We start from the raw sequence: 144,179 nt of genomic DNA on the forward strand, positions 1-144,179 counted from the left end.
CGTTCACACTTTGGTATTCACGGAAGTCGTTTCACCCATATTGGGATTGACAATGTAAAGGTAAACCATGTAATAAAGCTGTTTGGACAGAACCCATGAATGTTCATCTGTTTTATCCTGACCAGACGAGCGACATGGTGTCAGAACTAGGATTAAGAGAGCTACTTCTATGAGCCATAAGGTGCAAAGTCGAAGGTGAAGGCAGACTAAGCAGGTTGAGTGAAACTGAGCACAGACAAATGAAAAAAGGCCCGAAACATGCTTTAGGTAAAGAAAACTGCACAATGATTTATCTTGCAAAGAAAATGAAATGGCACATGTATAAGGCACAAAGAATGTATTATTAAGCAAACAAAAGCACAAACTGCATTATTAATGCTTACACTTATCAAGGGTATCAGAACTTGTTCATAGATTTGGGATGCATGGCTAGGCTTAAAAACACCCTTATGGTCATTAGCCTAGTAAACACCTATGAACCTATCAAACCATGATATTTGATAAAAGTAGCAAAACTATTCATGTGGGGCTCAGAATTACATCTGGTTTGCATAACGAGCATGTTTAAAGTAAAGCAGGCACAAGAAAAGTATAATGAACATGATAAGAGATTCAAAAGGCATAACAAGTACACTAAAAGGGCAAATTAAGCTTATAGAGCAAGGTGTTTGCATGTTTTTTAGTAAAAGACCATGTTTAGGCACAGACTACTATTTTGCATTGACCAAAGCCAGTCAAAGCATAACTGGAGTTGTTTGAAGTATCTCAGAGTGTGCAAAGTGTTTGCAGAGTGTGTGCTTTACTAAAGTGCAATTATTTCAAAGAGTTTGCTGTATGCAAAGTACAGTTATATTGCAAAGTGCAGTCAAAGTACAGCCATTTCAAAATGTTTCTTGTGCTGTGTGCATTTACTCATAGAAAGCCACCATTTCAGAGTGTTCTTAAACTGTGCAGAGTTATTTCGCAAATTGCAACCATTTTGAAAGGTTCTTGTGCTGTTTACAGTTTATTTGCAAAGTGCATTCATCTTGAAGCATTTCTTACTCTGAGCTTTTTCTGCCCGGTACAGTTTATTCACAAAGTACAGTCATTTTGAAGTATTTCTTACACTAATAAGAAGTGATTTTATAAAGTGCAGTGATTTCAGAGTGTTCTTGTGCTACATAGACCTATTTGGCAAAGTGCAGTTATTTCAAGGAGTTTGGGCATAATTGCAAGTATTGGCATAAAGTTCTGACATATATATTTATGTGTGCATGTTTGTACATAATTTCAAGCACCTTTACTACTGTGTGTTGATATGGCAGAGGCATTTTGCAGACCAAGTCTACTTGTGTTCATAGGTTCATAAGTTCATAGGTTGGTACTATGCTATCGGCCCTAGGGCCTATACAAGCCTAGCCATAACAATTACCTGGCTATTTCTTCCCACAATATTTACTTCCCTGGACCCCTGTCTAGCAGGGCGAATGACGTGATCCCTGGGTTGAATTTCCTATCTCCCATCTAATCGGCAAGGTTCCTTTTGAAGAGGGCCAAAGAGTATGGGGAGTATGGGGAGTCCCTGGGTCAGGAACCTATCCCTCCAGCATATTTTGTTCATTGTGATGACAAGGTTTAGATCCCTGAAATGTGTGGCTCTGAGGGATTGGGATTTCTTTAAGTGTAGCATGTTCAACACCTTTGGGTTTGACATGGCCTTGTAAGTTAAGCAGAGATCGCCTCTTGAGTAGACGATATGCAACAGAGTATAGCTGGAGTTTTTTTAGACGGTCAGCACAGGGCATCTGCTTTAGGCCTATGATTCTTTTAGCAAGGTATTTCTGCGGCCTTTCCAGTTGTTGCAGATGTCTTGAGAGGTACATACAAAATGGGGAGTTGTATTCTATAATGGGTCTAATGAGGGATGAGTAGAGTGGGACAATGATCTCCTTTTTTCTGGATGAAAAGCCCTTAGTGATGAGGTGTGCCACATAGACGGATTTCCTGACTGTTGTGGCGATGTGGTTATCGAAGGTGAGACCACTGTCCACCTGTGTCCCTAAGTCTCTTATCACACTTTCAGTGTTTAGTGTACTGCCACCTATGTGTTAATTCATGGATACATGTTTTTTCCCCAAAGGGGATAAGTATACATTTCTTGGCATTGAGCTTAAGCCTATGGTTCTGGCACCAAGCATCTGTTTCTGTAAGAAACTTTTGTAGAATATCCACATCATTTGGGGATTCAGTAATGGTTAATGGTTAGCAGTTTGCAGTCATCTGCGAACTTTGTTAGCCAGAGTCCCTTAGTGTTGCCTGTACTTCAGAGAAGTAGATGCCAAACAAGAGGGGTCCCAGGACTGAACCCTGAGGTACTCCACTTTTCACTTGTCTGGAGCTGGATTTGGAGTCGGCTACTTTTACAGTGTGGGTTCTGTCAGTAAGCCAGTTAGCAACCCATCGAATGACATAGGGATTAATGCCCAGCTTAGTAAGTTTATCTATGATTACAGAGTGGGGTGTGGTGTTGAAGGCCTTGGCGAGGTCCAGATAGGCTGTGTGGACTGCCTTACCCCCATCCACAGCTCCGGAAACTGATTCAAAGAAGTCAATCAGGTTCAGGAGACAAGATCAGCCCTTCACGAACCCAAACTGGCTGGGGTCCAGTGTTTGCAGGTTGCCAATGTCTTTGTTTATAAGTTCCATGATAATACATTCCATGAACTTGCAGATCAGGCTCATCAGACAGATGGGGAGATAGTTCCCAGGATCCAAGATGGATCTCCCCTTGTGGATTGGGATAACTGTAGCTGTGCACCACTCAGTGGGCACAAAGCCTGAAGTGAGGCTATGATTAAACATGACACTTTGGTGAGGTGCCAGTTCATTTTGTAGTTCATGTAGTACACAGCCCGGGATGTCATCTGGTCCCATGGATGCTGTATTCTTAGCTTTGGAGAGTGCATTTTTTACCTGTGTGGCTGTTATTACCAGAATTTAGCAATCTTTCAGTATTGAGATGGGCCCTTTAGAGGGTGAGAGGGGGTGAAGTTGGCACTGAATCGATCGGCCAGGATATTGGCAATATCCATGGGATCAGTATATTTAATGCCACTCTGTTGTAGCTCAGAGCAGATCTGAGCATTGCCATTTAGATTCTTGACATAGCTATAGAATGCCTTGTGGTTGTCTTTGGAATCTTTGGCAATTTTCTTTTCGCAACTAGCTTTGGAGGTTTTTATGAGGGATCTCAACTTCTTACTGAGGCTGGTAAGGGAGTTTTTTGCATCCTGGGATTTTCCTCTTTTCTGCAACAGTTTCTTCCTTTTGTTGTAAAGTTTGTTTATGGCGGGGGACCACCAGATTGGCTTCCTTTTTTTGGAGGAGAGCATTAAGGTTCTTTTCGGGATGGCACAATTCATGCACGAGTGGATGTGCTCATACAGTGCCTTAGTGTAGGATTCAGCAGTCGAAATTTCAGTTCCCATCTGCATAAGTGTCATGAAGTTTGTCACTTCTGACTTGAGTAGCATGAAGTTGGCTTTGGAGAAGTTTTTTACAGAGGTTCCTTACTAGGGTGTGGGGGTGGGATGTGGACATCAAGGGTGATTAGCTTATGGTCAGACCTGACCAACGAGGGGGTGACCACTGGTGTGGAGCATCTATCTTCCATGTTGGTAATGACCATGTTTAGGATATTGAAGCCCTGTTGAGACTATGGATTAGTTGATCCAGGGCATTGGAGTTTATGAATTCCAAGAACCATTGGCAAAGGTGTTGGTACACAAGTAGTCTTCTCAGTTAATGGCAGGGTAGTTGAAATCACCCACTATTAAGGTATTTGATTGTATCTTAATATTTTCCAGTATGTTTAGAAAGGTGTAGTGAGAATCTTGGGGCATGGTGGGGGATCTGTAGCAAGCTGCAATTTGGATTGCAGTCTTACCTAGTGTTAGTTGCACCTGGAGAATTTCAGACACATTGTGTTAGGCAACTAGCATGGTGAAGTGAATATCCTTGGTGAATATGGACACTGTACGAGCACATCCACTCATGCATGAATTGTGCCATCCCAAATAGAACCAAAATGCTCTCATCCAAAAAAAGGAAGCCAATCTGGTGGTCCCCTGTCATAAACAAACTTTACAACAAAAGGAAGAAACTTTTGCAGAAAAGAGGAAAATCCCAGGATGCAAAAAACTCCCTTACTAGCCTCAGTAAGAAACTGAGATGCCTCATAAAATCCTCCAAAGCTAGTTACGAAAATAAAATTGCCAAAGATTCCAAAGACAACCACAAAGCATTCTATAACTATGTCAAGAATCTAAATGGCAATGCTCAGATCTGCTCTGAGCTAAAACAGAATGGCATTAAATATACTGATCTGAAGGATATTGCCAATATCCTGGCAGATCGATTCAGTGCCAACTTCACCCCCTCTCACCCCCTAAATGACCCATCTCAACACCGGAAGATTGCCAAATTCCAGTAATAACGGCCACACAGGTACAAAATGTACTATGTAAAGCCAAGAATACAGCATCCATGGGACCAGATGACATCCCGGGCTGTGTACTACATGAACTACAATATGAACTGGTACCTCACCTAAGTGTCATGTTTAATTATAGCCTCACCTCAGGTTTCATGCCCACTGAGTGGCGCAAAGCTACAGTTATCCCAATCCACAAGGGGGGATCCACCTTGGATCCCGGAAACTACCGTCCCATCAGTCTGACAAGCCTTATCTGTAAGGCCATGGAGCATATTATCATGGAACTTATAAACAAAGACATTGGCAACCTTCAAACACAGGACCCCACCCAGTTTGGGTTTGTGTAGGGCCGATCATGTCTCCTGAACCTGATTGACTTCTTTGTATCAGTCTCCAGAGCCATGGACAAGGGTAAGGTGGTCCACACAGCCTATCTAGACCTTGCCAAGGCCTTTGACACCATCCCCCACTCTGGAATCATAGATAAACTTACTAAGTCGGGCATTAATCCCTATGTCACCCAATGGGTTGCTAAATGGCTTACTGATAGAACCCACACTGTAAAAGTAGCCAACTCCAAATCCAGCTCCAGACAAGTGACAAGTGGAGTACCTCAGGGTTCAGTCCTGGGGCAGCTCTTGTTCGGCATCTACTTCTCTGAAGTACAGGTCAACACTAAGGGACTCTGGCTAACAAAGTTTGCAGATGACTGCAAACTGGGAGCCATTATTGAATCCCCAAATGATGTGGATACTCTACAAAAGTGCCTTACAGAAACTGATGCTTGGTGCCAGAGCCATGGGCTCAAGCTCAATGCCAAGAAATGTATTGTTATCCCCTTTGGGAAAAAACATGTATCCATGAATTACCATATAGGTGGCAGTACACTAAACACAGAAAGTGTGATAAGAGACTTAGGGACACAGGTGGACAGTGGTCTCAGCTTCGATAACCACATCGCCACAACAGTCAGGAAATCCTTCTATGTGGCACACCTCATCACGAAGGGCTTTTCATCCAGAAAAAAGGAGGTCATTGTCCCACTGTACTCATCCCTCATTAGACCCATTATAGAATACAACGCCCCATTTGGTATGTACCTCTCAAGACATCTGCAACAACTGGAAAGGCCTCAGAAATACCTCACTAAAAGAATCACAGGCCTAAAGCAGATGTCCTATGCTGACCGCCTTAAAAAACTCCAGCTATACTCTGTCGCATATCATCTACTCAGAGGCAATCTCTGCTTAACATACAAGGCGATGTCAAACCCAGAGCTGTTGGACATGCTACACTTAAAGAAATCCCAATCCCTCAGAGCTACACGCTCCAGGGATCTAAACCTTGTCATCACAATAAACAAAACATGCTGGAGGGATAGGTTCCTGACTCAGAGACTCCCCAGACTCTGGAATAGGTTGCCCATACATGTCAAGCAGAGTGCCTCTTTGGACCTCTTCAAGAGGAACCTTGACGATTGGATGGGAGAAAGGAAATTCACCCCAGGGATCACGTCAGTCACCCTGCTAGACAGGGGTCCAGGAAAGTAAATAATGTGGGAAGAAATAGCCAGGGAATTGTTATGGCTAGGCTTGTATAGGCCCTAGGGCTGATAGCCTAGTACCAACCTATGAACCTATGAACTCCTCCACCTTTAGTGTTTCGGCCCTGGTTTGGTGGCCAAAAAGTGTGGTAAGAGTTGTAGCCTGGTATTGCAGGGGTGCTCTCTGGAGCCTTGAACCAGGTTGCAGTTACTGCACAGATATCGATGTTCTCCATTTTGAGGAGTGCCTCGAGAGAGTGCATTTTGATGTTTAGACTTCTAGCACTGAGTAGCATTACCTTCAGATTTTGCATGCTTGTACCTGTTACAATGGTGTTTTTGTCCTTTGAACATTGCCTAAAAAGGCACTATAGGGGTGGCAAGAGCCTTAGCCAGTAATCTAATTCCCATTGGCGACAGGTGCAGACCATCTCTGACAAAGCATCCTGGTGTGTCGATCATGTCATCCCAGGCAGACAGATACTGGATCCCCTTTGAATGACACCAGAAGCTTAGCCAATTGTTGAAGTCAATCATTTGGTCCTTATAATGTGGTATCATTCTGGGCAAAGGCAAGATGCTACTCAGGGTTAGGGTCATACCTGCCTGGGCTACATGATCCGAGATCTCTTCCATGTCTCTTTTCATGTAGTCCAGGGAGGTACATCTCAAGTCATTCACTGCAACATGGACATTGACAGAGTCATATTTGTACTTGTTGTGGAGTGACTTGAGTGCATGCATTATGTGGTGGATCCTGGCACCCAACAGGCAGCTGAATGTAATCTTCTCCTTGTTCAGCTTGGTGAGTGGGACATCAGTGTGCCTGACTATAGAGTCACCTATGACTAAAGTTTTAGGTACATTTTCTTGCCTTAGGGGCTGTTGTTGGGTGGCACACTGGTGTTGTGAGCTATGTGACACTTTGGTTGTGATTGGTGTTTGTTTGCATTTCAGCTTCAGAGGTACTTGTTGCTTGGGCACATTACTGTTAAGGGCCTCTGCATATGAGGGTTTAGTGTTGCTATGTGAGGGTGTTGGCGGTGTGGGTTTAGAAGGGCTATGTGTTGCTTGAGGTGTAGTGCAGATGTTAACCTTCTCCTCTTGACTGTCTAGCACAATCTTTGGTGGAGAGAGCTTTGCTTCCAGTTTGGCTATGTAAGTGCAGCTCTCACAGGTTGCAGTGTTGGGTGGTAAGAGGAGGGGGTTGTCTGTGTACATGAGGCAATTGCTGCATTACCCCAGTATGCCCAGATTCACCAGGTGGACAAGAGAAAACACCAGAAGCTGACCCTTGGACATGTCTGCTTTGGTGATTTTTTTTTTTGTAAAGTACAAGAGCTGTTTTCCCTTACCTTAGTAAAGGTACTTTGCAATTATAGGCTGTTTAGTGCCTACAATTAATTTCTCCTTATTAACAAGGAGATATGAGTGCTTGTATCAGTTTAAGGCTTCCTAGTGCTTTCCAGCAGGTTTTAGAGCACGTTCTAGTCACAGGGATGCTTAAAGGTAAGATGAAAAAAATGGTTTATCCTAAACACTGCAGTATGCACTAGAGGAGGTAGATGTGAAAGTAGGTAACTTAAGTTTTACCTGTCTAAAAAGTTATGTTTTAGTGGAGAGTCACTATTTTTAAAATAGCAAGATTGATTGAAAGGGAGTGGTCACTTTTGTATTCTGGTAATATGGAATACAGTAGGATGGCCAATAAATTTAAATAAGGGGAGTGATTTCACAAAATTATAATTTTGTGCTTACTCACACAAGCCAGTAAAAGCAGGGAGGAAATTAAATGTATGGTCAAATTAACATAAGGGGCAGGCAACTAGAAAGACAGTGGTGTTTAAGAACACAACAGTAACCAGGTGAGAGGGTGGGGAAAATGTATACCTGACTCACAAGAGGCAGAGCTCTGGTCTCTTTTCAAGTTTTAATATGCAGTTAAAAGCAGAATTTATTAAAACAGAAGGTAAAGAAAACAAGTCACAGTATTCAAAATAGAAAAAGGCAATAAAGTAATACAAAATACAACAAATAAAAAGCAAACTAACCTTTCCCTCACAGCAAAGTGTAGCAGAGTCTGGGTGAGCCTTTCTGTTTGATCATAATATAGCAGAGAATTGGAGAGTATTCAAGCAGGAATACAATATCTTCATACAGGCAGCTTTTTCTGACAAAGATGCAAGTACAAGGGCATTCATTTTGCTTAACTTACCTGGGTCAGAAGCTATTTAAAGAGAGTGTTCATTTGTGTATGCAACAGAAGTATATGCAGGAGAATGTGGCAAAACATCATATTGTGGTACCGGCTGAATTAGGGGAAGACCCTGAGTGCTTAAAATGTAAATTTAGAGAAATGAACAACCCCCAGACCAATGTTACATTAGAGAGGCACTTATTTTACACAAGAGACCAAATGCCATGTGAAAGTTTTGCAGCTTATACCACTGACTTGAGAAACAAGGCCAAAACGTGCAAATTTGGTGACTTCAAACATAAGTTAATAAAGGACAAGCTTGTGTGTGGTATTAATAGTGCTGCAGTAACAAAGATTTTGCTTCATGACAGTGATTTAACATTGAGCAAAGCCATAGAGATTTGTCAAATCCATGAGCTAACAGAAAGGCACACAAGTATGCTTACAAGTGATAAGAGCATGGTTTCAGCAGGCTCTAGAGCAAACTTAGACAGCATGCAACACGTGGGCAAGCAGAAACAGGCCTAAGCACATGGTAGCAGCAACCCCTGTGGGTGCCGCAAGGAAAACCTGGAGCTTTCTAGCAAGTTCCAATACTAATTCAGTTAAAGTAGCATGCTCAGTACAGTATAGGAGTGAGCCAGCAAAACCCAAATCAAGTCTTATTGTTAACTGTCGTAATTGTGGAGCCAGCCATGAGTCTAAAAGAGAGAAGTGCTTAGCATTTGGTCAGCAATGCCACAAGTATAAAAAATGGAATCATCTTCAAAAGTTTTGTAAATCAAGTAAACCTCATTCAGTCATTAAGAAGGGTTACTCAAAAAAGCAACCCTACTTTTTTATGTAGATGGTGTATCAGTGGTCGGTGAAAGGGTTAATGCAGTAGATTTATTTCCAAAGAATGAATTATTCTGTACTGTCCTGATCAATGGTAAATCCACAGAGCTCAAAGTAGTATTGGTTCAAAGTGTAATGTAATGTCAGCAGAAAGATTTGGTAAAGTGAAGGCTGGCGAGCAACTTAATTTGTCAATTGTGCAAAGCTTGTTGCTTATGGTGGACACGATTCAAACTAAGGCTTAGTAGTGCATTCATACTATTCAGCTGGGAACAGTTACAGCTTGCAATTTTATGTAGTTCAAAGATCTAAGCAGTCATTATTAGGTCTCAGAGACAATTTGAGAATGAAAAATCTTTCTTTTACCGAAGAAGTCCATCATGTAAGCACGTGTCCCAGTTCCAGCTTCAGTGATACTATTTTCTCAGAATATGCTGATGTTTTCAATGACAGGCTAGGCAAACTTCCAGTTGTATACTCTATGAAGTTAGACCCAGAGGTCAGTCCAGTGGTCAGACCAGCAAGAAGAGTTCTAATTGCTATGCAGGACAGAGTCAAGGTCCAGTTAGACAAAATAATGCAGCAAGCTGTGATTTGGCCAGTCACAGAACAAACTGAGTGGGTGTCTTCCATGGTAGCTGCTCATAAGAAAAATTCAGATGAAATCAGAATATGCATTGACCCAATAGACTTGAACAAGGCATTAAAAAGACCTCATCATCCTATGTGTACAGTCGAGGAATTTGCAACCCTTATGCCAAATGCCACTGTTTTTTCTGTCTTAGATGCAAAGAGTTAATTTTGGCAAGTAATGCTTGATCACAAATCTTTCACTAGTGACTACATTCAGTATCCCATTTGGTAGATACAGATTCCTCAGGATGCCTTTTGGAATAAATTCTGTCAGTGAAGTCTTTCAGCGTGCAATGGAGCAAACTTTGTCAGGCTACCCGTGTGCAATAATAGTTGATGATTTACTGGCTGGAGGTAATGGTGAAGCAAAGCATGACAGAAACCTCAGGAAAGTTCTGGACAGACCACATGAAGTAAATTTAAACCTCAGTCCTCTGAAGTGCAAATTCAGACTACCAGAAGTTACTTATGTAGGTCATTTATTTACCAGTATAGGCTTATGACCAGATCCTTCAAACAAGCAGCCATTCTTGAGATGCCAGCCCCAGTCAATGTCCAAGTTTTATAGCATTTTCTTGGTATGGTTAACAATTTGGGCAAATTTATGCCTGACTTTAGTGAGTTATCAGCACCTTTATGAGAGCTTACATGCAACAATGTTGAATGGTCATGGTTAGAACAACACCAGAGAGCATTTGATAACCTCAAACATCAAATTGCTAACCCACCTACATTAAGATACTATGGTGTCTAAAAACCAGTAGTTCTTTCCTATGATTCTTCAATGTTTGGTCTTGATGCAGTTATTCTTCAAGAGTACAGACCTGTTACCTGTGCATCTAGAACTCTTACCTAAACTGAGATGCAGTGTGCTCAAATTGAAAAGGAACTTTTGACAATTGTGTTCCCATGTTCAAAGTTCCATGATAATATTTATAGCCGAGCAATCCAGATATAAACTGACCATCAACCTCTAGTTACTATTTTAAAGAAGCCTATCCATTCCACTCCAGCAGGACTACAAAGAATGATGCTCAAATTGCAAAAGTATAATTTAAAAATGGTCTTTACAAAGGATAAACTTCTTTATCTGGCTGATACCTTATCCAGATTACCCAGAAATACCACGAAACAGCTTGATGTAGAGAATTCTGAATTTGATGTCATGGAAGGGTATAATTTTTCTACCATGAATCTTGATGATCTGAGAGATCATACAAACACTGATCCAATTTTGCAAAAGCTCAACCACTTCATCAGTGTACTATGGCCATCAAAGCAATCTAGTGTACCACCAGAAGTACAACTTTACTTTCCACACAGAGATGAGATGCTAATGGAAGATGGTATCATTTTCAAAGGTCCAAATGTTATTGTTCCTACTTCCTTACAATATGAATACATTCAGATTTTACTTTGTGACCACCCAGGTTCCAATTCTACCAAATGATGGACAAGAGGACTAGTATTTTGGCATTCTCTAGCAAAAGACATTGATAACGTGCTTTCTTCTTATTCAGTGTGCAACAGTACTAAACCACATTTGCAGAAAGAGCCACTTCAGCTAAGCCAAATTCATGAAATACCTTGGTTAACAGTAGCAACTGACATATTTGAGTGGAACAGTTAATATTACTTAGTGTTGGTAGACTCTTAGTTGAACTGGTTTGAGATTGATTTGCTGCCTAACCTAACGTCCAGTGCTGTTATTACAAAGATGAAACATCATTTCTCACTCCATGGTCATCCACACAAAGTTATTTCTGACAATGGTTCTCAGTTTATCAGTCAATTGTTTCAGAGATTTGCTAAAGAATGGGATTTTATCTATGTTACTAGCAGTCCTGAATATCCTCAGTCAAATGGCCTTGCTGAACATGCAATACAGAGTGCAAAGCAGTTACTGGAAAGGTCAAAGGGTGACAATACCAATATCTTCTTCTATTTACTTATCTCAGAATATACACCATGACAACCAACTAGGCTCACCTCCTCAGAGACTTCTATCTAGGCAAACCAGAACAACTTTGCCTATCAGTTCTAGTTTATTGGTGCCTAATGCTAAAAACAACAGAGCGATCAAAACTCAACTTTTTAAGAAACATTCTTAGAATGATAAAAAGCTATGCTATGATAAAAATGAAAGCTATAATAAAATGAGCAGATTTCTTTATCTGTTAAAAGAAGGAGAGACAGTGAAGATGCAAACGGCGAAAGGCTTTGATCAAATTGGTCAAGTGAGGGGTATATGTACCAAGCCAAGATTATACTTAATGGAATCTGAGGGTATAGAGTGCAGGAGAAACCATAGACATCTTCTTCCTGTATCAAAAATTATATTGCAGCATCATACTTGTGATACAGACTCTGGATATCAGAGCAACTCTGACAATGTTCGTATCAAACAACGTGTCGCAGTATCCATTCCCATTCCTGGTGATGTCCCAGATGTCCCAAGAGTTGAACATTCCTTGAAGACAGTCCCCATTGCTAGACCCAGTTCTGACTTTTATGTTACACAGTCAGGTCATATTTCAAGACCTAGTGTAAAATACACAGCAACTTGGACACAATTGTTTTCTATGTGTCTAATTTTGTATAATTGTATGTCACATAATTAACTCTGTATAACTCCATGTCAAAAGATCATTTCTGTAAATTGTATGTTATTGAATACTGTCATTTCATATATGAATCATTTCTCAGAGGGAGGATGTAGATCAGAGCATGTGTATGTACCTTTAAGAAGCATTTCCAGATGTAGCAAGTACATATAAATACTGAGCACGTGCAGGCAGCGGTGCCATTTTGAGACAACAGCCAGAGTGCAAACATGTATGAGTACAGTAGTCAGTCTGTTTATAAGTTAAAGTTTAATTTACAGAGCCTTATTTCTGAAGTGTTTGTGTTTAATAAAGCTGCTTGAACAGAACCCATGAGTGTTCTTCTGTTTTATCCTGACCAGACGAGTGACATCTTACCTTTATTCAAAGATTTAAACTGAAAAATTATAGCAAAGCTAAAGTGTTTCTTCTTGCAGATTATATAATTTAATTGATATGTAATGCACAGCTATCATTTCTCTGGACTTTGTTTTTTTCCTCAGTAATCCATGTTGATGAGGACCAGGTCAAAAATATTTCAGCCCCTTAAGGGATTGCATTCTATTTTCTCCAGGGAATTAGTGTTAATGAAGTCCAGGAACCTTTGTGGGAGCATGTTGGTACTCATACATTTTCCAGTCAATGGAGGGATAGTTAAAATTGCCCATGATTAGAGTGTTTGGCTGTAATTTGATTGATTCAAGTAGGTCCAAATAAGCAATGTGGGTATCCTGGTTCATTGAAGGAGGCCTACAGCCTATGATGACTTGAATGAGGGAGAGGTCTTACCCACAATTAGTTGAACTTGGATTAACTCCATGAAGTGTTCTCAGTCTAGAGGTGCATTTATCTGTGATGAAGATAGATACTCCTCCTCCTTCGGTTCTCACGTGTTCATTTTGTGGTCTAAAAGTGTGGAAGGCATTGTAGCCTTGCAAGGCCGGGGTACTCTCAGCAGTCCTGAACTATGTTTCTGTGACTGCATAGACGTCAACATCTTCCAGGGAGAGGAGTGCTTCCAGAGAATGCAGTTTCTGATTTAAACTCCTAGCTTTTAGCAACATAACCTCTAATTTATTTGTGAATGATATTTTCACATAGGAAATTTTTGTTCTTGAGACCTTGCCAAAAAAGGCAAGAGGTGACAGGTGAAAACGATCTCTGGCAAAGCAGCATGGTCTATCAACTATGTCATGCCAGGCTAACAGAAGCTGGATCCCATTAGAATGAATCCAGAAACTAAGCCAGTTTTTGAAGTCAATCAGTTTTTGTTTATATTGAGTTTTCATCCTAGGTGAGGGTAGACTGTTGCTCAAGGATAGGGACATACCTGCCTGGGACACATACTCATAGAGCACAATAAAGTCTCTCTTCATATAGTCCTTTGAGGTACATCTCAAGTCATTCACACCAACATGAACTACAACAGAGTCATAACGGTACTTGTTGTTGAGAGTCTTGAGTGCATGTGTGATCTGATGGATCCTGGCAACTGATAGACAGATGACCATAACCTTCTCCTTGTCCAACCTGGTGAGTGGGACAATGGAGTCACCTATGACTAAATAATTTGGTTTAGATGTGCTTTGCCTTAGGAGCTTATTTGGTAAGACCCTGTTACTTGTACTTTTATGTTTATTGAGTGTATTGAGTGCTGTAGGTGCTGTATTAGGTGTAGCATGTTTGTGTTTGGAAGGTATCTGGTGTTTAGGTAGGTTTCTGCTAAGTACCTCCACATGTGATGGTTTATGTGTTGAGTGCATGGTTTGCCTAGGAGGTGTAGTATGTGAGCTGACATCCTGTTCAATATTACTGTTCTGTATGCAAGACAGCAGGGATTCCAGATTTTAGTGTAGATACATCTCTCACAAATTGTACTTGAGTGATTTAGGAGTAGAAGGTTGTCAGTGTACATGAGGAAGTTGCTACACTGCCTCAACATTACCCATGTCAATCAGGCTGGTAGGAGAAATGGAGGGAAACTGTCCATCCATAATATTAGGTTAAATCCTGTTTTCACAATGGGAAGAGAAAATGGAGGAGTGTGGTATATCTGGGTGATCTAAATGAGGTTTATACTAATGGGTTGCTCTATAAATGGTCTATAATAGTGGGGGTTCTCTAAATGGTATGAGACTATTGTAGATTTGGTGGTTTGGGGACTGTTTAAGGGGCAAAAGCATAGCTGAGATGCTCTCAGAGCAGCTAAGCACAGTTTAAGGACTTCTTGGCTGGTTCACAGGCAGCTACTAAGGGAAGATTTATCTACTGAAGTTTTTGCATCTATAGCCACCAGTAGTTACCCCCCATTGCATGATAGTGTGTGACAGAGTGACAGAGCATGGACGTGCTCTACGCATAAACAAATCAATACATCAGAGCAGTGGCTAGTCTCCTATCTCTGTAGAGCTGTGTTAAAACAAGCACAAACCTGTGCTAATGCGGGGCTTATGCAACAGCAGTGAGCAAACTGAATTAACTTAACCAAAGAAAAAGCTCAAAACTGAGCCCTGTGAAAGCAATCTTTAATCTGATGTGTCCTGACTTTACTTTCCTGCCACAAGGGTGCAGGAGGGCCTTCACCAACAAAAGCTAGTCTGGTGTAGTGCTCATTTTAACAAGCACAACTAGATTCAGCAGGTCTGAATATAGTCTGTGCTACAGCAGACAAAAAGTGTAACAAATCAGCAAGAACAGTTTTAAAAACACAGCAATATAGGTTCATAGGTAGGTACTAGGCTATTGGCCCTAGGTCTTCTATAAGCCTAGCCAAATGGTACCTTGGCTTTTGCCACCCAAGAAAATTATTTTCCTGAGCCCCTGTCAAGCAGAGCAACAGAAGTGATCCCGGGGTGAATTTCCTATCTCCCATCCAATCATCAAGATTTTTCTTGAAGAGTGCTAATGAGGAGCTTTGTTTGATATAGATAGGTAGTTTGTTCCAGAGCATGGGAAGTCTCTGGGACAGGAATCTATCCCTCCAGCATGTTCTGCTTATTGTGGTGACAAAGTTTAGGTCCCTAGAATGTATAGCTCGGAGGGATTGCGATTTCTTTAAGTGGGCATGTCCATCAGCTCTGGATTTGACATAGCTTTGTATGTTAGGCAGGGATCGCCTCTGAGTAGGTGATATGTGACAGAGTAATACGGGTTAAAAGTGCAAAATACAGTATAAAGTTGTACTTATGGTGAGCAGAATGCAACATATTCCTTGCTTTGCACAGATGAATACAGCAGAATAGTGGCTGGTCTCCTGACTCTGTGAAGCTGTGTTAAAACTGTCTAAACCATCTCTCACAATGAAGGAAATCAGCAATAGAATCAGTATTAAAGTCAGTATAAAAAATCGTTATTAAAACGTTATTATTATTAGGAAGTAGAGAGCCATACTTCTGCAAATTAAACAAAAAAAAAACCATGTGTGCCATTAATAGTTGTTTAATACTTGTAAGTGCCCCCCCACCTTCTAGAAGCCCCTCACTCAGTACCCAGAATGATTAATGATGGTACCTTTGATGGTTTGAGTGTCTGACATTTAGAATACTCCTCACTGAGGTGTATTCATTTAAACCAGGCTTATGGTGGGCGTTCAAATACATCTGCCACTCAAGTTATTTTGTCTCGAAAAGGACTTATATATGCTGCACTTCATGTCACTCACACCTTCATTCCTCTATACCTGACTATATATTTACTAAACTGTGCACATGCATTACAGCTTGGTTCTCAAACAGTGTTATACTGATGCTCATTTTTTGTTGCTAACATGATGTTTGTCTTCAATGACTTATCATGGATCCAAGAAACTGGTGAACAAAGAATGCATGTCAGTTTTATACTTAGCTCAGGAATGCGGTCAGTATTTCAAATGTGTATTCTTTATCATAAAAGCAATCACCATGTTTATCCCAGGTCTATATTATAACATCAAATTTTATAAAGTTCGAATGTTATAATATTGAACCAGTAATGTCAAATGCTGAAAACAGAGAAGGTGCAGGACACCAAATTCTTTCTCAGGGAAAGAATTCAGTGAGCCCGTTGCTGTGGCTTAGCTGTTTTCAGCATTCAATATGTTGGAACGTTACAGGTCAGGTTCAGGTAAGTGTGTGATTGTGTGTAGGTTAGGGTTAGGGGGCAGGTTAGGTGAGTTAGGGTCAGGGAGCGGGTCAGGTAAGTGTGAGGCTGTGTGGATGTTAGGGTTAGGGCATGGGTCAGGTAAGTGTGCGATTGTGTGTAGGTTAGGGTTAGGTGGTGGGTTAGGTGAGTTAGGGTTAGGGCGCGGGTGAGGTGAGTGTACGATAGTGACGAACCTTAGGGTTAGGGTTGGGATAAGGTAGGTGGATAGCTAGTAGTGTATCTAGAGTTTAGTTTAGGTTTAGGTGTAGGATTTTAAGTGTACGTGTGTGGATTGCTGTTTTTTGTGTGTGTTTGTGTTGTGTGTATGTTTCTCAGAATAGCGATTGTTTTCCCTGGGAAAAAATTCACTATTCTGAGTGTTCGATGTTTTCAGATTTCGGTGTTTAGGGTTCTCTATTATAACATTTGATGTTTAAGAACTTCGATGTTATAATATAGACCCGTTTATCCCACAAATCATTTTTCTAACACCATTAGTTTGACTTTTGTTAGTATTCTGCAATGTCACATATTATCAGAAATGATTTCATCCTGTCTTACAATACTGCTATCAGAAAAATCAAATAGCCATCGCACTTTCAGGTCATCATTAGTCTAGAATTAAAAGAAATAGTACTTAAATGTATCCAGGAAAGTAAAATATATAATCGCCATAAAAGAAGGTTAAGTGATAATGCATAAGATAACTGCATACAGATTGCCTACAGCTTGCTTTAACTACAGATTTAATCATCCACATTAGCCCTTCATTTGCAATTGCTCTGAAAGTGTCACAGACCTGTTTTGCATACATTTGGAACCAGACTTACCATACACAGTGATTTAATTGTACTTATTTGCTGAATTTGGCAAAAGCTGTTGAAAACAAATGAGAATGTATTCATTAATTATAAGCAAAAATAAATAAAATATAGGTAATGTGTACATTTCTTATAGTAGCCCCTGCTGTGCAGATATTCCGCAATACCACAAATTAAAATGTGCAATGCAAACAAAGCTTCTGGTGTTATCTGTAAAAGCTTTTTTTATTCACAGAGAGAAGCTACTGCAATTACATCTGTATTTAATACTAACACACTGACCTTTAAGTTTCTTTGTGTATATGTTATTTGGCAATTAAAAAAGAAAACAAAACTATTACTAATGTCTTGAAAATATCTGTCCAAAACAATGGACTCCAATACTGCACAAATCACCCACCAAGTGACAGTCTGTAGAAACCAAACATTTGAAATGTTTTTTGAATAAATCACAAGCATTAGAATTCTAAGAGACTTTGGCAGAAGTATTGTGGATGGATTCCGTCATAGTGCAATGCTACTTCAGTTGTGAAAACAGCTCCATCAGTATGATGTCATATTTGAGGGTGGAATACAAATACTAAGGGGTGCTACTTCACCTTGCGCTTAAATGGAATAAACGCTACACCAGGAGATAGTAATCAGATTCTTAAAGACTCTGTATAAATAACTCCTGTTTTCTATTTGTGACATAACCTGAACATTGAAGAGGCTGCAGTGAATCTATCAAAGGTCACCCCACAGCAGCAGACTCCATTGCCAGTGTGACTCTGAACAAGTCATTTAACAAGACACCCCTACCAGGCTGAGTGTGAAAAAGCTCCATGGAGATCAAAGCACTACAAATGCAAATACCTTTATGTTGGGCATGATGTACATGCAGGGTATGTGAAAAGTCTGTTGTGCATGCATTATCATATCCGAAAAATGGGATATGTCAGTGTGTGGCATAGCAACAGTAATAGTTTAGGGATGACCCAAAGATGTTTGACAGGGAGCTAGGAAAGAAAACAACAACAATACAGGAAATTAAATTCTGGAGAAATATCTACAAGGACCCAGTTGAACATAACATGAAAGATGGATGGATAAAAAAAGTAATAAGAAAGTGTAATATAGAAGATACGTAATGGAATGAAGTAACTACTACTGAGTTAGACATACCATTATAAAAGGCTCCAACATGGAAAATGTAGGTTGCAGCTGACGTATCCAAATTTTGGTTAAAGGTATCGACCTCTAGGCACTGTGATTTAGCTTTGAGCAAAAACTATTTATGTATACACCATAAAATAACACTAGCCTGGTTAACACTGTGGAACACCACAATCATACTTAAAAGTGAATCTGCAAATCATACCAAAACTATTGAAAAATAACTTGTCTCTTTCAACAACATACAAGGTGTATTCAGGAACTAGTACAGCCAGAGTATACATTCATCTAGATAAAAATGTAGTCATTGAATTAAAACTGAAGAGGAATAGAAGAGATTTGTTTAGAATGAAGAATCATCTTTTGCTAAACAAAGCCATAATAGAAACCTGTAAAAGAACAAGAATCTTAGTATGGTATGAATAGATTGCGTTTCCACACAGGTGTATATTATTACCTCGAACAGACAGTGGGCAGGATTCACGAAGCCTCCGTGTAAGAGTTACAAGTCTTACATGGAGGCTGCAGTTAAATGGTGTGACGTCAGCATGCCATGCATATTCATGAGGGCATGCTGACTCACACCCAAGGCTAACACAGTCCGTGTAAGAAATTAGGGGGCGTGCCCGCAGGGCGAGTCCTGCAAACGGACACGCCCCCAGAAGAGTAACAGACCCGAAAGTAAACCCCCACGACCGAGTCCACGTAAATGACAACAAACACAACACAACACATGCCCCCACAGACTATAAACATAAAATGTAAAAATGAACATGTTATATATTTTTTATAAGTTTTAAAGAGGTTTGCACGTGATTGCGCTCGTTTGCGCGGGCGTGCCCGTCGCTTAGCCACAGTTAGCAGTCAGTGGACAAGCATTTAAGATCTAAATATACAAAGTAAGCCAAGAAGCAATAGCATAACGGTAGAGACATCGGCTAAAGAGGAGGCAGTCATGGTTCGAGCCCCCACAACATCAATTTTTATTTTTAGTGAAATAAGCACGAAACAATTCCCTGACATATGTGTACATATATAAAATAATATTTTATGTAAAATGTAATGAAATGGGCCATGTATTTTGAAGAAATGTGTGATAATAAAAAAAAAAACAAATGTCAGAAGTGCCTATAGCTGAGCTACACTCTAACAAGCTGAGTATATCTGCCCGTAGGTGAGCAGTAGTTTAACAGGTGTAAAATGAGTGCCCGGGGTTGAGCAGCTTTTTAACATGCTGAAACTGTGTGCTCATAGCTGAGCTGAGCGTAATATGCGTGCTGACAGCCAAATGATGCGTAAACCAGCGTAACCTATTTGTGTGGAGCTGCGCACCGCGCCAACAAGCTAACTGGCAGGCAATGTTGAGCAAGCTGTATTAAAACTGCCTTTACACAGACACACCTCCTAGCCTGTGTAGACAGTCATAAAATAAAAAAAGCAATGGCCAGGCTCGAACTCAGGATACCATGCACCATAGTCAAAGTACTGAACCACTAAGCCATGACAGTTGTTCTTAGAAATGCAGTAATAGCATATATATAGGAATGAATGGAAAGAGAAGCATGACAAAGCAGGTTTTGTGAAGCTGATACATTTCCAAAATGGCCAATCACAGATAAGTGCGGGAAAAACAGCATATATAAGCCCCATAAGTGGGAATACACAGCATAACTGATTGTGGAACTGATTTGCAGTCAGGATGGCAGGTGTAGGAGAGGGTAGTTGCTTCCGAGCACAGAGGTGGAGCATTGAGGAGTCGAAATATATGGTTTGGCTCCTCGTCCATAATCATGAAGTCCAACTCATGCAGGGCCAGGTCCTGTGGGGAGCATATAGGACTGAGGCATGGACCGGTTGGCACATGATCTCACCAGTGCCACAGGAATACCAAGGACTGGTGAACAGGTCCGTCACCACCATGCGGACCTGAAGAGATGGAAGCAGGACCAACTGAACCGTTGGATCCAGGAGGCCCGGCAAATGCCCAGCGCCCCACTACTGAGTAAGTTACATGTAATTATTTATATAAGAAGTTGGCCTAGCTGATATTATGGAGATATGTATTCCAATATTACTTCATTTATATTACAGCTGCAGGTGTCCGTTCCATGAACCATCAAGCCCATGCCAATAGGCTTGTGCGGTTGCGCCACCAGGCAGGTTAGTAATTCTCTTCCTGTAACTGTTAGAAAATATAAGTATGACAGCTTGCAAATGAGTGCAGTGTAGTCACTTATTAATAAAAAGTGCAAGTAACAGTATAAGAGAGATTCTGCTAGTACTGTGTGATTACATAAGTGTGATGCAGCCTGTAATCAAAATATAAAAATGAAACAAGTCTGAAATAAAGATGTTCCACCTGTAATATAATAGTACATAACCTGCAGCAGGCTGTAAATTACAGCTACACAAGCTGATTAAAATGCATGTGTGAAATATATCCCCGTTTAAAATCTGAAACATGACACAAGTGAGACTGTTGGAAAGGATTGTTGTAACCAAGTAAAACATGTCAATAAAGCCTAGAATTAAGTACCATCCTGAATTGTAAAAATAAAACAAGTGAGAGCGTGAGAAAGAGGTATGAATCCACCAATAAAGTTGTAATAACTCATGAATAAAGTATACTGCAGTCAGTACAGAATGAAATGAATGTGACAGGCACAACCAAACAGCGAAATGTGTGGAATAAAGTACTGAAGCTGGAATGTGTGTCCCACAATTTGGATATGTTGCTGTAAGTTTGCAATATGCAGATAGTATGGTTGTATGAAATACCAAACATCCACAGTTGTCTAGAGCCATATAAAGCAAATGTAGCAGGATGCTGTAGCTGAACAGAGCCAGATATGAATGTGTATGAATAAAAATGAAATGTATATTAATGTAGCAGTAACATTCCTATCACCAACATGTATAAGTTTACACATCGGAAACTGTAGTCAGACCTGTAGTGTGCATATATCTGCAGCTAGTAGAAATGTACAGCATATGTATAGGTATTTGAAGTTGTTAATGAAATATTTCTTCACCCTACCCTATAACCACAAATAATCCATTCCACATGAAATGGGTATGTGTCTTTACAATTAACTCCCCTGGACATTTGTCCTGTTGGTTCATACATATTTCAATGTACGTTGATGCATGTGCCCTGTTCATACATCCAAACCTGATGGCCTGTTGCCATCAATCAACCCTGCATGTTGTTGGATTGGGTATTGTTGTTCAAATTATGCATGTATTATGCTTGCTGTTCAATGGCTTGAATTTATGGGTGTTTGGTTAATGGGAATACTAATGCATGCTGTTACAACTAATTGTGAATGGGATTGTACGTTACTAACCCAAACTGTCATAAAATAATGCAAAACATAGGACGACAGGGAAGGCGGGTTCCAGCGGACCCACCTCTCCCACCTCAGCTGGCGAGTGCACCTGGCACTAGTGCCCAGGCCAGACCCTCCTCTGGTGGCCCTGTGCCACCTGCGGGTGGAAGTACTGCAGGGGATGGGGCTCGTCCCCCCTCTGCAAGCGAGGCCAGAGGAGAACATCCACTCACCCTCTGTAGTGTCCGGACTGTGGTGCGTAGGGAGATCAGGCATGCTGTGCTTGGGCCCCTATGCCAGCTTGAGGCACGGGTGGCACAACTCACGGGCGTGCATGCTGCCCATCCTACATAGCCCCCAGCACAGCCCCATCCTGGGTAGAGAAGGCACAGTGGCAACTGCCCATGGGTGGGGATCTCAGTTCCACTGTTGCCATCTGTGGGCTCATGGGCTCGAGATATCCAAACATCCATCCCCGTCAATTGTGTATCCCCCCCACATGTGTCATACACCACCCCTGTATGCATCTTGTTTGTCTTGTCTGCTAACCTCCCCTACCTACCTCCCCAGCTATACTGACTTCCTGTATCTGACATACCACTCTCACCTGAAAAAAAAAAAAAGGGCACTCTGTACCCACAAAAAAATTACGCCCTATACATAGCTGCCCATTTTGCACACATGTCTGCTTGATGTGTAAATTGGCAATTACAATTGGCTGTACAACAAATATTGTTGTCCTAACACCTCTCTCAGGGGAGGAAGGTTTCAAATTTCACACCAAATTACAAACATTTGCACAGCTGTTGCTGATTAAGAAATGGGCAGCTATGGGCCTTTCCTACATCCCTCCTGCAAAACCCGAGCTTGTTTTCCTACTGTCGTACCCTCTTTGTGCCCCCTTTTTCACCACTTTCCTATCTCCCCATTTTCTTTTCTTTAAAAGAAAATAGCGTGGGTGTGCGCGAGAGTAAGCACTTTTAAGCAGTAGTAAGCAGGAGTGCGCTTCTGTGCGCTTAGCTAAGTGTGTGTGCGTGAAGCTATGCGGCAGTGCACATGCGTGACCTCTGCGCAAACCAGCGCTAACCCGCTTACAACTGCTTAAAAGTGCCTTAGTCACTCTGAATGACAAGGCCTGTAGTTTTCTCAGCAGCAAAATAAAATACCTCTGTCAGTCTCTAACCCAGGACCTTGGAAACACTAGTCTGCATGACTTACCACTAAGCCATGACTGCTATACAAGAACATTGTGCTGAAAGAAATATATCATGAAATAGTAGGAATTAATGTAAAGGGAATATAGCATGTCTAGTACACAAAGCATGTCATGTATATTTACAGTCAAATCTAGTGGATTTGTAAAATCGTACTGTGTAAAGAGAAACAGCCATGCTAGTTGGTAGCTAGTAGGTAATAATGTCACAGTACCATCTGGCAAGCCACACACATACTCAGAGCAGGATAAACACTGCCATAGTTGAATAGTTAAGAGCCCAGACATAGCAACTGTGACTGAGTTACAGGGATGTCCCTGATGTGAAAACAAATGTCAACTGTGTCCCACTGACACCCTGTGAAATGTACTAACAGTAGGCAGAAAGGTGTTACTACACATGCAATGGTAACTATGAATTACTGAAAGTATGCACCACTTGCACGTCACAAATGGTGTAGTAATACATATGCTCGAAATAACCCACAGTCACAACTGCAGAATATCAGAATATTTCATTGGAGTATCCCACTGATATGTACCATTCCATGAGGCTGATAAAAGATGCACCTGAGAGTATCTGAGGCCTGCTCTGCAGCATGATCAAATACCCTTGTAAGTGTCAAGGCCCACACCATGGCCAGACCACACTGCATGCAGTAACACCCTACCACAACAAACACATAGGGAATTGCTGCCCACACAGGTATAGCAAGCATTACAAGCTGTGAATGTAAATGGAAAATAGGGAAGCCATAGCAACACATTACAGGAAAGACACCTAGCAGGCATACAAGGAGTGAATGTAAAGGGCAAATATTGAAGCCATAGCAACAGATTGCAAGAGCCACTGCTATATACCAGTTACACCACAATTCCCACAGGAAAGCACACACACCCATATACACAGTATTACTAGTCATAGGTGTCAGTTTACATACACACGGAGAAGAGGAAACTGGAGGAAGGAATACTCAGCTGACAGTATAACATGCATTGCAGTGTCTACAACACAGCCTGAAATATGACAGACATACCAACCCTTACACTCACAGAACAGTGTCCACAGCAAACCAGCATGGTCTCCACCTTGATAATCTGAAAGGGCTATGCCTACCTAACAGACCTTTTTATAGCACTGTCATGAAATCACAGTGAGAACTGCAATCACTACACAACAGGCTGCATGCAATTAATAAATGCTGGCTTACAATTGGTGCAGAGGCCATCACATGGACATGTGCAGATACCTACAAAAGCATCCTGTACTCCCAGTCCACACATGCAATACTTTCATTGCACCCTCTGGAGGTAAAGACAGAGAGAGAGAGAGAGAGAGAGAGAAAGAGAAAGAGAAAGAGAGAAAGAGAAAGAGGAAAAAAGAAAGAAAGAAATAAAAAATATTTTAAAAAAAAGTAACAACAAAACAAACAAGTTGACAGCAGGCCAACTAACTGAAAGCCTACGCAAACAGCTGCAACAAACACAGGTAATGTAAAGTACTAATATAATAGTCTACATACTGTGAACCCTACATATGTGTTATTGGTCTGTATCTATGTATATGAAGATGTGCATAGGGCCGTGGACATACTGCAACTGTCAGTGAAGGCTCTACATACATATGTATGTGAAGGTAGCTATGTGCACATAGCAATGTAGGTTGTAGTGCAATGTACAAGTAGGCTGTACAGTAATGGATGTTCATCAGTACGTTACTGTGTGTATACATATGTGGAACTAAAAAGAAGTATATATATATATATATATATATATATATATATATATATATATATATATAGATATCATGTGTATACGTATGTATATCGAGATATGTATATACATATATATATATATATATATATATATATATATATATATATATATAAAATATACATATATGAATACATAGATAGAGAGGGATGTAGAAATACATAGACATATATAGTGTCACAGTGTCATAGTTTAGTACTAGGCTATCTGCATACAGTGTACAGAATAGATTTAGAAAACTGTGCCTCTGTCTAGTAGTGACACAATGAAGACCCCCTTACATAATAGAATCAGTTTACTGTGCCTCTGTCTAGTAGTGACACAGAGATGACCCCTGGTGTAAACCTATGATCTCCCATCCACTCGTCAAGAATTCACATGAAGAGAGTCAGTGAGGGGCTCTGCCTAACATGAACTGGGATTCTGTTCCAGAGTATGGGAAGCCTCTGAGTTATGAATCTGTCCCTACAGCATGTCCTATTCATATTTGTGCTGAGGTTTAAATCTTTAGCTCTTGTGGTTCTGATGGATTTGGATTTTGCAAAGTGGAACATGTCCATCAATTCCTGACTGGACATGGCCTTGTACGTCAGGCACAGATCACCTCTAAGTAGGCGGTATGCTATGGAATAGAGCTGGAGTTTCTTAAGTCTGGCAGCATATGACATTTGTTGGAGACCCTTGATCCTCTTGGTGAGGTACTTATGGGGTCTCCCTAGCTGTTGCAAGTGCCAGGTGAGGTACATACCAAATGAGGCATTGTACACATTCATGGGCCTGATAAGGGAGGAGTATAGGGGTACAATGATCTCCTTTGATCTGGATGTGAATCCCTTCATGATAAGGTGGGCAAGGTAGGAAGTCTTTCCAACCACTTTAGCAACGTGGGTGTCAAATGAGAGGTCAGTATCAATTTGTGTCCCCAGGTCTCTGATTACTTTGTCTGTACTCAGTAGGTTAATGTCTATGTGATAATATGTGGGTACTTTGTTTTTCCCAAAAGGGATGACTATACATTATTTGGCATTCAGTTTAAGGCCATGACTCCGGCACCAGTTGTCTGTTTCAGTGAGGCCTTTCTGTAGGATGTATGTGTCAGCTGGTGTATCGACTATGGAGCCTAGTATGCAGTCATCTTTGAACTTTGTCAGCCCCTGCCCTCCCATGTTTGCTTCCACATCTGAGAAATAAATGCCGAACATGAGGGGTCCCAGGACAGAGCCCTGTGGGACACCACTTGTGACTGGCTCTGAGTCTGACATGGCACCAGCAATTTTGACTTTATGGTTTCTATCCTTTAGCTGGTTTGCAACCCATCTTGTGACATATGGATTTACATTTAAGCTGTTGAGCTTGTCTATGATGCCAGAGTGGGGTATTGTGTTGAAAGCTTTAGCCAAGTCCAGGTAGGCTGTATGGACTGCTGTGCCCTTGTCAATGGCTCTAGTGACTGTTTTGAAAAGGTCAACCAGGTTCAAAAGGCAGGATCTGCCCTTTACAAAGCCGAACTGGGTGGGATCAAGTGTCTGTAAGTCCCCAATGTTTCTGTGTATGAGTTCCATAATGAGTCTTTCCATAGCTTTGCAGACTAGGCTGGTTAAGCTTATGGTGCGGTAGTTACCAGGGTCTGTAGAGGTGCCTCCTTTGTGGAGTGGGACTACTGTTGCTGTATGCCAGTGTTCAGGTACATATGCTGTAGTAAGCACAACAGGACCTGAAAAGCAACAATTAAGTACAATGCTGTAAATCCTTTTGTGTGGCCAATACCAACACAAACGCAGCTTATTCAAAAGCTTTTATTAGATCTCCAAATTAAAACCAAGCGCTTTCTCCCAGTCACTACCGGGCTTTCTCAAGGTACAACAATTTGGTAACTCATGCCATTTCATTTATACTGTAGACAAGGTCACATGTCTCAGTTAATTAATGCCTATTGATATTTTAAAGTAAAATGCAAAGAAATGTAAAAATATAAAATTGTAAAAATGCAAAAATGTAAAGTTTTATATAAAGTTTTGTATAAAATATATATACATACTGAGTGAGGCACATGTGTGTAGATGTATTGCAACAGGTACCTGGTGACAAAGGCATGGAGTGAACACCAGTGTGGATACTGGAGTACCATACCCCATTCCAAAACACTGACATGAGTAACCATCACATATGTGCATGCCTGCCCACCACTGCATGTGTCAGGTGGGAACAGGGGCAACAAGTGTACAATAGGCTCCCCATTGATATACACAGTGGCACACTAGTCCTGTAATACCTGTACATGGAATGTGTCAGCAGACATGGTGTGTCAGTTATGGACATGTAGGTCACTGTACCCCTCTACACCCCACAATGTCCTACACGGTATGTACCTCCCGTGACAGCTACAGATATGGAGAAGGACACAGACATACGTAAGTAACTGTGTCAATGCACTCAAACACATTACCTATGCAGAGTGACTGACAAGACCACAGAGCGCACCCAGACTACCTACATAGAGGTTACCACTGCTGGATATACATAGTTAGGTCACACCCATGACAGTTGTCCAACAACCATGGTAACACCTCCAACATCCACAACCCAAATTACCTAGGTCTGTCGTCACTGCAGAATAGAGCAAATGGTGGAGGTACAAGTCCCTACCCATAGATACGACATACCCAGGAGTAAACCACACAGAATTAAGAAGCAAGGCTCCCCATGAGTAGATGTCAGACATACCCCTGCTGAATGTTATGCAGATAGGTAATATGCCATATGAGTCACCCTGTGTAACTGTTTGACAGGAGCAGGTACGATCATATCACATGTGTCACAAGGGGCAGGGTAGCATAACAGTATGCTGCTGTAGGCCCAGGGCCAATCGCATACTACCTACCTAAGACACAATGCACACCCATGAACCCATTGCAAACCAAATATGTGAGGTGGAATGAGTGTGCCAGTGACTGGGTGCATGTTATGTACTGGTGTGATTGCTCACCATGACTGTCTGTTTGTCATGGTCGTGTGTGTCCTTGGTGTGAGGCCAGGGACAGGTGTGTGAGATATTGCGATCAACACATACGACATTGCCATATGCTGTGCTGTGTTACCCTGTATGTGACTGTGGTGAAGGTAGGGTTATGGCAACTAAGAGTAGTGTGCATTACCAGTGAAATATGTAACATGCATTGCATGCAGTGCATGGGTTGATAATGTTCCCCATACAGTACCTTGATACAAACCCCCAGTGTGAGGTTGTGCATTGGACCTGAACCAGTGTGCTGACTGCTGCAGTATACCAGTCTGTCGTATGGAGTGTGCCAGGTACTGTTGCACAGTTGTCGGCTGAGCACTGATATCTGGTCATTTACATGTGTATCCCCCAATAGACAGAGATGCTATATATGGGGGTTAAGTTATATCACTACAGTCGAGTATTATGTGTATTATGTGTGCCATAGTTTGCTGACATATATTGCTGACATATTTTCCTTCTCCTTTTCAGGGCTATGGTTCACCAGCGAAATCCTGTGTACTCCACTGCGGAGGAGGAAGAGATACACCAGAGCCTGGTGCGGGATTTCGCAATACTCTTTTCCCGCACCAGCCAGAACCAGCAGGAGAGGGCTGCACTGTGGCAAGACCTGGTCCGTCAGGTAAATGACATAGGCACACATAACCGGTCATATGAGCAGATACGCCATCAATGCAGTGATTTAATTAGAAATGTCCATCAGTGTGCGTCGGATATCTATAGGCAGCAGCTTGTCACAGGTGGTGGGGTGGCTAGACATCCCCCCCTCACCAGACTGGAGGGACTACTCCTATGTGTTGTGGCTCCAGCCCAACAGCAACAGCAGCAGCATACATGCATAATGATGGAGGCTGGAGCCACCCAGCAGCAGGACACGGAGCATGCAGGTAACATGCCATGTGTATAGTTGACTGTTCTGTACACTGTTAGTTTATGCATGTGTGAGGTGTGTCCTCGGTTTGTAGCTGTAATCTTGGTAATTATTGTGCAAGAGTGATATTCTCAATATCAGCAGTAGACCTGTGGAAGCCAACTGTTGCACTACTGAACTGTATCATACTCACAGTATCAATGGCACAGTTGTGCCCACTGACAATAAATGTCTCATTTCTGCAGGTCCCTCTGGTGTAACAGCAAGGCAGCCTATCCATGCTGGTGAGTGTGTAATAACAATACCTTCAATACTCTTGATACTAATAGTAATAATAGGCTGAAGCAGTAGTGCTATGTGTTTGATTGCAGGTGTGTTTGTGTCTGTGTGTTGATATCTCATATACTGAGGAGTGTGCATGTGTGCTTGTGTGCATGTGCCCTGTGTGCATGTGTGCATGTGTGCATGTGTGCATGTGCCCTGTGTGCATGTGTGCATGTGCCCTGTGTGCATGTGTGCATGCGCCCTGTGTGCATGTGTGCATGTGTGCATGTGCCCTGTGTGCATGTGTGCATGTGCCCTGTGTGCATGTGTGTATCAGTGATGACATTGTGTACACATTGTAAACTGTGATTCCTGTCTTACTCTCACAGGTTCTGGTGCTGCTCTGGTGTTGTGCAGCAGGGAACCTGAATCAGCTGCCGTGGATAGTGATAATGATGATACCTGTGTAATGGCACAGGGAGGTGTGCCAGGGTCCGTCATTGGTCAGCCAATTGACAGTACACAGCTGTTGACCCCATCAATGTGCACAGTCATCCTGCCAATACATCCTTTGTCACCAATGTCCCTAGGTAATGGACAGGATACAGTGGGCATTGACCAGGGTAATGTGGTATCGGTGGTACATGCATCCCCACACAGCAGCCATGGCCAGGGTCCTGACATGGTACCATACAGGCAGACATCCAGGGGTTCTCGTGGGAGCATCCATGGGTGTACCACCCCTGTCAGACGTGCCCACAGAGGTCTTTCAACCTCAGCTATGTTTCGGGCTGTAATGCAGGCACAGTCATGTATGGAACAATACATCAAACAGGGTCTGAGGGAGCTGAGAGCATGTCGCACAGCTATGAATGACGGTATGCATGATGTTGTGGCTGCCATCCGTAACTTCACCGAGGTCATTGACAGACGTTGGGGGGACACATTAGATTTGTTCCACAACTACATGTCCATGAGCCAGGGCAATGGTGGATGGATGAGGCATCGACGTGGCTGTATGCCAGCAACAGCAGTAGCTGGCAGCCGTCGCGGATGACAACAGGCCCGCGGCCACTCCCATAGTGCCAGCAGCAGCCCCAGCAATGCTGGGTCTGTGCTGTCATCAGACCGCCCCAGGAGACCACGTGCACGTGGCTCTGGACAGTCCCAACAGGGACCTGTCTCCAGTCACCAACCACCTGCTTCTGATGACAGTACCCAGTCTGGCTTAGTACCTGATATGGTCCATAGCACCCCTGCCAGGCACAGGTACCATGTCCGTGGCCAGAGACAGTGATCTGTATGACCTGGCAGGTACAGTCTGTGGCTGTCCACAAACACCTGTATATGGCAGCCATGAGGTGGGACTGTGTGCATGCATACACACATGCAAATTGATAACACCTAGGGCTACCGCATACACGCACACATTGCATCAACATTGCCCCATCTTGTACTGCTGTCCCTCACAAACACACACACACAGACATGTCAATTGGTTGTATCAGTGGCAGACTCAGGCATACCAAGTACACACCCTGTGCATATGATGAAACTGTGCCACCTCCTGCAATCTGTAACATCGGTGCAGAAACAGGTTAACATGGTGCTGATGCACAGGGTGACTACATAGAAGTGTAGTAATAGTATAATGTTGACAACAGTACAGTGTAATGATATCATTGTGGGTATATCCCAGCATGCCTGATGCAGTTACAGTATGAATGTCATTGTATTGTTTTGTACACCCCATAGTAATTACCATAGTGTACTCTCTGCACATCTTTGCATACTGGTGGTGAGGCTGTCAAGAGATGGCCACCTACACAGGTAGCACAGGGGATACGAAAATGTACATATTAATACTCAATGATAGTCATGTCAACTGCAAGTTGCATGCTGTCCACACTCGACTCTGCAATGAGGATGGTTGAGGATGTTGATATCTGTGCAGTAATACACAACAGGTTCAAGACTCACAAGAGCACACTAGCACTACAAGGTCACACCTCATACCATGCATGACAGCCCCAAAACACAGAACTAACTATGACAGGAGGGAGAGTCTCCATACATGTCAAGGATACTGTGGTGCCAGGACAGGTAGCATACATCCTACTAAGTCTGGAACTGCTGAGTGAGGGCTCAGTGTCTGTTATTCGACATGTGTATTATTACAGGTATGAGCACTTGGGTTTCAGGCCAGTTATTCTACATTACGAAGGTACATGGTCTGCACACTTGTGGGGGGTGGGGCTGGACCCAGCCCATCTGACCTGTGAATGTCTGGGTACAGGCTTATAGTGCCTGCATATATGCATTGTTACCTACTGGAAGTCGTACACCTTGTTTGTTGTAGCATAGTCTACATACAGGCCTGCTGACTGTAGCTTTGTTTGTATGCATGTTTGCTTATGTCCCTGAAACACCGATTCCACCTGCAATGCAGATTTCCAGTGCCTTTGTGGATCCCTAGTGACATCTGTATTGTTTACTGTACTGATGTCCATGTCTCACTTGACAGAATGTCACTGTTTGTCCTGTTTGCATGTAAGTTGCCTGTAACACATTGCATATGACTTACCTCGCATCTGCTCAAGACAGCATTTATATATGCCAGCACTAACAAATCAGGAGCACTACACCCTCACATACTCACCTTGAGTACCTTGTTCCCCATTGGCCCTATGTGTCGTTAATTAGTATGGGATTCACAATGCTATGGTAGCATGTGCAAAGGTCACCTGTCAATCTACTCTCTGGTCCAGTTGGTGAATCTGTGAGTCATGTGGCAATGTTACAGCTGCCTCATGTACACAGACAACCCTCTTCCCTTCCCATACACTTACAACACATGTGAGAGATGCAATCACATAGCCAAACTGGGGGCTAAGCTCTCTTAACTCAGTACTGGCATACCCTGTCAAGTGGAGTGGGATACTACAGTGAATACAATACCAGTCTCACATAGACCTGCCACGACAGCAATCCAAACACAGAAACACACAGGTACATTCTTGGACTCTCAGAATAGCATCCTGCCTGAGCAGCTGACACCTGCAAAGCAGACACACAGGCAAATGTTACGCCAGAGCAGAACACGTGCAACACATAGCTCACAAAGCCTGTGTGCCAAATATTCACAGCCCATACGGCTTAACAACACACCTGCTACAGTTGTAATAGGTACCTCTATCGTCAGGTACACTGAGGTCCTGCTCTCCAGGCTGAATAACGTGAAGGTCACGCTGAGATGCCCGTCGGGCACTATGATCCACCACATAACACAAGCATACAGGTCACTCCAAGGCATGTACAAATATGACTCAGTCATTGTCTGTGCCAGTGTGTATGACCTGTGACACACCTCCCTGGACTAAATGTTAGGGGACATAGAGGGGGCTCTCTGAGCTTGTGGCACAGGCTGGTATGACCCTGACCTTGAGTAGCATCTTACCCTCACCAAGAATGCTGCCACAATATGTAGACAAGATGATCAGTTTCTACAATTACCGTATGTTTCGGTGACATTCAAAGGGGATCCAATGCCTGTCAGCGTGGAATTACATGCTGGACAAGCCACGTTGCTTTGCTAGGGACAGCTTGCACCTGTCACCCATGGGCCATTGTATATTGGCAGAGGCTCTTGCTACACACATAGTGTCTTTGTATGCAAGGCTGACATTACATAGCCACCTACACAGGTATCACACGGGATAGGACACTAATAGTAATGCTACTCAACACCAGCAGTGTAAACCTCAAGATGCATGCAGTGGAAACTGTCCTTAGCATGGGGAACAGCAATATCCATGCAGTAACAGACTCCTGGTACAAGGCTCCCAGGTACACCCCATCACTGCCAGGTCATACCTCATACCATGCTTGTCATCCCCTACACATGCACCAAACCAGAACAGGGGGGATGTATCCAAAGGCACCTCAGATACACACACCCCCAGGTTGGTGGCACAGCACAAAGCATCAGAGCCTATCCATGTGCAACTAACAGTGGGTTAGACTGCCTTCAGGTTCATAGCCTGGCACACACCACCCTCCCATACCCAGGAAACCCACTTAGCCTTCCTGACAACACAGAATATGACGGTCTCTACAAACACCATTATATGGGTGGACTGCAACTACCCAAACATAGAGTGTGAGTATTACTCTAGCTCCAAGACCCTAGCTGAAAGGTTCCTAGCATTCATTCCCTGCATTGCTATGGGACAACTTGTTACCACTCCCACAAGAGGTGAAAACATGCTGCACCTGTTCATCACCAACATGTGGACTATATGCTCCAGACCAGTCGTGTATCCCTCGCTGGTAAGATGACACAATCTACAACTCACACTGTATATTCACATACCACATGCAGCCCTTGCACAGAACACCACAGTCATACAGTTGTCTAATGCAAATTCCATGTATTCACATGAGGCAGGCTTCGGACATGGGAACTATTGAAGGTCACAGGTACATATGTGTATGTGGCACACATACATCATGTGTGCATTGACATTACTGATATAATGTATGTCGTGCAATATTGGGAACAACACCCCACACACATGGACAAACTGTGTGACAAAAACACACATGGCGTTTGTAGGATACAAACCCCTACCTAACTATGTTATGACACTTGTGAGAGACGCAGTAGCAGAGCATGCTATTTGCATTACTGGGAGGCTTGCTTTCTCCTGCTGTACTTATAGGGTGCTGACATCATCAGTGTTTAGACAGTGGAATATGCAGCATGTGTTGTGTTGTACTAGTTGCCAAAAGGGACATTTCTCTTACACATGGAATTGCACACACACTACTCTCCCCCACACATTCACACACACACACTGAGCAATTGCAGGATTTAAACCCCTACCTAACTATGTTATGACATTTGTGAGAGACGCAGTAGCAGAGTGCGCCATTTGCATTACTGGGAGGCTTGCTTTCTCCTGCTGTACTTATAGGGTGCTGACATCATCAGTGTTTAGACAGTGGAATATGCAGCATGTGTTGTGTTGTGTTGTACTAGTTGCCAAAAGGGACATTTCTCTTACACATGGAATTGCACACACACTACTCCCCCCCCCCACAGTCACACATACACACTGAGCACTTGCAGGATTCAAACCCCTACCTAACTATATTATGACACTTGTGGGAGACACAGTAGCTGAGCACACTATTCAAATTACTGGGTATCATTTGTGCTCCTGACATATGTATAGTGTGCTGACATCATTATATATGAAGAGATATGTACATCTGTTACTATCCATCAGTATGGGGGAGAGCATATCTATGCATTAACTTTGCACAGGCACAGTGGCCTACTGTACTGCGGAGGCAGATGCCAAATACACTTTGGATAGCCTTCTGTATTCCCTAGGGACAACAGCCTAGTATTGCACTCTACGGCCATATGTTTACCTGTCAGATGCAAGTATCCGTTGCTCATATACTGTTTGTGGGTCTTTATTGCCATAGCTTTCCCTATCTCTATGAACAACTTGTGTACTGTGGCAGATGTTTGCATATCAGTGGGATCCAGTACTTTACTTATGTCTCTGTTGTAATTTCACTGTGTGCACTGGGCAGATTTCTGTATTGTGGGAGGTTCCTGTGTTAACACATACAAATTCCAGGTATGTGTGTGCAACTGCTGAACTGTAACATGGCCTAAGTGTGTGAGCATGCCCAGTTCACAGTTTCTATGGCTTCTTGAGTGACACGTCTCATTTATCTAAGTGTGCGAGCATGCCCAGTGTGAACTTTCCTTATGTTGGGATCTGTGGTCCACCACATTTGTGTTTGTGTGTGGACTTCATCTATATTTCACATGTACAGTTGAGTGTTGGATGTCAGGTTGTGTTCTTACTGCCCAACTGCTTTGTGTCTGAACCTAACAGGCATTATGCTATGCCTGCAGGGTTGCCATGGGATAGTTTGCATAAAGTTGTCAACATCCTTTCATACTGACCAAACAGTGTATTGTCATATAGTGTACTGGTTCAGTACTTTCACTGTGGTGGACAGTATCATTGGTTTCAGTCCTATCACTGCTTGTAATATTTATAGTGAGCACACCAGACTGGTTGAGGGCCAGTTGTGCAGATATGACCATGTTGCGTTTTGTTCAGATATGGACAGCATAGAACATGATTGTCCGACATTGTTAATGCATTCCACAACTTGTGAGGACAGTGACAAACAATGGCCATGTGCCCTAGGCCATTTGTAATGCTAGTCAGAGAGTTTTTGTCCTTCAACACACATTTACTGGTGTTTGCCATGACATATGTCAAGGTTAGTGTGCTGTGCCTCTGTCTACCCATGACATACAGGTGATATCCAGGGTACACCTACCATCTCCCATCCAGTCATCATGATTCCTCTGGATGACAGTCAGTGAGGGACTCCCTGGATAACCTGTACTGGGAGTTTAGTCATGAGTGGAGTGAGCTTCTGGGTTATGGACCAATCGGTACAGCATGTCCTGTTTATGTCTGTGCTGGGGTTCAGGCCTGTCATCTGCATAGGTCACCAGCATTCAGATTTTACATGGTGCCAAATGTCCATTGATACCAGCTTGGTCATGGCTTTATACATCAGGCACAGATCACCTCTAGCCAGGCAGTATGGCACTGTGTGGAGCTGCAGTTTGTTTAATCAGGCGACACGTGGCATCTGTTACAGCTCTGTGATCCTCCTGGTGGGGTATTTATGGAGTCATTCCAGTTGATGCAGGTGTCTGCTAAGGTACATACCTCAAGGGACATTGTATGCAATTGTGAGGCTGCTGATGGATGACTGGAGAGGCACATTGACCTACCCTGACCTAGCTGTGCTTACCTTCATGATTAGGTGGGTATATGGTATGTTTCTGTAACCACTACAGACACATGGTTGTCACATGCAGGATATCTATCACCTTGTGTCCCCAGGTCTCTTATTGCTCCTGATGTACTTACTGGGTTAACACCTATGTGGTAATTTCTGGTCATGTACTGTGTTTCCACAGTGGATGACTATACACTATTCTGCATTCAGCTTGTTGACATGGCTGTGGCACCACTTGTCTGTTTCTATGTGTGCCTTTTGTAGGATGCTTGTGTCAGCTGGAGGGTCCGATATGGTGTGCAGTTTGTAGTCTTCTGTGAACCTGTTCAGACAGAGTCCTTCCATGTTGGCCTGTACCTATGTGACATATATAGCATACAAGGGAGGTCCCAGGACCATGCCTTGTGGGATACCAGTTGTACCTGGTTTGCAGTCTGACATGGCTGCAGCATGTCTGACCAGGTCAGTTCTGTCCTTGAGCTGGTTTGCAACCCATCTACTTGGATAGGGGTTTATAGTTAGGCTGGTGAGCTTATCTGTACTGACCAACTAGGGTATTGTATGGAAGGGTTTAGCAAGGTCCAGATAGGCTGTGTGAACCACATTCCCCACACCAATGGCCTTGGTGTGCATTTCACATGAGTCAGACAAGTTTAAGGGGCAGGATCTGCCCTATGAAAGCCACACTGGGTAGGGTCCAATGTCTGTAGGTACCCAATCTCGTTATTCCTGGGATCCATGATCATCCTCCATTACTTTGCCAACCAAGATAGTCAGGGTTCAGGGGTGATAGTCTGCAGTATCCATTCAGGCACCACCTTTGTGGTGAGGGACCACTATTGCTGTACACTGCTCTTTGGGTACATATCCTGTGGTAAGACTGTGAGTGCGCAGTAGTGCTATTTGGTGTTCCATTCTTCTTACAGTACTTGGACACAACCCAGGACACCATCTGGTACCATTGATGCTGTGTGGTGTGCTTTGTAGATGCTGGCTGTTACCTCAGCATCTGCAATGTCAGGGGGCCAGCACTCTGCTGGGATAGATATTTGGCAGTATGGTGCTGGTGGGGAGTTTGCAAAGAATCTGTTATGTTGGATGTTGGCAATGTGTGTGGGTTTGGTGTATTGTTTGTGATATTTGAGTACTGCAGAGCATATCTGTGGATTATCACCATGGTTCCTACCATCAGTTAGGACAGCTGTGTGATAATCCTTTGTGTCCTGCACAATTTGTATCATCATAGGTTCATAGGTTCATACTAGGCTATCTGCCCTGGCCATGTTTGAGCATGGACAGACTGTGTGTGAGTTTCGACACCCCTTACAATGTGCATATTATGCCCATTTGGGGTTTACTTTACTAGATGTGACACAGGGATGGCCCCCAGTGTACACCTACTATCTCCCATGGACATGACCGGATTTCTCTTGTTGTGTATGAGTGTGGAGCTCAGCCTATCATGGACTGGGATTCTGTTCCAGAGTGTAAGGAGCCTCTGGGTTATGGACCTGTCCCTCCAGCACATCCTATTTATCTATGTGTGGAGGTTCAGATATCTCACTGTGGTGTCTCTGCTGGATTTGGAGTTTCTGCAGTGGAGCATGTCCATTAATTCTGGATTGGACATGGCCTTGTACATCAGGCATATGTCGCCTCTGTCTGGGCAGTATGCATATGAATTGGGCTGTGGTTTCTTCAGCCAGGAAGCAGATGACAAATGTTTGGACCCTATATCCTCTTGGTGAGGTACATTTGGGGTCTTTCTAACTGCTGCAGGTGTCGGGTAAGGTGCATCCGAACTGGGGCATTGTTCTCCAGTATGGGCCTGATAAGGGAAGAGTATGGGGGCACAGTGACCTCTCTTGATCTACATGTGCATCTTTTCATATTAAGGTGGGCAATATAGCAGGTCTTCCTGGCCACCTTGGCAATGTGAGTGTCACATGATGGGTTACCGTCCACTTGTGTCCCTAGGTCCCTGATTACTTCTTCCGTACATAATGGATTGCCACCTATGTCATACTTTGTGTGTGCCTTGTTTGGTATTTGTTGAGACATTCATACTCTGCAGTGTCTTCAGGAAGGCTGGCTTAGGTTTCTGGGTTTGTTAGGGTGGTCTGTAGCAGGCTGCAAACAGGGACACAGTTTGAGCCACTGTTACTTGCCCATGGATAGTCCATGCTGCTTCTTGCTGTGGTACCAACCTGGGGGTGTGGTTATCCTTGACAATTACTGATAGCCACACTCCTATTGTAGTGTGTTCCATGTTTTGGAGCTGTAGAGCATGGTATAAGGTATAACCTGGTAGTATTAGGGTGCTCTTCTGGGCCTTGACCCAGGTTTCTGTTACAGAACAGATATTACCATTCTCCATGCTGTGGTGGGTTTGGTCTGCATGCACCTTTCAGGTTAGACTTCTGGCATTGGGTAGCATTATGTCCAGGTTGTTATCCCTTGTGCTACCTATGGTGGTGGGTTTCTGTTTCCAGCCTTACCTATTCAAGGCACAGTGGGGGTGACAACAGCCTTTGCCAGTATCCACACAGCCAGGTGTGCTGGGTGCGTGCTATCCCTAGCAGGTGGAGCATCATGTCTTGCTCAGCATGTCATCCCAGGCTGTCAGCCATTTGTTCCCCTTTGCTAACAGCAATACTTCAGCCAATTATTGTACTTGATCTTGTTGTCTTCATAGTGTGGCATCATGCTTGGTGAGGGTGAGATGTTAGGCAGGGTCTTCATGTTTGCATATACTAGATGGTGTTACATTGCTTAACACATGGCAATCATGCCTCAGGTGGTGCTGCAGGGCTGCCTATGTTGGATGCACATACTACACTCCCTGTACATGTTTGAAAGCAGGTTGTGTCATGTTAGGCGTCCCTGTTACTATATGAGTGAGTCAGAGAGGGGTATCATTCCCAGGGTTCCTACTGAGCCAGTGTATGTGCTATGCGTTGCCTCTTTGCCAAGGTCAGGGCATACTGGGCATGCCTCCTTCTGCCTACTGGGGCAGGCTCAGGTTGTTCCTCCTCCGAGTCATGCTCTGCCTGTGATGGCTTTGGCAATGGTGGGGGGCTGTTTGTCTCGGCCCTATGCTGGTCCTGCTGCAGCTGTTTTTGCAGAATCATATTATATAGCATAGCACATACCATGACAATTTGGGTACATGTAGTTGGTGAGTACTGCAAGGCTCCACCAGATGTGTCCAGGCACCGGAACCGTGACTTGAGCAGCCCAAACACACGCTCTATTACATTTTGTGTTTGTGCGTGTGCCTCATTATGGCGTCCTTGTTCAGGTGTGTGCATTTCTGATGGGTGTCATCAGTCACAGCTGCAGTGCATATCCAACATCCCCCACTAAGTGACCATGTGGGATGTCTCCATTGGCAAATGTCTGTTACAGCTGCGTCAAATGCCAGATATGAGAATCATGGTAGCTTCCAGGGCAGCCAGCACACACATTCATTATTATACCCTGGGCATCACACATGACCTGGCAGTTGATGGAGGGGAAGCCCTTGCGGTTAATGTAGGCCCTACCCCACTCACCGGCTGGTGCTTTGATGGGTATGTGCGTGAAGTCCATTGCACCCACTACCTCAGGTTATTCCGCTATTTGCTGGAAGAGACGCATATTGCTGGCCAATACCTCACAGGAATTGGGGAAATATACATGCTCACCGACATGTGCTGACATGGCATCCAGGAACTGGTGCAGTACCCTGGAAGCTGATGCCTGTGATATCCCCATCATATCACCAGTTGGTCTCTGGAAGGTACCTGTTGCTGGTATTCTTAGGCCAACACATACCTTGATTTCCACTGGGATGGGTTCCCCTGTGTTGGTTCTGTGTGTGAGGCATGGCCTGCACAGCTCAACAATTTGCTGCAGGAGGTCTCTGTCCACTCTATAGTGCTCCACTATCTCCAGCTCATGTACCCCCTGGTAGGTGACCCTGGGCCTGTACACTATTTTCCGTCTCCTCACTGTGGGTTGTCTGGTAGCATTTGCATTGTCACCACCCTCAGCATGTCTCCTATGTCTCCTTATAACAGCTATGGCAGCCCCTAGCAAGTTTGGTCTGAGTGCAGCTTTTTCAGTTTTCACTTCTAATAGCTTACTCCTGTCTTGCAATGTCTCTTGAGAGAAACATACTGCAATGCTGTTTGCAGTGTTTTAAGTGCTGGGCTGGGCTAGTATTCTGCCTGTGTAATTGCCTGCTTCTAATTGTTTTCACCTGCTAGCTCTACCAGTATCCCTGCTAGCTTCCTACTATTTCTTCTGCTTCCTTTTTCCTCTCTGTTTCCTCAGGGAGAAGCAGCGCGCATACCAGCGAAAACACGCTCACAGTGGCTACCACGTGCACACACATGCTTACACGGACTAGAATCTGCTTATTCAGGTTAAAACACACGCACACCAGCGCAAACAGGTTTACAGATCTTTAAACAGGCTCCTACATGCTTACTCTGCCTTACACGCACGCACTCTGTCATACTCGCGCCTCCCAGCGCGCACACGCACGCATGCACACACAGCAAGAAACTTTGGTGTTGGCCACAGTGTACACCTTCCATTTCTTGACTTTCCCATGCTTATCTGTTGACACTCCTCTTTCTATGCTGTGTGACTGACATCTTTCACATACCACTTTGCTCCAATGAGCTTGATTTCTTTCTAACATTCCCCCCTGTGATGTCACCTATCTCCTACTCTGTTACTCCCCCTTATCTAACTCTTACACTACACGGGATGTGCTCATTTGCTATGTGACAGTGCGATTCACTATCCTACCACTCATTTACATAGGATTGCCTACTAATGCTTAGTTACATGTCTTACACTCAGCTTCCCCCCTTAGCAACCACTAAACGGTGGCCATGTTGTTTTCGGTCTGCTGGTCCCTGCCTTGTAAATACATGCATTGCATAAAACCCACATTTGTGGGTATAAAACCTTTATTTTTATGTCTTATTTAGCGCAGCCCGTTTGCACGGGGCTGCGCTGCGTTTAAACCTTGCCGAGCGCCGAAAAAAAAAAGTTATTTTATTTCATGTTTGCATCGGGTTACCATGCCAATGGCCACATATTTGGCCATTGGCATGCTGCCTGATACATATGCACACTTTATTTGGAGCTGTCATGGCTCCATTGCGTTATTTGCAGAAACATACTCAGTTGTCAACTGAGTACATTTCTGCACCTAACATGACTCTTACATGGGCTGGTTTCAGCTTTGTGGATCGCTAATCTACATCATTTGCATGCCTTTCGGCTGCAAGTGAGGTAATTAGCATATCCACACCCTGACCATGTAAGAGACGTTTTAGCTGGTCTCTTACACGGGATTTCGGGCTGTTCCTGGATCGTGATGGCTGCATGGAGTCTTACACGACTCTTAGGCTCTGTGCAAGCCATCGTGAATAATGCCCAGTATATCGAATACATCTCCATTGACACATAAACGCCGAACTACAAATTCAGCGAACCACCAAACCATCGAAATTGACAACATCGAACGTGTTTGTTGTCCAGCAGCGTGATTATGGGGATGGGGAAATATATCCTTTTCCCCACTGTAGTGCGGTCTCAGAGTCGGTATATTTAAGTAGGAGGGGTGTGGGGGGCACATCCCCCCACATGGGGGGTGCAGGGGAGCTTGCCCCCTGCAAAAAGTGTGTTAATGTAGTTTTAGTTCATTGGGTTTCACTTACCTGAATGGAGCTTTTGATGATGTGATGCATTCGATGTTTACATTTTTGATGGTTTGGTGGTTCCCTGAATTTGTAGTTCAGCGTTTATGTGTCGACGGAGTTGTATTCCATATACTGCCTGTTCGAGGGTATAATATAGACTCTTCCACATGCCTGAATCACAGAATGTTTGTAAATGTACAAGATCCATCACACATTGATACATTTTTATTGCATTTGCTATGAAAAAAAGTGTCAAACTGCTTTGCAACTGAACCATAATCATGATAGATTGCTATCCTGGATATGTCTAGGGTGATTCTTTGTTGCCATTACTGACTTGCCTTGTCTGCCACATGTTGAGATGTTTACTTAACAGAGTAAGTTATGGATTCAGTCTGATTTTTTGCAAAAGTGCATTTTCGGATAAATGTACTTTCAGAAAAACAGGGTTGCGAAATTACATTTCAAAGAAACATAATTTCGTTGATTCAACATAGACCCATATGTATGTACATATATATATATATATATATATATATATATATATATATATATATATATATATATATATATATATATAAATAAACACACACACACACATATATATATATATATATATATATATATATATATATATATATATATATATATATATATATATATATACATATATACACACACACACACACACACACACACACAAAGAAAGAAATTCAATATCACATACTGTTACACAATACTAGGAATACATTGAATCATCAGAGTAATCTAACATAGTTAAAATTTAAGAATCTTGTTTTTTCAATAGCAACATTTCAAGGCTATTCTAAGCTGAATGTCTTAGTTTGATTTATGGATCCTGTTCTAATCACTTGTTTTTCCATTTGCTTAGCATTGCTGTTAAATAAAAAATCTTTGAATGTAGGAACTCACTACAATTTTCATTCTTTGTGATAATGGTTCAAGCTACAGCCAGAAGGCTCCAAAACATGTTTTTGTCATTTGGTTCTTAATAGTTAAAGGAAGTGCAACATTCATTAGTATTGTTGACCTAGTCAATGAACAATTATCAGACCATAAACCTTTAAAAATATGTTTTTGAAACTGTAAGATAAAAACAACTTTAAATAGAACAAACATGGAGTAAAAGAAAGCTGTTACTAAACCAAACCGTAATAAAAAATAAAGAAAACTACAAATGTTAAATGCACAGTTCCAAAGTGCTTACATTAACATTTTTACAAACCACAAACAAATGTGCCCATCAGCTTTTACATCTTTACCTCACCCCCATCAAACTGAAGAGAACATGTTACTGAACTTAGAAATTTGGTGAGGGGTAACAAATATTTTATGTATATATTTCCACATAAAACTTTCCAATATAAACTTGAAGATATTTGAGAAACTGACATAAGTAACATACTTTATTGTTATCATTAATTGAGTCACTCAATCCTGTACTATCTAAAAAGTTCCAGAATTTGCATTAAAGTTATTATTTGTAATTAACTTATATGTATTTACCTTAATATTGCTACATACTCAAGTGTGCTAGCTTGTACTGCATTTAAAGTGTTTTTACTACTGTTTTAACTGCTTTTCTGTGAGCAAAAAAAAAAAAAAAAAAAAAACAAACAAAAAAGCTCTAAGCTTGTTTCCCACCGTTCCTGTAATTATACAGACTTGCTGCATTCAGGACTGTTTTGTAAGTTTCTGAGCTCCCCAGACCTTTCTGAGTTGGAGGCAAGCCTTCGAGCTTAACAGTGGGAGTGGTAAGCACTAGGTAGCCTATCTACCGCAAGAGGTGTGGTTTATGGCCCAGAAATTATAGTTTATTGGCTGTTTGGACAGTTTTTCCATCCCTTTCAACTTCCTGGTTTAAAAGTCAGTGCTTGTGCAGGTTTGCACTTGTTTAAGCTTCCCGGATCTAGTTTTGGCATCCTGCAGACTGCAAAAGCAAAATAAAGGAGAAAGAGATAATCTAAGTGCCTCCATTTTGATTTTTTTCATAATTTACTGCTCTCTGCACTTGTGTTTTGTTATTTTTAACTTATCTGCATTTATTTAAACAGAATTTCCTTTAATATTGCTACAAACTCTCCAGTATAAAATTGAAGATATTTGATGAACTGACTCAAGTAACATACTTTATTGTTATCATTAACTGAGTCACTCAATCCACTATTATCTAAAAAGTTACAGAATTTGAATTAAAGTTATTATCTGTAATTAACTTATATGTATTTACCTTAATATTGCTACATACTCAAGTGTGCTATCTTGTACTGCATTTAAAGTGTTTTTGCTATTGTTTGAACTCTGCAAAAAAAAAAAAAAAAAAGTTCTAAGCTTGTTTCTTGCCTTTCCTGGAACTATTCTGGTCCAGATACAAATTTGTTGTATCCAGGATTGTTTTGTAAGTTTCTGAGCCCCCCAGACCTTTCTGTGTTGGTGGCAAACCTTCTAGCTTATCAGTGGGAGTGGTAAGCACTAGGTAGCCTATCTACCACAAGAGGAGTGGTTGCTGGTCCAGAAATTGTTGTTTATTGGCCTTTTGGTAATTTTTTACATCCCTTTCAACTTTATGGTTTAAAAGCCCGTGTTTGAGCACTGCACAATGGTGCTCAGCTGAGGTAAACTATTACCGGTGCCAGAAAGTCTGCTCTTCAGTTTTCCCCATAGAACATGCTTGTTCTTTTATTTCTTGCACTTCAATTAGCTTAATCAGCTAGCACTTTAACAGGGTTTTGTAGCATTTATTGTAACACACTTAGGTGCTGTCAGCACTAGCTGTTCCTACGCAGTAACAGCACCAGTACTTATTAGTTATGACCACCCCTCCTGGTATGATTGTATGACAATTTCCTGTGCTTTCTCCTGCTAATCTGGTGCACTTGGGCATTCGGAGACAGTGTGGCAACCTGTCTAATGCACACAGACAACCCTCTCCTCTTACCTCCCAACACTCATACCTGTGAGAGATGCATTTAAATCACTAAACTGGAAGCAGTGCATGCTCCAACTAAGACCGGACTAGCTGGTCAAGAGGATAAGGTCAACACCTGCAACTCACTACATTGAACATACAGCCCTTCAAAATACCAACCATCATGACCCACACATAGAAACACAAACCATACACCCACCTTCGCAGATGGTCTCAATAAAAATGTACCCAAACAGAGACCTCCAAGACAGAAATGCACTCGACCACCACAACACAGCACCAACTCCATAACACAGCTCACCACCACAGTGTGCCCCTCAACCTAAGCCCTTAAGGCAAAATACTATGCCAAATGTACTAATCATAGGAGACTCAATTGTAAGGCATACTGATTGATGTCCCATTCACTAGGTTGAACAAGGAGAAGGTGACAGTCAGTTGTCTATCAGATGCCAGGATCCACCACATAACACATGCACTCAGGTCACTCCACAACAAGTACAAATATGACGCAGTCATTGTCCATGTGGGTGTGAATGACCTGAGCTGTACCTCCCTGGACTACATGAAAAGAGATGTGATGGAATGCTTGGATTATGTGGCCCAGGCAGATATGACTCTAGCCCTGAGCAGTATTCTACTGTCACCCAGAATTATACCACAGTACAAGGAGAAAATGACTGACTTTGACAATTAGCTAAGTTTCTGGTATCATTCTAAGGGGATTCAGTATCTGTCTGCCTGGGACGACATGATCGACTGACCTGAATGCTTTACCAGAGATAGCCTGCATCTGTCACCGCTGGGATTCTGAGTACTGGCTAAGGGTCTTGGCACCCCTATAGTGCCTTTTTAGGCAGTGTTCCAAAGACCAAACTTCCACCATAACAGCTACAAATAAATGCAATCTGAGGGTCATACTGCTCAGTGCTAAAAGTCTAAATCTCAAGATGCACTCACTCGAAGCTGTCCTCAAAATGGAGAATGTCAACATCTGTGCTGTAATGGAGACCTGGTTTAACGAGGCAGAAAGCACCCCTGCATTCATAGGCTACAACTCATTACATACCTTTCAGTCCCAGAATAGGTTTGGAAGCTCAAAAGGTGGTGGAGTCTCCAAATTCTTAAAGAATAAGCACACCTCTAGACTGGTACCCCAGCATAATGCATCCAAGATACTACAGGTACAACTAACACTGGGTAAGACAGTGATACAAGTCATAGCCTGCTACAGAACTCCAAACTTGTCCCTAGACTCTCACTCCATGTTCCTAAGCACCCTGGAATCTATCAAGGTCCAACCCAATAGTCTCATACTGGGTGACTTCAACTACACTTCCATCAACTGGGAAAATAATTCAAGTACCAATGTACAAGCCCAACGCTTTCTGGAATTTATCAGTTCCAATGCCCTGGACCAGCTCCTTCTGATCCCCACTAAGGGAAGCAATATCCTCAACCTGGTTATCACCAACATGGGAGACCATCACTCCACACCTATAGTCAATTACTCCCTGGTTAAATCTGACCTCAAGTTGATCACCATGTAAATCTCCATCTCACCTACACCCCATGCTAAGGTGACCACCCTGAAAAACTTCTCTAAAGCCAACTTTGGGCTCCTAAAAACAGAGGTGGTTAACTTCTTGGCACCCATGCCAATGAAAAATAGCTGCATGACTGCAGAATTATACAACAATGCACTGTACGAGCATGTACACAAATGCATGGACCTTGCCATACCAAATAGAACTAAGACATTCTCCAAAAAAAGGAAGCCAATCTGGTAGTCCCCAGCCATCAATAAACTCTGCAACAGAAGGAAGAATCTGTTGCAAAAAAAAAATTAAGTTGCAAGACTTGAAAACTTCCCTTATCAGTCTCAACAAAATGCTGAGATCCCGTATCAAATCCTCTAAAGCCAACTATGATGGCAAAATTGTGTCTGACACCAAAAACAACCACAAAGCCTTCTATAGCTATATCAAAAACCTCAAAGGGAATATCCAGATTTGCTCTGAGTTATTGCACAATGACACCTCCTATACTGAGCCAACAGATATAGCCAACATATTAGCCGACAGAATCAGTGCCAACTTTACCCTTCCCCCCAAGGGTCCTATTACAATACCAGAAGAAAGCCTGGTACCCACCATTTCTGCAGCACATGTAAAAGCTGCATTGTTCAAAGCCAAGAATACAGCAACCATGGGACCTGATAATATCCCTGGCTGTATCCTATATGAGCTACAAAATGAACTGGCACCACATCTGTGTGCCTTGTTCAATCACAGCCTTACCCCAGGCTATGTCCCTAATGAATGGCACACTGCTACCATCATCCATCTCCATAAAGTAGGAGCAACTACAGACCCTGGGAATTATTGCCCCATTAGCCTGACGAGGCTATGTACAGCTATGGCGTGCATCATCATGGACCTGCTTAACAAAGATATAGGCAGTCTCCAAGCTCTTGATCCCACACAGTTTGGCTTTGTCAAGGGGAGATCCTGCCAGCTGAACCTGGTTGACTTCTTTGAGGCAGTCACCACAGCTGTGGATGAGGGTAAGGCAGAGCATACAGCCTACTGCAACCTGGCCAAGCCTTTGATACCATTCCCCACTCAAGTACCATTGATAAACTCATCAAACTAGGCATCAATCCTTACATCACTAGGTGGTTTGCAAATTGGTTCACAGACAGGACCCACAGAGTGAAAGCTGCAGATTCCAAGTCAGACTGTCAGCCAGTCATAAGTGGAGTCCCATAGGGCTCGGTCCTGGGCTATCCCCTGTTTAGCATCTACTTCTCAGAAGTTCAGGCCAACATAGAAGGACTCTGGTTGAACAGGTTCACTGATAACTGCAAGCTAGGAGTCATTATCAACTCCCCAAGTGATGTAGACATCCTACAAAAGGGAGTCTCTGAGACCAATGACTGGTGTCAGAACCATGGTCTGAAGCTTAACGCCAAAAACTGTGTTATCATCCCCTTTGGAAAAAAACTCAGTTCCCATGATTTACCACCTTGATGGGAGCCCACTGAACATTGAAGGGTCCATAAGAGATCTATACACCCAGGTTGACAGCCACCTCTCCTTCGATCACCGCATTGCCACTGTGGTCAGAATGTCCTTCTGCGTGGCACATCTTATAACCAAAGGTTTTGCATCCAGGAATAAAGATGTCATCATCCATCTCTACTCATCCCTCTTTAGACCAATCATCAAATATAATGCCACATTTGGCAAGTTCCTGGCCAGATACCTACAACAGCTGGAAAGCCCACAAAAGTACCTCAAAAAAGGATCCTAGGCCTTAAACACATGTCCTACATGGACAGATTCAAAAATCTTCAGCTGCTCTCAGTCTATTATCATCTACTTAGAGGTGACCTCTGCTTGACTTGCAAAGCCATGTCCAACTCAGCCCTACTTGAAATGCTACACCTAAAGAAATCCCAATCCCCCCATGCCACACACTCCAGAGATCATAACCTCATTACCATACTAAACAGAACATGCTGGAGGGACAGATTCATCTCCCAAAGACTGCCCATACTCTGAAATAAGCTTCCCATATATATCAAGCAGAACACCTCACTGGGCCTCTTCAAGAGAAATCTTGACAAGTGTATGGGTAACAGAAAGATAACTCCAGGGATCATTCCAGTTGCCTTACTTGATAGGGGCACTGTGAACTAATATCAGGTAGCACAGTGTCTGGGAAGTTTTCTGGGGCTAGGCTTGTAAGGGCTCCAGGGCCATTAGCCTAGTACACACCTATGAACCTATAACTTGGACAAGCTTCCTTTGTAGGTCAGTTTACCTTCAGTTCTGTCACTCAAATACTTATATAATGGGGAAATACAATTCTCTTACTGTTCAATAATATTACCTACAAATTCATTATTTTCTTACTGATGGATAACATTAACTGATTAACAGACTCATCCAACTTATAATCTTTCATCAAACATTCTGGTGACTTAGCTTTCCCTTTTTCAAAGAAATTGGACCATAATAGTAACCAATTTCCTTTTATTAAATTCATTTTAACATTATTCTGAGTTCTAATAACTACAGAGGTCTGCGCTATGTGAAAGCACAACAAATTCCATTTTTAAATTAATGTGGTTTTAAAAGCAAATTTCTTAACTGTTTTTAGAATTTAATTCATATATTCAGAGTCTAAAGACTTGAATGAATTTCCTTCTAAGGCAAGTTTTATTAACTAGATGAAAGGATTTGTGCACATTTCTAATTTGTCATAGTTAATAAACTTATAAGAATTTAGTTTAATCTCTTCCTGAATGATTTTCCATTGACTAGTATAAGTTGAATCTAACCAGATTATAATAGAGTTAAAATCTGCAGCAACGGAAAAACATTCTACATCTGGAAAGCTAATACCACTGTTCAGCCATAGTCTAATATGATTTCTATTCACAATTCTTGGCTTTTTAGGGTACAATAAGAATGAGGTTAACATTTTTTTATTTTAATAGTATTAAAGCTATTGAATGTAATATATAAAATCATTTTTTAAGCACCAACCTATCCTCAGACGTAAAAAAAAAATTAATTCCATTTTTAATAAGAAGTGACACACTCTTCAATTATTTTTTCAAAATTATGATAAATAATCATATTCACATCTTGATAGATTTTTATTCCTGAATATTTTAATCCCTATTATATTTATATTTGTCTTTAAACTTGCAATCTAGTAATTGATTTAATGCTAGAGTTTCAGTTTTATTTTTATTAAATTTCAGCAGCAATACTTCTTGAAATGTTCTAATTTGCTCATCTGATTCTTCAATTGAATAATTTAAATCTCCTATAGTTAGCAAAATATAATGGGCCGGATTCATGAAGGCTTGCACGGAGTCTAAGAGTAGAGTAAGACTCCAGATAGCCAATATGTCTGCCGAGCAATCCAGGAACAGCCGGCAGGGACGTGTATGACAGCTCCTAAAACTACTCTTGCACGGACAGTGTTATGTTAATGTAAATTACCTCATTTGCTGCTGAAAGCTATGCAAATGAGGTAAATTTGCGATCCAGGAAACACTAACCTGTCCAAGAGTAGAGTTATTTGCAGAAATGTACTCCATTGGTAACGGAGTACCGTTCTGCAAATAGCAAAACTGAGCTATGACAGCTCCAAATAAAGGATGCATCCTGCTGAGGAAGCATGCCAATGGACAAACATAAGGCCATTGGCATTTTTATCTGTTGCAAAATATTAAAAATGTTTTTTTACCACTGATCTCCGATGTTTAAGCATAGCGCAGCACCGCTCAAACGTGCGGCACTATAAAAACAGAAAATAAAAACAAAAAAGTCAAAAATAGGCATTTCATTAAAAATATTCCTCTGCCATGCAGGCAAATGGCAGGCTGAAGACAACATGGCTACTGAGTGGTGGTTGCTAAGGGGGGAAGCTTAGTTTGAGAGATGTAACCAGGCATTAGTAGGCAATCCTATGCAAATGAGGATAAGGATAGTGAATCCCAATTTTCCCTGCTATGTGAACCATGTCCCTAGAATGTAATTGTAGGATTAGGGGAGTAGTAGACTAGAAGATAGGTGACATCATGAGGGGGTATGTATCAAAGACTGTAAGCTTATTGGAGCAGAGTGGCATGTGTTTGCTGTGAGTTACTCAGGACTGGAAGAGGCGTGTCTACAGTTGTCTTACCTGAAACCCAGAAACCGAAGGTGTACACCGTGGATATCACTAAAGTTTCTTGCAAAGATGCTTACACTGTGTGCGCTCATGTGCGTGCCTGTAAACCCGTCTATGCCTGTGTGCGTGTGTGTGTGCACCCGTGTAAGTCTGTATAAGCCTGCATGTATGCGTGTGCACCTGTGTAAGCTTGTGTAAGCCTGTATAAGCCTGTGTGTGCGTGTTTGCGCTTGTTTGCACGTCACTGTCCCCTGTGGAAACAGAAAGGGAAAAGGAAGGAAAAGAAGTAGTAGGAAGTTAACCAAGGAGAACTATCAGAGTTGCCAGGTGAAATCAATCAGAATCAGCCAATTACACAGGCAGTACACTAGCCCAGCCCAGCACTTAAAACTCTGCAAAAAACATTTCTCCATGTTTTTCTCAGAAACACTGCAACACTGCAGTATACAAAGAGAAGTGAAAACTTAAAAAGCTTAACTGAGACAAAAAATGTTAGGGACTGCCATTGCTATTATAAGGCAACATGTGCAAGATGCTGAGGGTGGTGCCATTGTGAATGCTGCTGAGCAACCCACAGTGAGGAGACAGAGAAGAGTGTACAGACCCAGGGTAGCCTACCAGGGGCTACATGAGCTGGAGATAGTGGAGCACTATAGAGTGGACAGAGACCTCTTGCAGCAAATTGTTGAGCTGTGCTAGCCACGCCTCACACACAGAACCAACAGAGGTGAACCCGTCCCAGTGGAAACCAAGGTATGTGATGGCCTAAGAATACTAGCAACAGGTACCTTCCAGAGACCAACTGGTGATATGATGGGGATTTCACAGGCATCAGCATCCGGGGTACTGCACCAGTTCCTGAATGCCATGTCAGCACATGTTGGTGATCATGTATATTTCCCCAATTCCCGTGAGGTATTGGCCAGTAATATGGATCTCTTCCAGCAGATAGTGGAATACCCTGAGGTAGTGGGTTCAATTGACTGCATGCACATACACATCAAAGCACCAGCCAGTGAGCGGGGTAGGACCTACATCAACCGCAAGGACTTCCACTCCATCAACTGCCAGGTCATGTGCGATGCCCAGGGCATAATACTGAATGTGTGGGCTGGCTGCCCTGGAAGCTACCACGATTCCCATATCTGGCATCTGATGCAGCTGTACCAGACATTTGCCAATGGGGACATCCGTGATGGTCACCTAGTGGGGGATGCTGGATACACACTGGAGCCATGGCTGATGATACCCATCAGAAATGCACACACACCTGAACAAGAACTCCATAATGAGGGACACGCACAAACACAAAATGAAATTGAGCATGTGTTTGGGATGCTCAAGTCATGGTTCTGGTGCCTGAACACATCTGGTGGAGCCTTGCAATATTCACCAACTACATGTACCCAAATTGTCATGGTATGTGCCATGCTACACAATATGATCCTGTGAAAACAGCTGCAGCAGGAACAGCATGGGGCAGGGCCAAACAGCCCTCCACCATTGCCAAGGCCTGCACAGGTACAGCGTGACTCAGAGCAGGAACAACCTGAGCCTGCCCCAGTAGGCAGAAGGAGGCGTGCCCAGTATGCCTTGGCCTTGGCAAAGAGGCAACGCATAGCACATAACAGTGGCTCAGTAGGAACCCTGGAAATGATATCTCTCTCTGATTAGCACATAAAATAAAAGGGATGCCTAACTTGACACTACCTGTGTACACACATGTATAGTGAGTGTACTATGTGCATCCGACATAGGCAGCCCTGCAGCACCACCTGAGGCATGATTGCCATGTTTTAAGCAATATAAAGCAGTGCTAGGCAGCTTTTACCACTAATTAGTATATGTAAACAAAATATCCCGCGCCAACTAGCACAATGTCGGGCAATGTTGAACAATGTTGGGCAAGGTCAGGCAAAGTCGGGCAAAGTTGAGCAAAGTCAGGTAAACATGCTCATATCTGCTTTACTGTTCCTTAAGCAGTCTGGTCTGCCCAGCATGAAAATAAAAAGCAGTGACAGGGCTCAAACCCAGGATACTGTGCACTATAGTTACAGTACTGAACCACTAAGCCATGACAGCATTGCACTGGCACAGACACAGCAGGACAATTGTACACTAATGCAAACACAAAGAAATGCTTTAGCATGCCCCTAAAGAGGCATATGGGTAACCTCCCCACAGGCCTATGCAGACAGAGAACAGCAGGTCAGGCGGTGTGATGTGGGTTGGGTAGGCTATGAAGTCGCAATCTAATATACATGACAGTGGACGCCAAGAACTGTAGTACAGTAGTATGCCTCAAGCCAGTACGATAGGCAACAGTACAGAGAGAAATGGAGTACCTTACATAGCAGTGCAGGCCTAGCAAATGTGTATCAGTGTCAGGTGAACTCCTCATCCTATGTACACCCACAGTAACAATCAGGTGTGCCCCCGGGTAGAACTGTACAAAGAATAGCTGCCCCCCCCCCTGTATGTAGAAATGTTGATAAGTCTATGCAAAGTGTCTCATGGAAGCCCTGCAGGCACAGCATGATCCCTGTTGATTTATGACACAAAGGTGAGCCCTCCTGTAAAAATACAACTTGATTTTCCACACACAAATATAGTATAAATGTCTATAGTGGGCATGCTCACGCACTTCAACAAATGTAGTGGATTTCATTCAGCATCACACTGAAAGGTCATACTGGGCATGCTCACACACACAGGCTAAATATGGAGATGATAATAAGGGATCTATGGACAAATGTGGTTAGTCATCTCTACTTCCAGAAACACATTCACAAAGTGGTCAGAAAATCATGCTATGTGTTCACACAACCTGCCAAAGTCAGTGCATGCAGGTCAAAGGAGGTTCCCTCTACTCATCAGTCATCAGACCCGTCAGAGACTACCACAACACACCTGCGATGAATCTGACTAGGCACCGTCAACAGCTGGAAAGACCACTGAAGTACCTTAACAAGAGGATTACTGGCCTCAAACAGTTGCCCCATGCAACAAGACTGAATTTAACCCAATCTGTACTCTGTTGCATACTGTCTACTCAGGAGACCTCTGCCCAACAGACAGGTCCATGTCATGGCTACACTCAGATCTGTTCTGAGTTACAGCTCAATGGCACTAAATATACAGACCCAACTGATATTGCCAACATCCTGGCAGATAGGATCAGTGTTAACTTTACCCCCCTCTCACCCATGAAAGAGCACATCACTATAATGAAAGACTGCAAAGTTGCTGTCATCACGGCTGCACAGGTAAAAAACACTCTCCAAAGCCAGTATCACAGCAGCCATGGGACCAGATAACCTCCCAGGCTGAGTTCTATACAAACCACAGAACGAACAGGCACCACACCAACGTTCCATGTTCAGTCATAGCCACACCTCATGCTTTGTGCCAGCTGAATGGTGCACAGTGATGGTTATCCCACTACACAAGGGTGGAGACACCACGGGCCCCAGGAACTAGCGCCCCATTAGCCTGATGAGCCTGCCCTTCAAGGCCATGGAATGTATCATCATACAACTTATAAAAAAATACATTTGTAATCCCCAAACTCTGGACCACAACCATGTTGGGTTTCTAAAATGCAGATCATGTCTCCTAAACCTGATAGATGACATTGAAGTACTCACCAGAACCCTTTGTTAAAAAACTCTGTAGCCATGAACTACAACATAGGCGGTAGTATACTTAACACTGAAAGTGTAACAAGAGAACTTGGGGTCACAGGTGGACAGTGGACACAACTGTGATAATCACATCCCCACAGTAGTCAGGAAATTCTCCTATGTGGCACACCTCATCACAAAAGGTGTCTCATGCAGAATAGAAGAGGACATTGTTCCCCTCTACTCATCACTCACTAGAACCATAATAGAGTACAACGCCCCTTTTGCTATGTACCTCACAAGACAACTACAACAACTGGAAAGCTTGCAGCAATACCTCACAAAGAGCATTAGTGGCCTGAAATACATGCCATACACAGACCATCTCAAAATGCTCCAGCCGTACTCCCTTGCATATCGCCTACTCAGAGGTGCTCTCTGCCTAACATACAAAGCTATGTCAAACACAGAACTGTTGGACATGCTCCACGTAAAACACTCACATTCCCCCTGATCTTCGGACACAAAACCACGAGTGAAATACCAAAGGAAGGGATGTATCCATTTACCTTATGGATTCTCACACCTTCAGGTTAGTGGCACAGCATGAGGCCTTGGAGACCATGCAAGTGCAACTAAACTTGGGCAAAGCTGCTTATCAGATTGTAGCCTGCTACAGATCACCTAGCTTGTCTCAGGAACCTCACTCAGTATTCCTGAGAACAGTGGAAAATACAAAGGTCCTATAAAACACCATTATATGAGGAGATTACAACTAGCCAAACATTGAGTAGGAGAATTACTCGTGTACAACATCCTTTGCCCAATGTTTCCTAGAGTTTAAAAACTCTAACACCCTGGAACAGCTGGTCACCATGCTCACTAGAGGTGACAACATACTGGACCTGATCATCACCAACATGGGGTACCAGTGTACCACAACAGAGATAAACCCCTCGCTGGTAATATCAGATTATAAAGTAATCACACTGGACATCCACATCCCACCCACCCCAGTCAATGAAACCACTGTGAAGACATTTTCAAAAACAAATTGCACACTTCCCAAGACCAAAGTGGAAAGTTCCAAAGTCTCCTTGCTATAGGCTAATGCTATACAATCTGCCGAATCATTTACAAGTGCATCCTATGAGCATCTACAGGGATGCATTGATCGAGACATCCCAAATAAAACCAAGATGCACTCCTCCAAAAATAAGAAACCAATCTGGTGGTCATCGCCCATAAATAAGCTAGACAACAGCAGGAGGAAACGAACACATGATAGAACAAACTTCACAAAAGGAAAGGCATCACTGATCTTTATTAGGAAGAAACAATGATCGCTCATAAAATAATCCAAGGCCAGTTTCTAAAGACAAATTGCCAAGGAATGTGAGAATAACAACCACAAAGCCTTCGTTAGCTATACCAAACATGTACAGGGCAACTTCCAAATATGCTGTCAGATACTGAAAAATTTCAAGAAATACACTGAACCAACTTACATTGCCCACATCCTGGGGGACAGGTTCAGTGCAAACTCCCCACCATCGCCCCCAAAACGGCCTGTGTCCATCCCAGAAGAATGCAGAGCCCCAGACATCATGGACATGCTGGTAAAGACAGCCCTCTCCAAGGCTAAGAACACAGCATCAATGGGGCTGGATGGTGTCCCAGACTGTGTCTTACACCAGCCCCAAAAGGAACTACACCCTCACCTGCATTCACTGTCCAGACTCAATCGTACTACAGGCTGTGTACCCACAAAATGGCATACACCAACAGTCATCCAGCTCCACAAAGGGGGTGCCACAACAGAACCTGGAAACCAATGCCCAATAGGTCTACTCAGACTGGTCTGCAAAGCTATGGAGCAAATGATCATGGAACCCATAAACAGAGACATTGGGGACCTCCAGACACTGGACTCTGCCCAACTTGGCCTTGTTAAAGGCAGATCCTGCCTCCTAAACCTAGTTGACTTATTTGAAACAGTTACCTAGGACATAGATGGAGGTGAAAGTAGTCCACACAGCCCACCTGGACCTCTCTAAGGACTTTCTACACCATTCCCCTCTCTGTCATCATGTACAAGCTTACCAGCTTGAACATTAACAGCTATGTCACAGGATGGGTGGCCAAGTGGCTCACAGATCAAACACACATGTTCAGGGTTGCGGGTGCCATGTCCAACTCTAAACCAGTCACAAATGGCATCACACAGGTCTTGGTCCTGGGACCCCACCTGTTCAGTAGATACTGCTCAGAGGTACAGGCAAGTATGGGAGGAGTATGGCTGAACAGGTTTGCAGATGACTGCTAACTGTGGTCCATAATTGACTCTATGGCTGACACAAACATCCTCCAGAAGGGTCTTACAAAGACAGATACCTATTGTCAAAACAATGCCCTCAAGCAGAATGCCAAAGAATGCATAGTCATCCCCTTTGGATAAAACAAACTGCACACAAATTACCACATATGTGATAATCCAGTATGTACGGAGAAAGTCATTATGGCCCTGGGGACACAGGTAGATAGTAAACTCTCCTTTGATGATCACATGGCCAAAATGTTTAGACATTCCTTCTATGTAGCCCACCTAATGTAACCCACTTTGTCTAGTCTGATGATGTCACCATCCTACAAATATACCTGTGGAAAAGAGAACTCCCAGTAATGTGTATAATGCGTTGTGTTAATGCGTACTCCTGTAATATCATAAAGTAATTAGGTAGGGGTTTGAATATTGCATTTGACAACTGTGTGTTTGTGTGTTATCACCTTGGAGAGGAGTGACCTTTTTGGAGAGTAGTAGAACACCTTAAAAATGGTATACTTATCTTTGTCAAGTCTGATGATGTCACCATCCTACAAATATACCTGTGGAAAAGAGCCCTCCCAGTAATGTGTATAGCGTGTCATGTTAATGCGTACTCCTCTAGTATCATGAAGTAGTTAGGTAGGGGTTAGAATCCTGCACTTGACAAGTGTGTATGTGTTCGTGTGTGACACTGTTGGAGAATGTGTTGTGGGTTTTGCTTTTACTACTGTATGACATATCAGTATGACAACAGTATGTGCATTGCACATGTCAGGTAGCTGTGTCGCAAATACATATACGTACATGTGACCTCAATTATTTCATAGGTGGGAACCCTGCTTTCTCCATGAACACATCTGTCATCTTTCAAAAACAAATCTCTGAGCAACGAAGTAAGGAAGACAAGAACTAAATAAAATGGTTAAAAAAGCTTATGTAACACAAACTTCATCAGACAATGTACAAGTTAAAATAATCAAGTTAAATACAAGTGGATACAATCAGTTAACCAATCGGTTAACTTTTCGGAACAAACAATGACACCCATTTTTAAAAACACATAACGTAAAACATCGAAAACATAAAATCAATAAGCAACTTTACTAGTTTGTATTAACTTCAAAAATACATGTGTGTATAAATATTAAAATTGTACTATGATTGTGATTATATTATACACTATATGACTAAACTTTTACTCACTATTTGGCAACCTTTTTAAAATGTCAATAACTAATTCTAAACAAAATTCTAACGAACTAAACTTTTAAGTTTTAGTATACTACTAATAGTACACCCTTCATTAAGCCCTGGTTGGGTATAGGCATTCAATCTAATTTGCCATGTAAATTCTAATCCTTCTAATCTAAGTTCTACTGGCCCACCCCGTAGTTTAATGTTAACCTGATCTATAACAATAAACTTAAATTGGTGGTCAGGGAATTGGTCAACATGTTTGGCTAGTGCATTTTCAAGTTTGTGCTTTTTAATTGCGTATAAATGCTCATAAATACGGTTTCGTAACTTTCTTTCAGTCTTGCCTACATAGTAAGGCAATTAGTAGTATACTAAAACTTAAAAGTTTAGTTCATTAGAATTTTGTTTAGAATTAGTTATTGACATTTTAAAAAGGTTGCCAAATAGTGAATAAAAGTTTAATCATATAGTGTATAATATAATCACAATCATAGTACAATTTTAATATTTATACACACATGTATTTTTTAAGTTAATACAAACTAGTAAAGTTGCTTATTGATTTTATGTTTTCGATGTTTTATGTTATGTGTTTTTAAAAATGGGTGTCACTGTTTGTTCCGAAAAGTTAACCGATTGGTTAACTGATTGTATCCACTTGTATTTAACTTGATTATTTTAACTTGTACATTGTCTGATGAAGTTTGTGTTACACATAAACGAAAAGCGCTTAACCATTTTATTTAGTTCATGTCTTCCTTACTTCGTTGCTCAGAGATTTGTTTTTGCAGTTTGTCTGCCTTGTTGTTTTTTCAGTTTGTTTATGGTGTCTGGGGCAGAAGTGGAGGATATTGGCACGTTGTTTGACAAAACACCTAGTGTTTTAAAATTGTTTAATGAACCTAATGGTTCATCTTCAACAAAGGATACCAACAAGTTTGAAACATTAATTACACGACTGGACTGTGTTTTAGCATGTTTGAATAAACTGGAACGCCAAGTTGACGCTCATAAATTACCACTTACGGCTGTTTTGGAAGTGGTTAGATCTAATGGCTCCACGCAAGAAGCTGGCGAACCTGAGCAAAGTTTAAACTCTAGTAATCCACCTCAAAGTATACCTTGTGGCCAGAGGTGTATGTCGATGGGAGAAGGTGATGTGCAACTTCCGACACGCTCTTTTGTGCAACCTGCTACTAATTTTATGGACTGCAGGAGTGGAAACGACGGGGTGGCTACTACGCTGTACCAAAGTCAAACCGTGGGATTAAAAACAAAGCTACCACTTTCGAACGCAGTTCATTTTGACAATTCTTTTACTGCAGGTAATAACTTTAACTTTAATAACTGGTTGGCTAACAACTCATTTTTTAATTCAGAGAATGATAAAAGTCAATCTAATAACGCAAATGTTAACAATGAGGTATCTTCGATATCCAACAACCTAGTTGAACTCGATAAACTTTTGGTTAAACTAAAGAAAATTCATCTAGAAGTGTCATATTTTAACGAATGCCTCAAACATAAAGTGGTCCCTAAAGGTCTAAGGCGTTGGCAATACCCTCCGGGTTTAGAAGCCAACCCCCAATTCCATCTAGATATTGTGGCCCTGTTCAATCGTCAGGGATTGGAACTTATTGAACTGATGTGCAAACACTATTCACTGTCTACTGACGAACTTACTAAAACTGTTTGTGAGCTTGATGAAAGAATTAAACTGGACAATGAATTTGCACGTTATAAATATGAATATAATAGAATTTTTACTAGCATCGATTCGTATTTATGTAAGTTGAAGTCCAACAAGGTTAAGAAATTGGACAGGGACTTGAAGGCTTACAATGAGGGAACAGCATACCCTAAACCCTCACTAGCCCAAACATGGCAAGGCTACAAAAAACCTGGCCAGTTGAATGGTAGTAACCACACAAACAATATGCCTGGTGAATTTAATTTTGTTGCTGAAGACTTTTCAACAAATGATTATTTACAACGAGAACCAACTCCACTCTTTTTTAACCAAAATGAAGGTGTGCAACAGAACAACCAACCAGGGCATTATAATTTGAGATCTAATGATCCTAATTTTTTAGGGGCAAGACAGAAGCAACCGGCCAGATTCACTGGCCAAAAGAAAAAACAAAAGCACAATTGATTCATGGTGAGCTTTGTGTAACAGATTATGTTACACCTAAAGCTTCTATAATAGAAGTAGATAATGAATCTTGTCTTCTAGTTTCTAGTCCTGAGGTAAATAATGAAAATGTTGTAGATTACACTGCTTTGTCAGTATTTAACGAAATATCTTCTCTTGAATGTAACACACCTGTCCTACTCTACAATGTTAATGGTGGCTTTACAGTGTATAATTTTTCACAAATTGTTATTCCACCTGATCTTATTGAACTGTTATCTAAGGGGTATACTTATGTTCCACCACAAAAAATTGATATTGTGAAAACTATTAAAGATTTAAAGCTTTTCACTAGAAAATTGAACTTAAACTTGATTATGGGCAATTCTTCTATTGGTGAGTTTAATCAGTTCCGGATACCCAGTACCTTTAATCCGCCATTACACCCTTTACTCAAAATGTTTGAACAGATATGCGAACTAGATATTCGCAACCTAACCGGGTCTAGGTACTTTAATAGTGTTGAACACTATAGAGAAAAGGAGTGTTTTGATTTTTTAAAGGTTAATAACATTAGGGTATGTAAACCTGATAAAGGTGGAGGAGCTGTTATTTTTGACAATAGTGATTATTCTAATAGGATGTTAAACTTGTTGCATTCTGCTTCATACACAGAAAGTTCCCTATCTGAAATTAATAAAGCTTATAGTTTAATTAAGAATACTATCGAGGATATGTTTATTGAGGGGAGAATTTCTCAAACTGTGTATGATTACATGTCAACTTCTTATCCAAGATTTCCTTGCCTTTTTGGGATACCTAAGATCCACAAAGACCTTACTGACCCCCCTATGAGACCATTAGTGGACAGTAGAGGGTCTCCTACCTATGCATGTGCTAAAGCAGTGGACTCCATTTTACAAAAATATTTAGTTAACATCAAACAAATTTGCAAGGATTCTTGTACATTTTTGAAGAACATCAATGATTTAGAATTCAACCCTAGTTTTAATTTTCTAACGATCTATGTAAAAGATTTATACACTTGTATCCCCCACGACATTGCTTTGGATTGGGTTAGTGAAACCTTAAAATTACAAGGATGTGTCCCAAGTGAAGTAACCATGGTGATAGACCTTCTTGATTTAATACTGGACAACAACTTTTTTACCTTTGAAGGAGGTTTCTACCTCCAAAAAATTGGAGTCGCCATGGGCTCCCCGTGTGGGGCCAGTGTTGCCAATATGGTTATGGCACACTGGGAGCACCTGTTTATTAATCACAATAGTACATTCAAGTATCGTATTATCTACTACACACGGTTCCTTGATGATATTTTTATTTTATTGGAGCGAGATTTAACGTGTAGTTCCCAGTTGGTTGAATACCTTAATTCTACTACCCCTTTGTTGCACTTTACATACACTTTTGATTCATCATCTATTGCTTATTTAGATATTTTGTTAGCAAAAGATATCATATTTAATAAATGGACAGCTTCAATTTATAGAAGAAATACTTACTGTAACTCTATGTTACATTTTACTAGTTGCCACCCTCAATATCAAAAATGGTCTATTATTAAGGGCCAACTTGTACGTGCAGCCCGCATTATTACACTCGATGATGTTTTTTACAATGAGTGTAAGTTCATTAAAGAGATGTTTCTTTGTCGAGGGTACCCTGAACTTCTTATTGACAAAATTATAGAAGAAGTGACGTTTAAACATCAGTCACAATTTTACACTCCTATTTTGAACAATTCGGTGGGCTCACTTACACGTACTACAACAGTGGTTACCTCTGTAACTAATTCTTACAGTACATCATTTATAACATCATTTAACTTAAACAGTAGTGACTGTTTTAAAATCATATTGAAGAATTGGAATATCTTCAAAGGCAATAACAGAGTATTTTCAAGTGTAGGAGAACGTCCAGTAGTGACTTACAGAAGGGGTAAGAACTTGAAAGAATACTGTGAAAACAACAAAATCAGTATGGTTAGAATACCAGGAATGTATAAATGCCAGTCTTGCAATTACTGTGCTCACATTCTAGAATCCAATAGATTTTTTGTTGACAGTCACCAATACTCTCTAAAACTGAGAAATAATTGTAATTCTACAATGGTTGTGTACCTTGCTTTATGTCAGTCATGTCCTGCTTACTATGTAGGCAAGACTGAAAGAAAGTTACGAAACCGTATTTATGAGCATTTATACGCAATTAAAAAGCACAAACTTGAAAATGCACTAGCCAAACATGTTGACCAATTCCCTAACCACCAATTTAAGTTTATTGTTATAGATCAGGTTAACATTAAACTACGGGGTGGGCCAGTAGAACTTATATTAGAAGAATTAGAATTGACATGGCAAATTAGATTGAATGCCTATACCCAACCAGGGCTTAATGAAGGATGTACTATTAGTAGTATACTAAAACTTAAAAGTTTAGTTCGTTAGAATTTTGTTTAGAATTAGTTATTGACATTTTAAAAAGGTTGCCAAATAGTGAGTAAAAGTTTAGTCATATAGTGAATAATATAATCACAATCATAGTACAATTTTAATATTTATACACACATGTATTTTTGAAGTTAATACAAACTAGTAAAGTTGCTTATTGATTTTATGTTTTCGATGTTTTACATTATGTGTTTTTAAAAATGGGTGTCACTGTTTGTTCCGAAAAGTTAACCGATTGGTTAACTGATTGTATCCACTTGTATTTAACTTGATTATTTTAACTTGTACATTGTCTGATGAAGTTTGTGTTACACATAAACGAAAAGTGCTTAACCATTTTATTTAGTTCGTGTCTTCCTTACTTCGTTGCTCAGAGATTTGTTTTTGCAGTTTGTCTGCCTTGTTGTTTTTTCACATCTGTCATCTTTGCCAGAGTGTGCTGCCACTTTCCAGACCTTAGGTCACATTTGTATGCTTGTGACAAGGCCAGCCACTGCAGAGATCCCTGGCCTAGGTCATCTGTGTCACACACACTCATTAAGGTTTCTATTGAATTGTGTGAGTAAGGGTTTATGGCTGAGGTATATTACAGACCTGTTCAAACACAGCAAAGTATGTCAATGATGGCTGTTCATTATAGGTGTACAACAACCTTTGTGGATATGCATGCAGACCCCTTATTGCTTATGTGATCCAGCGAGGGATTTCTAAATACATTTGGAAATGTGATTACCAAAGTAGAGATGACGTAACACTTGGATGCATGTACACATCGGTACCTGTTCAACATGTTGGTGGCTACTACCTATGTGGTACTGTGGGGATACTATGTTTTGTAAAGGTGGATGACTATGCTCTGGTTGGCTTATAGCTTTACAGCATGGGTTTGACAACAGGTACCTGTCTGTATGATACCCTTGTGGAGGATGTGTGTGTCATCTGGAGAATGCATTATAGGCCACAGTATGCATTTCCAGACGTGGACGGACATATCCCTACTGTGATTGCTTGTACCTAAGAGAGCTATATGGCAAACAGGAGTTGTCTCAGGAATGGGTGCAGGTGAATACCACTGGTTACTGGTATAGTATAGTACCTGAAGGATCCAAATGTTACTGTGTGTCCTACATCTGTGTGTCAGTTGTCAAGACATCATCTAACAATTGTTTATGGTCAGGCTGTTGAAGTTATGTATACTACCAGAAGGCAAAACAATGACAGATAGTAACAGTATCACCCACAGCACAGTGTCAAACCATGTCATACACATGTGTACTCAAGTTCCAAAATGTGTGTAGTACAATGCATACTGGCCACCAATAGAAACTATGGAGTGTTACTGTGTAACACAGGGCATGTCACCCTGCCCATGTGTCCACTATGCACGTACATGCAGACAGTGCACCTCCACCATGTTCACAAATGTACACCTGCAAATCTGTGCTACACACATCCCACAAGTACTGTCTACTCTCTAACACATACTGCCAATACTACACACATCAGCCAAGTGGCACATGGGCGGACAATACACTATTGGAACTAATACTGGTGTAAACAATACTACATTGACAATCATAGCTTTAATGCATCATGCCTGCTCAGCTACACCTTCAAGGATATCATTACACTCTACTGCTGACAACATGCTAACATTGCTATACTGCTGTAAAGTCACCCTGTGCATCAGCACCATGCTAGCCTGTTCCTGCATCAATGTTACAGATGACAGGAGGTGGCACAGGTTTCATCATATGCGCAGGGTGTGTTGTTGGTTTGCCAGAGGCCTACATTGAGCCATACAATTGACGTGTGCGTGTGTGTGTGTGTGTGTGTGTGTGTGTGTGTGTGTGTGTGTGTGTGTGTGTGAGGGCCAAGAGTACTGCTATGGGCCAATGTTGATGTAATGTGTGCAGATATGTGTTAGCCCTAGGTGTCTGTTTTATGTGTGTGTGTGTGTCTGCATGCACACAGTTCCACCATGTGGCTGCCATATACAGGGATTTGTGGGACAGCCACAGACTGTACTTGCCAGGCTTTACAGATCACTGTCTCTGGCCACGGACACAGTACCTGTGCCTGGCAGGTGTGCTACTGACAGTATCAGGTACTAAGCCAGACTGGGTACTATCCTCAGAGGTGGACAGATGTACACTGAACCCAGTTCCCTGCTGGGACTGTCCAGAACCATGTGCACTTGGTCTTCTAGGATGGTCTATAGACAGCCCACCCCCAACATTGCTGGGGCTGGTACTGGCACTATGGGAACGGCTGTGGCTTATGGGATATCTGCGGTGACTGGCAGCTGCTGATGTTGCTGGCATATGTCCACGTCGACATCTCAACCATCCCGCACTGTCCTGACTCATAGACATGACATTGCGGATGACATCTAATGTCTCACCCTGATGTCTATCAGTGACCTCAGTGTAATTACAGATGGCACCTGCTAGGTCATGGATACTGTCAATTACAGCAGTGTTATGTGCCCTCTGTGCCCTTAGTCCCTGTCTGGTGTACCGTTCCATACATGCTTGTGCCTTAATGACAGCCTGGAATATGTGTGAGGTTGTAAGACCTGTGGCACGTCTGCTAGGGGCATGATGACCAGCAGTGCTCCGACGAGAACCCCTGGACATCTGCCTATGTGGTACCCTTCCAGACATCTGGGTATGGCTGTTGAGTTGGGATGCATGTGCCATAGATACCACACTGTCCTGGCCAATGCCGACTGTACACTGTCCATCAGCTAAGGGCATTGGTGATGGATGTATTGGCAGTATGACTGTGTGCATGGATGGGGTGGAAACTTGTGTTCTGTCGATTGGTGGCCCAACAACAGACCCTGGAAAACATGCCTGTACCTCAACACACCTATCCTCATCATCGCTATTTTGCTCAGTGACATCAGGTTCCCAGCTGCAGTGAACCAGCCCAACCTCAGCACCTGTGAGAGGAAGACAGGAAACACACTTTACAACCTGTACATGATGTCGGAACACATGCACACATGCAAACATGCACACATGCACACATGAACACATGAACACATGCACACATGCACACATGAACACATGCACACATGAACATGAACACATGCACACATGGACTCATGAACACATGCACACATGAACACAAGCACACATGGACACATGGACACATGCACTCATGCACACAAATACACTACTTACTTAAACAGACACACCCACATACACACACACACACACACACACACACACACACACACACACACACACACACACACACACACACACACCACCAGCAATCCAGAACATACTCAATAGCGGTTGATGGTGGGGTAAAGTATCACAAGCCAAACAGTCATATCACACGTGTCAGCATGCATGATGTGTGTTGCTCAACAGTATGCATTGCGGGTGTAGACAGCCCTTGCAAATAACAGTATACATGGCTCTGATGCATGTGTGTTGTTGTTCAGTGATTGGCCTCACCCTGGAACGCAATGTGTACATGCACACAACATTGTTGTGCAAGTATTGAAAGCTCTGCAATGTACTGTGCACCATCACTCACAGGTATACATACCATGCCTGCATGTGTATCTGTGTGTCACATAGATATCCACTTCTGAATAGAGCGTCTGTGTCTTTAGCAGATAATTGTGGACACAGGTTTAGCACATGCATGCTATGTATACAAACAGGATGAGTGGTGCATGCATACCTGATGGAATACCATTGCTCAACATAGCCATTGTACAGTGGTTATGGTGAGTGTAGAACATATTGTGTGCATGCCAGTGCCAGCCATGACATGACATGCTACAACACAACTGCAGCATTAAACTTCACACATACCCAATGTGTGTCATGTGACCTATACACTCCATAGCATTACAAGACATATATGTGTCATTTGTACAAATGGTGATTGTTATGCATATTGTGTCTAGGTGCATATGTTTGCACACACACAACAGTGAGGTGCATAGCAATGAATGCTATGTGTAGTACTGTGGTTACTGTAACTGGATGGGGTGTAGTACCATGAGCCATCATCATGCAGCATCACGTGGTCACTCAAGGCTACTAATGTGTGCCAGACCGGCACCTAGCATGCTGTACCTGAACTGCAGTACCATGGCTACATTCACCATTTCACAACCATGGGTTTATAAGGTGCCCAATAGGGAGCATTGCCTAACATGAATGTGTTATGTGTTGCAGAGTGTTGCACAGACCCATGATAGGCCCCTACCCCTCAGGTATATTATGTGTGCTGTGTGGATGACATTTGGGATACTGGAGTGTGACCTTATAATGGGTGTCTGAATACGCCATGTGTAGCATAATAATGTGTACTGTGTATGACAATGTTGTGTATGTTGTGTGCATGTGTATCAACTCTGCCTATCCAATGTCCACTACAGTTTTGCCACAATTGTGTGGGATGCTCTGTGTATTGCATGTGTTTGAGGCAGCTACACACGTTACTGGGATGTGCATAGTCTCACAGCAAACATGCACAGCATGCATTATGTGTAGGTGTGTTATGTGTACATGTCCTACACCTCACCTATGACATGCACATATATCATGCAATATTAAATCTAGAACACACTCGCCAGCATGGGTCTGCTGCCTTGCTGTCACACCAGAGGGACCTACAAGGATAGGAGACAGTTTGGCAGTGGCAACAACTGTGACATTGCTACTGTGGGTTTGCAATCTTACAGTAGTACAACAGTTGACAGTCACAGGCCTACAGATTATGTTCAGAATTATCAGTACTGCACAACACCAGGCTCCACATCTTCTAACTACACAGTACACATCTCACATATGCATGATCTACCAATAGAGGTAACAGTAGTCTACATATATGCCATGTTACCTGCACGCTCCGTGTCAACTCGCTGGGTGGCTCCAGCCTCCATGATGATACATGTTTGCTGTTGTTGTTGTTGGCCAGGAGCCACCAGGCTGAGGAGCAGCTCCTCCACTCTGGTGAGGGGGGATAGATGGCTACCCCACCACCTGTGGCAAGCTGTTGTCTACGGACATCAGACGAATGCTGCCGGACATGTCTAAGTAAATCACTGCAGTGATGGCGTACCTGCTCATATATCCAGTTATGCATGCCTATGTCATTTACCCGACGGACAACATCTTGCCACAGTACAGTCCGCTCATGCTGGTCCTGGCTGGTTCTTGAGAACAGCAGGGTGTAGTGCTGAACCAGGCTGGTTGTGGTCTGCTCATCCTTGGCTGGGCTATATGACGGATTGCAATGGTGAGCCATGACCCTGGAAGACAATGAAACAATATGTGTGAGCAAGTCATGTGGCACACTTAACATTCTAAAGTACAGATATCACTGAACTGCCAGATATAGCAACCTATTGGCTGCCAGAGGATACACACTTTCAATACCACATATCAGTGCTCATACCACAACTGCCTGACAGTGCCTGGCACGCTCTATATATCAAACCATGTTCTGCACAGCAACAAAGGGAAACCAGTATGTAAGACTATACAACAGTACATGTCACACTGTATGCGACGCAATGCACCACCTAGCTACAGGAGGCATATATCAAGCTAATGCATAAAGAAATATGTCATCCATTGCAATGATTGTAAAGTCCAGTTACAGTATTACCAGTATACCACACTAGTTGTTGGTGGCAACCCCCTGCCTAACATATGTGCACATTCGTTAGTATGGGTGGCATACTGCTGTACTAGACTATACATGCTGCTAGATACGCACTTATATCCTGTAACACACATATGACCAAGGGCATGTTACAGGCATAGTCACACACACACATCACTCATACATACAAGACACAAAGGTATGGCAACCCAGATGAGCTTTACCTGTGTACCATACAGTACTGTGTGTCAGTACTTACAAAACATTATGCCTGAGGTATGTAATCTGTGAGGACTACAGGGAACACACATAACAGTGTTTCCAAGCAATGTGGACATACACCATACTGTACTGTTTAGGCGTACAGCTTCAGGTAGTATAACAGTTCAAACGGGATTTGGATTCACCAGCAATACCAATCAATAAGCATACATGTACTGCTTTAGCATACAATGGAACACCCCAGTCCACACCAAGGGACTACGTCTGACCATATGCCATACTGCTTTTTCTGCCTAGCAATAGCATACACATCTTTTGCTGGGATCAAAGCTAGGACACAAAATAGCATGATGGAAACAGTTTCCCACTAAGCTATCACACATTTACAGAACCTCGACACATTCACCAACACATTCACCATCACACTCAGTCAACCTCACATAGCAATTATTGCAACAAGTACAGGTGGGTGTGTATCGGTTCATAGGTAGGTATTAGGCTATTGGCCCTAGGGCCTATAGAAGACTAGCCATACTCTACCCTGGCCTTTGACACACATGTAATCTAATTTCACGTGCCCCTGTCCAGCAGAGCCACAGAGGTGATTCCCGGTGTGTATTTCCTATCTCTCATCCAATCATCAGGATTATTCATGACGACTGTTAATGAGGAGCTTGGCTTGCCATTGATAGGTAGTTTGTTCCAGAGTATGGGATGTCTCTGAGATAGGAATCTATCCCTCCAGCATGTTCTGTCTATTGAGGTGACAAGGTGTATGTCCCTAGAGCATGTAGCTCATAGAGATTGTGATCTGTTTACGTGGCGCATGTCCAACAGCTCTGGGTTTGACATAGCTTGGTATGTTAGGCAGAGGTCACCTCTGGTTAGGTGGTATGCAACACAGTCTAGCTGTGGTTTTGTGAGACAGTCTGCGTAAGGCATCTGTTTGAGGCTGGTATTACTCTTTGTGAGGTATGTCTGTGGCCTTTCCAGTTGCTGTAGATGTCTTGAGAGATACATACCACATGGGGCATTGTACTCTATAATGGGTTTTATGTGTGATGAGTAGAGGGGAACACTGACCTGTATTTCCCTGGATGACACACCTTTTGTGATGAGGTGTGCCACATAGACAGATTACATGACTAGTGTGACACACTGATTATCAAAGGGGAGACTACTGTCCACCTGTGTCCCATGTGTTCATGTGTGCATGTGTTCATGTGTGCATGTGTTCATGTCACAGTAAATATGACCCTGTCTCTCTCTCTCTCGCTCTATATATATATATATATATATATATATATATATATATATATATATATATATATATATACACATACATGTAAACACATACATATAAACATCCATTGGTGTACATATAGTTATACATATAGGCACATATACAGTCCACCTTTCATGGTGGGAATATCAATTATGCAAAGGTTGTGAGGTATACTGTTATGTAATAATATTGCACAGTGTTGCGCGGAATGCATTGAAGGTGTTCTCAGCCCATGTAGCTTTAGCAGGCCTCACTGGCTGCAACACTGCAAATCTGACAAATCATACCCACAGCGTTTAACCACCACATGTCATATACCAGCACTGTATGCTGTCTTGTTTGCCACACACTACAACCTACATAGAAATACGCACATAACAACCTTCACCATCATATACCTGTCCACCCTTCACAAACAGTTGCAGTATGTCCCTTGTTCTATGCACATGTACAGATGATAATATATCTGACACAGACAGATCTCTCTGTATGTGTATGCCATACACACACAAGGACCACACTGTTGTAAGTCTGTCGACCTCACAGCTGATCTGTTGGGCCTTGCTGCAACATGAACAGGTATCACATGTGACCACACAGTAATATTAGAGGGTGTATATATAGCTACAAATACTAGATTAGCATACTAGCCTGGTACAGCTGTTGCCAGTGCTAAGCTACACATTAATATGACTATCATGCATTTGTTACTCTGTCACATCCATGTTTATATAACTGTATGCGCTACTCCCCCAAACAGCCATTGTACACACTACTGTACAGAACACAGATAACATGGATCAGATGTTTGACATGGCTGCAATGAAATGACTGCATGTGTGGACAGCAAGTATAGCCTGCTTTTAGAGGTATCTGTACATGTGCATGTGATGACCTCTGCATCAATTGATGGCCACCATTTGGTAATTGCATGCAGCCTGCTGTGTGGTAATTGCAGTACTCACTGTCATAGCAACCCAATGTTATAAATTGCTAGGTCAGGTAGGCGTAGCCCTTTCAGCTTTCCAAAGTGGGGCCCATGCTTGTTTGCTGTGGACACTATTGTGTAAGTCAGAAGGTTGGTATACTTCTTATATCTGAAGCTAGGGGTGTAGCCAGTGATTTGAATGTTGTACTCAGACCTGAATGTTGCCACTTCCAGTACACAGTTGTCAGTGTAGAATTGTACTCACCCCTACAAATGCTAACACAAGATACATGGGAGTATGTAGTTTCTTTTCTACTTATACATTTAGCTGCCATACATACGTAGTTATTGAGCTGTATTAATTTGGCACATGAACTGTTTGTGAACTGCTATACTGTGAATATTAATGTACTCACTTCTGCACAGTTGGTGCTTTTTTATTGTTGACATTAGCACAGGATGCTCATGCAAACTGGACAATTCCAATACTGAGTATGCCTGCCTACATCCTTGCTGGACCCTGAACACACAGGTATTTTGTACGTTTGGGTGGGGATTGTCCTGCTATGATACTGTGTGGGGGTTGTAAAGTGTTGCTGTAACATTATTTACAGCTAGAATGTCTGGTTCTGTTATCACAGTCATGTAATACAATTCCACAACAACTGCTGGTAAAGTTCCACAGAACAGGTTTTGTGTTATGGCATTCCTCATTCCTTTACATTCACTCATTCTGATGCATGATATATATATTTCAGCAATAACCTGCTGTCTATCTACTATGGCTTAGTGGTACTTCATGCAGTCTAGTGTGTCCAAGGTCCGGGGTTCGAGACTGACAGTGGTGTGTTATTTTTCTGCTGAGCAGAACAAGGGCCCTCACATGCAGGGTGACTAAGGGACTTTTAAGCAGTTGTAAACGGGTTTGCAGGGTTTGCGCGAAGCTTAGCAATACTTAGCTAAGCGCACACAAGCGCACACTCGCACAAACCCGCTAACTACTGCTTAAAAGTGCTTACTTCCGCTAACCCTTGCGCTAATTTCTTTGAAAGAAAAGAAAATGGGGAGATAGGAAAGTGGTGAAAAAGGGGCACAAAGATGGAAAGACAGTAGGGAAAACAACTAGGAATGTGCAGGACAGGTGTAGGGAAGGTCCACAGCTGCCCATTTCTTTAACAGCAACAGCTGTGCATATGCTAGAAATTTGGAGAGAAATTTGAAACCTTCCACCCTTGAGAGAGGGGTTAGGATAACAAAGTATGTTGTACTGCCAATTAAATATCAGTTTATGTGTCCAGCGGACATGTGTGCAAAATGGGCATCTATGTATGGTGCGTAATTGTTTTGTGGGAGCAGATTGCCCTTTTTTTTTCAGGTGAGAGTGAAATGTGGTGTAATGGAAGTAGGTATATTTGGGGAGGTAGGTTGGGGAGGTAAACAGACAAGACAAACAAGATGCATATAGGGGCAGAATATGATACATGTGGTGGGTGAACACCATTGACGGGGAAGGATGTTTGGAAATCGCAAGCCTATGAGCCCACAGATGGCAACAGTGGAACTGAGATCCCCACCCATGGGCAGTCACCACTGCACCTTCACAGCCCAGAGGGTGGCTGTGCTGGGGGCTGCGTAGGAGGGGCAGGCTCACCCATGAGTCGTGCCACACCTGCCTCAAGCTGGCGTAGAGGATCAGCGACTGAACACTCAATCTCCCTACGCACCACAGCCTGATCCATTCTAAGGATGATAGGTGTCTCTCCTCCAGCCATGCTTGCAGAAGGGGGTGAGCCCCATCCCCTGCAGCACTTCTACCCAAAGGTGGCACAGGGCCAATGGAGGAGGACGTCCCGGGCTGGGCACCAGACCTGCTGGTGCCAGGTGCCATCACCAGCTGAGGTGGGACAGGTGGGTCCGCTGGGACTGGCCTTCCCATACATTCTATGTTTAGGAGGATTTAATGACAATATGGGTTGGTAACAGCCAACAGCATTCCAAATTAGTTGTAACAGCACGCAGTAATATTTCCATTAACCCAACATGCCAGAGTTCCAACAGTTGAACAGCAAGCATAACACATGCATATATAGAACAACAGTGGACATTCCAACAGCATGCAGGATTGATTGGTGGCAACAGGCCACCAAGATTGTGGTATTTGAACAGGGCACATGCATCAAAGTAAATGCAGGGGCACATGCATCAAAGTAAATGGAGATATTTATAAACCAATAGGACATATGTCCCAACAAATGTTTTGAGATTAGACATACCCATTGAGGTGTGGAATTGCTTTGTTTATGCACATACAGTAGGGTGTAAAAAAGATACCTCCATTAACAAATTATATGTACTTATAGTTTACACTACATTCCTATTGACTGAAAGTATATATCCCCTACATGTATTATTACACTAGGCAATGTCCGTTAAGTTGTGAAATGGATTTTGCTAGTTCCTTATATACTTGACCTGTATCTGACATACAAACTGTCCAGGATGCAGATGTTACTGCTATGTATTTATATATTTTATTTATATTTATTTATCTACATATCTGGATGTGTTCAGGTGACATTAGCAGGTATATGTTAACAGCCCCCTACATTTCTGGCAGCATACTGACATTTCTGGGGAACACAATAACAAGCTACTCATGTGCCACATTTACCTATACATGTCAGCCATGAACCAACATTTGAGGACTGTATATATGCTTAACAGCTACTGGCACTCCCTTCATCCACTTTCTATGGGCCTACCCAAGTGTGGGTTGACAGCACTTAATACAACACTGCTATTTCTATACTGCAAGAGTACAACAACATTTTGAAGAAAGTGACACGGACACACTCCAGGAATTATACCTTTATTAATTACATTACACACTTTTCTAGAGGCCCTCTCATTTATTTGATATTACAGTGCATGCAGACAACTTATTCAAGACGTATTATACCTTTATTAATGGGTTACAACACTCTTTTTCAGGCTCTCTCACTTATTTTATATAACAATACATGCAGAGAAATTATTCAGGACTTATTATACCTTTATTAATGGGTTACAGCACTCTTTTTTAGGCTCTCTCACTTATTTTACATAGCAGTACATGCAGAATAATTACTAACCTGCCTGGTGGCACAGCCTATCTGCATAGGCTTGCTGATTCACAGCACGGACACCTGCAGCTGTGAAGTAAATGAAGTGATATTGAGACATATACCTATCCATATCATCGACTACAATAGCAATTCTTACATACTTCATTCCATGGCTACCTACTCACTAGTGGGGCATTATGCATCCCATGGGCCTCCTGTATCCACTGCTTCAGTTGGCCCTGCTTGTGACTCTTCAGGTCTGTGTGGTGGTGCCTGACCTGCTCACCAGTCAGAGAGACGCCTGTGGCACTGGTGAGATCATGTGCAAGACGGTTCCAGGCTTCCGGTTTGTATTCAATGCCCTGGAACTGGCCCTGCAGAAATCTGGCATCATGATTATGGACAAGGAGCCAAACAATCACTTTTGACTCCTCAATGCCCCACCATTGGGCTCAAAAGCAAGAGCCCTCTCCAACACCAGCCATGCTGCCTGCAGATGGGAGTTACAACCAGTTTTGGCAAGTATTCCCACCTATGGAGCTTAAATATGCCTCATTTCCCGCAGTTATTTGTGATTGGCTGGATTTGAAAATTCTCAGCTGAGTGCACACCTGCTTACCACTGGGTAAACTTTGATTAATATTTATATGTGCGTTGACAGTGCATGAACATCAAAAGCTGTCATGGCTTAGTGGTTCAGCACTGTGATTATGGTGCACAGTATCCCGGGTTCGAGGCTTGTCATTGCTTTTTATTTTACTACTGGCCTGACCAGCTAGGTGGTGTGGCTGTGTTTTGCTGACTTTGCTCAACTTTGCCCAGCATTGCTCTATGTTGCTCTATGTTGCCCAATGTTGCGCTAGTTAGCGCGGTGCACAGCTTCGCGCAAACATGTTTTGTTTGCGCTAGTTGGCGCGATGCGCAGCTCCACACAAATTCATTGTGCTAGTTAAAGCAGTGCTAAGCTATGAGCAATTATACTTAAATGTGTTTAATACTGGTAAACTTTGCTTAGCAGTGCTTCACATTGCTTAAGATACGTTACTTATGCATTCATCAGTATGCATGACCATTTCACCTTCTTATATATATATATATATATATAAAATATTGTTCACTACTACATAGGCCATTTCAATGCATTTTACTAAAAGTTAAAAGGTAAATGTCAGGAATTATTTTTATGCACAGATTTCCTACAGAAAATGGAAAGGGGAGTGGTGGGACTCGAACCGGGAATGCCTCCTCTTTGTGCAAAGGCTCTACCACTACGCTATTGCTATTTGGCTTAATTTACATATAAGTAGTTTATTATCCTCTTCGATGTCTAAACTGCTAACTGTAGCTAAGCAATGGGCAAACCCATGCAAACATGCACAAATACGGGCAGCTATATTGGGAATAATAAAAAATAAATAAAAGTTTTACATTTTATTATATTTGTACAGGGGTTTAGAATGTGGGGGAGTGTAGTGTTAGGGATATACACATTTGAGTGGACTCGTTCATGTCTGGTGACATTTGCAGATTTAGGCACTTGCAGGGGCATGGATATTTGGACTGATCGGCAGTCCGACATGCCCCCTGCACTCATACATGCTCTGTGTTAGCCTTAGAGTTGAGTCAGCGTGCCCTCATGAATATGCATGGCATGCTGACGTCTTCCTCTTAGGCTGCAGTTTCCGTGTAAGACTTATTTAGTCTTACATGGAGGATGTCTGTTATTCTAAAAGTGTATTAGTTCTGGTTTAAGCACTTGGGCTTCAGGCCATTTATTTTACATTAAGAAGGTTCGTGGTTGCACTATTGTGGGAGAAGAGGCTGGTCTCTGCCCTTCTGAGCTGGGAATTTCTGGTTAAAGGCTTATAGTGCCTGCATATTTGAACTGTTTCTTACTGAAATTGTTACACCTTGTTTGCTGTAGCATAGACTAGATCCAGGCCTGCTGAATCTAGCTTTGTTTGTATGCTTGTTGTTTGTTTGCTTGTTATTTCCCTGAAATGCTAATTCCACCTAAAATGCGGCTTGTCAGAGCTTCTGTGGATCCCTAGTGATATCTGCATTGCTTACTGTACTTATTTCCTTGTTTCACTTGAAAGAAAGTTACTGTTTGTCATTTTTGCATTTAAGTTACCTGTAACACATTGCATTTAAGTTACCTGGCACTTGCTCACTAAAGAAATTACATATCAGCAATAAAAAATTAAAAGCACTACACCCTCACAAACTCCCCTTGAGTACCTTATTCCCCATTGGCCCTTTTTTTCAATTATAAAGGAATTCCCAATACTATTCTAGCATGTCCAAAGGTCAGTTGTCAATCTCCTCTCCGGTCCAGCTGGTGAATTTGGGAATCTTGAGGCAATGTTACAACTGCCTCATATACACAGACAACCCTCTCCTCCTCCCAACAAATTCCAACACATGTGAGAGATGAAACCATACAGCCAAACTGGAGGTTAAGCTCTCTCAACTCAGTACTGGCATAACCAGTCAGGAGGAGAAGGAAACCACACTCACTACAATTCCAGTCTCACATAGACCTACCACAACAGCAAACCAAACACGTAAACACATAAAAACATACTCGGAGGCTCTAAATAAAAATCTGCCTAAGCAGCAGAGACCTCCAAAGCAGACACCCAAGCAACCGCTACCCCAAAACAAAACAAGTGCAACACATAGCTCACAAAGCCAGTGTGCCAAACAGTCACAGCCCTTAAGGCTAAACTACACACCTGACACACTTGTAATAGGTGACTCTATCGTTAGGCACACTGACATCCCGCTCACCAGGCTGAACAAGGAGAAGGTCAAGGTGAGTTGCCTGTTGGGCGCTAGGATCCGCCACATAACACAAGCACTCAGGTCACTCCAAGGCAAGTACAAATATGACTCAGTCATTGTCCATGCTGGTGTGAATGACCTGAGACATACCTCCCTGGACTACATGAAAAGAGACATAGAGGAGCTCTCTGAGCATGTATCCCAGGCCGCTATGACCCTGACCTTGAGTAGCATCTTACCCTCACCAAGAATGATGCCACAATATGAAGACAAGATAATCAATTTCAACAATTGGCTTAAGTATTGGTGTCATTCAAAGGGGATCCAATGCCTGTCAGCATGGGATGACATGCTCGACAAGCCACGATGCTTCACTAGGGATGGCTTGTACCTGTCACCCTGGGCTTTTGGATATTGGCAAAGGCTCTTGCTACCCCCATAGTGCCTTTTTTATGCAAGGCTCAAAAGACAAACCCACCTCCATAGGTATCACAAGGGATAAGAAACTAAGAGTAATGCTACTCAACGCCAGAAGTCTAAACCTCAAGATGCATGCACTCAAAACTCTCCTTAGCATGGAGAACATCGATATCTGTGCAGTAACAGAAACTTGGTTCAAGGCTCCCGAGAGCACCCCAGCACTACCCGGTTATACCTCATACCATGCTTTTCGGCCCCAATACTTGGACCGAACCACAAAAGGAGGGGGAGTACCAATATTCATCAAAGAAACCCACACCTCCAGGTTGGTGGCAAAGCACAAAGCATCAGAGACTATCCATGTGCAATTAACAGTGGGTAAAACTGCCTTCCAGTTTATAGCCTGCTACAGACCACCCTCCCAAACCCAGGAACCCCACTCGGCCTTCCTGAGAACACTGTAAAATATGAAGGTCTCTCCAAACACCATTATATTGGGCGACTTTAACTACCCAAACATAGACTGGGAGCATTACTCTAGCTCCAACACCCTAGCCCAAAGGTTCCTAGAATTTATAAACTCAAATGCTATGGAACAACTTGTTACCACTCCCATAAGAGGGGAAAACATACTGGACCTGATCATCACCAACATGGGGACTCTATGCTCCAGACCAGAATTGTATCCCTCACTCGTGAGATCAGACCATAAACTAATCTCACTGGATATTCACATCACGACCCCACCCCCTGCCCAGAAAACCACAATGAAAAACTTCTCTAAAGCAAATTTCACACTCCTCAAAACCGAGGTGGAATCCTTCAAAGCCCCTGGGCCTGTGGAAAATACGTCCCAGACTGCAGAATCCTTTTTAAACGCATTCTATGAACAAATTCAGGAAAGCATGGATCATGCAATCCCAAATAAAACCAAGATCCAATCCTCCAAGGGCAGACGTCCTGTCTGGTGGACCTCAGCCATAAACAAACTATACAATAGAAGGAGGAAGCTACTACATGATAGAGCAAAATCCCAAAAAGGGAAGGCATCTCTGATCAGTATTAGCAAAAAACTACGGGCACTCATAAAATCGTCTAAGGCCAGCTTCGAGAGAAAAATTGCACAGGACACTAAAGATAATTACAAGGCTTTCTTTAGTTATGTTAGGAACCTGGGTGGGAATTCCCGGATATGCTCAGAATGAGTCCAAAATGACAAAAAATATACCAAACCCACAGACATTGCCAACATCCTAGCTGACAGGTTCAGAGCAAACTTCTCCCCCCCAACAAAAGGGCAAATATATATCCCAGCAGAGTGCTGCCCCCCTGACATCTCAGATGCTCAGGTAAGAGCCGCCCTCTCCAAAACAAAAAACACAGCATCAATGGGACCAGATAGTGTCCCAGGCTGCGTCCTACATGAACTCCAAGAAGAGCTAAACCCAAACATAAAACTACTGTTCAATCTCAGCCTTACTACAGGATATGTACCCAAAGAGTGGCGTACAGCAACAGTGGTCCCTCTCCACAAAGGTGGTGACTCAACGGATCCTGGAAACTATCGCCCCATAAGCCTGACTAGCTTGGTCTGCAAAGCTATGGAAAGGATCATCATGGACCTCATAAATAAAGATATTGGGGAACTATAGACACTGGATCCTACCCAGTTTGGCTTTGTTAAGGGCAGATCCTGCCTCTTAAACCTGGTCAATTTCTTTGAAACAGTCACCAAGGCCGTTGACGAGGGGAAGGTGGTCCATATAGATAAGCTCACCAACTTAAATTTAAACCCCTATGTCACTAGATGGGTTGCAAACTGGCTCAAGGACAGAACCCATATGGTTAGAATTGCTGGAGCCATGTCAGACTCCAAACCAGTTACAAGTGGCATCCCACAAGGCTCAGTCCTGGGACCTCTCTTGTTCGGTATATATTTCTCGGAGGTACAGGCCAACATGGAAGGACTGTGGCTGACCAAGTTCGCAGATGACTGCAAACTGGGCGCCATAATCGACTCTCCAGCCGACACAAGCATCCTCCAAAAGGGCCTCATAGAAACAGACAACTGGTGCCAGAGCCATGGCCTCAAGCTAAACGCCAAAAAGTGTATAGTCATCCCTTTGGCAAAACAAAGTGCCCACAAATTACCACATAGGTGGTAATCCATTAAGTACAGAAGAAGTAATTAGGGACCTGGGGACCCAAGTTGATAGCAATCTCTCATTTGACAACCACATGGCCAAAGTGGTTAGAAAAACATTTTATATAGCCCACCTAATCATGAAGGGATTCACATCTAGATCAGGGGAGGTCATCGTGCCTCTTTACTCATCCCTCATCAGGCCCATAATTGAGTACAATGCCCCTTTTGGGATGTACCTTACCAGACACCTGCAGCAACTGGAAAGACCCCAAATGTACCTAGAGGATCAAAGGGCTCAAACAGATGCCATATGCTGCCCGGTTAAAGATACTCCAGCTCTACTCAGTGGCATCCCGCCTGCTCAGAGGCATTCTGTGCCTGACGTATAAAGCCATGTCCAACCTGGAATTAATGGACATGCTGCACCTCAGAAAATCCAAATCCCATCGAGCTACGCACTCGAGAGACTTGAACCTCAGCACTGAAATAAATAGGACATGCTGGAGGGACAGATTCATAACCCAGAGGCTCCCTTCACTCTGGAATAAAATCCCAGTCCAGGTTAGGCAGAGTCCCTCACTGACTCTCTTCAAGAGGAATCTTGATGAGTGGATGGGAGATCATAGGTTTACCCCGGGTATCACTTCTGTGTCACTGTTAGACAGAGGCACAGTATACTAACCTCGAAAAAGGGCATAGCAAAATTAATTTAAAATGGGTGGCGAAAGCCAAACACACTCTGGCTAGGCTTATAAATGCCCTAGGGCAGATAGCCTAGTATGAACCTATGAACCTATGAACCTATTAGTGAATCCCGGGGAATATGTAAAAAGCTATATTTCAGATTGATAATCCTTATTAACTGAAAGAAACATCAGTTTTATCTCTGCTTCTTATACCATTAGCTATAGGTTCAATAACTATTCCATATATTATAGGAGACAAGGAACATCCTTTTCTGTATATTTATTTAAAGTGAATCTTTAAGAAATGTAGGATCTAATTTTAATATATGCTTTGGAATCTCCATGCAAGTCTTTTACTATTCCAAGAAATTGCTCTGGAAAAGCAAATGTTACTAAAGTTTTATATAAGTGGTTCCAATCTACAGATTCAAAAGCTTTCTTGATATCTATATATTTTAATTATTTATATATATATATATATATATATATATATATATATATATATATATATATATGTGTGTGTATACATATATATATATATATGTGTGTATACATATATATATATATATGTGTGTCCATAGGTTCATAGGTAGGTACTAGGCTATTGGCCCCAGGGCCTATATAAGACTAGTCAAATGGTACCCTGGCTTTTGCCATCCAAGAAAATTATTTTCCTGTGCCCCTGTCAAGCAGAGCCACAGAAGTGATCCCCGGGGTGAATTTCCTATCTCCCATCCAATCATCAAGATTTTTCTTAAAGAGTGCTAATGAGGAGCTTTGTTTGATATAGATAGTTTGTTCCAGAGTATGGAAAGTCTCTGGGACAGGAATCTATCCCTCCAGCATGTTCTGTTTATTTGTGATGACAAGGTTTAGGTCCCTAGAGCATGTTGCTCAGAGGGATTGGGAGTTCTTTAAGTGGAGCATGTCCAACAGCTCTGGGTTTGACATAGCTTTGTATGTTAGGCAGATGTCACCTCTGAGTAGGTGATATGTGACAGAGTAAAGCTGGAGTTTTTTGAGACAGTCTGCATAAGTCATCTGTTTCAGGCCGGTAATCCTATTTGTGAGGTATGTCTGCGGCCTTTCCAGTTGTTGTAGATGTCTTGTGAGGTACTTCCCAAAAGGGGTGCTGTATTCTATAATGGGTCAACTGAGTGATGAGTAGAGGGGAAACAATGACCTCTTTTTTTCCTGGATGAGAAACCTTTTGTGATGAGGTGTGCCACGTAGAAGGATTTCCTGACTACTGTGATGATGTGATTATTAAAGGAGAGACTACTGTCCACCTGTGTCCCAAGGTCTCTTATCACACTTTCAGTGTTAAGTAGACTACCACCTATGTGGCAGTTCATGTGTACAGAGTTTTTACCAAAAGGGATGACAATGCACTTTTTGGCATTGAGCTTAAGGCCATGGCTTTGACACCAGGCATCTGTCTGAGTGAGGCCCTTTTATAGGATGAAAATTAAAAAAAAACTATTAATTAGCACTTGTGAAAATGCTTGAATGAATCACAAGTGAGCTTCTCTAAGTTTGAATACAGGCGTGATACATATGTGGTCATTCAATCCTAAGTACACAGAGGCATTGAGTTTTAACTGCCATATAAGTTCATTGAGTTCTAGTTTGATAAAAATAATCTGATAACATAATAATCTGATAAGAATAATCCCTCTCTACTCATCCCTCATTAGACTTATTATAGATAAAACGCCCCATTTGGTAAGTACCTCACTAGACACTTACAACTGGAAAGGCCACAAAAATCAGTTTTTGTCAGGATTAAAGGGTCAAAGAGTACAGCAGTTAACAGTCTGAAGTGTGACAGCTCCATACTAGGTATGAAAATGTCATCAGAGTTGTAAGTCATGATTTAGACTTCAGTAACAAGATTTTATGAAAACAATAAAAATATTACAGACTGTACAGTAGTGCACACAGATGACACTTGTAAGAATTTGCAGGCAATAAATTGTGCAAACCTACAGAATTTGAAGAATTGGTTACAAGAGATACATTCGAATTTATGGCTTAAAGATAAAATAAGTTCTAGCTCAGCTGCCACAGCTGAAGTACTCAGAAAGTCATATTAGAAGTGACCACTAAGAAAAAAAAAAAAGGTAACAGTACACATTTACCATTCTGGAAGCACGTGTTGTGTAATGTATACCAGAAATGACAGCAAAGTTAATTAGCAGAATAAAGGGCTAACAGTTACAGATCTGGCAAATTATTTTTTTTGCATTATTGTTTTGTTTAGCAGACATTAAGTCCTTGGAATTATGGTAACAAAGTGTTGCAATGCATAAATATCTTGATACAAACAGAGACAAAAAGTATTCACAGATATTAAATGTTTTGCTAGTTTACAGAATGTAAAATTTAAAGTCAATGCTACATCTTAGAAGTGACAGTATAGTCAAAAGTTCAGACCCATGCAAAAAAAGAGTGCATCGTAAATATTATGTGTCATGAAATCTACAGGTTCAACTTTCCATACTTGTATAAAGGACAGACAAGTAAAGTTCCAGAATCAGATCAGTTCAACTCTAGTAATAAATGTGTATATGCAAACAGTTCACGACTGTATATCTTTCATGCAGAAATTACAGTTTACGAAGCACACCAGAGGCAAGGAGTAATGTAACTGAGTTATCAGATTACAGGTCAGCTCAGCAAGCTAAATTAAAGACAGTCCTGTATGCCATAAAACAGTATGGTAAAGATCAGTTTAATATTATTAGTGAAGATAAGTTATCCAAAGAATATGTAGTAATAGTTATTTAATATACTCAAGGCATAACAGTTCATGCCTAATTTAATTAATTTACAGAATACAGTGCACCTTACATAATAATTATCTGAAATACAGAAAGCATAGTTTTTAGTAAAAGTACTTCTAATATTACAGCACATAAATATTTACAAGATATTTAAAACACAAATTTAAAAATACAGACATCCAGTATAGCACACATAAATTAAAAGGTAAACTTACAGGATTATTAGTAACAAATCTAGCTGAAATATTATTGACACAAGTTAATACAGTACATGATTATGCTTCAAGATACATATATTAAAAGGGAAAAAGGAGACTCTAACAATTATAACCATTTAAAAAACAACCAGTTAGAAATAAATCATAAAGTTAAGAGACTTCAATCCAAACAAACTAGTAATGTTCAAATGACACCTTGTAGTCAAAATTATAATTGCAAGTTTATTTACCAGATAAAGAAAACATATTTTATATTAATTAAAGTGATCATTATAGCTTCTTCCATTGGGTCTATATTACATCATTGAAGTCGAATGCCCTTTCATCGACACATAATAATCGAAATACCAAAACCTCAAATGGCCACATAAGTGAAATTTTCCTAGGGGAAAAAAATTGCTTGGACGTCCTTTCCTCCACTGTAGTTTGATCTTGGAGTTGGTATATTTAGTTGGGGGTGAAACTTTCCACTTCATAGGGTCTTCCAATTGTTTTTTGTTTGTTTTTGTTTTGGTGTTGGCCAAGAGATTTTTCACCTGGGAAAAAAATCGCTTTTGTGGCTGTTCCAGGTTTTGGTATTTCGATTATGTGTCGATGAAAGAGAGTTCAATGAACAGTCCCTTCAACAATATAATATAGACCCTCTTTCATTGACCATATTAATAGATTTATAAAGTAATTACAGAAGTAACTACAGAAGGCGATACCTGTATATGTTCAGGTATCTCAGGAGGAGTTGTTAGATCTGATAGCATTTAAATGTTCAAAAATACAGCATTTTTCTTTGCATAAGCCTAGAAATGCAACAATTTTAAGGCAGGCTTCACAGTTGAGTTTCAGTGAATAAATAACCTTCAGTCAAGAATATTGACAAGAACAGAATGTGCTGTACATTTGAATACAAACACATTTTTTGTATGGTACAAGGCTTGGGAACGAAGGTTAAGGAGGCATGCAGAGATGTGCAGGGTTTTGGTATTATTAGAAAATACTTCAGACAAAGTTAGTTAAGTAAATTTTTTTGTTTGTACTGATATGCAGAAAATTATGGCAGTGCAGTCCTCAGAAGGTAGTACAGAAACTTGAGAGTGGATGCAGAAATCAGGTCAAATATCTAGCATTCCAGAATATTAATGATATCATAGCCAACCTTAGGAATAGGCCAACTAGGCAGCTGCCTAGGGCACCACTCTAGCAGGGACACTTTTCTAGTAATTGGGATGGTGTAGGAAGACCAGGATGGGGGCACCAGTGCTGTTGGGGGCCACTATGGAGACCTATTGCCTAGAGTACCAGTTAACAAAAGGCTAGCCCTGAATGATATTATTCAGGAGGATCAGAATATGAATGCAGAGAACTATTTCAGTTTATCTGCACTGTTACTGGAAACAGTATTCAGATATGTATTTTATTTATTTATTTGCCATTTGTTGACCGGCTTAGTCTGGCTGGGCCCCATTTTCAGCAGAGACCGGCGGAGAAAAGCTCCAGATTACAATGTTTACAATTAGAATAAAAAAGTGAATTACAGAATGCATATAAAAATTACAGGTGTAAACAAGATCATTAAATAAACATGTACATAGTTTTAAACATTCATATAAAAGTGCAGATGGTCAACCTATAATAAACATACATATAAAGGTGCAGATAATCAACCTATAATAACATGTACATGAGTTAAGTCAGAAGGTAGGAAAAAAGGTTGGAAATATAAAGAAAAAGAAGCATAGAAGAGTATGATTGGATGGTAGGAGGCTGGAGAAAAGGGGAAGAGGAAGAGAGGGGATAGAGGGAAGTTAGGTCAAACTGAGCACAAAAAATATATTTAAGAACTGGATTATATAGATTACTAAGAATGGAGGTAGTAAGCTGATTGGCATGGGAGGGAAAGGTAGGGGAAGGGAAGGAGGTAGAGGGTGAGGTAGGAAAGAAGAGGGCAAGGGGGAGTGAAGAAAAAAACTAGGTTCAAGTAGGGTCATTACAGGGCCAGGACCAGGATTTACATAGGTGGTCCTTTAGGACAAGTTTGAAAGAGGGAGAATTTTGGAGAGATCTGAAGGAGAGAGGGAGCTTGTTCCATGATGTGGATACCACATGGCTATAGAGACTTTTTCCTATGTTATTTTAGGTTTGGAGACTTGGAATAGGCTTTGGTCAGAGCTATGAAGTTCACGGTTAGGGATGTAGGGGGATATGAATGTTGTTAATGAGGGACAAGCTAGGGGTTGTAGTAGGTTGAAGTGTGTCATGTGAAGCTGAGGCAGAAGTTGTTGGTTATGGAACTCTGGCCAGTTTTTTTTGGAGAGAGGCAATAGTGTGAGCGATAGGGTAGATTTGAGGCAAACCTGGCAATTTTATTGTAGGTTAGCTCAAGTTTTTACAAGAGATTTTTTAGAAGGTTGGTGAAAATAGGGGCTGCATATAGCAGAGTGGGAAGGAGGTATGCTTGGTTCATAGGTTCATAGGTTGGTACTAGGCTATCAGCTCTAGGGCTTATACAAGCCTAGCCATAACAATTCCCTGGCTATTTCTTCCCACACTATTTACTTCCCTGGACCCCTTTCTAGCAGGGCGACTGATGTGATCCCTGGGGTGAATTTCCTTTCTCCCATCCAATCATCATTTCTTTTGAAGCGGTCCAAAGAGGTGCTCTGCTTGACATGTATGGGCAGTCTATTCCAGAGTCTGAGGAGTCTCTGGGTCAGGAACCGATCCCTCCAGCATGTTTTGTTTATTGTGATGACATGGTTTAGATCCCAGAAGCATGTGTCTCTGAGGGATTGGGATTTTTTTAAGTGTAGCATGTCCAACAGCTCTGGGTTTGACATGGCCTTGTATGTTAAGCAGAGATCGCCTCTGAGTAGATGATATGCGATAGAGTATAGCTGGAGTTTTTTAAGGCGGTCACCACAGGGCATCTGCTTTAGGCCTGTGATTCTTTTAGTGAGGTATTTCTGTGGCCTTTCCAGTTGTTGCAGATGTCTTGAGAGGTACATACCAAATGGAGCGTTGTATTCTATAATGGATCTAATGAGGGATGAGTACAGTGGGGCAATGACCTCCTTTTTTTGCATAAAAAGCACTTAGTGATGAAGTGTGCCACATAGAAGGATTTCATGACTGTTGTGACAATGTGGTTATCGAAGGTGAGACCACTGTCCACCTGTGTCTCTAAGTCTCTTATCACACTTTTGGTGTTTACTGCCACATATGTGGTAATTCAAGGGTACATGTTTTTTCCCAAAGGGGATAACTATACATTTCTTGGCATCAAGCTTGAGCCCATGGCTCTGGCACCAAGCATCTGTTTCTGTAAGGCCCTTTTGTAGAGTGTCCACATCATTTGGGGATTCAATAATGGCTCCCAGTTTGCAGTCATCTGCAAACTTTGTTAGCCAGAGTCCCTTAGTGTTGGCCTGTACTACAGAGATGTAGATGCCAAACAAGAGCAGTCCCAAGACTGAACCCTGAGGTACTCCACTTGTCTGGAGCTGGATTTGGAGTCAGCTACTTTTACAGTGTGGGTTCTGTCATTAAGACAGTTGGCAACCCATCGAGTGACCTAGGGATTAATGCCCAGCTTAGTAAGTTTATCTATGATTCCAGAGTGGGGGATGGTGTTAAAGGCCTTGGCAAGGTACAGATAGGTTGTGTGGACTGCCTTACCTTATTTGCCTTCCGCTTTTTACAGTATTTGCACTTGTTTTATATCAATTTAAGTTGTTTTTGTATTGTATAACTGCTGTAGGCTACACACTAAAGTGCGCCAGCCTGTTTATAGCATTTACAGTGTTTTCTGTGTGTTTTTCTGCTGTTTCCTGAAAAAAAATTCTCTTTTCCCGCCTTTGCTGAACTAGATTAGTCCAGATTTCAGGTTTTGCTGAATTCCGGACTGTGGTATAGTTTTCTGTGTTGCCCATATCCTTACTTGGAGGAGGAAGCTTCTCTTTTCACCAGTGAGAGTGGGGAGCTTTGAGCAGCCTATCTGTCCCTGGAGGAGTGGTCTCAGCCCTGAAACTAGTAGCTTATTGGCCGTTTTGGGTCAATTCCTATCTCTTTCAGTTTCCCTGCTTTAAAACCCACATTTGCGTGGTTTTGCGCCAGTATACAACTCCGCACAGCTCCTCGTGGTGTCCTGCAGAGTGATACAGGCAACAGAGAGACCCAAGAGATACTTTTCCAGATTTAAGTATTTTTTTCTCTGTTGTTTTGCTCAGACTGCCTTTTCCCACCTAAAAAGCGAATTTCTAACTGATCTGTGCTTTAAAAAGTTTAAATTGCATTTGCCTTCTGCTTTTTACAGTTTTTGCACTTGTTTTACATCAATTTAAGTTGTTTTTGTATTGTATAACTGTTGTAGGCCACGCACTAACGTGTGCTAGCCTGTTTATAGCATTTACAGTGTTTTCTGTGTGTTTTCCTGCTGTTTCCTGAAAAAAAAACAAATAAAAGCAAAAAAATTCTTTTTTCCCGCCTTTGCTGAACTAAATTAGTCCAGATTTCAGGTTTTGCTGAATTCCGGACTGTGGTATAGTTTCCTGTGTTGCCCATATCCTTACTTGGATAGGAGGAAGCTTCTCTGTTCACCAGTGATAGTGGGGAGCTTTGAGCAGCCTATCTATCCCTGGAGGAGTGGTCTCAGCCCTGAAACTAGTAGCTTATTGGCCATTTTGGGTCAATTCCTATTCCTTTCAGTTTCCCTGCTTTAAAACCCGCATTTGTGTGGTTTTACTCCAGTATACAACTCCGCACAGCTCCTCGTGGTGTCCTGCAGAGTGATACAGGCAACAGAGAGACCCAAGAGAGACTTTTCCAGATTTAAGTATTTTTTTCTCTGTGTTTTGGCTCCGACTACCTTTTCCCACCTAAAAAGCGAATTTCTAACTGATCTGTGCTTTAAAAAGTTTAAATTGCATTTGCCTTCTTCTTTTTACAGTTTTTGCACTTGTTTTATATCAATTTAAGTAGTTTTTGTATTGTATAACTGTTGTAGGCTACACACTAAAGTGCGCTAGCCTGTTTATAGCATTTACAGTGTTTTCTGTGTTTTTCTGCTGTTTTCTGAAAAAAACAAACAAAAAAAAAAAACAAAATAAATTCTCTTTTCCCACATTTGCTGAACTAGATTAGTCCAGATTTCAGGTTTTGCTGAATTCCGGACTGTGGTATAGTTTCCTGTGTTGCCCATATCATTACATGGATAGGAGGAAGCTTCTCTGTTCACCAGTGAGAGTGTGGAACTTTGAGCAGCCTATCTATCCCTGGAGGAGTGGTCTCAGCCCTGAAACTAGTAGCTTATTGGCCATTTTGGGTCAATTCCTATTCCTTTCAGTTTCCCTGCTTTAAAACCCGCATTTGTGTGGTTTTACTCCAGTATACAACTCCGCACAGCTCCTCGTGGTGTCCTGCAGAGTGATACAGGCAACAGAGAGACCCAAGAGAGACTGTTCCAGATTTAAGTATTTTTTTCTCTGTTTTTTGGCTCCGACTGCCTTTTCCCACCTAAAAAGCGAATTTCTAACTGATCTGTGCATTAAAAAGTTTAAATTGCATTTGCCTTCTGCTTTTTACAGTTTTTGCACTTGTTTTATATCAATTTAAGTTGTTTTTGTATTGTATAACTGTTATAGGCTACACACTAAAGTGCGCTAGCCTGTTTATAGCATTTACAGTGTTTTCTGTGTTTCCTGAAAAAAACAAAAAAAAAATTCTCTTTTCCCACGCTTTCTGAACTAGATTAGTCCAGATTTCAGGTTTTGCTGAATTCTGGACTGTGGTATAGTTTCCTGTGTTGCCCATATCATTACCTGGATAGGAGGAAGCTTCTCTGTTCACCAGTGAGAGTGGGGAGCTTTGAGCAGCCTATCTTTCCCTGGAGGAGTGGTCTCAGCCCTGAAACTAGTAGCTTATTGGCTGTTTTGGGTCAATTCCTATCTCTTTCAGTTTCCCTGCTTTAAAACCCGCATTTGCGTGGTTTTGCGCCAGTATACAACTCTGTACAGCATAGCGCAGCATCGAAATGGGTTTAAACTATTCCCGGCTCCACAAATTCTGCTCTTCACTTTTTCCCTTAGAACTGTTCTAAACCTCAAAGTAAGCACTCTATTTTCATTCTAAAGCCCTGCACTTGCTTGTATAAGTAATCTTATAAGTAAGCACTAATAAACTAAAGCACTACACCCTCTTATACTCTCTTTAAGTACTTGGCTCCCTATTGGTCCTTTTTGATCAGTCAAAAAGTAGTTCCTTATACTATTCTGGCATGTCTAAAAGTCAGTTTCGGGTTTACTCTCCAATCCGGCTGGTGAATCTGGGAATCTTGAGGCAATGTTACAACTGCCTTATGTACACCAACCACCCTCTCCTCCTCCCAACAAGCTCAAATATATATGAGAGATGCAACTATATAGCCAAACTGGAGGCTGAGCTCTCTCAACCCAGTACTGTCGCAGTCAGTCAGGAGGAGAAGGTAACCACACACACCACAAATCCAGTCTTACATAGCCGTATCGCAACAGCAAACCAAACACATAAACACACAAAAACATACTCGGATGCTCTAAATAAAAATCTGCCCAAGCAGCAGAGACCTCCAAAGCAGACATCCAAGCAACCGCTACCCACCAACAATAACCACGTATCACAGAGTTCACAAAGGCAGTGTGCCACACAGTCACAGCCCTTAAGGCTAAACAACACACCTAATACACTTGTAATAGGTGACTCTATTGTCAGACACACTGACGTCCCACTCACCAGGCTGAACAAGGAGAAGGTCACTGTAAGCTGCCTATTGGGTGCCAGGATCCCCCACGTAACACAAGCACTCAGGTCACTCCAAAGCAAGTACAAATATGACTCCGTCATTGTCCATGCTGGTGTGAATGACCTGAGACGTACCTCCCTGGACTACATGAAAAGAGACATAGAGGAGCTCTCTGATCATGTAGCCCAGGCCGGTATGACGCTGACCTTGAGTAGCATCTTACCAAGAATGATGCCACAGTATAAAGACAAAATGATCAATTTTAATAATTGGCTAAAGTATTGGTGTCATTCAAAGGGGATCCAGTGTCTGTCAGTCTGGGATGACATGCTCGACAAGCCACGTTGATTTGCTAGGGACGGCTTGCACTTGTCACCCCTGGGCTTTTGAATACTGGCTAAGGATCTTGCCACCCCCATAGTGCCTTTTTTAGGCAAGGCTCAAAAGACAAACCCACCTCCATAGACAACACAAGGAAAAAGAAACTAAGGGTAATGCTGCTCAATGCCAGAAGTCTAAATCTCAACATGCATGCACTCAAGGCTCTCCTCAGTATGGAGGATATCGATATCTGTGCAGTAACAGAAACCTGGTTCAAGGCTCCCGAGAGCACCCCAGCACTACCAGGTTATACCTCATACCATGCTTTTCGGCCCCAAAACTCGGACCAAACCACAAAAGGAGGGGGAGTATCCATATTCATCAAAGATACCCACACCTCCAGGTTAGTGGCACTGCACGAAGCATCGGAGACCATCCATGTGCAACTAACAGTGGGCAAAACTGCCTTTCAGTTTGTAGCCTGCTACAGACCACCCTCCCAAACTCAGGAACCCCACTCAGCTTTCCTTTGAACACTGGAGAATATGAAAGTCTCTCCAAACACCATTATATTGGGTGACTTCAACTACCCAATCATAGACTGGGAGCACTACTCAAGCCTCAACACCATCGCCCAATGGTTCCTAGAATTTATAAACTCAAATGCTATGGAACAACTGGTCACCACTCCCACAAGAGGGGAAAACATATTGGACCTGATCATCACCAACATGAGGACTCTATGTTCCATACCAGAGGTATACCCCTTATTGGTAAGATCTGACCATAAATTAATCTCACTGGACATCCATATCCCGTCCCCACCCCCAGCCAAGGAAACCACGGTGAAGAACTTCTCAAAAGCAAACTTCACACTTCTCAAAACCAAGGTGGAATCCTTCAAAGCCCCCGGGCCAGTGGAAAATATGGCCCAAACCACAGAATCCTTTACAAACACATTCTATGGACACCTACAGGAATGCATGGATTGTGCTATCCCAAATAAAACCGAGACTCACTCCTCCAAAGGCAGGAGACCTGTCTGGTGGACCACAGTCATAAATAAGCTATATAACAGAAGGAGGAAGATACTACATGATAGAGCAAAATCCCAAAAAGGGAAGACATCTCTGATCAGTACTAGCAAGAAACTATGATCCCTCATAAAATCATCTAAGGCCAGCTTCGAAAGAAAAATTGCACAAGACGCTAAAGATAATCACAAGGTCTTCTTTAGTTATGTCAGGAACCTGGGTGGCATCTCCCAGATACGCTCTGAGTTAGTGCAAAATGACAAAAAATACACTGAACCCACAGACATTGCCAACATCCTGGCAGACAGGTTCAGTGCAAACTCCCCCCCCCCCCCAAAAGAGCAAATGTCTATCCCAACAGACTGTATCCTCCCTGACATCACAGATACACAGGTGAGAGTTGCCCTCTCCAAAGAAAAAAACACAGCATCAATGGGACCGGACGGTGTCCCGGGCTGTGTCTTACACAAGCTCCAAGAAGAACTGAACCCTCACATAAAGTCACTGTTCAATCTCAGCCTTACTACAGGATATGTGCCCAAGGAATGGCGTACAGCAACAGTGGTCCAACTCCACAAAGGTGGTGCCACAATGGACCCCAGAAACTATCGCCCTATAAGCCTGACTAGCCTGGTCTGCAAAGCTTTGGAGTGTATCATCGTGGAACTCATAAACAAAGACATTGGGAACCTCCAAACACTGGATCCTACCCAATTCGGCTTTGTTAAGGGCAGATCTTGCCTCTTGAACCTGGTCGACTTTTTGGAAACAGTCACCAAGGCCATAGATGAAGGGAAGGTAGTCCACACAGCCTACCTGGACCTTGCAAAAGCCTTTGACACAATACCCCACTCGGGCATCAAAAATAAGCTCACCAGCTTAAATATCAACCCCTATGTCACAAGATGGGTTGCAAACTGGCTCAGGGATAGAACCCACATGGTCAAAATTGCAGGTGCCATGTCAGACTCTAAACCAGTTACAAGTGGTGCCTCACAATGCTCAGTCCTGGGACCTCTCTTGTTTGGTGTACATTTCTCTGAGGTACAGGCTAACATGGGAGGACTATGGCTGACCAACTTTGCAGATGACTGAAAACTGGGTGACATAATCGACTTGCTGACTGACACAAGCATCCTGCAAAAGGGTTCACAGGGACGGATAACTGGTGCCAGAGCCATGGCCTAAAGCTAAATGCCAAAAAGTGCATAGTCATCCCCTTTGGGAAAAACAAAGTGCCCACAAATTACAACATAGGTGGTAATCCATTAAGTACGGAAGAAGTAATTAGGGATTTGGGGACCCAAGTAGATAGCAATCTCTCCTTTGACAATCACATTGCCAAAGTGGTTAGAAAGACCTTCTATATAGCCCACCTTATCACAAAAGGGTTCACATCTAGATCAAGAGAGGTCATTGTGCCCCTCTACACATCACTCATCAGGCCCATAATTGAATACAATGCCCCATTTGGGATGTGCCTTACCCAACACCTGCAGCAACTGGAAAGACCCCAAAAGTAACTCACCAAGAGGATCAAGTGACTCAAACAGATGCCCTACACATTTAGGCTAAAGAAATGCCAGCTCTACTCGGTTGCTTACCACCTACTCAGAGGCGATCTATGCCTGATGTATAAAGCCATGTCCAACTCAGAATTAATGGACATGCTCCACCTCAGAAAATTCAAATCCCTTAGAGCTACACACTCCAGGGACTTAAACCTCAGCACAGAAATAAATAGGACATGCTGGAGGGACAGATTCATATCCTAGAGGCTCCCCTCACTCTGGAACAAAATCTCAATCCATGTTAGGCAGAGCCCCTCAATGACCCTCTTCAAGATAAATCTTGACGAGTGGATGGGAGATTGTAGGTTTACCCTTGGGATCTCTTCTGTGTCCCTACTAGACAGAGGCACAGTAAACTAACCTTAAAAGGGCCATCTTCTGTGACCTACTATACAGAGGCACAGTCAACTAATCTAAAAGGGTGGCGAAAGCCAAACACACTCTGGCTAGGCTTATAAATGCCCTAGGGCAGATAGGTTCATAGGTTGATACTAGGCTATTACCCTCATCCTCAGCTCTGGAAACTGATTCAAAGAAGTCAATCAGGTTCAAGAGACAAGATCGGCCCTTCACGAACCCAGACTAGGTGGGGTCCAGTGTTTGAAGGTTGCCAATGTCTTTGTTTATAAGGTCCATGATAAAGCGTTCCATGGCCTTGCAGATCAGGCTCATCAGGCTGATGGGGCAGTAGTTCCCAGGATCCAAGTTGGATCCCCCCTTGTGGAGTGGGATAACTGTAGCTGTGTGCCACTCAGTGGGCATGAAGCCTGACGTGAGGGTATGATTAAACATGATACTTAGGTGAGGTGCCAGTTCATTTTGTAGTTCATATAGTACACAGCCCGGGATGTCATCTGGTCCCATGGATGCTCTGTTCTTAGCTTTGGATAGTGCATTTTTTACCTGTGTGGCCATTATTACTGGAATTTGGCAATCTTCCTGTATTGAGATGGGCCATTTAGGGGGTGAGAGGGGGATGAACTTGGCACTGAATCGATCTGCCAGGATATTGGCAATATCCTTGGGATCAGTATATTTAATGCCATTTTGTTGTAGCTCAGAGCAGATCTGAGCATTGCCATTTAGATTCTTGACATAGTTATAGAATGCCTTGTGGTTGTCTTTGGAATATTTGGCAATTTTATTTTCGTAACTAGCTTTGGAGGATTTTATGAGAGATCACAGCTTTTTACTGAGGCTGGTAAGGGAGTTTTTTGCATCCTGGGATTTTCCTCTTTTCTGCAACAGTTTCTTCCTTTTGTTGTAAAGTTTGTTTATGGCAGGGGACCACCAGATTGGCTTCCTTTTTTTGGAGGAGGCCATCTTGGTTCTATTTGGGATGACATGATTCATGCAAGGGCAAGGGATACTCTGGATTTGTGAGTAAGGATTTATTTTTTATTTCTGTCAGGAAAACAAGTTTCTGGTGGGTATTTTTGATACTGTGATTGATGTGTGTGTCAAATTTTAGTTCATCATCTATGTGTTTACCGAGTAGTTTAGTGTGAGGGTCTGCCTGAATAGTTCTGTGGTTTTGCGATGAGATAGAGAAGAAAGGTTTGAGATGATGGAGAGGTTTGGGAAGGAACAGAAGAAATTTTGTTTTGCTAGAGTTCATAGGTTCATAGGTTCATAGGTAGGTACTAGGCAATCTGCCCAAGGGTATTTATAAGCCTAGCCAGAGTGTGTCGACTTTCGCTGCCCCATTGATTAATTAACTGATCCTCTGTCAAGCAGAGCCAATGAAGTGATCCAAGGAGTGTATTTTCTGTTACCCATCCACTCGTCAAGGTTTCTCTTGAAGAGTGTTAGTGAGGGGATCTGCCTAATGTAGTTTGGAATTTTGTTCCAAAGCATGGGGAGTCTCTGTGACAGGAATCTATCCCTCCAGCATGTTCTATTTACTGTTGCAGTGAGGTTTAGCTCACTAGAATGCATGGCTCACAGTGATTTGGATTTCTTTAGGTGGAGCATGTCCATCAATTATGAGTTGGACATGACTTTGTAAGTCAGGCAGAGATCACCTCTGAGTAAGCGATATGCCACTGAGTACAGTCGGAGTTTTTTCAGTCGAGCTGCATAGGACCTATGTTTGAGGCCAGTAATCCTCTTGGTGAGGTACTTTTGTGGTCTTTCCAGCTGTTGGAAGTGTCTTGTGAGGTACATCCCAAATGGGGCATTGTACTCTGTGATGGGTCTGATGAGTGACAAATAGAGGGTCTCTATAACCTCTTTATTTCTAGATGCAAACCCTTTAGCAATTAGATAGGCCACATAGAAGGATTTCCTAATTACTTTGGCAATATTATTGTCAAAGGAGAGATTACTATCTATCTGGGTCCCCAGATCTCTTATTACCTCTTCTGTATTAAGGGGGCTGCCACCTATGTGGTAATTCATGGGTGTTTTGTTTTCCCAAATGGGATGACTATGCATTTTTTGGCATTTAGCTTGAAGCCATAACTTTGACACCAGGTGTCCGTCTCAGTAAGGCCTTTTTGGAGGATGTACATGTCAGCCGGAGAGTCAATTATGGCTCCCAGTTTACAGTCATCAGTGAACTTGGTTAGCCATAGTCCTCCTGTGTTTGCCTGTACTTCTGAGAAGTATATGCCGAAAAGTAGGGGTCCCAGGACCGAGCCTTGCAGGACACCACTTCTGACTGGTTTAGAGTTGGACCTGGAGCCCACTATTCATACCGTGTGAGTTCTGTCTGTAAACCAGTTGGCAACCCATCTTGTGACGTAGGGGTTTATGTTCAGGCTGGTGAGTTTATCTGTAACACCCGAGTGGGGAATGGTGTTGAAAGCCTTGGCGCGGTCAAGGTAGGCTGTGTGAACAACCTTTACCACGTCTATGGCCATGGTGACTGCCTCGAAGAAGTCAACCAGATTTAGTAGGCATGATCTGCCCTTAACAAAGCTGAACTGGGTCAGGTCAAGTGTTTGGAGGTTCCCAATACCTTTGTTAATGAGTTCCATGATGATCTGCTCCATAGCCTTGCAGACCAGGCTAGTCAGGCTTATGGGGCGATAGTTACCAGGGTCACTTGTGACCCCTCCTTTGTGGAGTGGAATAACCATTGCTGTGCACCATTCTATGGACATGTAGCCTGTGGAGAGGCTGGGTTTGAACAGTGTGTTTAGGTGGGGTGTTAGTTAATTCTGTAGTCCATGCAAGATGCAGCCTGGAACACCATCTGGCCCCATTGACACTGTGTTTTTGGCTTTTGAAAGGGCTGTTTTCACCTGTGTGTCTGTGATTTCTGGGACACTACACTTTTCCAGTATTGTTGTTGGCCCTTTTGGGGGTTAGAGGGGGGTGAAGTTTGCACTGAATCTATCTTCCAGGATGTTGGCAATATCAGTAGGGTCAATATATTTTGTGCTATTTTGCACTAGTTCAGTGCATATCTGCAAGTTGCCATGATTCCTAACATAGCTAAAGAAGGCTTTGTAGTTATCTTTTGAATCCTTGGGTATATTTCTTTCGAAGTTAGCCTTGGATGATTTTATGAGGGACCTTAGTTTCTTACTGATACTGATCAGGGATCTCTTTCCTTCTTGGGATTTGCTTTTTTTCTGAACTAGTTTCCTCCTTCTATTGTATAGCCTGTTTATGGCAGGGGTCCACCAGACTGGTTTCCTTCTCTTAGCAGAGTGAGTCTTGGTTTTGCTAGGAATGGCATGATCCATGCATCCTTGTAGGTGCTCATAGAGTGCATTTGTAAAGGTTTCTGCATCTTAGGCAGCATTATCCTTTAGCGTGGGGGCTGTGAAACTTACCGCCTCTGTCTTAAGTAAGGTGAAGTTTGCTTTAGAAAAGTTTTTTTACTGTGCTTTCTTTAGTTGGGGGTTGGTGGTGGGGTGTGGACATCCTGAGTGATTAGTTTATGGTCTGATATAACCAGTGACGGGTTGACCTCCGGTGTGGAACACCTGTCACCCATGTTGGTGACGACCAGATCCAATATGTTTTCACCTCTGGTAGGGGAGTTTACTGGCTGATCCAGGGCATTTAAGTTAATGAATTCCAGGAAGCGTGGGCCTGGGAGTTTGTACTCAAGTAGTTTTCCCAGTTAATCGTAGGGTAATTGAAATCACCCAATATCAGGGTGTTCGGTAGGACCTTCATTTGTTCCAGTGCGTCCAGAAAGGTGGAGTTGCGGTCCTGGGTCATGGAGGGTGATATGTAGCAGGCCACAATTTGCATTGCAAATTTGCCTGATGTTAGTTGCACATGGATGATCTCAGAGGTATCATGCTGCGCCACTAACCTGGAGGTGTAGGTATCTTTGATGAATATGGATATGCCCCCTCCTTTTGTGTTTCGTTCGTGTTCTGTGGCCGAAATGTGTGGTATGAGCTGTAGCCCAATAGTGCTGGGGTGCTCTCTGGAGCCTTGAAGCAGGTTTCAGTTACTGCACAGATGTCGACGTTCTCCATACTGAGGAGTGCTTTGAGCACATGCATTTTGAGATTTAAAATCCTGGCACTGAGTAGCATAACCCTCAGTTTTTTGTTAATTGTGCCGTTTACGGAGGTGGGTTTGACTTTTGAGCCTTTCCTAAAAAAGGCAATATGGGGGCAGCAAGAGCCTTAGCCAGTATTTGAAAGCCTAGGGGTGACGGGTGCAAGCCATCTCTTGCAATACAGCTTGTTGAACATGTCATCCCAAGCTGACAGACACTGGATCCCGTTTGAATGACACCAGAAGCTTAGCCAGTTGTTGAAACTGATCATTTTTTTTTATACTGAGGTATCATTCTTGGTGAGGGCAGGATGCTACTCAGGGTCAGGGTCATACCAGCCTGGGCTACATGATCAGAGAGCTCTTCCATGTTTCTCTTCATGTAGTCCAGGGAGGTACGTCTCAGGTCATTCACACCAACATGAACAATGACAGAGTCATTTTTGTACTCGTTCTGGAGTGACCTGAGTGCTTGGGTTATGTGGAGGATTCTGGCTCCTGATAGGCAGCTAACAGTAACCTTCTGTTTGTCCCGCCTAGTGAGTGGGACGTTAGTGTGCCTGACTATAGAGTCACCTATTACTAGTGTGTTAGGTATGTTATTTCACCTTAAGGGCTGTGATTGTGCAGCACACTGATTTTGTGTTTTATGTGTTGTCTGGTTTGTGATGGGAGGTGCAGGTTGTTTGGCTGTCTGCTTTGGAGGTCTCTGATGCTTTTGCAGGATTTTATTTGGAGCCTCCGAGTATGATTTTGTTTATTTATGTGTAGTTTTTTGGCAGTGCTGGTTTAGTAGGCCTTTGTGTGGCTGGAGGTGTGGTGCAAGTGTTAACCTTCTCCTCTTGACTCGTCTATTCCAGTCTTGGGTGGAGGCAGCTTCGCCTCCAGTTTGGCTGTATAACTGCATCTCTCACATATGTAGAAAAACCAAAAAAGTGATACCAAAACAAATCACGCTAATCTCTTAAAAGATGTATTTAATTCCGTTAGCACTTTCATGCATTACTAAATACATGCACTTCTTCAGACGGCCATTTTAACAATACTTAATACATATATACCCACCCAACAGCTCATTTACAATTACCAATTAAATATTAAAATAATTGCTCAAAATTTAAAACAACATGAATGGTTATTATTTCAAAATTCAGCATAAAAAAGACATACAAAAAAGGTTAGATTATCTAACTACTATAATTCATATATGTAATATATGAAAATTTGTTTTAATTTACCAAAACACCAAGTATTATTACATTTAGTAGATCATTCCAAACATAATAAATACTAACTAACCTAGCGTTCTAACGCTTTCAGTTTGAGAAGACATTTAATCGAACACATTTCATTTATACCTGGATATATATATATATGTTTCAGTTTTAAACTGCCATAATAATTCTCGTTCCTCAAGTTTTAAGTGCCATGGACCATCCCTGGGGTTTTTATAAACCTTCTGCACTACTGTGAACATAAAACTATGAGTAGGAAACTCATTAATGTGTTTAGCCAAAGCATTTGTAGTTATACCTTTGGAAATTGCATAAACATGTTCGTAAATGCGCTGTTTCAATTGGCGCTCAGTTTTTCCCAAGTAAAATGCAGAGCATGACTTGCAGGAAGCTAAATATACCACTCCTTGGCTTTCACAATTGTTTTTGTCGTTACAATAATATGTGTGACCCCTGATTTCAAATGTAGAACCTGTTTTAATATATTTACAATAATTACACCGTCCACACTTATACATTCCTTTGTTAGGTTTATATGAATTAATTGGTAATTCTAATAGATTTTTAAAAGACGGTGCTTTCTTGTAAACAATCACAGGTTTAGGTCCCAATATCCCAAGTGACTTTTTATCATTGGAAATTAATTCCCAGTTACTAGATAATATTTTCCTAACCTGTGGGGCTAGGTCATTAAACTGGGTAAGAAAACTAACACTATAGTCAGTTCTTGGTACGTCCAACGCAACTGTTGTATCATTATTACCTTCCACATCGGGAACCAGGGAATCAACTACCACCGCCTCAACTGTCAATATAGGACCCAATAACCCTACTTGTCTTTTTTCCGTGACTTCATTAATAATAGTATAAATAAGTTTTTTTGGGTAGCCTCTATTAATGAACATAATAGCCAGCCTATTACATTCTTGGGTAAAAAGTTCGTCAGTACTACACATACGTGATGCACAGACAACTTGCCCTTTTATAACTCCTTTCTTTTGAAAAAATGGATGGAAGCTACTAAAATGCAAAAAGGAATTACTATAGAATGATTTCCTGTAAATACTTGAAACAAACTTACTGTTTATTGTATCTTTTTCAATAAGAATGTCCAAATAATTGATGCTCAAATCTCCATAATGATGGGTGAACTTTAAAAAGGAAGTAAAAGAACACATGTCTTCCACTAACCTTTTAGCTTCATCCTTGGTCCCTTTTATGACCATTAGGATGTCATCTTGGTAGCGGGTATACCAAACCCCTATTTGTTTATAAAGATGGTGTGGGAACAAAAAGTTCTGCTCCCAATACGCCGTTACACTATTGGCAAAGCTCCCTCCACACGGGGAGCCCATTGCTATGCCGTTTTTTTGCAGATATAACTGCTTCCTAAACATAAAAAAGTTGTTATTTAAGACTATTTCAAGCAAACTGATGACAAGATCTATGTCTTTACCTGGCAAATGTTTAACTAATAGAAAATCTCTGACCCACTCCAAGCCTAATACTTGCGGTATTGCAGTGTAAAGATCTTTAACGTCTGCAGTGAGAAATTTGAGATCGGGGTCAAAGACAATATTGTTGAAATGCTTTAACACATGCCATGAATCATGGCATATTTGTGATTCTGTTTTTAAAACAGCTTTTAACTTGTTATCAACCCATTTTGCACATGCATAAGTGATTGACTGTCGGCCATCAATGATAGGCCTAAAAGGTGGATCATTCATATCCTTGTGCAATTTCGGTATGCTGAAGATAACAGGCACTAATGGGGATGGCATACTTAAATAATGATAAATATCTAGAGTAATACTTCCTTCAATGAACATATCACTCAACATATTTTTAACACTTTGGTATGACTGATTCAATTAATTTAAAGACACTTTAGCATAATCTGGAGAAGACAGCATATGAAACATTCTATTTTCGTAGTCATCATCACTCATAAGAATAGCGCCTCCACCCTTATCGGGTTTCATGACGCGTATATTGTGGGATCTAATTAGTGCTATGAAATCCCTTTCTTGACGGTTATAAAATGGTCTATGCACTTGTTCGTTATACAATGCTCTCAAATGCATGTCTGAAATTTTCTCGAAGAGTGCTATATTATTATCCAGAGGAGGATTATACAGACTAGACACATGTTCAAAATTACAAACACTGACACAATTCTTAAACATAACCTGGAAATTCAGTTTATGTGTGTACAATCTAAGATCACATAGTGCACGGGCCAGATCGGGTTTTGGCGTAGGTACAAAATTGAAACCTTTCGCCAAAAAGTCAATCATTTCCTGAGAAATTTCGAGTGCAGAAAAGTTATATAAATTAAAGTCTCCACAGGTACTATGAAAAACTTTAACAGCGCAAGTATGTTGATTTACCTCTTGCGCTTGTTGTATTTCCTTTTCCCCTGTGTACATTTGGTCCACTTCAGGTTCGTCTTCGTGGAATTGGGATAGACTCCTTGAAAACCCTGTTGACCATCAGATTCTGGTCTCTGCACATCATGTTGCTGAATATTGTCATGATGATTTTTTGTTGTAAATACGTTCACTCTGTCGGACACCTTCATTTTGTTTGAAAGACAAAGAGGTAGCTAGCGGAGAGTTGATGTCATCACCGCCTTGTATCGGGATTCTATTGTTGTTGGAAACTGCTTCTCTAATGTTGCGATTAATAGGCGGATCTGGATAGGCAGTACCTTGTGCATATGCTAATTTATCCCTATTGATTTTATATTTCTTAGTGTCCATAATTTTAGACAACAATGTATCTATACTGGAGAAAATTCTCCTATAATCATATTTATATCGACCAAAATCTGGGTCGCTATGGATATATTTATCCAAAGAGTCTAATTGTTGTCTCAAGTCACCAATTTGATTGTTGTATTCACTAATGAGTAACTCGAGGAAATCCAGCCCTTGTTTGTTAAATAGCTGGATCAATTTTAAATACATGTCAGAATCTTTTTGCACACCTGAGGGGTACTTCCACTGACGCAGTCCTTTAGGGACTATTTTTAGCTTTATACATTCTTGGAAGTACAGAATTTCAACCTGTAATTTCTTATATTTGAATAAGTTGACATCGAATAGTTTTAACTTCCCAGCTATGTTGTTAACATTTTGTTGATGTGCATCACGTACTTGTTCTTCTTGATTTGAAACTGGTGCAAACAAATTGATAGGTGTATTTAGGAATTCATTAAGTCCAGGCAGTAAATTTTTGTGGTTTCCTGAATTGTTTAAAATGTTATTATCGGAAACCACTGGCAACGTTAGATTAAGTTGATTATTGCCCAGAGAACAGACTGCATCAGATTGATTAATATTGTGATTATACTGTTGCCTTGTAAAACTGTTAAGGCAACCAGGTAAAGAATGATGAACTACGCCAGTACGTGGTCTAACCGCCACTGCAGTGTCATTGGTACTCTGATTATTGACTTGCTTCGCTAGGTTATCAACCCGTTGGTTTAACTGCTGAATCAGAGCTGTAAGATTGCCGATGGCATCTGCTTCTCGGCTAGAAGCCACTACGGATCCAGAAAGTCCATTGGATCCAGGGCTGGTGGAAAAAAGAGATTGCGATTGTTGGGTACCACTAGACTCAGCCATCCAAACTCGGAAACAAAAAACGAAACACAAACTGTAGAAAAACCAAAAAAGTGATACCAAAACAAATCACGCTAATCTCTTAAAAGATGTATTTAATTCCATTAGTGCTTTCATGCATTACTAAATACATGCACTTCTTCAGACAGCCATTTTAACAATACTTAATACATATATACCCACCCAACAGCTCATTTACAATTATCCAACTAAATATTAAAATAATTGCTCAAAATTTAAAACAACACGAATGGTTATTATTTCAAAATTCAGCATAGAAAAGACATACAAAAAAGGTTAGATTATCTAACTACTATAATTCATATATGTAATATATGAAAATTTGTTTTAATTTAACAAAACACCAAGTATTATTACATTTAGTAGATCATTCCAAACATAATAAATACTAACTAACCTAGCGTTCTAACACTTTCAATTTGAGAAGACATTTAATGGAACACATTTCATTTATACCTGGATATATATATATATATGCTTCAGTTTTAAACTGCCATAATAATTCTCGTTCCTCAAGTTTTAAGTGCCATGGACCACCCCTCGGGTTTTTATAAACCTTCTGCACTACTGTGAACATAAAACTATGAGTAGGAAACTCATTAATGTGTTTAGCCAAAGCATTTGTAGTTATGTCCGTGCATCACGTATGTGTAGTACTGACAAACTTTTTACCCAAGAATGTAATAGGCTGGCTATTATGTTCATTAACAGAGGCTACCCAAAAAAACTTATTTATACTATTATTAATGAAGTCACGGAAAAAAGACAAGTAGGGTTATTGGGTCCTATATTGACAGTTGAGGCGGTGGTAGTTGATTCCCTGGTTCCCGATGTGGAAGGTAATAATGATACAACAGTTGCGTTGGACGTACCAAGAACTAACTATAGTGTTAGTTTTCTTACCCAGTTTAATGACCTAGCCCCACAGGTTAGGAAAATATTATCTAGTAACTGGGAATTAATTTCCAATGATAAAAATTCACTTGGGATATTGGGACCTAAACCTGTGATTGTTTACAAGAAAGCACCGTCTTTTAAAAATCTATTAGAATTACCAATTAATTCATATAAACCTAACAAAGGAATGTATAAGTGTGGACGGTGTAATTATTGTAAATATATTAAAACAGGTTCTACATTTGAAATCAGGGGTCACACATATTATTGTAACGACAAAAATAATTGTGAAAGCCAAGGAGTGGTATATTTAGCTTCCTGCAAGTCATGCTCTGCATTTTACTTGGGAAAAACTGAGCGCCAATTGAAACAGCGCATTTGCGAACATGTTTATGCAATTTCCAAAGGTATAACTACAAATGCTTTGGCTAAACACATTAATGAGTTTCCTACTCATAGTTTTATGTTCACAGTAGTGCAGAAGGTTTATAAAAACCCCAGGGGTGGTCCATGGCACATAAAACTTGAGGAACGAGAATTATTATGGCAGTTTAAAACTGAAGCATATATATATCCAGGTATAAATGAAATGTGTTCCATTAAATGTCTTCTCAAACTGAAAGCGTTAGAACACTAGGTTAGTTAGTATTTATTATGTTTAGAATGATCTACTAAATGTAATAATACTTGGTGTTTTGCTAAATTAAAACAAATTTTCATATATTACATATATGAATTATAGTAGTTAGATAATCTAACCTTTTTTGTATGTCTTTTTTATGCTGAATTTTGAAATAATAACCATTCGTGTTGTTTTAAATTTTGAGCAATTATTTTAATATTTAATTGGATAATTGTAAATGAGCTGTTGGGTGGGTATATATGTATTAAGTATTGTTAAAATGGCCATCTGAAGAAGTGCATGTATTTAGTAATGCATGAAAGTGCTAATGGAATTAAATACATCTTTTAAGAGATTAGCGTGATTTGTTTTGGTATCACTTTTTTGTTTTTTCTGCATCTCTCACATATGTTAGTGTTTTGTAGTAGGAGGAGAGGGTTGTCTGCAGTTGTAACATTGCCTCACGATACCCAGATTCACCAGGTGGACTAGAGAGTACACCTGAAATTGCCCTTTGGTCATGCCTGAATAGTAGGGTGAGCTGCTTAGTCACTTGGTTGGTGAGGGGTGAATAAAGAGCCTTGCCCTACTGGGCAATCAGTGTCAGGGTATATTAGTGCTTGCTATTAGGTCTGAGCAAGTGCTGGGCTGTAGGATGCTTTTTGGGTGCTTAGGTTGAGAGTTAGACTAGTTTCAAGGGAAAAACTGAAGAGGAGACTTAGTGGAGCTGGGAGTAATTTAACCCTAGCTAACCAGTGCTGCCCAGTGCGCAAAACCGTGAAAATGTGTTTTTTATAGCAGGGAAATGAAAGAGAGAAATTAGCCCAAAATGGCCAATAAACTACTAACTTCTGGGCTGGAACCACTCCCATAGGGACAGATAGGTTGCTCAAAGCTCCCCTCTCTCACAGGTGAACAGACAAACTTCCTTCTATCCAAGTAAGGTATGGGCAACTCAGAAACTTGTAACACAGCCCTGAATTCAGCACTAGCCTGAAAACTGGACTATACTAAATTAGAAAGGCAGGAAACAAGGATTTTTTTTTAAAAAGATAAGGCAAAAACAGTAAAAAATACACTGAAAACAGCTTTAAATGACTACAAATGATCAGAAAAGGCTATCGCACTTTAGTGTGTAGCCTACAACTGTTAAATTATTTAAACAAAAAAACAACTTTTTAAAAGTGCAGCCCTCTAAATAGATGTTGGTTTGTACTGAGCCATTTTTCAACAGAGTGTGATGTGTCTTTGGTGAGGGAATGCAGGTGGGTTAGTTAAGTAGGAGTTGGTTAGTACTGAGACATTTTGCAACAGAGTGTAATGTGTCTTGGGTGAGGGAATGCAGGTGGGTTAGATTGTCAGATGTAGAGATAATTGTAGCATTATCTGCGTATTGAATACGTTTGGAGTGGGGGCAGAACTGGAAAAGATCATTAGCAAAAATGTTAAAAGGTGGGGGTTCCAGAATGGAGCCTATGTGGACTCCAGTAAGAACAGGAAGAAAAGGAGAGGTGGCTGACAGCCATTTGACAGATTGAGTTCTGTTAGATAGGTAAGAAGTGAACCAATTAAGGGTGGGTGTAGACAGGTTGAAGGAGGAAAGCTTGGAGAGTAAGATGTTATGAGGAATAGTGTCAAAAGCCTTTGAAAGTTCCAGAAAGAGAGAAGATACTAGTTTGTTGTTATTGAGAGAAGGGGAGATGGAGTTAGCATAGGACAGTAGAGTGGTTGTCTTGCTATAGTGTGGGTGGAACCCATGTTGGGTTGGGGTCAGTAGATTTTATTGAGTTATGTGTGTCATGAGTTGTTTGTGAATGCACTTTTCTAAGATTTTTGAGATAGGGGATAAGATGGCAATGGGTCTAAAATTTGAGGGGTCGGTGGAGTTGCCACCTTTATGCAAGGGGATGATGTATAATGTTTTCCATAGTTGTGGGACAAGGTTTTCCTAGATAGACCGGTTAATAAGTATGGTGACTGGATAGGCTATGGAGAGGCTGCTATTTTGAGATAAATGGGGGCAGGTTATCAGCTGATGAGGAGCAGGGTTTAAGTTTGGATAGTAGGTATCTGATAACAGCTATGGAGATAGGTTTGATGGAGAAGCTGGAATGGTTGGAGAGGAGGTGTCATGATTAATGTTAGTGCTAGGTTTGATAAGTTTCTGTATGAAGTCTATGAAGAAGGAGTTGAGAGATGTAGCAGTATCTAGGTGTGAGCAGATAGGGGAAGGGTTAAGAGTGGATGGGTTATCTGGGTGTAAAAGCTGATTAATTATACTCCAGAATTTTTTAAGGTTGGAGTGTGGATTTTTTTGAGGGTTCAGGTAAACATTTTTCTTGTCAAGGGTAATTTGTTTTTTAGTGGTGTTTCAGAGTTCTCTGGATAGTTGCAGGCTGGACGAGGGTTTATGTTTGTTCCAGGTTTTCCATGCAGAGTCTCTTTTCTACATGAGAGAGAGCAGCTTTACTTAGCTGGGGTACAAAGTTAGATTTAATATGTATTTTTCTAGTGGGGGCTATGGAATTAAGGGTGTTAAGGAATATGCTGTTGAATGTAAGGACAGCTTCTTTGAAGGGGAGTTGATGGAGAGAGGACTGATCTATAGAAGAGAGGGTTTGATTAAAGAGATCAGGATCAAAGTCGGATAACTTGCGGCAATCCCTGTATAAGTGTGTTCTAGATGGTTGGGATAGGTGATGATTTACAAAGATGGGGTGATGGTCACTTAGAGTGTCAGGGAGAATAGAGAGGTTGTGATAATGTTTGGGTGGTTGATAAGTATCCAGTCTAGAGTGGAGCTGGCATTAAATTGTTGATTAATACGAGTTGGGGTGGTGATTAGCATAGTAAAGCCATATAGGTTGATGCTGGTATTGGGGGATTGGGTAGTGAGAGAATTCCAGGTGATGTTGACATCGCCAATAATGATGGTTTTGTAAGTGATGGTTTGGGAGATCCAGGCTAGAAAGCATTCTAGTGTTGGGTAGATATAGTAGATATAAATAGATAGTATAGTATATATAAATACAGAATTTCAATTAGCTCTGTTATTGGAAACAGTATTTGGATATGAATATATAATTTATGTACATAATAAAACTTTTAAATGAACTACAGTATGTGCTGAATTCATTCTGAAAAGTACAAGAAGATTTGGCCCATAAAGGAGAAATGGCACCTGTTCAGCACAGTACTGGGTAATTAACAGATAAAGACACTTATTCCAGTTTTATTCCAGTTTCTTCCAGTTTCTTCCAGGACATTCCAGTATTCTACAATCCTGTCAACTATCAAAGAGATAAAATTATCTGTAAACTAACAAGTGACAGGCAATCTTATTTTGCCACACTATTATACAATAGGAAAAATCAATGCATATATACATTTATCACATTAAAAAGATACATACATATTTTATAACACTAGCAAAAGCTCTGAATTAATTTTAAATTTTCAAGTGTGCATAACTTAAGTTTGCATAATACTGTTAATATGAGAAATAAAAAAAAAATCTAAAAATCCTTTGACATTAAATTAATTCATAAAAAATGTACATTATTAAGGTCAAATGGAATATCTTGGTATTCAACACAGCCTATATTGTATCTAAAAGTTACAAGGTGCTCATTTCAAACTACATTCTCCCTTCCCAGGCTCAAACACCATAAAAATTGTTAAATAAAATTAAAAATTCAATACACAGGAGGTTCAGATTCAAAAGTTTACTAGTGTACACCAGGAGGCAAAAAACGTACATGTACAGAATTTTGTCTGACATGAAACAGGAAGCACACAATTTTATATAGGTTTAACATTTAAGCTATGCCCACCTTACTGACGTGATATGTCACAGGGCATCTACATCACTTTAGCTTACAGTCTTCTATTCATAAAACTGCTGATGCTGTATTTTTGAAAAAAAAACTTTTCCTCTAGATACAATACGGCCTTGCTATCCAGCTGGTCAGACATAATGTCTTTCTGTAAAGTTACTTCTTCAAGGTTTCATATCAGTTCGAATACAATAGCAGATTCAGTCTTTTAATAATCTTCTTTGTTCTCTGTTACACTTTCCTACCAGCTGCGTGCTTATCTGTACAAGGCCAAATCATTCCAGCAGGAAAGAGCAGAAGATTTCATTATTTTCACACATTTAATTTCCTGACCCAGCAGATAATCACTTGTGAAAAGCATAAACATTAAAACTTGCTAAGCTAGCATTCTGCCAGGGTCGAAGGTCAGCTTTGCACTTTACATTTAAACATGAATTAATCCTCTCTACTATATGATTAATAGAATAAAATGCATTATATACTACTTTGCTTTTTAAACTAGCATTTCTCATGTATTCAAATATACATTTTTCTAACATTTCCCCCCCTATTAATACTTTTTATTCTATTTTGAAGTATGCATAGTGTCATTTCATCTCCCAACTTCTTCCACTTAGGATTTTCAGCTAGGTGAGTCATTCAAGCTATACTTCAGAAAAAATGCCATCTGAGATCAATCTTTCAATCTCAATATCTTGGTACAAAGTTTCAGTAACAGATACATCAATAAAACCTTTGATTAATCTTTTCATGTAGGGAATTCCACAGCAAACACATGCTCCTATTAGGAGTATACCCACACAAATGGCAATCAGAATATTCATTAGGATGGAACCCCACCCCCCAAATAGATTCTGGAAAAAGTCCGTCAGTGGGTTTGGGCCTGGTTTAGTCATGGCTGATACTTGCTGAATTACCTCTAGGTGGTTATTGATCTCATGACGATTGTCAGGAATATAAGCACAGCATTCTTCTTTGATAAGCGCGCACGTACCACCTCTCGCCACTAAGGTGAAGTCAAGAGCCATCCAATTTTGTAGCACAACAGTTCTCATTGCATTCAGTTCATCAGTCACCAGTTCTAGGGTGGAAAAAGTTGCATTACTCATTACTTCGAGAAGTTTCTACAACTTCCTCAGCTCCCAGATCGATTTGACTGCTCCATAGGCTGGGAATATTCCTGCCCAGGATATAACACTGTCACTCAAGTCCATATGAGTCAATTTGCTTTTGTCTTTTACTGAATTGTGGTCTTTCCAGCCAGCTTCGATCTTTCCAACTGGATTCACAGGTTTTTCAACTGGACCTTCGGGTTTTCGGGCTGCTTCTCTCACGTTTTGTATCTTACCCAAAGGTAATTCTGCAGTATGTCTTATTGCCGGAACCAAGTAACCCAAAAACAACTGCTGGACCAATTCTCAGGTAACCATTTATATGCCTTTTTCCCACAAATAAAATAACAGTTTTCTACTTTAGTACTAATATGCATCAGCCCTGCATGAAACATTTTCTGATCTATAACTGACAATTGTTTAAACAAAACTGGATTTTTACAAATGTCATTCATAGTTGTTTTCAATGAGTTCAAATACGAGTCATAATTAGTATTGCACAAAGTATTGCCATTACCATTCTTAATGTAACATCGGTAAGATATGGTTATATTACAATTGCTCCAGCCCACCTGGAGGGTATCATTTTTATAAAAACATACAATTCCTTTTTGTGTGACAGGTAAAAATAAAGCTATTTTGTCCTGTGATCTCACAGTTCCTGTATCGAAAAGTAAATTCTCCCAAGTCTCATTTATCCCCAAAGGGACAGCGGACATTATCAGTCCTCCATATGCTGTTGGTATAGCTGTACAAACCCAGCAATTTGAAATGTTCATAGTCTCTGCATATACACGTTTCATGGCTAGGTATGTGTTAAAATTTGGATGCCAGTTTATAGACGTTTCATCACGCCTTCCCACTTTCACTTGTGTGGTTGTGTGTAGGATAAACCACAACAAGAGGAAAATTGTCACAATTACAGTCAATAAATGTACACTCAACAAAATGATTATGCAACATCTCTGGGGTTGATCTAAATTTCTATTCACTTTGTTTTTGGCCATCTCGGTCTGATTGTGTATCAGTCACAAAGTTTTTATCAAGTTGAAAGTTCTTTACCAGTTTACAATGTGTCAAATGAACCCAAGACGTCCTCTCGGCCACTCTGACTGCAGTAGGCATTGCCAACAGAACCTGGTACGGTCCTTCCCACTTTGGACTCGCCCAATTTTTCCTTTTCATCACTTTCAACCAAACGTATGTCCCAGGAGCCAAGACTGCTTCCACTGGTCTGGTCTATTCCTTATCTGAAAAAGAGTTAAACTGCAAAACAGATTTATTTGTTAACAGTTTCCTCATATAACTAGATAATGAACTGTCAGCCTTTTGCTCTGCAGGCATGAGAGCTTTCCACTGAGGCACATAATATGCTCTCCCAAAAACCATTTCAAAGGGAGTCAAACCCTTTACATTTAGAACCATTCTCATACTCAGCAGTGCTAAAGGCAGACAGTGTATCCAATTCTTTTGGGTCTCCTCAACTAGCTTCCTAAGTTTACTTTTGAGGGTACCATTGTACCTTTCCACCAGTCCTGCTGACTGTGGGTGGTAGGCACAATGGTTCTTTAAGAAGATACCAAAAAATCTCCCAAGTTGGTGGATTGTCTGGTTTATGAAATGTGTGCCGTTGTCACTATAAATCCTTTCTGGAATGCCAAATCTAGGGATTACTTCTTTTATCAGGGCTTTCGCCACTGTTGCTGCATCCGGGTTTTTGGTTGGAAAAGCTTCTACCCATTTGGAAAACATGCCTACAATAACTAAACAAAACTTTTTCCCTTCACACTTATTCAATTCTATGAAATCCATACAAATAGTATGGAACGGATACGGTGGTATAGGAAAACTTCCTTGCTTGGTTTTAAATGCCCCTTGTGCATGATGCTTGTTACAAGTATGACAAGCTGCACAAAATTTTTTTGTGTAGTTTGTGTATCCATATGTTTGGAATATTCGATTTACTAACTGTACCATCCGCCCTGTTGATACATGGAACTGCCCATGGCTCAACAAAGCTGCATATCTAAATAAATTAGACGACAATATTGGTTTTCTTTCTTTGGAAATGTACAATCCATTCTCAAGAATTGCACCTCGTTTTACCCATTTTTGTGTTTCTGCTTTTGTAGTAAGTGTCTGCATTGTTTTTAACATGTCTAAATCTAAAATCTCAGAGGGTTGTAATTCCTCATTTAAAAGTAAAGTTTCTGAGTCTGAGGCTACTTGCTTTGCAGCTGCATCAGCTCGTGCATTGCCTTTCGAAATCTTATCCTGTTGTTTTGTATGAGCTACACATTTACAAATAGCTACTTTGGTAGGTAACTGAATAGATTCTAACAACTCCAAAATAAATTGCGCATGATTAATAGGTTTTCCACTAGATGTTATCATTCCTCTATTTTTCCATTGTTGTGCAAATACATGTACTGTAGAAAAAGCATACTGACTATCAGTATATATGTTCACACACTTGTTTTTTCTAACGTACATGCCCTCGTCAAAGCTATCAATTCTGCTGCTTGTGCAGATAAGTTATGTGGTAAGGATTGGGCTTCTAGAATTTCAGTGTCTGTAACTACTGCATACCCCACCAGATTCTTCCCTGTAGGACCCCTTCTGCATAAGCCGTCCACGTAATATGTCACCTCGGCATTATCCAAGGGCATATCTGTGAGATCTTGTGTAGGTAAAGCTAACTGTTCAATTTCCTGCAGGCAGCTGTGTGGTGTGCCATCCACAGGAGTTGGGAGTAATGTTGATGGATTTAATGTCGTACATTGTTCAATTGTCATATGAGGTTGGCTCAGCAGTATAGTCATACATGAAAGATGTCTAGCAGGAGAAAGGTATGCCACTTTTTCTTGCAGTAAAATTATTGCAAATGCATGAGGCACTCTCATTGTGAGAGGGTGGAATAACACCACTGAGGCTGAAGCCTGTACTGCCATTGCGGCTGCAACTACTGTTTGTACACAGTGAGGCAAAGATCGCGCCACTGGGTCTAACTGTGATGAATAGTAGGCTATGGGGTGTTGCTTGTCCCCATGTTGTTGTGTCAATACTGACGTCATATATCCTTGTTTGCAATCTATGGTCTGAATGAATCGTTTATGATAATTTGGAAGTCCTAAAACTAATGAAGAAGCTATCAACTGCTTCAACCTGCAGAAAGCCGTTTCTGCTTCGGTTGTCCATTGTAAAATATCTTGTGCTGTCATTGGTGTCTTATATATCAAGTCAGTCAGTGGAGCAGATTCCAAAGCATAATTTGGTATCCAGCTCTGACAAAAATTAGTTGGACCTAAGAAAGACATCATTTCTTTCTTAGTTGTTGGTTTGGGTGCTTGCAAGATTGCTGTTTTTCTTTCCTCATGTAGTATTCTACCTTCATTGGATATTACATATCCTAGGTATCTAACTTGTTTTCTCCAAAGTTGTAACTTACTTTTGTTTACTTTGTGTCCTTGTGTTGCTAAAAATTTCAATAATGCTACAGTATCCTCCCTGCACTGTTGCTGGGTGGGGGCTGCTAGCAAGATGTCATCTACGTAAAGTAGAATTTGACTACCTCCCGGTGGGGTAAACCCTGCCAGGTTGCTAGCCATTTCTTGTGCAAATATTGTTGGGCTCTCACAATATCCCTGTGGTAGTCGAGTATACTTATACCTTTTACCCTGAAATGTAAATGCAAACCAATATTGACTATCAGGATGTATAGGTATTGAAAAGAAAGCATTGCTAATATCTACCACAGAGAAATACTTCTGTTGCGGTTCTAAATCGTTTAACAAAGTATGTGGGTCTGGCACCGTAGGTGCTCTAGGTATTACTGCATTATTTACAGCTTGTAAATCTTGTACCAGCCGCCATTCCCCGTTTGCTTTTTTAACAGGAAATAGGGGTGTAATACATGGTGAATCAGGAGATTCTACCAGTACTCCCTCTTTGAGTAATGCTGCTATTATAGGCTTAATTCCTATTTCTGCATCCTTTCTCAAAGGGTATTGTCTTTTCTGTGGTCTAAAAGCTGACTTTGGGGTTATTGTAACTGGTCCTGCTGTTCGAATAAGTCCTACATCTGACTTGCCTGTTGACCAAAGAGTTGCTGGAATTTCACATAAGGCCTTTTCTTCTTCTAATAAAAATGTTAATCAGCTGTCCTTGCTAGATTGCAAGTGTACAGCTGGATGTGTCTGTGTCAACCAATTCAGTTTTTGTTTTTGTATCCCTTGTTCTGACAGTTCTAAATCAGTCTGTTTCTCCCATCTTGTTACTTTTTCTCCTAAATCTGCCCATTTGACACTTTTGTTCTTTGTCAAGCTGACATGTGGTAACCGATTTGATCTATACAATGCAAGGAATTCTTGAGGTAATGAACAGCTAACTACACTGTTCCCCTCAGTATCCCAGTACAAAGTACGCAAAACCAATCTAGTTGCACGATTTCTAAACAATTCTTGCTCATATTCTCTATCAGGTCCTGGTGTAGTACAGTAGTATAAAGTACAGTGTAACAAATGCTGTTGATCAGTGTCAAGGGAGGGGGCTTTACTGATGGCTACGTTCATCAGTTCCTCGGTTACTGCCCCTGGACCAGTCGTGACTAGGTCCTGGCTGTACCAGTAAAAGGTTTCACCCTCCAATCGCACTACAAAGGTATCCATTTGTCTCTGTGCCTCCATACCTTGTACAGTTGGAACTACTGCTATGCCAAATATCTGCATAAGGTCCCTGCCCAGTAGGTTTACTGGACACTTTGCAGAAACAACAATTTTACTTCTCTGGGTCATACCTGAAACAGGGTCAGTTATTGCTATATCATGGGAAAGTGGTTCCCTGTATAGCTGTCCATTTGCGGCTTTTACTAGTATATAATCAGGTGATTCGGAATGTTCTGGTAACTTGGAGGGGTGTATCAAAGTCCGTGACGCTCCTGAGTCACACAGGAATTTGACTTCCCTTCCCTCCACCAGAAGTGTAACTCCACCAGAAGTGTAACTTCCGGTTTCGTATCTGCTAAGTAGAGCTCTAAGCTCAATAATGCTAAGTCCAAAATTTCACTTTCTTCATCCTCCATATCTACTTGCACTTCCTCAACTCCTTCTATCACATTTACATTTGTTTTTTGTTTATTAACTTTCCCTGATGATTTCTGACTTTCACATGATGTATCCTCACTATCATATAGTCAGTCCTCATCTCCCTTATCTTCTGTAATTACCTTTTTGTTTTGCTTACAATCCCTTGCTAGATGTCCCTTTTTCCCGCACTTGAAGCATTCACCTCTCTTTTTCCTCTCTTCAAAATCTTCTGATCATTTATCAGACTGTTTGTTTCCCTGGGTATTTTTCTTGCCCTTTTTACCTGACTGTAATACAAATACTTCAGCTCCGTCTTCAGCAGTGAAGACTTGCGCCTTCTTTTTCTTTTTACTATTAAAATGTCTTTCAGCATGTCTAGCGTATTTGAGTAAGGCTTGTAGCCTCCCTGTTCAATGGTCTATCATATGCTTCATAATGAAGCTACTAATAGGTGCAATGCAACCTTTCAAAAATGCATTTTTCAATTGTTGTTCATACGGGGAATCATTAGTTTGGTTCTCAGGAACCGACATACCGCTATGATTATTAAAACATTCTAATAATCTAGCATAATATCCATCTATTGTCTCATTTTCCTGTTGTATGCATTGATTAATGCAAGTCCAGTCTGCTCTGGGTTTCCATTTCTCAGAGATTCGGTCTGTCAGACCTTTTACTCTGTTGTCTAACTCTGCATCACTATGTGGGAGTGGTCTAAGCTCTGCATTACGAGGATTCCAGGTGCCACAAATCATGTGCCAATCTGGACCTATAATTTGTCTTACTACTTTATTTACTTCTTCCCCATTCAAGTGGTAACTCAGCCTCATGCCTTGTAAATCTTCTAAAAATTTCATAAAATTAACTTTCGGATGGGGGATTCCCTCAGTAGCCTTCCGGATATCCTCCGGCGTCCATGGTCCATATACTAAGAGTGTTGGGTTCTGCCCTTCCTGTCCTGCCTGAGGATTTGGAACTTCTATAAGTGGGCATATTTCTTCCTCACTCTCATCCAGTAGATTTCTCTCTATTTGGTATGATTCTGTGTCCCTATGTGTTTTACATGTTCGGGACCTAGTCTCAATAGGATCTCTAACAAATGGTTGTGGTCTTGCTGAAACTTCAGGATAATGCAGAGGCAGACCAGCCTGTCCACTTGCTTCATATCCTGAAAAGGGTAAGGGAGGGGGCAAGGGAGGAGGAGGAGGAGCTGTTGCTATTACCAATTTATTATCCTCTTTGTCTAAAAATAATGTTTTTGAATTTTTAAGCTTCTTTTCTCTACGATTTGCTTCCTCAATCCACCTGTGTGCTTGAGGAATGCCTAGTTGGCGTTGCTTTTTTGCCTGACCTCCCGCATCAGATTTAAGCTGTTTAAGGAGGTTAACTACTGAAGTTTTATTTAGTTTACCATCAAATTCATATTTACTAACCCATTTTGTATAATACCTAACGTTATCAGAACGTTGTAATTGCATGTATTTTGCGTCTTCAGTTAGGGGCGGATCTCGTGATGTTTTAGAGCACTGATTACCCATGTCAAAGAAAATGTTACGTAACCCTTTTTTATCACGTGATATCAAGTTCTCAGTTCCTGTTCACAGTTTATCTAGAATAACTGCCTACCTTATTCTGTTACCCTGATCTATGACCAAATATACAGTACTTCCTTTTGTCCCTCATCTGCAAAACAAATCTTGACAACAGTATACTGTAACCTAGTCCCTGATCTAAAACAGAAAAAAGGCAAATTCTTCCTACCTGAGCCTCCGGTATTGAACTGTCCAAGTTCCGCTTTTTGGCCACAGATCAGAAAGTGGCCAGCCTCTTTACACGACAATTCAGTCGGAGGTCTTTTCACTCAAGAAGAACCATTTTGGTAACTTCTCCTGCACAGTATTTGACCACCGATACGCTCTGATCTGCGGCTTACCAAGGGAATTCCGTCTGCGAAGGACCAAACTGTTAAATAAAATTAAGAATTCAATACACAGGAGGTTCAAATTCAAAAGTTTACTAGTGTACATCAGGAGGCAAAAAACGTACAAGTACAGAATTGTGTCTGACATGAAACGGGAAGAACACAATTTTATATAGGTTTAACATTTAAGCTATGCCCACCTTAATGATGTGATATGTCACAGGGCATCTACATCACTTTAGCTTACAGTCTTCTATTCATAAAACTGTTGATGCTGTATTTAAAAAAAAAACACTTTTCCTCTAGATACAATACGGCCTTGCTATCCAGCTGGTCAGACATAATGTCTTTCTGTAAAGTTACTTCTTCAAGGTTTCCTATCTGTTCGAATACAATAGCAGATTCAGTCTTTTAATAATCTTCTTTGTTCTCTGTTACACTTTCCTACCAGCTGTGTGCTTATCTATACAAGGCCAAATCATTCCAGCAGGAAAGAGCAGAAGATTTCATTATTTCACACATTTAATTTCCTGACCCAGCAGATAATCACTTGTGAAAAGCATAAACATTAAAACTTGCTAAGCTAGCATTCTGCCAGGGTCGAAGGTCAGCTTTGCACTTCACATTTAAACATGAATTAATCCTCTATACTATATGATTAATAGAATAAAATGCATTATATACTACTTTGCTTTTTAAACTAGCATTTCTCATGTATTCAAATACACATTTTTCTAACAAAAATCTACTCTACTTTCTATCAAAATAAAAGAATTGACAGCAATAAAATTCTAAATTTTCAGCTCTAACGTATGAAATTAGTTATTTCAGGTTGTCTTAGTGAATCCAGTGACATACAATATGCAAAAAGTTTCAAAGTTTATGTGACCATATTTCAGATTTCAGCTTCCAGGGTCTTTTTGAATATGTTTAATGTAATTTTCTGTGCAAATTATATGGGAATGTATATGTTCACATTTCTGCCATATGCAGATATATGTAATATATGTCTTCCTTATAAGTAATTGTCTCTTCCAATATAGATATTCTTTCTGTTATATCTGTCCATTGATTGTCTACCTTATTTTTTATAACTTGCATTTCTAAAATCTCCCATCACAGAGTTAGTTAATCATCAGTGCTCTGTTAGACATTGCAGCATATGTATAAGGATAATACCTGTCCCACTTTGCGAGGGACAGCCCCTCTTTCGGCAGTTGTGTCCTGCAAAGAAATAAAAAAAAATGGCAAATGTCTTGAGATTTTAGGACAAACATATCACCTATATTTTACGTAATAGTTGCATAAAACAGTTATTCTGTATCTGAAACACCTAAATGTCATAAGAAAAAGAATAAGCAGCTAAAATACTGCAAGAATAAGCTTTTATTTAGGCAAAAAAGTGAAGTTCTGTCCTTTGTACTGGCCGTGGGTATGTTTTGCCCTACGAAATCTGGTATTTGTACCAAAAATTTCCTACTTTGGGGATTAGAAAAAGTAGCAACCTTACATATGTATACATTTCTTAACTTACTGATGCTACTTTTTTATTACCATTAAATAAAATATGTTTCCTTCTATGTGCATTTGCATATTATTTATAAGGTCTTTACTTTTCTTATTAATTCTAGTATTATATGCAATGTTGACTATATATAAAAGAATTCATGCATGTCTAATTTAGACGTGTTTTTAGAATATTGTACTGTAGTTCTGGTCTGAGTTTCACATGCTGGCATTAATATTTAATTACAGTATATAAAAATGACAACTCACAACATAGATAAGCTGCTAATTTCTTGTGTATGTGTCTCATTCTTATTTATTCCTCTAAACTATTCTAATCAGTAACAAACATCTAACTTTACTCCTCCCCATTAATATATACAGTTGGAGTTAATAACACTGCAGCATAAGCTATTTATATTCAGTAAAATGCAAGCAAATTATGTATAAGAAACAGTACAATGTAAAACAATACTATAGCTTTTGTTTTTCCAATTCTTCACTTCAAATAAATAAATATTTTAAAAAGTAAATGTTATTTTGAGCAGATTTCTCACACATGTACTTGAAAAGAAGTTCAAATCTCTTTTCCTCATTGTTGCAGCCACAATTTAGGTACCTCCTGCTTTCACAAACATCCATTATGAACTTTGAATTATTCTAGAACACAGATTTTCATCAAAGCTGCTCAAAAAGCAGGCGGGAAACAAAGCAAGCAAAAATCAAATGATCTCACACAACTAAATCATTCTTTTGATCTCAAACCTTTTTAAGTGTTAATTTCTTCATAAACTACTTGTGGAAGGAATGTGTTATACAAGAACAAAGAAAACACAGTCACCAGCTTTGACACTTCTAATTGGCATAGTACTTATATCTGACATGCATTTAACCTAGCAATGCACATACTGAGTAAAGTTAAAACAAATAAAATTCTTATCTTATATAGGCTTAAATTTACCAGTTTTATTAATTATTATTTAATGACATTCTCATACAGAAAATATTTCTTTTACATTTAGAAATGCATTTATAAGTTTAAATGAATTATATTAATTATTTTACTATGAATATAAGACCAACTATTATATACTCTACCATGTAAAATGTTTTAGATTAAATTATAAATTATAAATACATACCTATATATGTTTTGAAACTTAAAGTCTTAAACAAACCCTTTACTTAGAAGACAAACCTATTGTTTGAGAAAATAAATGTTCTGCAAGAGAAAATTAATGTCACTTGTTTTAAGCTTTTTAACTTTAGAAGTCATTTTGCATTAATTCAGCTCAGTCTCCCTATTGAGGGAAACAGCATTCCAGTCCATTTCTTTAGTGTTGTTAAGCATTTTCATTTTATTAACAAATGTAAATGTCTCATCCGTGTGCGAAGACTTTAATTCCTTCAGAGAGAAATATTTTGACCTTTGCAGGAAGCACTAAGGTAGCTTTAATATTGTTCTTTTTAGGTTATCATCAGTGGCAAGCAGGATTCTTTTTACTCATTACATAATTGGAATAGTCATTATCAAATCTGATTACATGCTCACCCATTTTAATAGGTGGGCTGGACTATGCTGTCTTTAATATTTGTTTTTTTTTCTATGCTAGACATAAACTTGACTATTATTAAACATGGAGGTGAGTTTTCCTTCATAAAAGGTTGTCTCAATGTTCTATGTGTTCTTTTAATCTCAACAAAAATACAAGAGTCAAGCTAAAGTTGAAATTCTTACATAAAAGTCCAACAGTAAAAACTGAACTTGGCAATGTGTGAATAAAACAACACTTTAATATAAGAACATCAAAGCTTTTGGGTGAACAATCCTTCTTCAATGCTACACAATCTACAATTAACTTCACATAAATAGGAATTCAAAAACTGCACAGCCAAAAACAGTTATCCAATAATTAACAATATAAATAATTCTTAAAGAGACATACATAAGTCATTTTAAACACAACTGTTTCTGTTTAAGAATTGGTTTCAGTGTAATAGTTTGGTTTACACCTGGACAATCAGCCTTCAACTTAAGAATCCATTCATATTCTTTAACTTCTAAACTATTATTCAAATATCTTATTCTTAATTTTTTAACAACCATATCTATTACAAGAGAAAATATGTTTAGGATCCTTATCATTAATATGTTGTGCCAACTTTACTAGAAATATTAGTGTTTGTAATAATGCAAATATCTTTATAGCACAGGCATTGTTTCAGATTAGAACAATATTGGAAAGAAAATCTAGGTTCAACACCTATCACATTTCACATTTCAGGTGAAGTTCTTAAAGTACCCACATTGTCACTTACAATCCTTTTTATTTCGCTACTACTCCTACTGAAAGTAGTAGTGTATTGCAATACATAATTACCTTCTAGGGCAACCATCCCATTAACAGGTGCAACTTTATCACTAAAATACGGTCTAGCCCAAGTATCCCTTAATGTCATAACTTCCCTGGTTTTATAGGTCAATAAATTAACATTGTAGCCTCAATCAGCAAAGTCATTCATTAGTTCATTAATTTATTCTACACACTTACCCAAATTAGTATTTCGTCTACTCATATGGGTAAGCTGTCCTTTGATAATGCCTTTAAAAACATGAGGGCCATGCATACTATACTTGTGTAAGAACCTATTCCTATGCAAAGTTTTCTTATAAATGGATGTAGATAAATCAACACCATCAAAAGTTAACATAACATCTAAAAAAATAATATTACTTGAGGATTTGGTCAAAAAAATTTTAATTAATCAGTACTTACATTTAAATATTCAACAGACTGAAATCATTCATTATCTGTACCTTCCCATACAAAACAATACATCATTAACGAAACCTTTAAAAAAACTAATCTTAGATGAAAAATGCATGGGACCATTATAAACAAATTAATTGCCCATTTATCGGGTTCTAAATTGGCATAGGTGTTTGCAATTGGAGTACCCATTGCAACACCTGATAGTTGATGGTAAATTTTATTATCAAAAATAAAAACATTATTTAGAACAATTTCCAGTAGCTCATAGAGAGTTTCAGTCTGTCTTCCTGTAAGTTGATCATACTTACATAATAGCTCTTTAACAGAGTTTATACTATAGCTATTAGGAGTCACCGTGAAAAGGCATTTAATGTCAAGGACAACCATTTGAAAATGTCTTAGTTTTGTTGTCCAAAACCATTCATATAATTGACTTAAAAATCACCAGTATCTTTGATGAAACTCTTAGCAAATTGAAGATATTTGCTCAAAACATTTTGCAAGTATATGGAAATAGGCTGTGCAGACCAACTTCTCCTGGAGACAAGCGGTCTCACTGTGGGGTTATCTAGAGACTTATGGAGCTTAGGTAACCCATAAAGAATTGGAATTATAGGAGAGGGCACAGTAAAATAATTAAATAAGTCAATACCAATATCATTCATCACCTGTAGATCAAAAATCTCGAAGGTAGCACCCAGATCTGTTTAGAAGTGGTGGTCAATGACACCACATATACAAATGCTGCAGATATAGCAAACTTGCTGGCTGACAGATTCAGCGAAAATTTCACAATCAGTAAATCAGGACATTCCCAGTACCTGCCCCCTTCCTCTTATATCTAGGGATCAGGTCATCACTGCTCTCTCAAAGGCAAAAAAAAATACAGCCTCCATGGGACCCAATAACATCCCAGGCTGCATCCTACATGAACTCAGGCAGGAACTTGCAGCACCATTAGGCACCAAAGCCTAAGTACTGGCTTTGTCCCAGCTGAGTGGAGGACAGCCACTGTCATTCCTTTACACAAGGGGTGGAGTGTCCACCAATCCAGGAAATTATAGACCCATCAGCCTAATTAACCTGATCTGCAAAGCCATGGAATGCATTATCATGGACCTCATTAACAAGGACATTGGAAACCTCCAAACACTCGATCCTACGCAGTTTGTCTTCATCAAGAGGAGGTCGTGTCTCTTAAATTTAGTTGACTTTCTTGAGACAGTCACGCAAGCCATGGATGAGGGAAAGACAGTGCACACCACCTATCTTGACCTGGCCAAAGCCTTTGAGCACTATTCCCCACTCAGGCATAATAGATAAATTCTCTCAACTAGGCTTCAATCCATATGTTACCAGATGGGTAGCTAACTGACTCACTGATAGAAGCCACTTAGTCAAAACAGGGGAAACCACCTCAAGCAGTAGACCTGTATCGAGTGGCGTAACCTGGGGTTCAGACTTGGGGCCTCTGTTATTTGAGATATACTTTTCTGAGGTGCAGGTCAAAACCAATGAGCTATGGCTGACCAAGTTTGCAGATGACTGCAAGCTGGGTACTGTCATAAATTCCCCTAGTGATGTGAACATCCTCCAAGATGGTCTCACCCAAACAAATGACTGGTGCCAGAAACATGGCCTCAAGCTGAATACAAAAAAATGCATCATCATCCTTTTTGCGGAGAGTGACTTCCCCACAAATTGTCACATTAATAACAATGTCCTTGTCCTAAGCATGCAATCAGTTGTGAGGGATTTCAGCACTCAGATTGATAGCAACCTGACTTTTGACCACCATGTTGCTTCCATTGTATGGAAAGCTTTCTACATGGCCCACCTCATAAGTAAGGGTATCTCATCCAGAGACAAGGAAATCATAACATCCCTATATTCTTCCCTTATACAGCCCATTATTAAGTACAATGCCCCATTCAACATTTACCTGGCAAAGCAAATGCAGCAACTGGAGAGCCCACAGAGGTTCTTCACCAGGAGAATCCAGGGCCTCAAAAATCTACCTTACACAGATTGGCTAAAAGCCTTATCCCTCTACTCAGTTTCATACAGACTCCTCAGAGGTGAGCTCTGTCTGGCATACAAGGTGATCTCGGACCCCACCTTGATAGGACTGCTGAATATCCGCAAGTCAAGCTCCACTCGAGTAACCACACGTGCAGCCTCAGCCTGGTCTGTGACATCAATAGAACTTGTTGGTGGAACAGATTTGTGTCCCAGAGACTCCCCCCATCTGTGGAATAGACTCCCACTCCATGTCAAGCAGAGTGCCTCTTTACACTTTTTTAAGTACAACCTGGATAACTGAATGGGAAATAGAAAATACATCCCTGGGACTCCACTTGTGTCCCTGCTGGACAGGGCATAATGTGCTGATTTGTCTAAACATGGGCTAAACTCTTGGCTAGACTTATAAGGGCATCAGAGCCAATAGCCTAATAACATCCTATTATCCTATGATCACATGATCCTAATATTAATGGAGCTAATACATTTATCCACATCAGAATTTGATATTTCTTTAAAAGTGCATGTATCAGATAAAAACACATGCATATAATTTAAATAGTCACATTTGTTCATTAAAACAATAGACCCACCTTATCAGCCTTATCAGCCTCCTTTATCACAATGTTTGTATTATGCTCCAGCCTTCTTAAAGGAGGCTGATAAGGTGGGACTATTGTTTTAATGAACAAATGTGACTATAGTCCCACCTTATCAGCCTCCTTTATCACAATGTCTGTATTATGCTCCAGCCTTCTTAAAGACTCATGTTCTTCTTGAGTCAAATTATAATATGTCTTAAAACTTCCTTCATTATAAAGTCTGTGTAGCTGTAACTCACATACATCATGGAATGTACTAACAACAGCATGACTAAAGGGTATGAAAGTACTAATTCATTTGCATACTCAATATTCTATTTCCACAGACTTTTTAAAAGTTAGTTTTAAATCCAAATTACATGTAAACAGCTTAAGTCTGTAAGGGCATTCATTAAACTGTTCAATGATGCCTGGACAAACTTTAAGCCTTTACTGAGTAATGAAATACCAGCCAAAGTTAGTACCATACTAGATAAGTTGCAAACACAATGCTTATTCGCAATCCCCGCTTGTGGACCTTGCTTCATGTATGTGGTCCACTCTGGCTCCTTCCCCTTTTTGTCTGTATTGAATGCCCTTTCCACTGTTCATGCTTCATCATAATTACTTTTATAGGTAATTTCAGATGCACTGAGTGGGGGCCATGTTGAAAACCTGAAGTTACATCAATGGGTTACTTGCAGCCAGTAACTGAACAGGTGGTGAGGAATGGGTTGGGACAGCCTGATCTTTGGATGTAGAAGCAGATGTTTCTATTTGTTGTCAGTCAATAACATTAGTCCCGGAAAGAGACTGCTGATTTTGATTTAAAGGCACTCTAATATCATCCAAGGAATATAACGAACCTTTATCATAATTGTTAGTCACAGGAGATGGCCTTTGAATATTCCGTGCATTGCCATTTTTTTCTTATGGCCAGGAAATAAATCTGGCAATTACTATAATTACTAATGTTCATATTCATTTTCTGATGCTTAGCATTTTCCAGAGTTTCATCAACTTTAAATAGCTTGTCCAAAACCTTGTCATAGTTGGAAACATATGTAGAAAAATTAGGTAATAAAGATACATCATTCTCAAGTTTACCTATTTCTTCCTGGAGCTCAATTTTAGCCTTAAAGAAGAAATCATTCATTAGGGACATATAATCTAGACCGAACTTCAGATTCATTTCTTGCCATTTTCTTAAAGTCGGATATGAATTTCTGAAAGAAGTCATCTTTAAAACTGTCAGTCACAAGGAATGATGCCTAACTCCAGGTATGCTGAAAAGCTGTAACATTGCCATTGCAATGCCTTGAACTTCCTCACTTTTCTCTCCAAAGAGCTTAAGAGATGGAAAAAGTGATTGTCACCCTCACTCTGATGTGCATTCATATTATGTAATAATGATGTGTCATCCACAGAACTTATTAAAGATTTGGAGTGAGTAGAGAGAATGTCATTCAGTCTGTGACTCATATCAGTAACATCTGTGCAGGGGTAACACATGTCTAAGTCTCTCAAAACAAAATTAACTGCCAACAAAAAATCCAAGAGTAAGGTATAGCTAATGGTGATTCTTTACTGGGGCTAAGTAGAAATTCCTTAAGATTCTAAGAGCAGAATAAGTTATTTCTTACACTTATTTCATTGAATTGCACTTCTGCAACACTTAGAATTGTCTTATACAGTTAATCTACTACATTTTGCACTGTTATAAAGCTTTTTTACTGTTTCACTGCATTTATATACTGTTTTATACTGTTTCAACTCTATTCCGCATTGCTAGATACTGTTTCATTACTCTAATTGCATGTTTAATGAATTACTTAACTGTAAACTGCTTTTTCATATTGAGAGTTGTATTTTCTGTTTGTGAGTGCTCTAAATATGCCTTTCTGTGCATTTTTTTGAGGTTTCTGTGTTCTAGTCAGGTATCATATAACTGATTTGTTTGCAGTGAAAAGAATTCTCTAGAGTCTCCTTGCTCCTTTATCTGTTTAAAACTTTCCTTAATGGCTACAGCTAGTAGCTGTAATAGTTTCCCACCCATCTTCTCTATTGTTGTCTTGTACTTGGTGGCTTTGCAGTTGCCCGCCCATACTGTATATTTGATATGGGATATTCCTCACAGTCTAGTGTCATTAGTTCATTCTACCTAATAGAAAGAGAACATTTCAGAAGGCCCACCCACTTAGATTCTTAACTTTGAATTATCTTCTGTTCCAGCTTTCTCCTTAAAAAAAAAAACAAATATAAGCTTGTTTCCCCCCTTTCCTATAACTAGTCTATTCCAGATACAGATTTGCAGTATCCAGGACTGTTTGTAAGCTCCTGAGCTGCCCCAAGCCTTTCTGTGTAGGAAGGAAGCCTTCTAGCTTATCAGTGGGAGTGGTAAGCTTTAGGTAACCTACCTACCACATAAGGCGTGGTTTCTGACCCAGAAATTGTAGCTATTGGCAATTTGGGCAGTTTTTCCATCTCTCTCAACTTCCTGATTTAAACGCCCACATTTGCACTTGTTTCCCCCTTTCCTATAACTAGTCTAGTCCAGATACAGACTTGCTGTATCCAAGACAGTTTGTAAGCTCCTGAACCCTCCCAAGCCTTTCTGTGTTGGAGGGAAGTGTTCTAGCTTATCATTGGGAGTGGTAAGCACTAGGTAACCTATCTACCACATAAGAAGTTTCTGGCCCAGATATTGTGGCTTATTGGCCTTTTGGGTAGTTTCTCTTTCAACTTTCTGGCTTTCTGTGTTTGCACTTGTTTCCCCTGTTTCCTGTAACTGTCTAGTCCAGATACAGATTTGCTGTTTCCAAGACAGTTTATAAGCTTCTGGGCCCCCCAAGCCTTTCTGTGTTGGTTGGAAGCCTTCTAGCTTATCAGTGGGAGTGGGAAGCACTAGATAACCTACCTGCTACATAAGGAGTGGTTTCTAGGCCAAAAATTATAGTTATTGTCTGTTTGGACAGTTTTTCCATCTCTTTCAACTTTCTGATTTAAAAGCCCGCATTTGTGCTTGTTTTCCCCCTTTCCTGTAACCAGTCTAGTCCAGATACAGATTTGCTGTATCCAGGACTGTTTGCAAGCTCCTGAGACCCCAAGCCTTTCTGTGTTGGAGGGAAGCCTTCTAGCTTATCAGTGGGAGTGGTAAGCACTAGGCAGCCTATCTACCACATAAGGAGTGATTTCTGGCCCATAAATTGTATTTATTGGCCGTTTTGGCAGTTTTTTCATCTCTTTCAACTTTTTGATTTAAAAGCCTGCATTTGCACTTGTTTCCCACTTTTCCTGTACCTAGTCTACTCTAAATATAGATTTGCTGTGTCCAGGACAGTTTGTAAGCTTCTGAGCACCCTCAAGCATTTCTATGTCGGAGGGAAGCCTTCTAGCCTATCAGTGGGACAGGCAAGCACTAGGTAGCCTATCTACCACAAGAGGTGTGGTTTATGTTCCAGATATTGTGGCTTATTGGCCTTTTGGGTAGTTTCTTACATCTCTTTCAAATTTCTGGCTTACAAGCCTGTGTTTGCACTTGTTCCCCCCTTTCCTGCAACTAGTCTACTCCAGATACAGATTTGCTGTATCCAGGACTGTTTTCAAGCTTCTGAGCTTCCCAAGCCTTTCTTTGTTAGAGGAAAGCCTTCTAGCTTATCAGTGGGAGAGGGAAGCACTAGGTAGCATATCTACCACAGGAGGAGTGGTTTATGACCCAGATATTGTGGCTTATTGGCCTTTTGGGTAGTTTCTTCCATCTTGCTAGTATCCTCCCGAGTTGAAAAACAACACTATAAATCCACTCAAAACGTGATGTCAGGTAGTAGAAATAAAAATCTCCATGAAGGCAACATAAAAAACACTGGTTTATTTAAGATGTTTTAAGCACTTTTTGTTTGAAAAATGAAAAGCGCTTAAAACATCTTAAATAAACCAGTGTTTTTTATGTTGCCTTCGTGGAGTTTTTTATTTATTTTTATTTCTACTACCTGACATCACGTTTTGAGTGGATTTATAGTGTTGTTTTTCAACTCGGGAGGATACTAGCACGCTGTACTTGTGTTTTATTGGGTTTTTTTAGTTTGTCTGCTGTTTTCCTTAGTTTCTTCCATCTCATTCAACTTTCTGGATTAAAAGCCTGTGTTTGCATTTGTTTCCCCCCTTTCCTATAACTAGTCTAGTCCAGATACAGATTTGCTGTATCCAGGACTGTTTGTAAGCTTCTGAGCCCCCCAAGCCTTTCTTTTCTGGAGGAAAGCCTTCTAGCTTATCAGTTGGAGAGGTAATCACCAGGTAGCCTATCTACAACAAGAGGAGTGGTTCTTGGGGCCCAGAAATTGTAGTTTATTGGCCGTTTGGACAGTTTTTCCATCTCCCTCAACTTTCTGGTTTAAAAGCCCATGTTTGTGCTTGTTTCCCTCCTTTCCTGTAACTAGATTAGTCCAGATACAGACTTGCTGTATCCAGGACAGTATGTAAGCTTCTCAGTGGTGCCAGATTCTGCTCTTCAAATTTTCTCTTAGATCTACTAGTTTTCTCCTCTCCTGCACTTATTCAAGCTTATCAGTCTAGCACTTTACCAGACTTCTTGTAGTAATTATTGTAGCTTGAAAAAGTGGTACCAGCACTAAATGTTCTACAAGGAAATATATCCAATACTTATTATCACTGCCCACCCCTCCAGGCATGTCTAAAGGTCAGTTCCCTGTGCTTTCTCCTATGAACCTGGTGAATTGGGCATCCTGAGGCAATGTAGCAACTGCCTCTTGTACACCAACAACCCTCTCCTCTTACCTTCCAACACTCAGAGTTGCAAGAGATTCACTTATATATCCAAATTGGGAGCCACGCACTCTCCAGCCAAGACTGGAATTGCTGGTCAAGAGGAGAAGGTCAACACTTGCACCATACCACATGGAACACATAGCCCTCCAGAACACACACCAGCACTGCCTTCACATAAAAACACAAACTACACACCCACCGTCACGGAGGCTCTCAACAAAAATCTACCCAAGCAGCAGAGACCTCCAAGGCAGGAACGCACTCGACCACCACAACACAACACTAAACATGAGACATGTAACTCCCCTAAACAGTGTGCCACTTAAGCAAAGCCCCTAAAGCAAAACAGCATGCTCAACACACTAGTCATAGGTGACTTGATAGTGAGGCACACTGATGTCCCACTCACTAGTTTGAATAAGGAGAAAGTAACAGTTAGCTGCCTGTCAGGTGCCAGGATCCACCACATAACGCATGCACTCAGGTCCTTCAACAAGTACAAATATGATTCTGTCATTGAACATGTGGGTGTGAATGACCTGAGATGTACCTCCCTGGACTGCATGAAAAGAAACATGGAGGAACTCTTGGATTATGTAGCCCAGGCGGGTATGACCCTAGCTCTGAGCAGCCTTCTACCATCACCCAGAATTATACCATAGTACAAGGAGAAAATGATTGATTTCAACAATTGGCTACGTGTCTGGTGTCATTTTAAGGGGATCCAGTATCTGTCTGGCTGGGATGGCATGATTGACAGACCTCAATGCTTTACCAGAGATGGCCTGCATTTTCCACCCCTGGGCTTCCGGATACTGGCCAAGCCTCTTGCCAGCCCTACAGTGCATTTTTTAGGCAGTGTTCCAAAGACCAAATTACCACTATAACAGCTACAAACAAATGCAATCTGAGGGTCATGCTGCTCAACGCTAGAAGTCTAAATCTCAAGATGCACTCACTCAAAGCACTCCTTAAAATGGAGAACATCGACATTTGTGCCATAACAGAGACCTGGTTCAAGGCAGCAGAAAGCACCCCTGCATTACCAGGCTATAACTCATTCCACGCCTTTCAGCCCCAGAAATTGGACCAATGCTCCAAAGGTGGTGGTGTTTCCATATTCATAAAGGATGTGCACACCTCCAGACTGGTAGCCCAACATAACGCATCAGAGATACTTTAGGTGCAGCTAATGTTGGGTAAGACAGCAATGCAGTTTGTAGCCTGCTATAGGTCTCCAACCATGTCCCTAGACTCACACTCCATGAATATTAGGGTCCAACCTAACACTCTCTTACTAGGCAACTTTAACTACCCCTCCATTAACTGGGTAAACTACTCATGCACCAATACACTTGCCCAATGTTTTCTGGAGTTCATTAATTCCAATGCCCTGGACCAGCTTGTTTTTACCCCCACTAGAGGTAGCAACATCCTTGTCCTGGTCTTTACTAACATGCGCGACCGTTGCTCTACAGCAATAGTCAGCTCCTCCCTGGTTAGATCCGACCACAAACTAATCACCTTGGAAATCCACATCCCTCCCACCCACCCCACCCCCAGCAAAGGTAACCACCATGAAAAACTTCTCCAATGCTAACTTTGGGCTCCTATAAACAGCTAACTTCAGGGCACCCATGCAAATGGAGAATAGTTGCGTGACTGCAGAATCATACACCAATGCACTGTATGAACACGTACACAAATGCATGGATCTTGCCATGCCCAATAGTGCCAAGACACTCTCCTCCAAAAAAAGGAAGCCAATCTGGTGGTGTCCTGCCATAAACAAACTCTACAACAGAAGGAGGAAACTGATACGGAATAAGGTGAAGTCCCAAGACAGAAACAACTCTCTTATTAGCCTCAACAAAATGTTGAGATATCTCATCAAATCCTCTTAAGCTAGCTATGAAAACAGAATTGCAGAAGATAGTAAAGACAACCACAAGGCCTTCTGCAGTTATATAAAGAATGTCTACAGCACTAGCCAGATTTGCTCTGAGCTACTGCACAATGGTACTTCCTATATTAAGCCAACAGATATTGTCAGCATACTAGCCGACAGATTTTAGTGTCAACTTTACCCCTCTCTCCCACCCAAAGCACCAATCACAATACCCATAGATTGCCAAGTACCCAGTATTAGTGCTACCCAGGTTAAAGCAGCACTGTCCAAGGCCAAGAATACAGCTTCTATGGGACATGACAATATTCCTGGTTGTGCTCTACATGAACTACAGAGTGAACTGGCACCTTACCTGTGTGCCCTGTTCAGTCACAGCCTCACCTCAAGCTTTGTCCCTAGTGAATGGTGCACTGCTACAGTCATCCCTCTCCACAAAGGAGGAGCGACTACAGACCCTGGGAACTATCGCCCCATTAGCCTGATGAGTCTGATATGCAAAGCTATGGAACGCATCATCATGGACCTAATAAACAAGGATATAGGGAATCTCCAAACTCTGGAACCCACGCAGTTTGGTTTTGTGAAGGTTAGATCATACCTGCTCAAATTGGTCAACTTCTTTGAGTCAGTCACCAGAGCTGTGGATGAAGGCAAGGTGGTTCATACAGCCTATCTTTATCTGCTCAAAGCTTTTGATACCATTCCCCACCCAGAAATCATAGAAAAACTCACTAAGCTTGGCAACAAACCCCTATATCACTAGGTGGGTTGCAAACTGGCTCACAGATATAACCCACAGTGTGAAAGTAGCTGACTCCAAGTCAGACCGCTGACTAGTCATGAGTGGAGTCCCACAGGGTTCTGTCCTGGGTCCTCTCCTGTTTGGTATCTACGTCTCTGAAGTCCAGGCCAACACGAAGGGACTCTGGCTGACAAAGTTCGCAGATGATTGCAAGTTGGGAGCTATTATTAACTCCCCAAGTGATGATGACATCCTACAGAATGGCCTCACTGAAATCAACGACTGGTGTCAGAACCATGGCCTTAAGTTCAATGCTAAAAAATGTGTAGTCATCCCATTTGGGAAAAACCCGGTTCCCATGTATTACCACATTCATGGTAGTTCACTGAACATAGAAGGCATTATAAGAGATCTAGGAACACAGGCTGACAGCAATCTCTCTTGTGATCACCACATTCCCACTGTGGTCAGAAGGTCCTTATATGTGGCACATCTCATTACTAAGGGTTTTACGTTCAGGAAGAAAGAGGTCATTGTCTCGCTCTACTCTTCCCTCATTAGGCCAATCATCGGGTACAATGCCCCATTTGGCATGTACCTCACTAGACACCTGCAACAACTGGAGAGGCCACAGAAACACCTCACAAAGAGGATCCTAGGCCTTAAAAACTTGTCCTATATGGACAGACTTAAAAAACTCCAACTATTCTGTCTCATATCGCCTACTTAGAGGCAATCTCTGCTTGACTTACTAAGCCATGTCTGACCCAGCTCTGTTAGAAATGCTACATCTAAAGAAATCCCAATCCCTCCACACCACACACTCCAGAGTCCTTAACCTCATTACTACAATTAACAGAACATGCTGGAGGAACAGGTTAATAACCCAAGGACTACCCATGTTATGTAACAGACTTCCAATACATGTCAGACAGAGCACCTCACTGACCCTCTTCAAGAGAAATCTTGATGAGTGGATGAGAAACAGAAAATTCACCCTGGCGATAACTCCAGTGGCTTTATCGGCAGAGGCACTGGGAACTAAGGTCAGGTGGCACTATGCCAGGGTAATCCTATGGCTAGGCTTGTAAAGGCCCCAGGGCCATTAGCCTAGTATACACCTATGAACACAAAAGTCCAACAGTAAAAAATATGAACTTAGCAACATGTAAATAAAATGAAACTAAAATATGAACAGCATCTACTACGTGGCACACCTCATCATAAAAGGGTTCTCATCCAGGACAAAAGAGGTCATCGCTCCCCTCTGCTCAACACTCATTAGACCCACTATAGAGTACAACGCCCCTTTTGGAATGTACCTCACAAGACATCTGCAGCAGCTGGAAAGGCCACAGAAGTACCTCACAAAGAGGATTACTGGACTCAAACAAATGCCCTACACTGACCGCCTCAAAAAACTCCAGCTTTACTCCGTAGCATATCGCCTACTCAGAGGTGATCTCTGCCTAACATATAAAGCTATGTCAAACCCAGAGCTGTTGGACATGCTACACCTAAAGAAATCCCAATCCCTCTGAGCTACACACTCTAGGGACCTAAACCTGGTCACCACAATAAACAGGACATGCTGGAGGGATAGATTGCTATCACAGAGACTTCCCATACTCTGGAAATCTATGTCAAGCAAAGTTCTTCATTAGCATCTTCAACAAAATCTTGATGCGTGGATGGGAAATAGGAAATACACCCCGGGGATCACTTTTGTGTCTCTGCTCGACAGTAGCATAGGAAAATAACTTTCTTGGGTGGTGTAAGCCAGGGAACCTTGTTGGCTAGGCTTGCATAGGCCCTTGGGCCGATAGCCTAGTACCTACCTATGAACCTATGAACCTATGAGCAAAGCTTTCAGGTAAACAACCGTTCCTCAGTGCTACACAATCTATAATTGACATCACATAAATAGGAATTCAAAACTTACACAGCCAAGAACAGTTATCCAACTATTAACAATATAAAAATTCTTAAAGAGATATACAGAATTCATTTTAAACACAGCTGTTTTTGTTTAAGAATTGACTTGAACATAATAGTCTGGTTTCTACCTAGTGGACAATCAGCCTGAAACTGAAGAATCCATTCATATTCTTTAACTTCTAATCTATTATTCAAATATCCTCTTCTTAATTTTCTAACAACCATATCTACTTTATCATATAAAATGTTTTAGTTTAAATTATAAATACATACCTACATATGTTTTGAAGCTTAAAGTCTTAAATAAGCCCTCTACTTAGAAGGCAAACCTATTGTTTGAGAAAATGAATGCTCTGCAAACAGAAAATTAATATCACTTGTTTTAAGTTTTTTAAGTTTAGAAATACTTTTCTATGAATTCAGATCACTCTGCCTATCGAGGGATATAGCATTCCAGTCCATTTCTTTAGTATTGTTAAGCATTTTATTTTTATTAACAAATGTAGAGGCCTCATCCTGTGTATCAAACACTTTAATTCCTTCAGAGAGAAATATTTTGACTTTTTCCTGGAAACACCAAAGTAGCTTTAATATTGTTCTTTTAAGTCATTTAATCAGTGGTAAGCAGGATTCCTTTTACACATTACATTATTGGAATAGTCATTGTCAAATCTGATTACATGCTCATCCATTTTAATAGGTGGGCTGGACTATGCTGTCTTTAATATTTGGTCTTTTTCCATGCTGGACATAAACTTGACTATTATTGAACATGGAGATGAGTTTTCTTTCTTAGAAGGTTTCCTCAATGATCTATGTGTTCTTTTAATTACAAACAATAAAAATTACCAGTAAGTTCAACATTTTATGCAATCAGGTTGTTAAAAAGTTTATTATATTGTCTTACTGACATTTTTCAGGTATGCCCCCCCCCCAAAAGGTGAACTATCTATCCCAGCAGAGTGTAGCCTCCCTAACATCTCAGATGCCCAGGTTAGAGCCACCCTCTCCAAAGCTAAAAACACAGCATCAATGGGACCGGACGGTGTCCCGGGCTGTGTGCTACATGAACTCCAAGAGGAACTAAACCCGCACATAAGGCTGCTGTTTAATCTTAGCCTTACTACAGGATACGTACCCAAAGAGTGGCGTACAGCAACAGTGGTCCCACTCCACAAAGGCGGTGCTTCTACAGACCCTAGAAATTACCGCCCCATAAGCTTGACGAGCCTGGTCTGCAAAGCTACGGAAAGGATCATTATGGAACTCATAAACAAAGACATTGGGGACCTACAGACATTGGATCCTTCCCAATTTGGCTTTGTCAAGGGCAGATCCTGCCTTTTGAACTTGGTTGACTTTTTTGAAACAGTCACTAAGGCCATTGATGAGGGTAAACGCATATGTCACAAGATGGGTTGCAAACTGGCTCAAGGACAGAACCCACAAGGTCAGAATTGCTGGAGCCATGTCAGACTCTAAGCCAGTCACAAGCGGTGTCCCACAGGGCTCAGTCCTGGGACCCCTCTTGTTCGGCATTTATTTTTCCGAGGTGAAAGCAAACATAGGAGGATTGTGGCTGACAAAGTTCGCAGATGACTGCAAACTGGGCGCCATAATTGATACTCCAGTGGACACAAGCATCCTTCAGAGAGGCCTCATAGAAATGGATAATTGGTGCCAGAGCCATGGCCTTAAACTGAACGCCAAAAAATGTATAGTCATACCCTTTGGGAAAAACAAGGTACCCACAAATTACCACATAGGTGGTAATCCATTAAGTACAGAAGAGGTAATCAGGGACCTAGGGACCCAAGTTGACAGTAACCTCTCATTTGACACTCACATTGCCAAGATATCTAGATCAAGAGAGGTCATTGTGCCCCTGTACTCTTCTCTTATCAGGCCCATGATTGAGTACAATGCCTCATTTGGGATGTATCTTACCCGACACCTGCAGCAGTTGGAAAGACCCCAAAAGTTCCTCACCAAGAGGATAAAGGGTCTCAAACATATGTCATATGCTGCCCGGCTGAAGAAACTCCAGCTCTATTCAGTCGCATACCGCCTACTCAGAGGTGATCTATGCCTGACGTACAAGGCCATGTCCAATCCGGAATTAATGGACATGCTCCACCTCAGAAAATCCAAATCCATCAGAGCCACGAGAGCAAGAGATTTGAACCTCAACACAGAAATAAATAGGATGTGCTGGAGGGACAGATTCATAACCCAAAGGCACCCTACACTCTGGAACAGAATCCCAGTCCATGTTAGGCAGTGCCCCTCACTAACTCTCTTCAAGAGAAATCTTGATGAGTGGATGGGAGATCGTAGGTTTACCCCGGGTGTCATCTCTGTGTCACTACTAGATAGAGGCACAGTAAACTAAACCCTAAATGGGCATAGTATTCTCATCCTAAGGGGTGGTGAAAGCCACACACACTCTGGCTAGGCTTATAAATGCCCTAGGGCAGATAGCCTAGTACGAACCTATGAACCATACATTCTTTCCTGTCAGTCTACTTTCTAAATCAACTTTATCTATAAGACAATTATTTTGTTTTGAAAGGAATTCAGTCTGAGACTCACCTTCTTGTGCATTTGTGCACCTTGTTGTTTCTTAAGAATTTCTAAATGTTCCATCTTTTGTCTGGATTCATCTTTGAAACTTTCTATTTTAGTGTCTATTTTGTCCATTCTTCATAATACATCCTGCATGATACACATTTGTGAATGGATATCTTTTTTAAAAGAGGAATCCTGAGTACAATTTTAAGTGGCTCATGTTGGACTCTCTTGTCGTTTAACCAAAAAGATGAAATTCTGACAGGGAAATTACAGCTTTTGAAGAACTTCTAGCTATAAATGTTTTCTCTTACTATTTGTGAATATAAATAACTATGAAGTTTTTGCAAATTCTAATTTTTTGATTAGATTTTCACCAGTTGCTGCTGTCAATTAGCCATCTTGTCCGCACCTCCTGAAAGTTATTTTTTCACGGATTTGCACGAGAGTATTTGATAATTTGCACATTGTTCCTAAGCAGTCTGTGTTCTCTGGATTGGTTCCTGGTGAGTACATTCTGTGCGTGTAGTCTGCCTTTCCTTCCTGTACTCCCTGCATCCAATTTTTTTATCTTCTACATTCTAAACACATACAGATGGGTCAACTTGCAAACGTAGAATTGCCCATGGATTTGTATTTTAATGTGTGTGCATCCTTATGCAAGACTATTGTTTTGTTAACTACATAAACTTACTGTACAAGTGACTTTTTGTGGGGTGACCTGGAACTCCTTTCTGTTTAGTGACTTGCTATGAGTCATCCAGTAGGCAAATGGAATCTGAAGGAGTCAAACCCTGGACTGTAGGAAACAGCTCATTAACAGATTCCTAACCTTAATATTCTGTGCTAATTGATAAGCTTATTCTCTTTTATATGGATTTCTTGATAAAATAGATTCCTGTTGTTCCACTGTCTCTATTGTCAGTTTTATGAATATGGAGTTGTTCAGGACAGCATCATTTGAGGTCATGTAGGCAAGGCAAAGATCACCCCCTAAGGAGTATGTTTGGGACAGAGAAGATTGACAGAGCTCTAAAGTGCACTGCACAGGAAGAGACCCTTTGGCCTTGATTTTCTTCACATGGAAATACTGAGGTATTTCAAAATGGATGGTATGCCTGGGCAGGTGTATACCAAAGGTAGCACTGTATTCAATTATTGGCCTAGTAATGGAAGATTACAGTGGCATGATGACATCCTTGGACCTGAAGAAAACACACTTAGTAATCAGCTGGGCTAAACAGAAGGATTTCCTAACAACCTAACTACATGGTGGTCAGATGAGAGCTCATTATAATTAAATTGGCCAAGGCCTTTGTCAACTGTGTCTGTTTTTATGGGAAGTACAATTAATATGGTAGAATGAAAGGTATTTCTGCTTGTCAAAGAATATAATGCTAGTATTTTTAGCATTTAGTTTGGGATCATGGTCATGACACTATTTGTTGATGTGTGTTCACAGCTGGAACATGGTCAAATGGGGCCCTAGGTAGGATAGACAAGCCTCAGCCATTTCAGTGTTCAATTAATTGTCTGTCTCTTTCCATTTACCATAAACTCTGTTCACACATGTCACTGTGCATACTGTTTTCTTCTATACTTTTACAGTGATTACAGAGATTTGATTTAAAACCTTAACTTCAAATTCTATAGCACAAACACTGATGACCATTTGCTAAGTAAAACAAAAAAGTTTCATGTTGAAAACAGACTTAGCATGAGCAAAAGTAAATTTCTCTTCCCTTGAAACCTATTCATTGAAAATGCATTGGCCAGCGGAACATTATGTGTGCCTTTATATCTTCAGACATCCCCAAACCAAGCAATTATAATTACATTGTGAATGCATCCTTCTCAGATATCTGTGTCAAAAAAGTGACATCAGTAATGATGACAATTAAACGTTTTTTCACAAAAACACACAGTAGCCAAAGTATTTCAAGTTAATGATCTCTCTCTCTCACACACACACACACACACACACACACACACACACACACACACACACACACACACATAAAGCCATATTAAAGACTGTTTAAATATAACCAGAAGATAAGCACCTTGGGTTCTTTCATCCACAGAGACCCACTCATCTCCACCTCCACCAGGTTCATAAGTTCATAGGAGATTACTAGTCTAACAGCTTAAGAGCCCTTACAAGCCTAGCCAATATAACCCGAGTTTACCCATTATATGGCCCCTAGGGCAAGAGGATGGCATGGATTCGTGCCTTGGTATTGATTATCTTAAAGATTTCCCCTGTCCATAAGGGACATAGCCACTACCCTAGGTCTGAATTTGTGATTCTCCATTCATTGATCCAAACTGCATTTGAAGAAACCCAGGGAATTGCTTTGCTGAATGTGAATAGAAGGCCTGCTCCAAAGATGGAGCAATCTCACAGATGCATATCTGTCTCTCTCCAACATGTTTTGTTTGAGTCACTAACTAAGTTTAGATCCCTGGATTAGGTAACCCTCATGCTGTGTGACTTGGTGATGTGTAGCAGCTCCATCAGAGCTGGATTTGTGAGTCCCTTGCAGGTCAGGCCTAGGTCACCCCTTAATAGTTGGTAGGAGAAAGAGTAAAGGGATAGGGCTTTTAGTCTATCCACATAGAATATGTTGTTTGCACCCTGTATGTTCTTTGTGAGAAACCCCTGAGGGCACTTGAGCTGCTGTAAGTGCCTAACCAAGTATATGCCAAATAGTGCATCATATTCGATTATTGGTCTAATGAGGGTTGAATACAGCAGGACTATAATTTCCTTGGATCTGGATGCCATACCTTTACTTATAAGTTCTGTAACATAGAAGGACTTCCTTGCTACTGTGGACACATTGCGGTCAAAATTTAGGCTAGTATCTATCTGTGTACCTAGATCTTTCACCTTTGAATCTACTCTAAAGGATGTACTACTGATGTTGTAATTTACAGGGGTATCTGACTTCCCAAAGGGCATGATGATGCATTTTTTGCCTTTAGTTTTAGGCTGAGGTTCTGGCACCAGATCCTCCTGAAGGACATCTACATCACTGAGTGATTCAATAATTGCCCTAGCTTGTAGTCATTAGCAAACTTTGTTATCCAGAGGCCTTCCACACTAACCTTTACTTCACAGAAGTACATTCTGAACAGGAATGATCCCATATTCTGAACCAGAGTGATCCCAGCACTAAGCCCTGTGGCACACCACTAGTAACTGGCCCCTAACTGGATCTGGATTAACCACATTAACCACGTGTCCTATCCATGATCCAAATGACTGTCCATTTGGAGATGTAGGGATTTATACTAGTTTTGGGAATTGATATATAATACCTGAGTGAAGAACTTTGTCAAATGCCTTGGCCACATCAAGGTAGGTGGTATGGACTGTTTTACCCTCATCCATGGCCTTATTGACTTTTTCAAAGAAATCTACCAGATTCAGTAAGCTTGATCTGCCCTTGACAAAGATGAACTAGGTCAGGTCCAGTGCATGGAAATTTCCTATGTCATTATTTATCAGGTCCATGATTATTCTTTCTATGTCCTTACATATATGACTAGTCAAACATATGGGTCTGGAATTTCCTGGGTCAGTAGATGGTCCTTCTCTATACAGAGGGATGACTGTTGCTGTCCTCAACCCTTTTGAGACAAAACCAGTCCTGAGGCTATGGTTAAATAGAGATTCTATTGACCTGTATAAGTCATGATTTAAGCTGTTTAACAAGAAAGCTGTTATGTCATCAGGCTCTATTTAACCCATGTTTTTAGCTTTAGAGAGCATAGTGGCAATCTGTTCTTTAATGATAATTGGCAGTGGAGTGGCGGAGGGTGTTTCTTGAGGTAGAACGGGGGGTGACAGGGAGGTGAAATTTGAGCTGAATTTTTCAGCCAGCATATTAACTATATGTTCTGGTTGAGTATAGGTGATGCCATCTGCAACTAATTCTGCACGTTGTTGATAGTTGCCCTTAAGATTGTGGACTGCTCTGAAAAATGTCTTATGGTTATCCCTAGCTTTGGAAACTATTTTTACCTCAGATCAGATCTGATGAAGCGTGCACAGTGCACGCGAAAGCGCATATCCTTGTATCTGGTTTTATTGGAATAAAAAGAAGATTTTATGTAATCATTCTCGTGGTGTATCCTTGCAGTTTTTACTGATATTTTGTTTCCTGAGTCCTTTGCTGGAGGATACTTTGGGAGTCAATGATATTTTTGAAAAAATTTCAAAGTCTGCTTTCAGATTCTTGACTAGTTCCCTATTTCACTTGTTTAGACTAATGAGAAACTTTATCTGTTGTGCACATTCCCTCTTAGTTCAAAACAAGATTTTCTTCCATTTGTTGTACAATCTATTAATATCACTGTCCACCAGGTTGTCTTGTCTTTGCAGTTTCACCTGGGTTTATTTCAGTCTGGTACTGCCATTTCTGCAGTTATTCATATGGTTGTAAAGGACTTTTGTGTACGCCTTTGCATAGGTTTCTGTGTTTTCTGGATTTGGGTGAGATTTGAAACTAGCTATGATGTCCCTTAATAGGGGTAATTTACCTTAGATAAGTTCTTAAAGAATTTGGGGTTAAGTGGGTGACTATTTTTAACTTTATTTTAAGGGTGACTGTTTAGTGATCTGACCTTACCAGTGAGGACATCACACTGGGAGTAGGGGGGTGCAGCATTCTCCCATATTTGTGAGTACCAGATCTAGGATATTTTTCCCCCTAGTGGGAGTGCAGACTAGCTGCTCCAGGGCATTTATACCAGCAGTTATATCCACTTTGTTAACTGAGTGCACACCTTATTTTATGAAGAAGTAAATTACACATACTTTATTGGTAGGTTTGGATGAAGTACATGAGATTATGTAAAGCTTATTAGCATCATACCATAATATCCAGCCATATGTAGCACAGTTTAAATAAAATGTTATTTAGGACAGCATAAGAAATATTAACCACCTAATAACATATGCTAAGTCAGAGTGCACAATCTGTACCGAATTAAGTCATCTGAATACACATTAACAAGAACTATTACTAATACAGATATTACTGTTGGCAAACAACTTTGCATTGCAGTGTTTCATTTACAAATGTTGTGCCTGCTGACCTTGAAAAATAAATTGCCTGTGCTATTTAAAACAAGTGTACTGGTGATATTGCTATACTATTTGCTGCTAGGCATGCAGTCCTGAAGACCATTAAGGAATCTACCCCAAATTCCAAATTGCTCCAAAACACTGACTTATTCAATGTCACACAGTTGTTAAATGAAGGTAGAAAGATTCAAACCCTGCACCTTTGCCACAAAAAGTGACATATTAATGAGTCAGAGCTTAATCCTTCTGTGTTAATTTCCAGAGTAATAGTTTTTTTAACAAATGCTGAAATCCTTTACAGTTCAATCTTGTAGAGAAGACTGTACGGCAATAATATGCAACAATTACTACCTAATGGCTGAAGATCAGACAGTTCTGATCATCACTCCAAATCATGCAGACTACATTACCTGATAAATGCAATCCCCTATGAAGTTGCTGGAGGCTGTGAAGAAAGTACTACAACAATATATTACTAAAATATAACATGCTTAGAAGACTAAAATGTAACATGTGTAGACTATATTATACAATCCAGACTTATTAATGAATCAGTTCATTCTTTAGTACAACGAATAAAGCAATACAGTTAAAGACAATATAAATGCTGCAGCAGTTTTTGTTCAACAATCCAATTCCACAAGTCATGCAAAATCAGAAATATTACTGCAAACAACATACTATCTAGGGAGGAGGCTTGTCTACTTGCATGATATATACATCTCATTTTTGACCTCCTTATATCTTCTTTGTCTTCAAGAACAGCTATCCTTTCTGACATCACTCAATACGGATCTGACCTACTTGAAGATTGGCTAACAATGATGTAGTATGCACCTCCAGAGTCAACAGAGCAGGGTCATAGACAAGTGGGATCCTAGAGAGTGTAAAATATTAAGTCCCCACCAACCAAACCAATATCCCATTACCTGGCCCTCTCCACAGTTACCATAAACACTATTCAAACCTGACAGTTGACATACTATTTCTTTCTTTACTTTTACAAATATCACATAGATTTGAATTTCCTTAAAGAACAACAGTAGGATTATTTTATTAAAAGGTCAACTTTTCTGTCCTTTTTCTCTCTATTTACTCTTCCTATGAATAAACAAAAATACAGCATTTCAACTATTTTAAATCGACTGTTTCTTTCCACTAGAACAGTACCTTACTGTACTGTGGTGGTTTCACTTTCAAAAAAACTTTTATCCCACCCTGGAAAAGCTTGGTGCAGTCCCCAATTCATTGATGTCATCAAGGCCACTGAATACAGGTAGTTTTTTGGCCAATTCCCTCCCCAACTGACATCACCACAACCATCCTAAAAACCCAACCATGCTGCAATGTCACAGTTCCCTGCTCCTTCCCCTACCTATACAGAAAGTAAAGGCTAGAACAATGAAAGAGTACATGAGTCAAGTCTCCTGCTGTGAGCTGTCAATCACAGCAGGTAACAGTTCAAATTACCCTTAGCACTTTGAGAGCTAAGGAGTTTAGGTATAAAGGGGGTGGCAGATGAGTCAAAGTAGAACAATTCAGGCTTCACAAAAGACTGCAATTTATTTAGCCATTCTAAAAAGAAGCAGCAGTAAAAAGCACTTGAAATTCTGTTCTGTGGCATTTGTACTGTTTGTGTTTTAAGTAGTTACTGCATGGCATGAAATGTTACTTAATACTGACTGAAAGACAGCAGTGCATGCATGTAAAACCAATGCAGTGACAGGAGCCTTAGGAAGAAAGAGGCCTATGTAATGTAATTTTTTACAGACGAGCACTGTGTTGTGGGATACTTAGAGGCAGACTAAACAATCAGAATTACTTCAAGATGCCAAACCCCATGTGGTCAGACTCAGAAATTACAAATAAAAATATTTAAAAACCTGTAAATAGCCCCACAGTGGTGTTAAAATGTAGGAAACACCAAACAATGATGAAATAAACTTTTTTTTTGAGTCTGTAGGCACAGTTCTCCTTTAAAACCAGTATTTCAGATGTTACAGAAATAAACACTGAGGCATTTTCTAAAGAAAATGTTCTCATACTGCAAACATACTTAGGATGAGAAACAGTATACATATCTTACTCTGAAACTTACATTTACTGAAAATGCATCTGCCAATCCATTACACTACAAGACACATGCTGAGAGGTTCATAATAAAATAAAATAAAGTGAAGTACTAGTTAGCATCTATTACAATGGTGTAGAAATTAAAAAGACAAATGCATAATGCATTTCCTAATAGCCTGGGAAACACCGCTGTCCATTTTCAGGATCAGCGTAGATGTACTGTCCGGTGAAGCAATTTAGCAGACTCACATAGAACAGAAATGAAGGCTGAGGGAATCAAACCATGTACTACACGAAGCAGCTCTTTAACATCTCAGTGACTTACTCATGTAGACAACCTAGACTAATTGCTATACAAACTGCTGTATTCCAAACATACTGCATTTCACATCTATGTACCTGCAAAAAAAAATAAAAAAACAAGCCGAATAAAAATGTATTCATAGTTAAAATATTAAACTTAAACTCAGATTTCATGCCATCAAACTTATCCAGCTAAATAATAAATGCATTGCCAGCATTCAACAGAACAAGAAAATATACTCATATGATGACGCTCCTGTTAACTACAATCAATTTCTCTTAGAATCACTTTCCTTTACACCAAAACAACTTACGTTCATAGATAGTTATTATGCTTGTAGTCCAAGGGACTATTAAGTAGCCTGGACCAAATTTCCAGTTTCCCAAAAGATTGTCAAGTTAAGTTACTTGCTCAAGGACAAGGCAGGGCATAAATATGAGTTAAAATCAGATATAGTCCTCAAAACTGGAAACAGATAGCCTACAACTAACTCTAAATCACTTAAAATTTAACAGATTTTGCATCAACATGTATCTTATGAAAAAACATAACTATGAAAGTCTATGACTGACATTAACAGACTGCAATCCTCAGCTAGTTAATGCAAAAATAAATAAATAAATAAATAAATAAAAGCTAAAGGAGGCCTGGTAGTTGGCGGAGGATAGATTAAGACTCTTGTCTCTCATTCCCAAGGTACAAAGTTTGACTTTGAGCAAATTTCTTAACTAAGCAGTGACCCTTAACTGGAACATTTTACACTTCTATACACACACACACACACACACACACACACACACACACACACACACACACACACACACACACACACACACACACACACACACACACTCATGCATAGTAGTAAAAATCCACTACATACACTAAATAGAAAACTTGCTGCACTGATGCAAATATATCATTCAGCAATTCAAAGTCTTGATGCACTTGTGTGTTTCAAAGTAATATGCTGCAATCCAGGCTGTCCAACATTCAAAATCTCACTAACAAAAAAGTGTGCAGTCCTATGAACCAGACATCTCCTCTCTCTCAAATGGATCAGGCAGTTCTCTCAAAGAGCAAAAACAGATTTTTTTTTTAAACTGACTTTTCCGGAACCCCAACCAGCACCCAGCCAGGGCAGCTGTCTAGTTCCTGAGCTGGATACAGCCCTGTGTACATTAGGCCCTCTTGTAGAAGTTATAAATCCCTGAGGGAGCTGATGATGGTAGTAAGTTTACATTCAGTAGAAACCTTGGTCAGCCAAGAGCCCTTGCCATCAGCTTTGGCATCAGAAAATAATTACCAAATAGGAGTGGTCCCAGTACTGGAGCCCTGGTGGACATTACTGATAATCAAATTTTTTGATGATTGTCTGTCTGACTCTTAACTTGTTGTCTTATATCTGTGAGCCTGTTTGCTATCCATCATATAACACGAGGGGTATATTTAGTGTGATAAGTTTGCCTAAGAGGACTGAGTGAGGAATCATGTCAAAAGCTTTGACTAGGTCATGGTAAGCTGTGTCAGCTAACTTGCCTTCATCCAGTGCCTCTGACTTTTTCAAAGAAGTGAATCAAGTTTAGCATACAGAATCCACCCTTCACAAATCCAAACATATTTGGGTCAAGGGACTTAAGGCTGACAATGTCCACATTTCTGAATCTATAACAATGGGTTCCATTGCCTTGCAGATAAGACAGGCTGATGGATCTACAGTTACAAGTATCATTGGAGATGACTCCACTGTGTAGGAGAATGATCACCATAGTTCTCCAAGCCTCAGGCTCAAAGTCAGGTGAGAAGTTGAAGCTGAACAGACTGTGGAATGGGCCAAGAAATACATTTGTTCAAATTGATAGTGAAGTACCTTGTCACACTGGGTCACACTGAGCAATTTTTCACCTCTAAGAGACCATTTAGGACTTGTCCAGGGGTGATGTGTAGGGAAGAGACCTACAAGTGAACATGCATGTGTAGACTAGCTGGAGATGGGGGAAACATTTGAACTAAATATGTCTGTTAATTGACAAGCTATATCTTAAGGGCCAGAGTGGGTGGTGACATTATGTATCAACTCACAGATGTGTTGGGTGGTGTTTCTAAGGAGAAAGACTTGTTTTTGGCCAGAGATGCAAGTGTGAATTCATGCATGGCCTTGGATAGTTAGATTTTGTTTATAAGCTCTTTTTTTAACTTTTTGAGTTTAATTTTGAGGTGTGGAGTTTTCAGTTTGTTATGAAGGGAAAAGAGATATTTTCTCTTGCTATATAGCTTGCTGTTGAATTTCTTATGAATTAGGACTGATGGGTCAGAGATGTAAAATAAAAAGTGTTGCAATTGTGGAAGAATTGCTAGTACTGTAGACCATGAAAGGCAAAACACTAGGAACATACATATTTGAAGATGTAATAAAAGTTTGGATAAAGTCCATTTGCCTTTAGTGGGATTATAGATTTAACCATATCAGAGCTGGATCATAGTAAAACGAGGCCCTAAGCAGGCTAATGAAACCCCCACTGCAACCATACCAATATCATGTTACTTGGCTACCTCTCCCCAGCTACCATAAAACATTGTTCAAACCTGTCAGTGTGCACACTTTTTTTTTTTTTTTTACAATGATCACAGAGATTTTAACTGAATGCAAAACCATAGTTTCAAATTATATAGTTAAAATGTGACAGCTTTTTGCTAAACAAAATAAAACAGTCTCACACTGAAAACAGGCTTAATATGAGCAACAGTAAATTTTTCTTCAACTGAAACTCATTTATCGTAAAGGAATCCAGCAATCAATTAAACTACAAGACACATGCTGGAACTCATAGTTAAACAATATAGAGCAAAGTACTAATTAGCATTTATGTGAAGGGTGCAGAAATTCAAAAGACAAATGTGCAATGCACTTGCTAACAGCTTAAGGCAGTCCAGTGAATGCAAGTTCCTTTTCAGGAGCAGCCCAGGAGCACTGTCTGGTAAAATAACTTGGTCTTAGTTACACGGTAGACAAATGAAGGTTGAGGAAATCAAACCTGTGCTACGGAAGCAGCTCATCTGCACTAAATACCTGACAGACTGTTGTAGATGAACACAGTGCATTTCACACCTGTCTGTGCACCTTAAAAAACAAAGTTAATTAAAATGTATTCATAGTTTAAACATTAACCCCATAAACTTCATGCTGTTGAGTGTATTCATAGACAAATAATAAACATGCTGTCAATAGTCAATAAAACAAGGAACCCAGTGATCATACTCAAAGCACATAGCTCACAGGATGATGTTCCTGTTTATCATAATCAATTCCTTAATTTACACCATAACCAATG

This window comes from Protopterus annectens, chromosome 2.part1 (genome assembly GCF_019279795.1).
Source record: "Protopterus annectens isolate FY-2018-M chromosome 2.part1, PAN1.0, whole genome shotgun sequence".
Taxonomy (NCBI): Eukaryota; Metazoa; Chordata; order Ceratodontiformes; family Protopteridae; genus Protopterus; species Protopterus annectens.